Here is a 103770-nt window from a genome sequence, read left to right as displayed (position 1 = left end):
AAGTTAGCTTTTAATTCATTTATTTTCTTTGAATTTTGTAAATTTTTGATTAAAAATCCGTTAGAGTCCCTCTACATTCATTGAAATAACGATTTAATCTCTGAACTTCAGTCCTTACTTTTAAATTTGTGACAATTTAGTCTCTTGAACTTTAATATATAACATTTAATTCTTGTAGTTTAAAATTTGTAACGTTTTAGTCTTATAGTGAAAAATATTTAATAGAGTGTCTTATATGTGTAAATTGATAAAATGATGAGGTGCTTATAAGCTAACTTAAACTGTTACATAATAAAAATCTACAGTTAATTTTTATGGAATTTTTTACGGTAGATATATTAAATCGTCACAAATTTTAAATTATGACGACTAAATTATTTCCTTCCAAAATTTCAGAAACTAAATTGTTACAGACTAAAGTTCAAATACCAATTGCATTACTCCAATAATAAAAGTATGTGACGAAAGTATTTTTTTAACCTAAATTATATTTTATTATTTCATCTGAGTGTGGCTTTTGACCTGCAATAAAATTTACGTTTACGTACGTATTTAGATTAATGGACAAAAAACAAACACCTCAATTAATAAGTAAAAGAATTTATTTTGTTGGTAGTTGCAATAAAAATTTTCTTTTCGAGGAAAAATTCAATTTTTTATCCATCTATTCCATCCCAATCTTTTTTTTTTTCAATTTCATTTAATTAGACAACAAATTTAAATAAGCGGTAAGATTAATATATTCTCAAAACCAGCTAAAAACTCACTTAAAAATCAATTCATATTAGGCATTTAGAGACCTAACAAAGAAAACACTTGTGGTTAGTTAACCACGAAATTAAAAAAGTTAAAAAGAAGAAGAAAAAACGTTCGAACTCAATAATAAAATGTTCGAGCTAATTAACATTATTATCTCACAAATCAATATTAATTAAATTTTACTCTCAGTGAATTTTGGTTTTTAGATAAAAATAAAGGAAAACAGTAATAATAATAAAAGTGGGAGGAGGTGCATGATATATTAAATGGCATATTGAATTTGCTTTTCGCCTTACAAACCCAAACATCTGAATGTGAAAGATTATTTAAAAATTTATTAAAATAATTTAAATTAATAATTTATTAAATTTATCTCTTTAATAAATTATTTTAAAATTTTACCCTTTCTTACCATTTATGTTCCGCACATTTAGTTGACATAGTTTTATTATAAATTATAAATAAGAGAAGAGTATTCTAGTAAATATCTTTTTAATTAACCATAAATTTTTTAGACCAATGAGCCATCTAGGGTGATTATGTCATACATATTTCGATTTCCAAAGAATTTTATTAAACAACATTAATAGAATATTCTCATTAAGATTGATTCTCATCTCGATTCAAACGGGCTATGTTTACAGTAAAAGGTGTTTGTTTGTTGGGTGGGGATGTGAGAAGATGGCATTGGCAACTCTTTGTAAAATATATGTTTGTACTTCCCCCTGACATACTATGCCTCTCATCCCCATTCAATGCTTTTTATTTTTTTTATTTTTTTTACCTTTCAACACAATATCTTCACCAAACATTTCCATTTCTTTTTGTGCTTGTTATACTTATTAATGGGAATGAGGATAGGTATCAAAACATTAGAATTATAATAAAAAAATATATATAATGGATTTGAAGAACCTATCTTAACTAATTAAGACATATTTATCATTGACCAAAATGTTGGAAGTTTCCCACGTGATGTTGACTAAAAAAATTTATTTGTTGATATAAAAAAATATTTCTATTTTTTTACTGTTTTTGAATAATTGACACGGTGTCCATTCGATTGTTAGAAAAATTATTTTGATAGCAAGTTTTTGTTAATTTGTGAAGATCGATCGAATTGAAAAGTGTAGAGTGTATGAGAATAACAATATCGTAGTTCAGGGTTTTAACTCATGACCTTTTAGTTGGAGATAGGTACCATGACCAGTTGAGTTAAGTTTACGTTGAGTATAGTTCGAGAGCTAGTTACGCAATATTTCTTTAAATATATCATAAAACAACCATTGAAATAGCTCTTAGTGGTAAAATATAATAATTTTGCATTTTTATTATTATTGACACCTGGGATTTTAATTTTAACAAGTAAAAACTGAAATGTTAAAAAAATAAGTATCAAAATAAATGTATTTACAAAATAATGATGTTAAAAAAAAGGCCTCTCAATTTGTCTTGAAGAATGCCTTATTATTTGTTTATTGTTCGAAATTTATGCAGAGGGCGGGCAGTTCATAATTAATTGTTTTTGTTTTTGCCTGAGAGGATATCCCAAATTTATTATTTTTGCTGTTCTTTTTCAATTTCGACTGAAAAATATTATGATTTATCAGCCGTAATATTTAAACAATTATTGTTTCATATTATTCTTTTCACTTTTCGAAATTAAAAATTATGTCTCTTCAGTCTCCACCATTAATATTTACATCAATATTTGTTTTATCGCAAGTTGTAAGTTTTTATAAAATTGGTCTATTTTTGTCATTACATTTTGTATCATTATTACTATACTTTCCATAACTGTGTTATTTGAATTATTTTTACATTCACATCAAAATTAAGTTAGGAATATATATCTTTATTTTATACCAATCAAACCAACTAACTATTTTGTTGAAGGCCATCTCTCGCCTACCACATGTCAACCTCACTGGTAACCTTCTAAGGAATAATAATAAGACTGAATTACACCTTTCCGATTTGGTACAAGTTTTGACAATTCAACAAAAAGAATCAAGCTGAACTACATATTACTTATTGATCGACCTACACCAAATATGAGCCAATCTTGAAAAACACCCACAGACGCAAAGCAACGAGGATGTTTTTTGACAATACGCCGTATTTTTAGAATGTCGGAGAGTCATTGGAATATTGTTGGAAGCCTTGTTGGGAGTTCATCTCTATAAGTAAAGATCACCGTATCCCATGTAAGGTACTCTGAATTTCGGTTCATCTCTTCAAGCTTCTCAGATTTCGAGCTTGATCAATTTCACTATCAAACATATTTTATTATTTTTATATTTTAGAAAATCGAATTCGACCAACCAAACTGACTTGATTATGCTAATCTTTTTACTTTTCTTTTCAATAGCTTGAACGATAAGGATGGTTGTCTTTTAGTTAATTTTATGATTATGTTTTAAAAATAATTCCTTACCCATTTTTGCTTTGAATTATTAAATCAGTAAACTTCTCACAATAAATATTTGCGTCCACTTTTCTTTTCTTCTTTTTCAATTATTCTATGTATTGGCCATGTGTACTTCAGATCTCGACATTTAATTTTCATACAAAATAGTAAGACTTGAAATAATTTTTTAATATTTTGAAAAAGTAATTACAAATAGAACATATTTTAAAATATGAATTACATATTAATTTTTCTGATTCAGAAATATAGAGTCCAGATCATTAATCTTTGTTACGACAATGTGTGCTTTATCTACTGAATTTTGCTCAGAATGATGATTAATTAGATAAATATTTATAATTATCTTTCTTCTTCTTTTTTTTTTTTTTTGAAAAGATTTATAATTATCATTTTAGCTACTATACATATATTTGCAATATTTTGCCTCAATCGGAGAAAATTTGCAAGCATCCAAAAGCCACATTCTTAGGGCTTAAGACCAATATTGAAGGAGAAGCCTACTTGAAATGACCACACGAATGGCCCATCCATAAGCCCACATATTGCGGCCATCATGCCTGATTTCTTGCTTAAGCCCAAGAAGTGTATCATTCTAGCGGCCCAAAAAAATTAGTGAATTATCATTAATTTTAGAAACTCAGAGAATTTACAATAGGGGTTCTTATTTATCCTTCGATTTTGAAAATTGGCCAAATGATATTTGATAATGAAAATTGTTCATTCTATCTTTCTAACTATTTTGCGAGTTTGATTTTTACCTTTCTACCCTTTTTATTTGGTTATTACTTTTAAAATCAAATATCCTAACTTCACTCCTTGATTCTAGTTTTTTTTTCTACCACTATTGTTTGATAGAACTCACCAGGAGACATCACACTGAAGATCATGGAAGGAGACGATCGGAGTTGAGGAGAGGGGAGAAAGGGAGACAGCAGGAATCCAACAAGGAAGAAAGAAGATCTTGTTAGGCGAGTGAACAACTAGGGCAACGTGGTGGGTGATAGAACTTGTTGCAAGTGGGGCGGCAGGCGGCGGAGGGGAGAGATCTATATGTTAAGTTTCTACGGATTGTGTAGGTAGAGTGTTTTTTATATTTTATTCACCGTTTACCGTATTTGTTCCTCTATTCACCGTATTTATTCCTCTATTCGTCGTATTTGTTACTCCGTTCGCCATATTTGTTATTTGTTTATCGTGTTCGCCGTATTCATATCTATTTGTTTTGGGCCTTAGTATTTCTATTTCTAACTACATTCTTAGTATTTGTGTTTCTAATTATATTTTGTTTATTGACGTTTATTATATATTCTTTAAGATTTTTAGTATCATTTTCGATAATGATTTTATTGTTTAATGAATATACTTTTTTCAGATTTTTTAGGTAAGACTTTAAAAATATTTGAATTATGTGGTAGAGAAAAATATAGGTAGGAGAGTAATTTTCAAATCATTTTAGGAGAGTAATTTCTCAACTAAAAATTAATAGGGATTTTTTTATTTTTACGTTGCCCATCATTAAAAACTTAAAAGTTGTTTACCATCTTTTAAAATGATCTATGTTAAAACGGTAGAAATGGAGAAGTACATGCAACAAGCAACATGTTCACACATGTTGACAAAAAATAATAATAGTAATAGGAAAAAACTTTTTCTCACTTTTCTTTTTAGTTATAAAGCAGCTAGTTCTTAGTTTGGTTTTCAATATTAAAAAAAAAATCGCAATTGGGTAATCATTCCATAAAAAATTTGTTGACAAAAAGTTAATATGACATTAAATTGTTGCTTCATTGAATATTACTGCACGTGAACATATTAATTTGACATGCCACTAAGGAGAAATTATTTTTTTTTCTTTTATGAATGAATCAAATTTTATTGATGGACAAGTTTAATTTCATATGAGTAATATGTATATGTATCCAAATATGTTAATAAAACTATAATTCAATTATTCATCTATTTTTGCTAACAAAATTTTTTAAGGAAGAATCTAATTGAAAATTTTAATACATAACAGGAAAAAAATTAAAAAATTTAAAAGATAAAAAGAAAGGATAAATTAAGAAATGCTTTTCAGGGATTATTATGTATATTTTACCCAAAAAAAAAAAAAATACATATATAGTGCAATATATCACTTTTTTTAATACCAATTTGATGGTAACTAGTTCTTAGTCTCCCAAGATGAAAGCATGACAAACACACTTAAAATACTTTGAAAAACTTCAATTATTAATTATCCTGTTGTGATCTTGGGTACCATCCAGCACAAGAATTTTAGGGTGTTATCCAAATGTAAAGAACCTAATTATGATAACTACAACGAACATAAATCTTACTCACCAACCTATACAACGAGTAAATACTCGAATATCGGAAAAGCAGAATATCACCCACGTAAAAATAAGAGGAGAGACGAAAACATCTCATTCTCAAATTTATTAGTTAGAATCTTTCTTATGTTTTTTGGTTTCAGTCTCCCAATAGAAAAATGTTTCTCAAATCATATTCCACAACCATATTTATCACTTATAAATATTTCACTTGGCTCACTTTTATTTTCATCAAGTTAGAAATTGTTACGATATCTTTAACTATTTCAAATAAAAAAACTCACTATATTTTTTTAGATCGATAATATTTTATCACATTAGGCATTAATTTTGATATACTAAATCAAAATCCACTCTTTAGTAGAATATATATTCTAAAACACATTTCTTAAAATACTTTAAAAAAACAGTCACCCACTACAATTTTATGTTATTTTAAATCTCTACGTCTAATACCATTATTTTCATTTTTGTTTTTTAAATTCAAGAACAAGATTGGATGTACTAAAAATAATGCAATAAAATAGGCAACCAAGAATTTTACATTAATTTGTTCCTTCTCTATTAGACAGTCATGGAATGGATATGCTTCTTTGAACATTAATTTCAACATATTCTCATAAATTTGACTCTTCCCCACCAAGTTTCCGCACTAAAAAAAAACACATGCCCAACTTGCTCTCTTGTCAAAGGGCATTTATTTTGATAAATGATTGATTGGGTAGTAGTTGAATTTTTAAAGATCTAGCTTTTAATTTCAAAGGAGATTAGGTTTAAATTTAAAATGCACCACATAGAAGTATTTCAAAGAGATACTCGAGAATCCACGTTCTTTATATAAATTTGTTTCTAGGAATTAAGAGTGCATTTTAGCTGGTGATCAAAAAATATAAATCTATAAACAAGGGATTATATTATTTATTTTCAGTGTTTTCAAATATGTGTTTTTACGGTAGATTTGAAAATTGAATATCAATTTAAACTATTGCTCAAGTGTGTCTAGCCATTTGTAAGTTAGTATGTAGCAGTTAGGTTTTAAACGTCGATGTCAATAAAAATGTCAATGTCTCAATTTCATGAAGATGTTGATGGAAATATTGATAAAATGTTGATAACAATATAAGATGTTGATGGAAACGTGGTAAAAATAAAAAATTTGTAAAAAACTATTTAAAGAAATTAATATTAATATTATATTTATATTAGTGAGATTTTGTTGAAATTTTGAATATTTTCTTGATTTTTTTTTGATATTATCAAAATGTCGATTTACTCCTAGTATATCAAAGATAGAGGGAAATGTCGATAGAAATGGATAGATATTTAATACCATGGTTACAACTATATATATATATATATTTTAAATAATTGAATGGATATTTTATTTTGAAAAAAAAAATTATTATAATTCTCAATTCTCATGCAGTACCAATAAAGAAGGAAACTTATAAATTATAATATTATATAATTACATAGAAAAGACAAAAGGATGCAGAATGCTCTGTTCATCTATAAATACGCATCGACGAATCCAGAAAGTCCACAGATTCCGATTCAAATCGCGAGAAAAAATTTGTTCAGAGATATGGACGAATCGTCGTCTGCTAAAAGGTGAGTTCTGTTCAATCCTTTCAATTTCCTTCCACAATATTCGGAAACAAAAACGAAAATCGAAGCTCTGTTTCAGTGTTGCAAAATTCTCGATGAACGCTGCTTCTAATTTTGCAGGTTGGAAGGTAAAGTGGCCATAATTACCGGCGGCGCTAGTGGATTCGGGGAGAGCACCGCCAGATTATTCGTCCGGCACGGCGCCAAGGTGATCGTCGCCGACGTCCAAGATGAGCTCGGCCGGTCACTCTGTCAAGAACTCGGCCCGGAGAAAACCGTTTCGTATGTCCACTGCGATGTGACGAGCGATTCCGATGTGAAGAACGCCGTCGACGTCGCGGTGGCCAAGTACGGGAAGCTGGACATAATGTACAACAACGCCGGAATCACCGGCGAAATGGATCCGACGATTTTAGGAACAGAGGGGGAGAATTTCAAGAAGGTTTTCGAGGTGAATGTTTACGGCGGATTTTTAGGGGCGAAACACGCGGCTAGGGTTATGATTCCGAAGAGGAGAGGCGTGATTCTGTTCACGGCGAGTGTTGCGTCGGTGAATAGCGGGGAATCGCCGCACGCGTACGCGATGTCGAAGAACGCGGTGGTGGGATTGATGAGGAATTTGTGCGTCGAATTGGGGGAATTTGGGATTAGGGTTAATTCGGTATCTCCGGGCGCCATTGCGACGCCGTTACTGAGAAATGCGTTGGGATTCACGGAGGAGGCGTTGGAGGAGGTGATCCGGTCGACGGCGATCTTGAAAGGGGCGGTGCCGACGGCGGAGGATGTGGCGGAGGCGGCGCTCTACTTGTGTAGCGACGAATCCAGGGTCATAAGCGGGCATAATCTTGTGGTGGACGGAGGGTACAGCACCGCCAACCTCTCCTTCTCCGCCGCTGTTATCAGAAAACTTTCATCCAACGGTTATTAAAGCCCTGATCACTTTTTATTTTTGGAGTTCGAGAAATGGAAATTCACATTGAAACTATGCTAAAAGTAAAGAGTAAATCATGCATTCGAGGAGGAGTTATTTGAATGTTTGGAACAATGCAATTCTATATAATTTGAATATAAGAGAGAATTATTTGTCAAAAAAGAAAAAAAATTAGAGAATTAAAAATAAGTATTTATTGCATTCCACCGCTATACAAGCTTTGCCTTCCCTTTTGATTCGATATCCGAGTTGAGCTAGTCTCACTTTGAATTTGATTAATTGTCTGCTTTCTAAGTCTATGTTATTTTTTAGCCTAAAGAAGAAAATATGTTTGCATACTTTTAGTATTTTATGGAGAGGTCGATAATAGCCATTATTTCACGTCCATAGTCGAAATTGGAAGAGAAATTGGAAGACAATAGGATAAGATTTACATTGAGCAATTTTTCTGGGAGTCTAAGAAAAAAGGAATCTACTATTTTCACCCACAAATAAGTGTAAGAAATGATTTTTGTAGGTTATTTTTGTTCAATATTTATTACATGTTAAATTACTTGTTCGAAAATCATCAAATTTCATTTTATCCTATCTCTCTAAACATAGAATTTTTTTCTCTCTCTCAAATTTTAGCAAAACATAAGATCAAAAGCAATTATCAAACATGTTTGATAATCTATTTGAGAAATAGGCATGAATGACCTCTTTTAGAGCCAATAGTTTTTCCCCAACTTTTCAAAATATAAGTTTTTTATCATTTTGTCGATGTCATATTTGATGTGAAATGATTTATTTTATCTTTATTCAAATCACACTTTCTTCCTCTCTCTCATTCCTCTCTTTCCTATAATTATTATTTTCTTTTTGTTTCTCTCCCTCTTCCCTCCCTCTCTCTTTTTCAAAATCACTTCCTCAAATCCTCTTCTTCCCAAAATTCTAGTTTTGTAGGTGATGAGCGACAGTCCTTGTGGCGGTTCTATGTAGTGGCGTCTTCACCAACAACCAACATGCTCAAAATCTATGAGTTCCCTCCACGAATGGACCTAGCAAATCCACGCTTATATCCATCTCGCTCAAATCTGCTCTTAACTGTTGTGGATGAGAGAGAAAATTTCTTACCTTGATTTTTCTTTAATCAAGGTAAGATATAGAGGGTAAGAGAACAAGAGAAAGTGGGAGAGCGGAGAGCAAGAGCGAGAAACATGGAGAAAAAGTGTTGTATTATATGACTAATCTCGCTCTAGGTGATATCTCCACTCTTGCTCTAGGTGATACCACTAAAAATTGATTTTTTTATTTTCCAAAGAATGAGAATAAATTTATTGGAGGGGAAAATGATGTCTTTTCGCGTTCTTGCTGACATAAGCAAATAGATAGAAAACTTGTTTTTTGAAAAGTTGCACAAAAATTGGGGTCACTTCTGTCGTTTTCCTTTTTTTTTCTATAAAAAAACAAAAAACGATTATCAAACATGTATGATTTTTGTTTTAAAAAAATAAAAATGATTATCGAATGGGGCCTAAATTCTTAAAAATCTAATAAACCACTAGACTATATAAAAAGTATCTAATAAATCGTGTACCCCTACCTTGTGTTGTATTCTTGTCTTACCACTAATCTATTATCTTGCATTCAAGCTATACAACAAGTTTTCCAAAATGTTTTCAAATGTTTTCTAAAACCTGACTATCCGATTTCTTGTTAGCTGACTTGCTCGTGGGCAGAAGCAAGTGACGCACAATCGCTTTTTGAGTCCTGTTAAAGTGCGATTGTGACCGTCGCTCTAACTTTTAATTTGTGTTTAATAACTCTCTTACTTAGTAGACATTTCTTAAAATTTATGGACTTATTAAATACAAAATTTAAAGGTCATGATACTATTATACACAAAATTAGTAGTGCATCTAATAGGTCCATATGTTAAAAATATATATAAATTAGGTCAGATATAGATTCAAAATTGAAATTAAAACTAAAAAAAAAATTGAAATAACAAACTTACTAGACATAAAATTTAAAATTAATGGACATTTTAGACACATTTAAAGAAAACAAGGTGCACCTTCCTTTTTGGTGGCTCAATCGTAAGAATTCCAAGATTAAGTGTACTTTGCTTGGGGCAATCTTGGGTTGTGTGACCTCACTAGGAAGCATGTGAGTGAAGACAAAGCATGTTGGGAGGACTCGTGTTGGTCTAGTCTACGCTCTTCTAAGTGGCTCAGAGTTTGACGGTGGCGCGGCCAGGTCGTAGGGGAATGCCGGAGCAATGAGGTGCCGAATCCAGATTCTGAATCCTAGGCCTGGGACGTTACAAATAAGCTCAAAGCCGAAGACCTCACAAAGTCTTCATCAAGCTACAAGCCAAAGAACTTGATTAACAAGTCAAAGTCTTCAACAAGCTCAAAGCCAAAGACTTCAAATATCCTTCGACAAACAAGAAGCTGGAGGCATCAACCATTGATTCAAAAACAAGCTCACAAGCCCTTGAATTAAAGTTTACATTTGAGAGAATTAATTAGAGGATTATACATTAGAGATTGTAACACCCACATACATAAATACAAATACAAGTTTATTAATTCGAGTTTTCTCTTATTGAATTTCTCGTCCAATAGTGAGTTTAGCTCAATGGTAATTAGCACATGTCTTTGACCAAAAAGGTATAAGTTTGAATCCACCACCCCTACTTGTTGTACTAAAAAAATTTGTATCAAAAGCACTTTCGATGTTTCCCCTCTGAGTATCCTCGAGATATCTAAGTATTTCAAAGGGTGGAATCCATATCACTTGCGAAAGTAAACTAGTAATTTAATTTAGAATAATTAAATAAATAAATAACCTAACAAGAGATTAATGGTTTCATAATCTTAAGATGAGTTTTTTTTAGTACAACATGTTAGGATAAATATTCGAACTCATGATCTTTTAGTCGGATTTCAGAGATAAATGTTTAAATCAATTGAACTATGTTTAAGTTGACCTTAAAATCAGTTGTTACTTTAAAAAGAATTGGTCGGACTTCAGAGATAAATATTTGAACCCGTTAAACTATGTTTGAGTTGGCCTTAAAATCAGCGGTTGCTTTGGAAAGAATCTTTGGAGTGTCCTTTAGAAAGTAATTAATGAAGAGTTGAGGGGGTTGGTTGAAAATTTTTGATGACATGTAAATAGGGCAGATGATGAGAAGCATCTTTTTCGGTGTCATAATGAAACGGTGAGTTTTAATGCTTCCAATCCAAACACGCTTTTGGAGCTGCCCCTTGCCCGCATTACCCGGAGCTCAAGTTGCCGGTCAACGGATTGAGCTCCGTGCTTTCACCGAAATGCATAAATTCGGCTGCGCCCATTATTAAAACAAAAATCATATTTATAAAATTTCATTTATGATCTTTTTTTTTCTTTTTTAAAATTGATTTTAATAAGTTTATACAGTTTACATTGTTAAATTAAATCTTGATTAAACTAATAAGTGATATGCAATACACTTAACAAAACAATATTTACGACTACGACCGAGACTTTGTTAGAATTAAAAATTATATTAAATTATAAAGATGACATTAAATTTTTTCAAATGAACTAAATAAACACCATATATAAATATTGATACTAAGCCTTAAATTTAACTTTTCTATGTTATTTTTCTCGCTAAATTTTCTTATGTTTGGTTGGCCTTCATTTTCATTAGATAATTAAATTTAATCCAATTTTATAAAGTTAGGTTTAGATTGACATATTTACTATTAACCATACGGATGCACAATGCTTTAACTATTTGAGCCAAATTGACATAAATGAACTTAAGATTATATTGAATAAAAGAATTCTTTTTCTGGTTGACAAGTGTTTGGGGTCTCTTGGTCTTACCAACTTAGAAGTTTCAAGTTCGAAAATTTTCCATTGAATTTAATATAAAAAAACTTTATGTCTCTCAAGTTTGAGTCTTAAGACGGGTGCGAGTACCTTGGATGTAAGCTTCCAGTGGATAAAATATCTTACGGGGAAAAAAGTAGAAATAATTATAAAATATAAGCATTTTCCCATGTGGGAAAATTGTAGAAAGAATTTGATTGGGCGGTGGAAGTGGCGATGGAGAATGATCCAACGGCCGCGGCTTTCTTAATAATTAATTTGAAAGACCGAAACTAATTTGATATTTCAAAAGTCAAATTTGGGCTGCTACCCTAAACCAATGGCTGCTTTTGGCTAGCTTTTAAAATTTATTCTTACACCACTTCTACATTCATAGGAATCTTTTTCCATTTAATTATAAGTTTTGTACTGAACTTTTAAGATTATGTCTGGTATCTTGTTTGCATTTTAAAAAGTTTTGAATAGGTCTCTAAATTTTTAATTTCGTGTCTAATAGATTATTATGTGTTAATTCTATTTGTCTAACTATTATGTCACAAATAATTTCTACTTGTTCAAATCGGTACCACGTAACCTTTAAAAAGTACAGCCAACATGTCAAAGAAAAATATTAAGCTGATAAAATTAACATGGAACCTACGAAAATTTAGGTTCTTTATAGAAATTTTCTATAATATAAGAACCAAATTGATATAACTTATGTTTGAAATTTTTTAAAATAAAGAGGCCTATTATTCACTATCTTGAAAATTCAAAGACCAAACTTGTAATTTCACTATTTTTTATTATCTTCACTTCTATTTTTTTTATTTAGTTCAACAAATATGAAGACGTAGATTTGAACTTTTGACTTTAAGAAAATGTATAGATGTCTTATGTACTAAACTATGTTCATGTTTACTTCTCACTCGAGAATATGATATAAAACCACGTACCATTATTATTTAGTACGACCATGATAAAGATGGGAGATTAGACTCCGACCTAAAAAAAGTAATTGATTCAACGAGTTTAACCCACCATGTGGAAGTTGGTGGTGGGAATAAAGGATGGTTGGGGCATGCACCAACACCAAATGCTTGGACACCAAAAATGTTGGTGATTCAATTATGTTGATATGGTGGGTGAGATTTGGGCTTATTCTCACTCATTACAGCATACCCTAGAACAATAAGTTTATAAATGAGACTTTCAATTTTTGAAAATTCAATGTGTAGGGCCAAAATAGAGAGAGTCATAATGAAATACTAATAAATATAGGTTTGAAGGAGTAAATATATCATAAAGTCAAAGAAATTATACTTATAAATATCATTAGATATGAAGCTAAATTAGAAAATAGGTTTCAACTGCTGTTTTGGTCATGAAATTTTTTTAGATTAGTATATTTGTGTGGGTCTTTAAACTTTAAAAATTTTTATTTTAGTAGCTCAATTGTTTTAAAAAAAATCAATATATTATTTTATCACCAAATATCCACTCAATACTTACTCAGAGGATTGAGCAAAACAAAAGTATGATCAAAATAGTCAAAATTTTCAATTCAAAACTAAAATAGAACAAACACAAAAATTTAAGAACCAAAATAGTAACCATTCTTTTAAGTCCAAAATGAAATAATCATGAAATTCTTAGTGTTAAAAGTTAAAACGGAAGAAATTAACCATAATGACCCACAGCTTATTAAAATCAATCAGAAAACTTATTATAAACTTTTTAAACTACAGGGAAAAAAAATAAACAAACTTGTAACTAAAATATTTTCCACATCCAATTGAAAAGAGAAAAAAAGTGTGCAAAGTTACCGAGGGAAAACTAGGATTTATGTAGGAATAAGACATCGTCCCGTGATTCAACTTTTGGAGAATGGATTCAATCAAGTACGTTTGAAAAGTGAATAAATTTTCTTGAATTGGATAAAAATAGGAAATGGGAATGGACATTATTCTCATATTTACAGTTTCCCACAAGCCCAATTTCGTTGTCAACTACCCTTCATTTCATCGATGCTGACAAAGCACCTATAGCCACTCAAGATTTTCAAATATATAAATATTGAATCACAGAGTTTGTTTTTGAGATGACAGCCGCCATGGACAGCTGCTCCACGTTGTTTTGTTGGATGGTGTTCCTGGGGATGGCCTTGAGCCGATCGGCGGCGGCGGCGGCGCGCGGCGGAGATGGGTCGGAGCTCCACTCACTGACCCGGAACTTATTGGGGTCGGCGAGGGAAGGGGAGTTCATGGAGTGGATAAAGGGAGTTAGGAGGAGAATCCATGAGTATCCGGAGCTGGGATTTGAGGAGTACAGAACGAGTCAACTCGTGAGGTCTGAGCTCGACTCGCTCGGAATCAGTTACCAGTGGCCTGTGGCAGAGACTGGAGTGGTGGCTTCCATTAAAGGGGCGGCTTCGCTTTCTTCTTCCAGACCTGTTTTTGCTCTCAGAGCTGACATGGATGCCCTTCCTTTGCAGGTCCTCTCTTCTTCTGCTGCTTCTTCTATCAGACATGAAGTTAAAAAAAGTCATGCATGGAGATTATTTGCTATATTTTTTCTAAGCTATATAAAGCATGATAAATACAAAGCATGTCTTTCCAATTCCATATTTTGAGTGCAATCCAATTCACTTCAGATAAGGACTAGACTAATTTTACAACCATCTTGTTTTACGTTCTTAAAAAACAAAACAGGATGGTTATATTATAAAACAGTTTGAAAACGAAAACAAAATGATTATCAGGTGGGTCAAATCAATTCTCTCTCTTGCTTCTAAAACTGAAATAATTTTTCATACCAGAAAGGCATATCAAGGTACTCCAACTAAATTTCTGTGTTCTTCTCCTTCCTACAAAATTGAAATTCAACCTTTCTAATTGTTGTTGTCAATGGCGAGGATCACGTCAGGGAATTGAGTACAATGAGTCAGCAGTTTCAGATTCTCCAAGCTTAATATAAAGTTTATTCTCTTCATATAATTTTGAAGGAATTGGTAGAATGGGAATTCAAAAGCAAGGTAGAAGGTAAAATGCATGCCTGTGGCCATGATTCACATGTTGCTATGCTATTAGGAGCAGCAAGGTTACTACAGAGTAAAAGAGACAAACTTAAGGTAAACATTTTCGGACTTTATAATTGTAAATCTGTTTGTTTGATTCAGTTAATTGGGAAGGAGACTGACCAGGATTGTCTGAATATGTTGTTATTTGAAGGGAACTGTGAAGCTAGTTTTCCAGCCTGGAGAAGAGTGTAATGGAGCTTATAAAATGCTAAAAGATGAAGCTCTTGATGGTATAGATGGAATCTTTGCATTGCATGTTCTGCCCTCCTTACCAACCGGTGTCATAGCCTCTAGGCCCGGTCCGGTATGTGCTGGAGCTGGACACTTTTCAGCCTTGATCCGAGGAAAGGGTGGACATGCTGCAATCCCACATATGACGAAGGACCCAGTTCTGGCAACAGCTTTCATAATTCAGGCTCTTCAACAAATTGTATCCCGTGAGACAGATCCTCTTGAGGCAGGAGTAAGTTTCGCGCCCTCTAAATGATCTCCATAGTGTTATATACTATAAGAACAGAATAACATCAGATAAATTATTAACTACTCAAAAAGATTCAACATCTAGTCCAAACAACAGCTCAAAATGGTCATCGGTTCACTTGTTGAACTGGAGGGTGATGCATAGCCAAGCAACTCATAAACATGATCGTAGTTGACTAATACTCAGCAATGTAGGTGGTGACAATTGCATTTGTGGAGGGAGGGCAGGCAGAAAACATAGTTCCCGAGACCGTGAAAGTCGGGGGAACTTTTAGGAGCTTGTCTCCTGAGGGTTTCTCTTACCTTAAGGAAAGGATCAGAGAGGTATGGCATACAGTTGATGAACTTAACAAATTTCCTTATTACTTTTGAAACTGGGCAGAACTTAATTCCTCCTGAACAGGTCATCAATACACAAGCAGCAGTGCACCATTGTCATGCTGCAGTGAAGTTTATGGAGGATACACCAGTAATGGTTAACAATGTAGCATTATTTGAACATGCAAATATGGTAGGAAATAGCTTACTTGGAGAGTCCAATGTGCAACTCCTTCCATGGACCATGGGAGCTGAAGATTTTGGTTTCTTCTCCCAGAGGATTGCAGCTACCATATTTGGGATTGGGGTAAGGAATGATACTCTGAGATCAAACCGGCCATTGCACTCACCACACTTTGTCCTTGATGAGGAAGCCCTTCCCATAGGAGCAGCACTTCATGCTGCTGTGGCCATGTCATACTTGGAACATAATTCAGTTTTCAGTGATTAACTTCAATTTCGGTTCTGTAAGAAAAATAATATTTGAGGAACAAAGCATGCCAAAAGTAAGATGCACATATTTCACAAATTAATAAATAGAATTGCACTTCATTACTACCCCTGAAAATTTAGAGAGCTCTTACAAGGAGAGGACATTTTCTCTGTAACATGCTTTGCAGCAACCAAAACATAAAACTGAACACAATGAAGAAATCTTAAGCACCCTGTTTTTTGGGCTTTCCACACATCTAAGGTTGTTTTAAAAAAAAAAACAAAGAAATCATAGAAAGGGGTCGGTTCGAAAATATTTCAAGATTTGAGGCAAATAATTTCTTAGACAGACAATGTATAGTCTAGAGAGAGGATTTTTAATTAACAGTTTCTTGGTAAAGTGCACGATTATCCAAAATCGTCTCTCCATTTATTTTTGGTGGGTACTTTGAGCAAAAATAACATTCTTTTATCGATTCTTGTGAAATTTCCATTACCCTTTACCATATTTTTAAAAAGTGCATTAAAAATAACCAAAATCCATCCCACTTTTCCTGGCAGCATATTTCACCACATACGACTAAAACGACCAAAAATATTTCCTAAAAATTGAAGAGTATTTCACCACTAAAAACCAAAAGTGCCAAAAGTGTGGCAAAGACAGTAAGGTGAGTTAACCTTATCACTGCTGAATTCCAGTATAGAAATAATAGTCTAAAGAATCAAGATGTTGAACCGAGTGAGATCAATGCTGGAGCAGATAAAGTTGCCGATACCATATACAGAACGCCATGAATTAAATCCAACTGCAACCAGGTATTTTTCTAACCCCTCTCTCATTCATTTGGTTTCTTACGACAGACACATCCAACCACCTTTCTGCTGCAGCATAGATATTTGATAACAGCACATAGTTGCCAGCATTTTGAGGCTCAAGCTCAATAAGTCGAGAAGCGACCACTTCTGCAAGCTCAGAATTGCAATATAATTTGCAGGCCCCTAGCAGTGCACCCCATGCACCAGCATGGGATTGAACAGGCACGGATTTTATAAGCTCGTAAGCTGCTTTTAGTCTCCCAGATCGACTAAGAAGATCAACAATACATGCATAGTGATCAGGAGAGGGAATCATGGAGTATTTACTCCTCATGAATTCAAAGTAATGCCAACCTTCATCCACGAACCCAGCACGGCTACAAGCTGTCAAGATGACTGTGAAGGCTACTTCATCGGGAGTTAGACCTTCATCCAGCATCCTCTCGAAGAGTGACACAGCTTGATCCCCACGCCCGTGGATCGACAACCCTTGCATTATAGAACAATAGGAAATTAGATCTCTTTTAGGCATTTCATCAAACAGATTCATGGCTCTCTCCATGTTTCCACACTTGGCGTTCATGTCTATAAGAGCTGCCCTAACGTGAGCTCCACGAAGATCAATCAATAACTTGGTAGCATATGAATCAACCCATTTAGCTAAATCCAAATTACCCACTTGGGAACAAGCTGACATCAAGCTTGCCAATACAAACTCATCAGGTTTCACATTCCTTAAACCCATTTCGAGAAATGTCTCGACTGCCTCATTTGGATGTCCATTTTGTGTATACCCAGATATCAAAGCCGACCATGCGACGATATCTCTCTCAGGAGCTTGTTGAAATAATTTCCTGGCAGAAACCATGTCGCCGGCTTTAGCATACCCATCGATCATTGTTGTGAAAGATACAACATTCTTTTCTGGCATTTCATCGAATACCTTCTCAGCGCTCTTTAGATCACCCATTTTCATGCACCCTCCTATGAGTGCATTCCACGACGCCACATTTCTCTCCGGCATCGAATCGAAAAGCTTCTTTGCCTCCACCAAATTCCCAATATTCGAATACCCAACAATCATAGCCGTCCAAGAAACCACATTCTTCTGCGACATCCCATCAAACACCTTACGAGCACAGTCGACTAACCCACCCTTCCCATACACGTTCACTAAACTCGTCGTCACATATAAATCCCCATCAACCCCACATCTCAAGATGGATCCGTGAAGGACCATCCCTTCAATCACCTTCCCCTCACTCGCGCACGCCTTGAGAAGCGAAGGGAACGTATACCGATCAGGAACGCCGTCCTCCCTTTTCATACGCACAAATAGCGAAATCGTATCAACAAAATGCAACTTCTTACAGTATCCACGGACAAGAGAGTTCCAAAGAAAGGTACTGGGTGAGACAACACGATCAAAGACGGATGTGGAATAGAAGATGTTGGCAAATGAATTGGACGATGAAATGAATTGGGTCACGAGGAAATGATCTTGCTCGAGTCCTTTCTGGACGATACGGGCATGGACTTGCTTGAGGTCAATGGGGGTCTTGCAGAACTTGAGGAGATCGGAAATTGCGTAGAGAGAAGCATTGGAATTTGGCTTGGTGGTGCGGCCGTGGCTAGTAGCGATACAGAAGCAAGAGAATCGGCGGATATATGGCGGCATGGCCGCACTGGCAAGTGCTTGCATGCCATATGAACTCCAAATCCTCCTCTTATCAGCCGCAGGTTCACGGGGATTAGCCTCAAAATTTTACCATGTATTAGTTTTCCATTTTAAAAACTTTTGTTTTAGACTTTTACTCCTAAATTTGAACGTTTAAATTATAAATTTAATTCACAATTCTTTTGAATACAGTATATAGGGATGGTCCTTCCAGTAGATATATGTCAGTTAAGTTAGGTTAATTCACAAATATTTTTTGCTTGCATCTATTTATTTAATTTAAAAACTTTAACAAAGTCCCTAAGTTGGAGTGCAATTCCATCAAACCCAAACAATGATCCCTGCATATATATGAATATGTGGACAGTGTGGATACTCCAGGTATAGGACATAAAGGCCAAAGGATTGTCCGTCGACTCCCAGATAATAAAAAAAAACTCCTTAAATATGAGTATGGTTGAACTAATAAAGACATTATAATATTTTTTTAATGGTTGGAAGTTCGAAGTCTTACTGGTTCACCCACATTATTGAACTAAAAAAAAATTATACTTCCTATATCAGGGATAAAACTAAGATTTTTTATTTTTTGTTTTTATATCCATGAGTATTCGGGTCTAGTTTATACACACATCGACTAGTCTCACAAGACAATTGTCTAATCCTTTTACATTTGGTTGCCAAAAGACTCCTACAATATTAAATCTTAGACAGAAGATTAAACCAAGATTTAAATATGTCCATATGCATAGAAATGTTGATATCTTAATTTCATGAAAATATCAATATCAACGGATAATTTTGAAAAATTATTAAAAAAATTGTAACAAATATTTATATTTTCAATAACACTCCCTACTTATTTGAATAAGCTAAAAAGATATTTATATACTAGTCATACGATGTTGCATCGACTCAACCCGACCCGAATGACACCTTTATATATATTATATTTTTTAGATTATAAATATATAATAATTCTTTTTATCTTTAATCATTCCTAACCCTTCATGGTAGGTTAGGATTTTCTGCCTTTTCATTTAGAATCTCACACTCTCTCAACTCTTTCTCTCCATTTTTGTCTCTCACTCAAGCTTCCCATCGCCGCTTGCCTTTGCGGCTCCATCGCCATCGCCAGTGCAGCAGCAGCTTCAGCCTTCAGGTCAGCACTTCATTCCTTCTTTTGCTTTATATTTCTACAGCCCTTCATAGTACAGGAGGAAAATAAAGCCAATAAACGAACCCTTGCCCAAAAGTCACGTGCTGTTTTAATCTTTATAATTAGACAAAGTTAAAAGAGAATCAGTTCATAATTCCTAGACATTTTAAAGGCACATGTTTTATTCATCAAGGAGAGGTGCCAATTTGGATTCTTCCTTAAAAGCAAATGCCAAAGCTAAATAAATAAATATATAAATAAAAAAAAAAGGGTAACGATGCGTCGATTCAATCTAATTCAATTCAAAATTTTCGAGTTGGATTGGATTGGTCAGTTCGAGTTTGCCCAAACCCGACCCAACCATTCGCAATATAGAGATGAAAATATTGAAATTTAATACTGTGGTAAAAGTTAAAACACCCCTATTTTCGATTTGCAGTCGGGCGGCGTTACATTTCCAATAAGAAACAGAAAATAGGGCGCGAGAGTAGAAGATGGGGCTGTGGCTGGACCCTCTTCCGCGCGGGCAGCTAGCAACTAGCGCTTGCTTCTTCGTCGCCGGTGTCTCGTTCTTCGCCGTCGGAGCTTACTTCTCCTATCTCAACATCGCCCCTCAGCAAGCCCGAACCAAGGCTCGCGACGACTTTGTCAAGGAACGCTTGAGAAAGCGTCACCACGATTGATTAACGTCGCTCCATTTCTTCCGATCAGCATCCTCCTCATGTTTTTATGTTCAATTTCATTCTCAGGCATCGATAATATCTGTGGATTATAATTGAAATTGCCTCTTATTATGAGGTGAGCTTTGATGTTGAGTTGTTCCTCTGATTCTTTAACTATTTGGCTTATGTGTTTACATTTTGAGTTGTTTTCAAGACCATTTCTGTTTTACAGTGCCATTTCTGAACTTTCTTTGTCCATTTAGATCATCTACGTTTCTCTGTTTTTAGAATGTGCCTATTCATTTAATTGTTTAAGAACACAGTCTCACTGCCTCAAAATCCGTGGCTGTATGTGTTCAACGATCAATTTGAAAGACCTCACGGTCTTAGCAATCCAATTTCGTACAGCTAAGATTCTCTGATTCCCCCCCTCTTCAAGAACGGAAGGATGAAATTGTGGAGTGGCTTTGATTTCCTGGCTCTTCAATTTCCATCGCCAGGTACGGATTCTTTAGGTGTTATCGAGGTGATAAACTTTATCTTCCTTCCCTTGATGATATATCCTTGTGTTAGTTCCTCATAAACTGTCCAATTCGCCATGTAAGGAAGCGAATCTGGTGTCCAGTCGAAACACATTTCATTGCAATCAAACTAGTGAGACAAGAACAGTTTCTATAGCCCCTGTGAGAGTCTCATTAAGGTCTAGATTAGCCTTTTGAACTAATTGAGCTTTAAGTTTTTGAATGGAATCGTTTCTTTGTATTTAGTCTTGTAAATCCGTTTTAAGCCAATTTCATCTTAGAGGCTGATCTTGAAACCCCCATTTTATTTCTTTTAATGTCGCTAATTTATTCATCTATAGCTTCAAATTCCAACTGCTTTCTACATCTTCAAATTTATTTGGTAACATAACTACAAATTCAAAATTTACTTAGACACTTAGGGTGATGATTCGGTAACCTCTGTTGGCATTAAAGGGAGGTTGAGGTTGAGACGAGTATGAAAAGAAAAGGGAAAAAAATTAGAAGAAAGAGCCGTCACCATTATATTAGTTGAAGCAATTATTATTAAAGCAATCATTGAGTAATTCGAGTTTAGACATCACAAATTAGCAGGGGGTGAACTACAAGAGTCTAAGCTTTTTCCATGGATTCGTGGAAGTAATTGTCCTAGAAGAAGGAATAACTTTGGCTGTATATACTATTATTTGACACGAGTAGAGAACACCTTGACATAAGGCTTCAAGAATCCATTAGTGGCCAACTGAGTCGTTTGTTTGGTCATAAACCAATATGAGCAGAAGAATAATAAAGTAGGAAAGACTAAATATATAAGTCAAAGAATAGTGAAGTAGGGAAGACTAAACACGCAAATGAAGTTTTAAATGGAGTGAAATTTGTTTCTAGTTGAGATTGTAGGCATTATTTGAGGTTGTGTACTATTTCTTTTGATTTTGATATTCTAACTTTTTGATGCTTATTTGTTTAGTAACTCTTGTTTCTTTGCTATTATCAAATTTAGCTAGCATTTAGAAGTTCTATGACCATAATTTATGGTTCTATTCCAAACCACCAACGAAACCATGAGATAAGTTTACTGCTTTAGATTTTTTCTTTTTGTAGCTTCATGGTGGTGTTCAAATCATCAGAATTCTTTTGTAATTAGTCTCTTGTTGATTATGTTAGATTGGAAGACTCTTATGTTGTGAGTAGCTCGATTCTGGGAGGGGGCCTTCCCGTCCCTCGGGCCGTAGGATGTGAATGTACATACATCTTTCTGTTTCTTATAAAAAAATAAAGTAATTTATGGTTTCATTCATTCTTATAGGTCAATAAAAAATTGTGTTGGAGAACAAAAGTATGAACTTTGGAGATGGAATGGAAGGGACAAAAATATAGAGGTTAGCACGGCAGTGTCAAAGTGCTTAGGTGCCAAAGAAGTTGGTGTTTAGGGATTATGAACGTTTTGCCCGCGCCGAGGCGCTGGAACTTAACACTACGTGATCTAATGATGTATTTAGTTGATTTTGAGGGGTCTTGGACAGAGGAGATAGCAACAGTTGGAGACGACTTCTTGGACCATATGCTTCAACTTTCTTCGTTATTTTTTTCTTTCTTTTGTTTTATTTTGATGTTTTTTTTGAATTACTAGTTTCATTTTTTTAAAAGAAATTATTATTATAATTATGTGGTAGATTTTTCTTCTAGTTCTATGATGTATAGCTTCTTACACAAACTTTTTTGTATTATTTTATTTTTCATTAATGAATGTCTCTTCTTTTTGTTGAGCTATCCAAATTTGAACTTAATACTACTAATACAATTATTAATAACATCATTTTGGATCCTACTTGAGTTCAAGAGGAAAATTAGGTTAACCTACTTTTAATATTTAGCCGTAGGATATACAGATGTTTAAGAATGGTTAAAAAAACATTTGATCTATATACTTTTACTAAACTAACAATTTAGTTCCTGAATTTTAGATTGTAATAATTTAGTCGCTGTAGTTTAAAATTTGTAACAATTTAGTCCTTATTATAGCAAAATTTATTAAAATTAAGTGTTAAATTTTATCATATAACAATTTAATCTTTTTCATTTATAAAGATATTTGGTCCATCTTTAGTTTATCAATTTATATATAAGTTCTTGAATTTTAGATTGTAATGATTTAGTCCTTTAAAATTTGTAACAATTTATTATCTATTATAACAAAATTTATTAAAATTAAGTGTTAATTTTATCATATAACAATTTAATCTTTTTCATTTATAAGCATATTTGGTTCCTCTTTAGTTTATCAATCTATATAATATAAGAAACTTAACAAAAAAAAGTTTCACGATAACGACTAAATTATAACCAACTTTAAATTACACGGACTAAATTGTTACATATTAAAGTTCAAGGGTTAAGTTGCTATCAATTTCGTACATGGACTAAATCGTTACAAACTAAAGTTCAGGGACTAAATTGCTATTTTAGCGAAAGTAGAGAGACGAAAAGTGTTTTTTTTTTCTTTTTTGTTTAATGCTTTTTGATATGTTCTAAGTTATAAAGATGTAAGAAACTTGTCATTTTAATTTGTTTTGCTAAAGAAAGATGAGTGCATAAAATTGAAGAAATTTGTTGTCCACAATCAAGGATAATAGAATTTATTAATTAAAATGAAGAAACTTTAGAAGGATTAGTGGAATCAAAATTTCAAGTTTGAATTTGAATTTAATTTTTTTAGTTCACTCACAGTTTTGTTATTTAATTAAATAGGTTGAGTTTCAGTTATTTTGACGTTTCTTACTAAATTAATCGGCCATGCATGGAATAATATTACTTACAATTATATTATTTGTATCGATTCATCATACATTCTGAAAACCGTTACCAGTAATCTACTTTTTGAAAAACCGTTGTCAAATATCGTAGCTGGTCAAGCTATTTCTTGTGTTTGAAATATTTTTTATATTTAAAATTTTGGAAACTTATTTTTAACTTTTTTTTACTTTTGGAAACTTGAAAACAAGGAATTTAGTAAAAAAAATGAAGTTTTATTCTAGGTTATTTTCGGTGTTTTCAAATATATGTTTGGTAATAGATTTTGAAAATTGAATATTAATTTGGAAAGACATTCGGTATTTGCAAACTAGTGGTAATTACTAATTAAATATTTAGTAAACACTTATTAAAACCAATCTATCAAATATATATTCACTCGTCATGTCACCGCACTTGTTCGGATCGTCGTGTGGTGATGAAGGTTGACAAGCATGATCGACCAGAATGTGAGTCTCAGGAAGGATTTTGCAGTTCCATGGTTGCATATTTAGACGAGCACATATTGTGACTGAGTCGTCCAGTACCTGGGATCGTAAGTCCCAAGTTTATATATGAAGAGCAGGTCGAATGAGATTGGTGTTGTCTCTTCTTTCTTTTTTCTGAATAATACTAATCGAGAGAGTCTCATTGGTAAGTGTTACAAGATCTCATACATTTGAACTCATGGTTATGGAACCAAATCCTTTAGATGAAACATTTACGTACTTATCTAATTCTTTTTCTTTTTTACAATTTCTTCAAAGCTGTAAAATTTTTATCGGTGATAATCACAAAAATAGGTTCGACTCGTAAATATATCTAAATATTGTTGAAACAATTTCATAGAAGGGAAAGTGATTTAGAGTTACATTACAAATAGTATAATCAGTTTTGTCTGTCACTTCCAATGCAAAGCTTTTTGTTTTTTTTTCTTATCCTTCCCTTGTTTCCTTCATCATTTCTAAAAGCCCGATTGTGCCCTTCAAGCATCATATTTTGTGTTGAAAGAATCTCACTCATAAAATAAAGTTCTTGTAGATTTCAATATTGGATATATTCACCTTATATAATGATGACTAAAATGGTAATTTTATGACCTATTTGGTAAGTTTACCTTAAAACTTGTCATTAATTTTCTAACCTTAATCCTATAGGTACAAGAAGTTTGGGTTTAAAAAACTGATTTGAGGTACATCGTATTGTTTGAGAGCTATGAGTTTGTCTAATAAATTTCAAACTTGACAAATCCACGGACAAACATATACGAATTCAATGTCTGGAACCAAACCCATCAAACTCACAGGACAACTCGAGATGATATGTTGCTTTGGAGATACAAACTTTTAGTAGAGAGATCTTAATATAAATATCAATAAATTTAAAATTATTTTTTTATGCAAAATGATGTATTCAATAGAAAATATTGCTAACCCTTAATCTCTTGTGACATAGTTGACTTTCAACGACGGAAAATCTTAGAATGTGATCAGAGTTAAATTCTTTAGGGCTATTCTTCAAATTGCGAATTTTTGTTCGTCTTCTCAGTTAATAACTCTTAATCAAATCTTGGTAACTAAACATTTTCAACTTGATAATTTGTTTAGATGAAAATGGGAGAATTTTGAATGGCCTACAAAATGATTTGATTAATTTATGAAAACTTTCTTTTAGCATAAACAACTATTATTGGTATTAAAAGAATTTACCTCTTTTAATATAATTTAATATCTCAACCGAACACCAAAACGAGCTTAACTTAGTGATAATTGACATATATTCAATTCAAACAAACGCGACAAACACCAGTTAAGGTTAAATGTTGATACTATCAATGTGAAAGAATATATACATATTTTTCTTTTTAAAATTGTTTTCATCTATATTTCTAGTAGTTGTGTGTTTGTTAATATTGTTTGTTGGAAAAAGTCATGGGGTGCGTCGGCCAATATATTTGGCATGCATTTTTCTCTCTAACCTTCCCTTTGATTTCCATCCCCACAAAAAAAAAAAAAAAAGCTCTCTTTTGCTTCACAAACACATCTTCAAAGTTGCAAATATAAAGAATCCTTTGTTCAAATGGATCTCCAAACACAACCCTTTTACCAAACACCAATTCTTCTCTCTTTCCCCATCAACAAACCTCTCTGTTTCACTCTCTCTTTTCTTCTCCTCTCAGTCTCTTCTCTCTTCATCTTCAACTTCTCCGCCAGCCCCTTCAACCACCATTTCTTCTCCCATATATTTCCCGACCGCAGCCCATCCCCGTCCCTGTCTCCGTCCCCGTTCCCGAGAGCTTGTGATTACTCCTTTGGCAGATGGGTTTGGGATGAAACTTATCCCTTCCAATCCTACACTGAGAATTGCCCGTTTCTTGATCCGGGGTTCCGGTGCTCTCGAAGCGGCCGGAGAGATGAAGGCTACCGGAAGTGGCGGTGGCAGCCGGAGGGATGCGATCTCCCGAGGTATGAATGAATGGATAATGATGGTTAGTGAAGTTCTTGCATGGGATTGGAATTCTTTCTTGTTCTTTTTTTTTCCTTGTCGATTGTAAGTTTGTGTGCAAAATTATGAGTTTTAATTAACGTATGGTAGTGTTAATTAGAGCTGTTTTAGAAAAAATGCAATGGGAAATACTAGCAATGATTAAAGATATCAAGAAACCAAAAAAGAAAAAAGATCAAGAAACCAAAGAGGGTATAATTCTTGTGGGATCTTACCAAAGAATTGGATGAAAATATGGGAAATCCAGATTTTCGTCTTAATTAAGATAATAACATTCCAAAACAATCTTAGAGAAAATCAAATCATTTTTAAGAAATTTCTAAAAGAAAGATCTTTTTTTTTATTTAGAAAAATCTTCACTTTTTTTTTTAAGTTATATAAAAAAAATATTTTTTTTTCTACATTTCTTTCTTCTACGTCAAAATTGTTCATTTAACATCATGCACAAAAACGGAAATAGGAGTCCATAAATATTATTAGCTCATTACAAGCCTTAATAAACCGTGTGGATTATTATTATTATTATTATTATTATTATGGTGAAGGTTTGCATGTATGTTAATTAATCTTGAATTTATCAATTATGAAATCTTTTCTTGTTTATATTTATATTTTTTTAATACTGTATTTCGAGAAGGACTTGTATTGCATTGCTTGTGAGGATAAACTGTTTTATACTTCTTTATTTTGTTTACTTTTAATAATGCAAAAATAATATTTATAAGATTGTATATAATTAATCCACCTATTTAATCCATATACTTAAAAAAGAAAGTTAATAAGTCACTAAAACTTTTAAAATTATATCTATTTATTAATTAAAAAAATGTCAATAAGTCACTGAACCTATAACAAGTGATTTTATGGTTGACTATCCGAACTCAACATTAATCTAAGTTCGTATTTTTGTCTTCCGCAACCTTAGACTCAATGCGAGTGAGCTGTTGGAGAGAAGTCGAAACGGGAGGATAGTGTTTGCTGGCGATTCGATCGGGAGAAACCAGTGGGAGTCGCTGCTATGCATGCTAGCACATGGAGTTTCAAACGTTTCAACAATATATGAAGAAAGTGGGAAGTCAATAAACAAGCACAAGGGATTTCTCACAATGCGATTCCAAGAATACAATCTTACAGTTGAATATTACAGAGTTCCTTTTCTGGTCATCATCGGCCGACCTCCTCGAAACTCGCCCAGCGAAGTTCACGCCGCAATTCGAGTTGATGAGTTGCATTGGTATTCCAACCAGTGGGTTGGTGCAGATGTCCTAGTTTTCAATGCTGGCCACTGGTGGAATCTGGACAAGACTGTTAAAATGTACGACTTCCTTCCTCTCGACATACTTTTTAGCCAAATTTCAAAAACCGAAATTGAACTCGAGACACAGAAGTACAACCTATAGAACAGATCCTCTTCAAGTAAGATCATCAAAATCATTCAAGCTAGCTTAAAGAGATTCTTTGTTTTTGTTTTCAGGGGTTACTATTTCCAAGAAGGCGGGAAACTGAATATGAGTATGGGTGTGATGGAAGCATTTCGGAGGTCACTGCAGACATGGAAACAATGGGTAGAGGAAAATTTGGATCCAAACAGAACCCATGTTTTCTTTCGCAGCTATTCTCCTGTTCATTACAGGTAATCATGGTGTCATGAAATCTGTATTTCAGCACCAAGATTGTTGTTTATGATGACACTAGATGATCAAACTGGCTCGAGGTACAATACAATGGTTTAGAAGTTTGGAAGGCTTTTTCTACGTCCTGAAACAAGCTTTTGATGCAAAAACTTGCAGGGGTGGGACATGGAACGAAGGGGGTCACTGTGACACTGATGAGGAGCCAGAAAGAGACTACACACAGCTGGAAGATGAACCAGAAACCAATACTTTCATTTCAAATACTATCAAACAAATGGATTCTGTAAAGCATAAAGTTCAGTTCTTGAATATTACATATTTAACAGAGTTCAGAAAGGATGGCCACCCTTCCAAGTATCGCGAGCCTGGCACGCCTGAGGATGCTCCACAAGATTGTAGCCACTGGTGCCTGCCTGGAGTACCAGATACGTGGAATGAATTTGTTTATGCCAATCTTTTGTCAAAAGGATTCAGAAAGTAGTGCTAAGTCCGTCCAAAAGAATTAACTAACCTCATGTTTAGAACTCTAGTTTCCATAACCATACATAATGCAAGATTGCTTCACTCAGCTTCTTCCTCGGTGTTTTCATCTGAGTTTACTTCACTGGTTTTCATTTCCTTGACTTTCTCAAGCTGTCTCAACAGATTCAACCGTTCTTGTCCATATGTAGATGGTATCTGCCAACGATATTCCGTTCCCTCTTTATATAAATTAGCATCAAAAATAAATTCCAGCAACGTAACTGTTGAACATTTGGAAACCATACCAATGCTGGTACATATCTCTGGATAGCAGCCAGCATAGCTGCATGTCCAACTGCTGTTACCTGGGAATATTAGTGGAAAACCATAATAAGTCAAACCAAGCCTGTAATATCAATCAACCATGTTTCGTACAGCTGTCTAAACATTAACAAGAAAGATATGAAATAGGAGCTATGCCTTTTTGTTTCTTCATTTTTCTAGTATTACACCTCTAATCTACACGACTTTGATTTTGTTACTGTTTGTGTAATCTCGAAGCACCATGCTCAATATGCTATCTTCTCCATATTTTCAGTAGTGCGAACTACTATTTTTGGATCTCAACGATGCAACCCAATGTTGGAGCACTTTGTTTCTAGGAACCTGCTTTGAGTAACAATGATCCTCCACCTTGGTTATGATTAAAATAAGAAATCTTTAGATTTCTGCCTTTCAAAAATCTCAAAGCACCATGTTTGGTATTTTATCTTCTCAATATTTTCAACGGTGAGAGCTAACATTTTTGGATCCTCACGATGCAACCCAATGTTGAAGCACTTTGTTTCTAGGAACCTGTTTCGAGTTATCGTGATCCTCCACCATTGAGAGAAAATTCTACTCTAAATCAAAGAAGACTAATTGAAGGAATTCAAGGTTATTTCATGCACCTTCAAAGATACTTATTCTTTTTCCAACAACAGACTTCAACACGACCAAGAAAAATTCAAGCTGGGGAGTTTGAAGGAAGTACAAGGTGAATGATATCAAAATCTATCAAGAGAGACCAAATTCAAAGGTGAAGAAGTTATGATCCGTAAGACTTATTTGGTGAATAGTTCCCCTTGTCTAAGAGCGGGTGAAATAGTAATGGTGGGTATCCCTAATAAGTTTGGACTCAAGTCTTGGTTCGTATTGCTGACTAAATTTTGACGAGTTACAAACCCCGGGGTATGGTTTGGGTAGCACATTGCTAAGGACATGTATCTCATGACTGCCCCTTGTGGCCTTATCTATGGATCTTGCCTAGAAACATATATGACCTCGTTTGTGGTTCTTTATAAATAAATCGGCTTGATTAATGAAGTGAGGATAAAAAAAAAAAAAAAAAAAAAAGAGAAAACTAATCATGCCAGCGAAGCTAACTAATCCAATTTTGTAGAGCATTGAAACGTACTGGAAGAAGCATCAATACACCAATTGGAACAACAGATGCTAGGTCGGTAAGGGTTCTTCGTAGGGCTTTCTTTTCCTTCCCAGTTAACTCATCTCCACTCAGGGCCCTCCTAAGCAATCCCATAGCAGCAGCAACATCAATAGCTAGGAGTTGAGTACCTTGCCATACATCCTGCAAATCAAATAAATCCCTCCATCAATGACACAATTCTTATGTAGAGGTAGAGAAATCAAGCAATCATACCAAAACACCATGAAAAATTAAAAATTAAAAAAAAAATTAAAAAAGAGAGAAGAAAAGAAAAGAAAAGAGAAAGAAAGAAAGAAAGAAAGAAAGCAACATAAGTGGCCAAGGCTAGATGGTTGACAGTGGTGCAGTTTGATGTTTGAGGTTTACTTACAGAATTCCATCAAATAATTTAGAGTTGCTAAAAGTTAATATGTATCCTCTCCTAAAAATTGAAATTGAATGTGGCGACCATGATCTTTGATCATTTTATTTAGTTAGGCTGTATGGAGTAGGTAGGTCTTGCATATAATTCAAAATCTTTTAATATCCAAGCTGGTGACCGCAGAAAGAAGAATGAGAAGGGAGCTTGTATCAATCAACTACAACAGAAAATAGGTCGATGTGGAAGCAGGACTTCTAGCAAATAGACATTCCCCACATAACGATAATACAGAAAGCTGCGAGGATATGGGGATCCATTCAAACAGGGAGAAACAGATACCAAAAAGGAAGATATCAAACTAAGAGTATGATAAAATTACTAATCGCTAAACACACGATGGTTGATTCACTTAAAAATGGCTCAACTTTAGTAAATTCAATTGCATGCCCAATCACTTAAACCAGAGGCAATCATGAGATTATCAATCTTTAAGTCAAGAGGCCTTGTACCGTTATTAACTTGATGCTTAAAAGGAAACAACAAAGGAACTTCATCAAGCAAAGAAGCCCTTTACTTTATGAAAATAGCTAAGGATTGTGACTCACAAGACCAATCATTTTGTACCATTAATAAGACTATAAGAGCATAGTTTACCCCAACGCAACTACCCATCTTTGACATGATAGCACAAAACATCGTATAACAAACTGTCAAAATACAGCAGTCGTTAACAGACTAAAAGATATAGGATTACAATTAAATTATTAGACTTCAAACCACCTAGCTTAATTGTTGGAAGGGGGTATGATACTCATACCGTGCTAGTTTCCTTTAGTTTGTCAATTGATTTTTCAATAATATTGTCTTTCTTCTGAATCTGCACTAATTGAGTGTTCTCAGGATCATGGAAACTACTTGCAGTATCATCTGTATTCTTCGAATCCTGGAGAAAGAAAGATACATGTGATTAGTCTGTAAAACCAAAAAATTAAATTTAATGAAAGCCTAGATTTCTTATGTATTTGTTCTTTCAACCTTCTGTAGAGGGGGAATAAATGATGGGAATGGGATATGGTTGAAGATCTCGGAAAGAATACTTGAATGGTCATGAAAAAAATATTAGCAATGAGTATCTAAGAGACTGATTTGACTGAACAGAAACAGTGTCAATAATGTCTAGTTGACTAAGGATCACATTGCATTTAGTCGTATTTAGTTGAACCCAAAGTTTTAGTCACTTCTACGCATCTAGGGAACTGTTCGTGGCTATAGTACAAGAATGTATTATTATTATAGTTGCAAGCCCAAAATTATGCACAGGAATTGCCAGAAAATAAAATGAAGCAACAAAAAGAAGTCCAGCTTAGCAGCTTTTAAGAAACTTCTGAACCAGTTTAATTCCAAGACAAAACTGAAAACTCCCGACAACAAGATGTCAAAATTTCAACAGTTGATACACTAATGAGTTTGTTGCTTTAAAGGGAAGGGGAGAAGTGGTGAGTGGTGACATCTGAACTCCACAAACATAAAAAAAGACGATTGCAGCCAGCAAACTTAATAATGTACCTCATCAGTATCTGATTCTTCAGAACTTCTCTGTACACGCTTTTCAAGTTCCATTAGCTCATTTCGGAGAAGTTCAAACCGATGGAATTCATTCAATTCTGTGTTTGTTAGACCTATATCAGAAGTGTGGCGTCCAATGCTGTCCTCCTGCATACGTAAAACGGTACTTCAATATATCAGGAGTAAGCATGCAGCTTTGGCCAACAAACTACATGCTTGAAATTCTGGACCAATTTTCCTTTTAGAAAAACAAAAGACAACAAAATAAAACATAGCAAAAAAAAAAAAAAAAAAAACTAATACATTGACCTTTTAAAAAACAACACCTAGAGTGCCTTCAGATTTTATAGAACATATCTAGGCTAGTGTTTGGATATTATCCTTCTACATATGACAATGATGGCTACACATGACAGGGTACTTTGTTTCCTCATGTCAGCTACAATAAGCATCTTATAAATTTCCATTTTGAAGGCTAGTAAACGAGAACATGGAAAGAGAATTCAGAGACCTAATAACAACGAAAACTCTCACAATAAAGGATCACGAGTTCTTTCAAATAAAGAAATAGCTTCCCAATTAGGTGTAACAAAATGGCTATCAAACAGAGTACATCATAGCAACATTCTAAATACAAGAATAGTGCTTCTTTTGAAGATTGAAGCTTAGGATTCCAATGATCATTCACGTTGGAAACTCGCATGCTGTTGAGAAAGTGTACATAAGAACTACATCTGTTTTTAGGGAGGAAAAAACTGTTTTCTACCTTGAATTGCACATTTGGTTGGGAAACTTCTTAAAGCTCTTTTTAGAAACAAAAAATTGATTTAAAAGTTTAAAAATGGCTTTCTCCAAAATGCTTTATCTCCCACCCCCAAGCCCTATGCCTGATCTCTTTTAGTCTGGTTCAACCCAAGGCAGTTTCCATTAGGATTGAAGTTGAAGAATTTATTCCAGCAAGTTTTGATGAGGAATCTAGAGGAATCAAAATTCATATTAAAGAAGTTGGAATACGAGGCTCCTACTCACTCTTTTAAAGGAATTGGAAAATCAAGTTCTACTCTATCTTCTGAACATGGGCCTTGGCAATGGTTAACTGACGGATGGAAGGAGCTTGTTTCATTCCCTTCCAACCAAAGTTCTACACAAAATAACTTCTTGTAGGGTTCCATCGAGTTTGAGAAAATACATAACAAAGAGACATTGTTACTGAAATAATGATTGTGAAACATGAATCGAAGGGAAATACATAACAAAGAGACATTGTTACTGAGACAATGATTGTGAAACATGAATTGAAGGGAACTATTATGGCCCAGCAAGTTCGAACAACTCAGACTGGTTCTGCTTCTTCTAGCAGATTATCCTCAAAATAAAATTTCCCAATTAATTATAATCTATACCATTGTAGGAACAAAGCAATTTACATCTTATGAACGACCAAATATATATACACACACACACAAAATACAATATACAGACTAATAATACAATAAACAGAATAAAAAATTAATCATGTTAACTTTTGTCTATTCAAATTCGATATACAAATTTTTATGCTTTTAAGGTGTACAACAATGACAATAGGTTGTAATAAAAAAGATATAAAAGCAATTGTTGTTAGATGAATGTAAAAAACGTAACTAAATTAAGCAAATAAATGATAAATAAAAAAGAAAACATACTAATCCATCCAGGCCTGACTCGGGATCAGGTTGCCAAGTAGGAGGGACTAAGAAGTTCCATAGTCTACGAGATCTATCAAGAACAAAAGATTTGTTTTCTTTAAATACGGTAAAAGAAATGGAGAAATGAAAACCCAACTGCTGATGAAGAGGAAAAAATCAAAATTTTAGTCATTGAAATAAAAGCTTCTCAAATACAGGCAGGATATTCTTGCCTGTTGCTCCTGTTGATAACTGTCTTAGCCCTCTTTTTATTTTTTCCTTTCAGGTATTCATGTTGGTTGCTAATGGAAGATTGCCTAAGATTTTCATCATCTTCCTGGAATCAAGTACATGTATTCAAGAATGATGATGGGAAATTATAAGTTCTGTTGTTATCATCAATACAAGGAGCAAATATGAGCACAACAATAGAGAATTACAAACTAATTAGAGAGACATATCATATTTAACTCCATTGAAACCACATTAAAAAAACTACGTGCTACAAAAATAACAATGCGAAATCTATATTACAAACTCTTGCAGGCTTAATAGTTGAAACAAGGTTTTAATTCTGGCAGACTTTGATGCATTTGTGAATGATATTCATGAGTTCAACCTGTTATGACATTACTTTGGACTATTTGTCCCAGTTTCTTCTGTATGCCCAACGGCCTTAGTTTAACCGAAAGTGAGAGACTTGAGAAAGAACATTCACCTGAGTGTTGTACTTCATGCTCATATTTATATTTTATAATAATGAACAGCTTGTTAAAAAGGTAGAAGAAGATATCTCCAAATTACTCTCTCATCTTCTTATATCTTGTGGACACCAAGATTTGTGGCGTACAATTAACTTCAATATGTTTAGTTCACTCATAAAATAATAGATTGGTAGTCAAACCTAACACAGTGAGTTGATGTATCTCCACGTAGACATGACACAATGACATAAATTTGTACTTCGTTTCAGCACTTGACACCTGCTCTTACTCTTCCATCAAACTAGATTACCTCAAACACAACACAATAGCTTAAAGCTAATAGTCTATCATAAAACTCAGGTTGGTTTGCTCGGCCAACCAACATGGCCAACCTGCTTGCATCCACCCTCATTGGCCGCCATTTTAATGGGGAGAAAGATGCTTTATGGACAAATCTCAGCAGGGATTTCTTTTTGAAGCTTTGGTTAAAAAGGAACAGCAGAATCTTTGTCAATAGGGAGCCTTTTAGAATTTTTTTTGAACTCTTGATTTATCTAGATGTGAATGCTTCTATTCTCAAATTATATTATTATCATTCTTTTGGCCAGTAAGAAGGCTTTTTTGTAATCCTTTCGCTAGCGGGCTCTTCCCCTGTTGTAATTTCATGTTTCTTGTCCAAAAAAAAAAAAGAAAAACCTTCTCAATTAACATCTAAAAAGTACTCAGTTTTATTGCAAGTCAAACCAGAACAATGCTTAAATACTGGCCGGTTAACACCTATCTCTCGTTAACTACCATTAAAATTTTGACAGATAAGACAGATAAAAGGCAGAAAGAGATTTTTTTGTTTTTCAAAAAATAAAGAACTGTGTCAAATTTGTAGTGTTGGTCAGTAGCATGACAAGTATTGGCAAGATTAAGTACTGACTAGTCAACACCTAAATGTTTGTTTTCATTCCAACAAACGATAATTTTACATAGAACTTTTACCATTTAGATCAAGAGTGTACCAGAATTTAATGAGATAAATTAAATACCTGCTGAAGAGAAGCTGCTTTCGCTCTGAAAGATGCCTCCAGAAATTCAGCTTCTTTCTTCAGTTTCCTTATTTTCTCAAGGTCAGAACAAGCAGCTTTTAAATGTTCTCTTCCAGAATTCGTACTTGATAGATGCAGTTCTTGAAGCAACTGTTCCAGTCGTTTCAATGCTTCTTCAACACTTTCCAAAGCCTAAATTATCAGAAGCATTCAGAGTCCAAGAAAAACAGAAAAACCAAACGCCAAAATTATCACTATTATTTTTTTGGTAAGAAACTTCAATTTCATTGATGAATGAAATGTACAAAACTGGATTACAAAAGGCCATCCAATTTTACATGAAATCATTAAGACTACAATTAGAGAACGGAAAGTAGTAATATTTACACCAACTAAGAGCTAATAACAAAAAATTGTCGTAGAAGCTATTGATTAGTGAAAGGGAGGAATTTATCATTAAAGACCCAGTTATTTCTTTCATGCCAAATACTCCAAAAGAAGGCTCTAATCAACTGTACCCATATAACTATGTCCTCCTTATTGAAGGGAAGACCCACAAAAGCCAAGTGAAGCAGAATCTTTAGATTTGTGTGAAGGGGAAAGCACCAACTGGAGCAAGACCCGATTCTGTTCCAAAAATCCATAGCAAAACTGCAAGATATAAAAGGATGGCCTGGGCTTCAGCTTCTTCTATAAGCAGATATGGCAGCAGTTTGGCGAAACAGCTAGGGAAGGATTTTTCCTTCGTATTCTGTCATGAGTGTTGATTGATGTGTGACTAAGCTCTAAACAAAAAAAATTTGATCTTTTTGAGTATTTGTCCCTCCAAAGGATCTTTGGAAAGAGAGAAATAGTAGACTTTTTGAGGACAAATCAGTCCCTTTAGATTCTTTTTGTGTGAATACAAAGCATACAGCTTCTTGGTGGGCCACAATCCACAAGAAGGCTTTTGGAAACTACAGTCTTTTTTTTATTTCAAAGAATTGGAAGAATGCGATTGTATAGTTCTCTTTGGGGAGGGTTCTCTCTACCCTCTACCCTCCGTCTTTAGGTTGTTCTCGCCTTTTTGGGCTCTTTTGATTTGAGTGCGTTCTCTTTGTTTCTTATAAAAAAAAAAAAAAAGGATTGGCAGATATCACGTTGCTTTTCGTTTAGAATTAACTATTTTATTTGGTTTCTTTGTGTTAGGGAAGTTACAACTCCCTTAGGTAGTTTTCTAGGTTTTATCGGTGTTTCTTTATTATGTTGCTTTTGGTGTAGACTAAGTTATCTTGTGTATTTTGTGTATTTTCTTAAAGAAGTGTGGAGAGTTCGATGACCCTCTCGAATTGGTCATCCATTGGTTGATTTGTCTTGTGTTTTTAAGGTTGTTCTTGATAGGGAATCCTATCAGTTAACCAAGTAAACAGTATATATATAATTTTTTTTTTTTTGTGCAAACGAGTATACGCAAATAATAATAATAATAATAATAAAAGTAATAATAACCTCCATGAGACTTATATGAAGTTCACTACTAAAAAAACAATAGATTCACTAGTGGCTAACTGGCTATTTTTCATTGTATGAAAAGCTTCAATGCACGCATAACTACCACATGATTGCACCAAATCTTATAATATAGTTGCATTTATGCTCCATAGAGACTACAAGAAGTGCAGTTTTCAACATTCATAGATGTTGTTGTGTTGAGTGAAAGTTCATAAAGAAAATCCGATCTGAAGTGTAATTAAAAGAGAAGGGAGACAATTAAAACTTAAAAATTGACATGAGCCACAGCCGTGTTAAAATTAATGCATTTGAAATGAAAAACAATATACTCAAAAGAAGACCTTGTCAAAGGATTCAGTTTCACGCTCGGTGGAGGAAGAATTACTTGATCCAGTCTTTTCAACAGAAATATTGGCATTTCTCTCTAGGATATCATTCCTGAAAGACATTTTAGGTAGGTTAAAAGTGAAAAACACTTGCTGCTTCAAGATTAGATTAAAGCTCCAATGAATACAGAATTATTAGTTCTTTAAACTAAAAACCAGAAACTAACAAGGAGATGGAGAAAAAGTGAAGGGGATCAAGGAAATTGCGTAAGAAAGTGCAACTTTATCTTCCGGTAAGTTGACATCTTGAATTTTGTAAGAAATCTCATGGCAATGATTAGGAGTCAAACAAAAGAAAGTAGAAACAAGAAAGCATAGCCAATTAGCCTGAGAAAGAAGAGTCTTTTTCTTTTGAGACGGAAGAAAAACCTTTATATACATATATATGTATGTATGTATATAAAAATATAAATATGAAAAATGAGTTGGTAGTCCCTAAGGGCTGACCTGATGTATCATTTGTCTCTTTCAGATGTGAAGCAATTTTACAAGAAAAACAATAGATATCTGCAAGCATTAAAAAAGTGTGGACCTTTTACGCTTCTATTTTGGTTTGATATCAACAATCCATGAGGCACCGATTAATTTTGTGTTGTGAAGTGTTCATGCTGTAGGATCTGAAAATTTGAGTCAGGTGATTCTTATTCTATCACAATCAAATCTGAAATGAAGCAATCAGAGAGGATTTGAAAAATAATTCTTTTGGATTCTGTCTAGCATGCCCATGATATTTATCGTGAGAGTGCCCAGATGACATTAACGTCCTCATTCAATCAGAATCCAATTCGGTGACTTAGATGAAACAGAAAAATCACCAAGTAAAATCGCTCATGGAAGGTTTGGTACATTCAGTTGGCCCGAAGGATGGGATTTGATCAGGAACTCCGTGCGATTGAGTTTTAGAAAAGAGAAGCTTTTGGTGTATAGGGACTTTGTCAGCTTCATAACGAGCGATCATCATATGGCTGAGATTTATTTGGGTTATGATTAAACAACTAGAAATTTTTTTAAAGTAAACCACTTCTATTTTATTGCTACAAGAACTGAAATAAAAGGTAACGGTCTGGAATTTGAATCCACTCAAACATTCTTGTGAACATGCCTACACAAACAAACATCATCGTGAGTAGCCATGATTTTGAAGTCTCCGATCCGTGGACCAAATTTTGGGAACATGCAATTCAAACAACCATCATCATGAGTAGTCATGATTTTGAAGCCTCCGATCCCTGCACCAAACGTTAATTGTACCCTCTAAGCATCAGTTATCCTCTAGTCAATGATGAGAAACAGAGCAGCAATTTGATTTCCAAAAGGACTAATACTGAAATGGATCACAGAAGACCTCTCCCTAATAGCCTCACCCAAGCCCCACACAAAGCTGTCAGAGCCTCTGGTCCCTTGCGGTTAGAAAACCTTTCCTTGAAAGAGAATTAGACAAATAGAAAGAGTTTATGACCTTTATGAACTCCTTCCACCTCTATAACTTGGAAGACCAAATTCCTTGGGACCTTGATAAGAGCACATCCTTTACAATGAAATCTCTCTTCCTAGTTCTTTTAGAAGGTCCACTGAAGCTCTCTTGCCAGTTTGCTAAATATTTGTGGGAACTCAAGATCCCCAAAATTTCACGGTTTTCTCTGGTCCATGGCATTGTAAGGCCTAAATACCATGCACAAGGTTCAGAAATGCGATGTCTGGTGCTCTCTCTGTAAAAACAGCTTGGAGGATGCTAATCACCTGTTTTCACTGCCTCCCCATCTCCTTTATGGTTCAAGCTGCTAGATGCATTTGATGCCAGTTGGATTTGGAGCAAGTCGGCTAAGGTGTCCATTCTTTAAATGTTCGGCAGGCAGAACTTCAACCAAAACAAGAAAGTTCTTTGGTTCAATATGTGTACAACTTTTCTAAAAGGTAGTGTGGACAGAAAGGAATATAAGAGTCTTCAAAGATGAATAGTGGAATGAGCAACGAATTCATGAAAAAGGCTTGAAACATCTTTAAACATGATTTGGTTAAGGTGTTTCAAGATTTTTTCGAGAAAGGGATTGTCAACAAACAGACAAATGAGACCTACATTTGCCTCATTCCTAAAAAGAATCACGCTTCCTTGGTAAAAGATTATAGGCCCATCAACTTTAGGGAATGGTGTAAAGAGTCAGTTCCTAGGCTATCAGTTCTGCAAAGCGTTGCGGCTAACCTATGTGCTCAAATTTTCCACGTATTAGTTTATGTTCATTCAGGTAAGCAACCAAGATAGAGAAGGTGACAACAACTTACTTTAGAATACCCAGTTCCTCCATGCATTCTGTCAACTTGGTATGCCTAACATTCAAAAGAACAGGTTTAACCGACATAATTCAAATGCAGCTAACTGATGAGATTACATTTCAGCCATGCCATTGGTACCAAGAAAGAAAAGAGAGAGTTCAATTACCCTACTGATAGAAATTTTGCCGCCTTTACATTTGAAGGGTTCTCCAACCATTTACTATATTTGATGAAGCACTCAATCCAATGAGCACAAACCTCTAATGCTTGGGGAATAGCTTCAACATTAGGAGGACCTTCTCTTTTGCTCATATGGTCCTGAGACTGTTTTAAATGACCAGGGTTGCTTGGGTAAAAAGGAAGCCAATCCAGCTCTTCACAGACTACCTGAAGAGTTTAAAATGTATCATAAATCCTTAATGAACCCAAAAATGTCTTTCTATTATCGACTGAGCAAAATGGGTACTAACCTCCACGTATAATTGATAAGAACTTATTGATGAAAGGTGAGGATAGTATAAGACGCTCCCCCCTATAAGGTACCTGCATTAGAACAAGAAGACATATACACAACCAAAACATGAAAGCCAGCACCATATTTTTTGAGACCATATCCTTAATGTACCTAATGAAGCTTCCAAGAGAATCATCTAAAACATCAAATCCGTTAGCAGAGAGAAAAGACTGTGTGCTTCTTCCCAAGGCTATAAAGAATCCAAATATAGCCAAATCTTTCTCCAAAACCTGCATTAGGTTAATACTTGCTTTCATTTTCAGCTACAATGTGGTTAAAAGTTATCTAATGAAGCTTTCCATGTAAATATTGTTTCCCTATTGATAATAAATTCAGTAACTGGAATTCGTGTATACGAAAATTTAATAAATAGAGTAAATAGTTATCAGACCAATAGAGAAGAAAATGCATGTTGTTCAATATGGATATCTGATCCTTCTTCTATTATGGAGACAAGATGTTAAGTCTTAAGTCACCGTTCCAATTATTCATTATTTCAAAACTTCATCCTTTTAGTAACATTTGTAACAAATAACCATTAGTCCAATAAATATGAAGTCAAGGAAACCTTTGTAAGTACACTCAATACTCCAGGATCTCAATTCTATCCTAATCTGACAGACTTAACAAACTTACGTACTCAACATCTAGTTGCGGCAGTTAGAAGAAAAGTTTATGTAAAAAAAAAAAAGTTAAGAAGGAAAGTTAAAGGTACTCAAGATCAAATTATAACTATACATCTAAGACAATGTATTAATCCTAAAAAAATTATATCTAAATAACTTCAGATCCAAATGAATCCTCAACTTTAAATTCAATAAGTTATCTATTGAGGTTTCAGTCTCAAATTTATTGCTAACCTCAATACTTTTCTGATATTATTATTCATTGGTCTAGACCATAATATTTCTCTATCTCATTTGCCATTATATTCACCAAAGAACTATAACTAAATTCAATAATTCAGCTTTAGGAGGGGATGTACAAGTTGCTCTACAAGTTCCAAGGTTTAAAGAAATTAATGTCAACCTCGATACTTTCTGATGTTGTTAATCTGGACCATATTCTTTCTCTATCTATAGCTTGCTGTAGCTGCTTCTGTACAAGACCAACCCAGAAAATTACTTCTTCTGCACCACAATCATTTTTCACTCTGCAAGCAGCTGCTCGAGAACCAAAATGAACAAGGAATTCTCGGCGTAAACCAATGTTCTTTATGGATTGAAAAGCTTCAGAAATAGGAACATATTCTACCAGCATGTCCATCAATCTACCAGATATCTCTGGAATTATAGAAAAGAATTGTGGGCAAGAAATTCTTGCTGGCCCGAGTTTTGTGATAGCAGCAAGGCAAGCCAGTGCAAGCATGAGGAGTGATACGTCACATGCATTGCTAGAGCCCACAGGTAATCCTCTGCCACCCCTGAAGCAAAAAATTTTAGAATAGTTCCTTCACGTACCAAAAGAAAGAAAAGGGGGGAAAAAAACAACAACAACAACGCAAACATTTAGGAACCTAAATAACATGATACATACAATGCAGTTGCAGCAGAATAGCGTGGATCCTGTTCAAAATAATTGACAAATGATGTTATCATCACCGGGATTTGCTGAGACCAAAACCAATCATAAGCTTCCGGTTGCTTGGCCAACAGTTTCTCTCTGATTAAGCTCTCCAAGGGAGCAGATTGGCGCAGTAAACTGAAAAGGTGCAATGATCAACAATTGATGCTTTTAATGATGACCAGCAGGTGAAAAGTGTAGATCAATAATAAACCCATTAACAATTCCATTGAATCATGGAAATCAGAAATCTACGAAGATTAATAATAAAGTCATTGTCTTAAAACGTCGAAAGAATAGAGAGAATAAAATCGTTTTGAAGTGTGGTTGCATTCGCAATTGCAGAAACACTTCCATTTTGTGATGATATTGCATGTCTACAAGCTTGATTTCACGATCCACTTAATAAAAATGGGATACATAAATCTAATTCAAGAAGTTAAGTGTATCATATTCTAAACGTACAAAAGGACAAGTTGAAAATTATATATTTATTTAAAGTTGGTTTAAGAATATTGGTTTCTCATAAAAAAAGTTAATATATGTTTTACACCTACGGTACAGATGGCCAAGTTACATTAATCAAAATTCCAAGAAGGATAATCGATCATAATTTCAAGGCTCAATACTACAGTAAAAATAATGTAACCAGTCATCTGAGACAGCTAGAGGAAAAAAGCAATATAGTTCCATATGTTTGTTGGCCAAGAAAAACGAAAAACAGTATAACAAAAAAAAATTAGAATTTATTACCTCCTCTCAACAAAAACATTGACATCTCTGTCTCTACTATCACCCCGAGATGAAATTTCACTAGCTGCTTGCAACAAAGAATACACAGAGGCCTGTAAATAATACTCCCTTCAGATAACAGAAATAATGTTCGAGATTGAAATACGTAATGACATCAAAATGGTTCAGATATTCATTTATGTTATACATAAAAGAATTTGTGACTATACCAGGTAAGACATTTGAACATCAAAATGTATCATACAAGCAACACAAGTTCCAGGAATCTCTCTTTCAGACCACTAGATCCTACTGGTTCTTTTTCCACCAAATCTTTCCACCATTTTCCACTAGATCAACTTTCATCACGTAGCTATATCTCCAAACCATATTGTATATAAGAGAGCTCTTCATCTTCCCTTTGCTAACTAAAAAAAGAGGCTAGGTTTCTTTAGCAAATTTGTTTTACCAAGACAAGTTGCCTAAAGGAGATAAAATTATTTTAAGGAATGAGGCTTTAACTCAAGTTGCAGCAAAATGGGGCCAAGGCACTAAGCTCGAGACCTTGGGATCTATGACAAGGAAGTCAAGGATGAGGTTTTGCTAAAAACCCTGCAATATTTTAAAAACTCTTTGAGTTACTTTCCACATTTTTAGCAACATGTGTCTTGCCCTAAGGTGTATGGAACTTGATTTTAGAGGTGTATCACTTCTCTCAAATAAAATTGCATATTCCATCACTTAGTCAAATTGAGTATCATAAATTAAGGCATATTTTAATGTCAAAATTATTGAAATGTATGAAAATGTTCATTTAGAATTAAAATGTATATGTTTTCACAACTATGACCTCGCTATGTCTATGTCGTGATTTTTTTACAAAATGACATGCCATATTTGTGACGTATGGGGACTGCCCCCATACTTTTTAGATAGGATACATGTTATCAAGTGTAGGTCATTAGGGATCATAAGAGATAATATTAACTAATTCCTTAAGAAAATAAGAAGGGGAGAAGAGGAAAGTGGAGCATGAGTTAGTTGCAAGTGTAAAGGCCTAGTTATTAGCTATTACCTGATAAGACAGCGACTTAACCCAAGAATTTCTGTCTATACCAAGCCAAGTTGTTGAAAACCAATGCATTTTTGAAGACGCACTATGTTCTTTAATAGCCAAATCAAAAATTCTTGCAGCATCATGCAAGGATTGTACAAGGCCATCATTATAATCTTGTTTCCGTGAGTCATCTAATCTGATACTCATGTTCCCAACATCAGAACTGGTGCTTGCTTGGGGACTCCCATTGACAGTTACACTCTCATCCGCAGAAGCAAGGAGTGAGAGGTTTCTTTTTCGGCAAAGCTGTAAATATCTTTTCCTAAAGCCTATCAAACTAGGATTGAGATTACTGACATTCTTTTCTGATAAAGCAGCTCTTATGAGGCATCTCTTCCTTGACTTACCCCAGCTACTTAGCAGGCAGTCCAATTGAGCAGCTCTTTTGCACGAAAAATAAGTCCGAGTTGAGGTATATGGAAGCCACGGAGTCGAGGAACTGAAGCCATGAGACAAAAAAAGGTGAGCTAGAAACAATACGGGACAAAAGGCACATAAGTTATTCAACGGCAACAGGAAATTTATACTAGCATTTTCTTCATACTGCAAGAAATATACAATCACGCAAAGGGCACTGATTTTAAAATAAGCGGTTCTCATGTTACACGTTGCAATTTCCGAAGTTGCACATTTCGTTCATATACTTTGAGCATTGTGTGTGCTTAACTCTTCAGCTTAAAAATTTTCAATTGCATTTAATAACAGTACGCCAAACAAAGAAATAAAACTCATTTCTTAAAATCTGGATGCAATTATCATCTGGCAACCAATTAGACATATTATCCAACATAATCCAACTTGATCATCTGCTCATTAATTTATAATCCATTTAATTAACGGTCAAATCATGTCATCTCATCAAAAATCTAAAAAATGGAGTGTCACGTTTACTTTTTAAACTTAGTCACCAAGTGAACACAATAATTAAAAGTTAATTTCACCCAATACTTAAAACCCATTAATTTATTCACCTAACATTAAATTTCCTCTTCCCCTCCCTCAATTTCCTCAAACAATCAAACATAACAAAAAACATTCGATAACAATAACAAACCAAAAGATAAACAACTATCACAAGCCCTAATTTCGACGAAAATACAGACCGCAAAAGAGAAATAATTGAGAATCAAGCAATAAGTCGAATACAAATACTATCTAAAAGAAAACGCAAAAGAATTAAATGATCATATCATCATCATAATCCATAATACCTTGACGGTAGGAAGCTAGTACCCTGCAATTCAATTGCCATGTGCAAGCAATACGACACAGCGCAAAAATTTGGCGTTCAGCTGCTCCAGAAACATGAAAAAGAAAAATGAAGAATAGTCGCGAAGTAGAAGAAAAAGCGATGCTGGCGTGGCGAGTGGGGAATTATCCGAATACGTGGAGAGGGAAATGAACACAGAATGGATGGAAGCAGTGTAGCAATCTTGAAGAGGAGATTATTTACAAAAATGGCGTTATCTTCTGCGCAGTAATTGTTGAGCAACCAAGCTTTTTCGGTTATCCTCAGCCACAATCACCAGAGGACTCAATTTATTAATTTTTTTTTTTTTTACATAAACTCAGCGGCGCGCGAACTCACACGACACAACCGGATTTTGGTCCCGCGATAACTCTTTTTTTCTCTTTTTTTTTTGCTTAATTTTTTGAAATAGAATAAATAAATAAAGTGTTTTTCTATATTTGAAAAAAATAAATGAAAATGTGATTTTCTTTAGTCAATTATAATATTTGTATTTTATAAATCTAGTTTTTTAACCTTGTCATTATATAAGAATTTGTAAAATATAAGAGAGGGGACGTAAAAAGATTTAGAAAAATGCGTGTTATAGTTATAGAATAAAATATATATGTTGGATATTCTCAAAAAAAAAATATATATATATATGTGTGGGAGAAAGAAAAGAAGTTGGAGAGAGTAATATATTATTTTAAAGGTTCGTAGATAAATTAACTTAGTGTGATTAGATTCGTGGATAATTATATTTTTTCTTTTAAACTTTCAAAACGTCCATTTTAGTTTCTATGCATCAAAGAAAATATTGTGATACCTTCATTTTTATTTTTAGTTCATTTTAGTTTCTATATATCAAAAAAAAAATATTGTGATCCCTTCATTTTTATTTTTATCTCATTTATTTTGATCAAATTTAATTTAACACTTCAAACTTCAATCATTAGATTTCTTTAAATATCACCATAAATTTCTATTATAGAATTTTCATGGTATATAAATTAGATTAACGTTTTCTAAATAAAGACAAAATCAAACGTCTTAAAAGTACCATGGCTAAAAAACTAAAATTGAAAGTTGGACCAAAATTAAAGTATATTGATCAAATTTAAACAAAACAAAAAAAATTCCTCTCACCATTCCGCTGTCCGTAGACTCAACCGCTTCTTTCTATTTATTATTATTATTATTATTTTTCATAATGGAGAGTCAGAGCTTCCTCTTTATATCTATCGGTGTCCGCACTTACCTCAAGACTCGGACCCAAGAGACATCAAGAATTTTTAGTATAACGCTTCTTTCTATTTATTATTATTATTATTATTATTATTATTATTATTTTTCATAATGGAGAGTCAGAGCTTGCTCTTTATATCTATCGGTGTCCGCGCTTACCTCAAGACTCGGACTCAAGAGACATCAAGAATTTTTAGTATAAAGCTCATGAAAAGGTTTGAACTTAAGACCTAACCAAAAGGAATCGGACCCTTACCAATTGGGTTGACCCTAGAGGCTGCATGTCTCAAAAGCTTCTCAACAATACACAATTAGATTAGAACGGTGAAGACCAGGAGTATGAGAAGTTCCCAAAACAAAGAGAACTCATCTTATGATAATTGTTTTGATGCGACGAAATGACATTCACCAGAAAGTGAAATCCTCAAAACAACAAAATTTGGGAGGAGGAAGCAGAAGTTCCTAAAGCCTGAACCAAATAGAAAAGGAGTGGCATCATAAAAGTACCAAACTGAAAGAGAGCAGCACCATGCCATGTGTTTTTGTCAGCAACATCTCAAATCAAAAAGAACTTGACCAACACCGAAACTCCATCAAATTTTACACTGAATACACTACACTGGAGCCACTAATTTTAGACATAATTCAAAGTGAGCTATGTACACATCTAATTCACACACATTCAAGCCCGTGAAACCTGCAGATGATAGGCGGCATCGCAGTCCCTCTCGAGCCTTTGAAGATACTCAAGAATGGTGCATCTTCACCAGTGCTTGGTAAAACTTATCAATAAATTGATCGTCCTAACACAAACAATATTCCACATGTCAGCCTGTGCCTCAGAACTAAAATAGTTTTCATCGTACATAAATTCGTTTCATGCGTAATTGAAATGGACAACAAAACCAAGTTAAATGCCAGCAGTCCTCTGAGTGACCGAGTCAATATGCAGTTCGGTGTAGCATAGAAATAACATTTATTTTAAGAGGTTGAAATTGTTTATACAGAACGCGGGAGCAAGGGGATCAATAAGAAACAACCAGTTTCAAATTGAAACGCAATTATGGTTAGGATAGAGCTATTGCCAAGGGTATCATTAGTTGGTGAGTTTATCAAAGTCAACCAGAGTTGTTAGAAGGAATTGTTATTGTGCAATAGACATGAATAGGGGAAGAGGACAGAGAAGGATCATTGAGAATTTTGTATGAGATTAGCTTTAAGGGAGGGTCTTTTAGGCTGGCTTTTTGAATTGCCGTTTCTTTCTGCCTATATTTCCATATTCTTCTCAGTTATTCAATATACCTTAGATGAACTGGAATTCTGGTTCCTAACATAGGTAGCTTACCAACAAACCATATGAGTGCATAATCTTCTACAAAGTTGAACCAAAACTACTGCTGGTCATAATATTGTTATAAAATATGAGAACGATACCTGAACAAGCATCAGAAGTGCATCACGAACTTTGTCCCTGCTAATAAGAGGCCCGTCATTGAGAGCAGGAGCAGAACCAGGTGTGAGTGACGGCGGTGGATTAGGTGGCGGAAATGGCTGGAGCATTGGGGTCCCATATGGACTTTGTAAATTAAGTGGAGGATGAAGTGTAGGCATTGGCATGGATGAGGACATAGGGGGTCTCATTGGTGCAGATGAGAAAGATGGAGGAGGAAAGAATGAAGAGGGCTTCACAAGATTAGTGACCTGATTAGCGTTAATGTTTGGGTCAGATGGTCCATAAGGAGAGGTTAGTGTAGATGAGGCTGCAATAGGAAAAGATGGCTGTGGATTCAGTGCAGGAGTTGATACGATATTAGGCGGAAGCAAAGATGGAGGTGGGTTTATAGCAGAAGCATGATATGGCTGTCTTGAATCTGGTATATTTGGAGCATTGTTTCCAATATTCATAGCCGCCTGCAGAAATACCATCTAGGTCAACCGAATGGCATTGGAAATAAAATGACCCACAACGAACAGACAGAAAAGCTTAGCAGAATGGACTATGGAGTAGCAAAACCACACAATTGCAAAGTATAGAAGTTGCTTTGTGGATATCATCCAAACCAAGACATTCATAAGAAAATGGTAGTCTCTTCCGAACATGGTTATTCAGAATATGGCAAGAAAAGGGTTTCTCCATAAATGTCGTTATATTATACACACATTTTAACCCTTTTTCTTGGTTAGGGAATGAGAAATACAATTTCCATTGGGAGATGAAAAAGAAGTACAAGAAAGGCAGCAAGGGAGGCATACATATTTACCAAGTTATTTAAAATATATATATAGAAAAAGACAGTAGAACTCTAATGCTTAATTTTAGCCATACATATAACATATTTCACAGGATATTAAAAAAAATCCGTTGCTAAGGAAAACCTAGGAGACAATTATCTTATTTGCAATTGATTAATCTTGGGACCAATTTTCTAGTTTAATATTTAAAAATAAAAAAATAAATGGAGCTTAGTGAATGAAATATCAAGAAAAATTTAGCCAGAAAGTGAAATTTAAATACAAACTATGAGTTTATATGAATTTGGTCAATCACACCAATAACTGTATGTTCAGACCAGCAATTTCAAAGCCAATTAATAGATTAGCTAATATATTTCCAGGTCTAGCCGATGAAAATCATCTCTTAATCAGTGAACTTATTTGTCACCATTCGCAACCATTTCACCCGAAAGTTCAATTATTGGAGTGACAGTAAACATTGATGCCAAATAATAACCAAGTTTTGTTTCATGGTCGGAAGTTTTTCATTCAGTAAAAGAAATTTTCATCAGAATTTGGTCTTCTCATATTTTCTCTTTTTATCTCTCTCTCTCCGTTTAACCAAAATTGAGAGCTTGTTCTGGCTTCACAAAAAATGTTCCCTTCTACAATTCTAACAAACAAGGTTGGATAAGGAGAGGCTTACGGTAGCCCGAGTTCCATGATAAAATATTGAGTCCAAGAAAAGGAAGCTAAAAACGTTCCACTAAAAAGCTAGCTAAAAAATAAAAAGAAGGGAGGAGAGCAAAAAGATAAGGATAGAGAACAAACACTAAAAAAATTCACGAAGGATGGATCTTCAGGGGCATCCGTGACAGTAGAGGGCGGTGCAGAGGGCTCTAGTGGACCTTCAATAATTGACATGGTTGGCACTGCCTCCAGCTCCTCAAAATCACTGCATAGGAAAATAAATGAAAAATAGTTGTAGAAAATTAGAAAATTAGTTTGTTTCCAGAACTTAAAAATATCCAAGACAATCTGAAAAAACTGATATTAAAACCCTTGTGGAGAAGTGTGGACTACGGTCAAGTTAACACCTCCTCTTGGATGTTTCTAACCCAAGAGTTTTGTGATTATCCAATGTCAAGTATTCTTGAGAAGTCAACACCTCCTCTACAGTCAAGGCTTGGTTTTTCATTTGGAAAAAGACGCTTCTCAATAATCCAATCAAATATGACTATGATATGGCTCAATCAAACAAGATAAAATAACTCATATAACAAGAATATGACATTAATACACAACAATGTTTCCAAAAGGCAATCATGGTACAAATACACAAACTAAAATTCTCCAATCTAATATAAAATTTGCTTGAAGTAATTAATGATAACATTATCGTTACCCCTTGCTTGAAGAAACTTTAGACTTTAAAGGAACCTTCGAGAATGCATTAAGTATTCTGCAAAATAAAAAGGACAAATACGTCTCATGTAAGAAACTTAGAACCCCATAAAATTTCTCTGTGAAATTTCTTGACAACACAATGAAAGTCAGGTGTATAATTTTTAAATAAGAGAACATTCATATAGAAGGTGGAGAAAATACTAAATTTCCAACCCTAACCATGACGAATGGTTTTTCCAAATAGAGAACAATTTTATTAAAAGGGAAGTGAGTCTGTGTGTGGGTTGGTGGGGGTGGTAGATAAGGTATACGGTGTCAACCACACATGAGAATCTAATAATTCCCCACAACATAGTTGAACACACTTAACCCTGCATCCCTACACCTTTCCTCATAAAGGCCCTTTTTTTAGATAAGACCTTTCCTCATAAAGTCCTTTTTTTAGATAAGACCTTTCCTCATAAAGTCCTCATAAAGTCCTACTTCTCTCTCTCGAAATCACTCAGAGAATTGGAACCACCACATTTGGTCACATAGTCCTGGATCTGTTAGACCCTAAGACCTTCCACTTGATTTGAGAAAATTGACCACACACTTAGCCACTGCGTAGCAGCAATAAAAATTTTCCTAAAGCTTTCAGAAATCTCTTAACCCATAAGCTAATAAGCGCCATAGTTCTTTTTTTCCTTAAGCTGGCTTGGCCCTTGGACACCATAGCCCAATGAACTAGGTTCGCCCATCCGTCCTCATCCACCTCTTCAACCACAAAGTCTCTCATGATATATCAACCAATCTACCTTTAAAGAAATTTTGAATGAAGACAACATGTTTTAAGACTTTATTGAATTAGAGCCGTTCTCCCTCCTTTAGAAAAGTAAGAGACTTCGCATCTTTCTAGAAACCAAGGGCTCCAGTACAATTGTGGTTATAACTTGCAACCCTAAAAGGCCTATAACATTGAAACAGAAACCCACATACCAAACACAGTGACCAAAAGCCAACCTAGCCGGTCTAAGCCTCCAAAAACTTTACAAGTGCGATGAGACCGAATGATATTAATTCCCAACATCAACTAATGAACTTTTAGAATGTTTACGAGGGAAGAAGAGGCTGTAAACTTTTGTTAGGATTATTTTATATCCAAGAGTAAAACATTGGTTATGAACAACTAACCAGCGTCGTACGTATTTGCAAGAACAACACCATAGCCCATAAGGTAAAACTCAAATACAGACTTGGAAGAAGTGAAAATTTTCCTTTGGACACTAATTTGTAGAGGCCTAAATACGCAAGACAAATCGCAAAAGGAAAACCCTCCTCTAGCCACTTTTACCCAAAATTTTTGTGAACCGTAGGAAAAATCAAGAAATAGTCAAACCACTTTTCCATTCATTGCAACTTAGCTAGAGAAAGGTGGGCTAACATAAAAATACTAGTTTTTTGTTTCCAAAGCCCAAAGTGTTGGTGGCTTCACAGCAAAAGATCAATACTTCAGAGAACTGCTAAAAGAAACAATATGATCTCCAACAACAAAACATAGGGACTTCTGTAATCTTTTTGGATATTGAACAATGTACAGTACACAACCTTTAGTTGAAGTCTTTTACCTAAAGCTTCATGTAACTACACCACCCACTTAATTAACTTAGATGCCTTATCTCCCTGGCTTTTCTTTTGTATGGTCCCTTCTTATTCAATGGGAACTTTCATATAAAATATATATATGATAATGATGGTCTAATTGATAAATTTTCACAAAAACCCAAATTTTATGTGCTAGTCATATGATGATAACAATGGTCTAACTGAAAAGATATTAATGGATAAACAAGGTACTATACCTACTAAAGAGGTTTGCAACATCCTCGCATTCACGTGGATTGTAAAACCAAATGCCATTAACTTCTTGCGCAGCATTTCGGTACAATAGATAAGGAGCTTGAACTTCATACTCAAAATCCCCAAGTAGATTCTCCACTAGATTATCTGGTAAAATAAATATACATATCAAAAACTATGGTTTAAGTATACACGAGTTCAATTCAATGCTCTCAATATTGATCACATGCAATTTCAACAAAATTAGAAGTTCAAATCTTGATGAGAACAAAATGGAATTGCAATTATAAACACCCAAGGTGCCAATTTCACTTATTAGCTTGCCTATTAAAATTTCAAGTTGCATGTTTTCACAAATACAATCACTGTTTTTTGCTACATGAAGGAAGTATATTGCAAGTTATAGACTGAAGCTTTTATCATTCTCAATTCCCATGCTAATAAATGTGCTGGTCTTAAAAACTGTTGAAAATTTTTTGGAAGTAACACACCCTTTCTGATATCATTGGGAATTAGTAGTACGATGTATCAAGAGTTTTAGAAAATCACCATGTTTAGCCATATAGTAGAACGTTAACTATATTGAGAAGATATTTTCTTATAATTGAGAAAAACGTTGCATTACTAACCTGTGTTGCGTCGATTCATCACAATGAATTGGAACCGAGGTTGAGCATTTCTTGAAACGAGAAGACACGTATATTAACATCAGGGAATTCAAAAATCTCTAAGGCCAAACACAACTACAAAAGAAACCTTCATCCAGAAATTTAAATAAAACCAAAGACAAAAACAAAAATCTGATGAAAACCTCTTCACTACGAAAAGAGATCCTTCGACGTCCTTCCGACTCTGCAAGCATACCAAAAACGAGAATACAAAATATGAGAATACAAGAAAACAACCAGATATACCCTTTTTTCATTAGCTTGTGAGAGATTACACAATAGGAAATTTTAAAACTTATTTCGTGGAATAAAATTGCTAAAATTTCCTCGCTAAAACATTCCAAGAATGCTGATTAGATTTCATTAGCCCAACAGATCGACAAGGAATAAGCAACATAAGATCTCGAAATTTTAATGCTTTACTTTCAACCTCCCAACACTTGCGCTGCGAATAAAACCCGAACGATACCGAAACTGCAGCTGGACTTACCCATTGATTGGTTTCGATATTGAACTCGTAGAACGTCACATGGGCGGCGGTGATTAAAATTTCTTCGATGAAAGGATCTATTCTCTGCAACACAGTAAGATTAAGCATTTTCGTGCTCTGCTGATCGAGATTCGGCATCAATTTTCCGGACTGAGTCATCTTCGATTGACAGAACACTTGGCTATCTTAAACCCTCGGATTTCTTGGCTCAGAGAACTCTCCTCTTTCGTTGTTTTTTTTTCCCGGGAAACTGACGGCGGTTGAAGAGGGACCAACACCAGCTTGCGAGCAACGAAACGAGACGCTATTCTGGTGGAGGCGGAAACTGGAAACTCGGCGGCTGATTATAGATCGTGAATTGAACTCTCAGTTGCCGTTCTCTGCAAAAAAATTCTTCCTTTTCTTCGCTCAATCCTCTCGATGTTCTAATTAAAAAGTTTTGGACTTTACTTAATTTGTTTCCAAATTAGGTTTTTCTTCCCTTTTCTTGTTTAATAAATTAAATACTCGATTATACAAAATATCACAAATTCATATAATTAGTCTTAATTAATAGATATTTTAAAAGAAATTACAAATGGTGGGTGCTAAAATTTGCCTTCAAGATCTATTGTTTTTACAGAATCGTCAAAGATAAACTTATAGTCTAATATTATTGTTTATCCTTTCCTTTTTTTTTTTTAAGGATATCCTTTCATTATTTATATAGTTTCCCTATGAAAAATAAATAAATATATATATATGTATATGATCCTAAAATCTTAGAAGAATTAGAAATTGTCACAAAAATAATCTCGTTGAAATTACTATATTATAATTTTTGTAAAAAATAAAAATTTAACTAATTGGAAGTATTAATTTTACCGCTTATTCAATCTAAAATATCAAAGTAAAAATATGGTTAAAAAAGTTTAATTATTACTTAAATTTTAAAATAGGACTAATTGAGACTAGATAATTATATGTTAATTTTAAAAACATCATGACACTTCTCAATCCAAATTCTTTAGAATATCAATTTGACAACTTTTAACTTAACTTCTTTATTTGACTAATATTACAATAAACGGGTTACTAAAATAAGAAAACAATATAATTTGATATTAGTGTAGATTATAATTTTATTTTATATTGGTAGAATGGGGTAATATCGTCAATATAAGTGGGGCATCCTCAACATCTTTATGGATTATAATTTTTTCCTTTTTTATATTATCTTTTTATGTTTTAATTATATATGCTGATTGTATGAAAAACTTTAAATAATCACTTACACTTACAATTACACCAAGTTCTCACATCACTGTCACTTGATAGTTCAAGCTAGTTTGGAAATTTTTTACAATTTTTTTTTCCTTTTGATATAGTACCAAAAATACCCTACGAACAACTTTCATGGTGACAAGTTAGGTTTTTATGGGAGAAGAAGTTGAAAGAGATGAGAAATTTGTAAAAAACTCAAACGAGAAAACGATACGATAATACAATATGATAACAATGTTGCACCTCCCTACCACTCGTGAATTAAGAATTCTTGCAACAACAAGGTCTACCCGACATGAATTAAGAGTTAATCAAACTTATGATTCTCAACTAATGTTAAGAATTGCCTCTTCAAATTCGACTAATTCACATGCTAAGGGTTGCCCTTGTCGTGGGACTTAACCCAACACTTACGGCACGAGCTGGTGCTCATTATCAAAAAAGAAGATCAATAGTATAAATAAGCTAAAGTTATCTTATTGTATTACAAAATTAGAATTAAGTGCTATTATATCTTTTAGAATTATGAGAGCAAAATGCAAAAAGAAAGAGAATTTTTTTAATTTTTAAAAAATTAAAAGAGTAGAATCTTGATAACTAAATACTTTTAACTATTGCATTATATATTAAAATTAGAGCCACAATTACAATTCAAATAATGAAGACTAGACCACCCCAAATTTTTGCAACAAAAACAGTGACAATCGCTAAAATATACACACATACATACATAAAAGCACAACTTTTCCAATTCTTGGAAGCCATTTTTACACAAGAAACCAAAAGGCAACAATATATAAAAATCTTAGAAAAATGAGAAAAAAGTAAAGTTACAACAACAATTCCTAGAACCCAATTCCACAAACACAGCAACAGATCAGAGGATTTCACACCACACGAACAAAACCATACCAAATTGACCCAATTTGTAGAAAATCTTGCAAGTGATCAAGAACCAATTTTGATCAGTGGTGTTTGAGGGACAGAGCAGAGAACAAGATGAGGAGAAGGAACAGCAACACTGCAGCAAAAGAGCCGATCACGGCGCCGCTGGCTTGCTGGCAGAAGTCCCCAAATTGGTTGCAGATCGCCAGCCAGTTCGTGCTCGAGTTCCCGCTGTGGGCCAGGGAAACCACCGCTGCAGCCGCCCCTGCAGCCACCGTGGTCAGTGTGAGTGCCACCTGTCAAATATATATTATATATTATCATTGGTTCACGTGTATGATAAGAAACCTAATAATGGTTTATAATATAAGTGGACTATTCCTTCCGCATTTTTTTTTTTACTCAAAATATATGGTTGACCAGTTCGTTTATTTTTTTTTTGGGATAAAGTAATATGTGGTTGGTTTTAGGATTTATTAGGAGAATATAGTTGTTAGGGAATAAAAAGAGGCACTTTTTTAAAGTCTTATTTAGTATTTTGTATTGATTTTTATCAAACAAGATATTTTCCATTTACACCCTTTATTATTATTTTTTTGTTTAAATAATATTTTGATTATTGTATTTTTTAAGTTTCGCCTATATATTTTCAAAATGTTTACCTTCATCTATATACATTCAAGTACTTTTAAAGTCTTCATTTTGAATATTAGATTTTTAAAAAATGATTAAAATTGATCGTAATTTGAAGTAGAAACTTTTTTAACACAAATTTATGACCACATTTCAACAAATTTAAAGTGAATAATGTTAAGGATCACATTCATAAAAGAATGAAGCTTTTATAATAAACATGACTACTCCTCTCATTGTTGGTTGAGATATAATCTCATGAATATTAATATAGTATGAGATTCCAAAAACGCACGAACGAACATTCGGTCCATAGGATCTGACGAAGATTTTTTCTGCTAAATATTTTCGAAAAAGAAAGAGAAAAATATGTTTGAATATTAATGGAAAATAGTTACCGAATCCAAAATCAACAAAAGAAGGCGAGGACCAACAGCATGGGGACGAACAATGCAAACAATGGAGAATGGAATTGAGAGCACCACATAACCCGCAACTATTCCCATGGCGATAACAAAAAACCTGCACCACCACTCAATTTTCTTCATTATTTATTTCCCCAACAAAAATATAAACAAATAAATATATATATATATATTGACAAATTTAACTTAACTGGAAAGTGGGCAAATCATCGTAGCTCGCCTCGAACTGGAAAAACTGAGTGAAAAATGGCAGCGTTTCGTCGCTCGTTCCCATGGCCGCGGCCGCCGCAAGCGCCGCCGCCAAGGCTCCGATTCTGAGAACGAAGTCGAAGATGGCGAGGCCGCGTTTCATCCGGTGGGTTCCCCTGTCTTGCCGGACGGGAACAGGCGCCGCCAGCAGCGGCGTCGTGCTCTTCTTCTTCCCGATGGGCCCGCTGTTGGGGTTCTCAGGGGCCACGTCAATGGCGGTCGATTCGCTGTTCTTCGTCATTTTTTTTTTCTTTTGTTGAAAAACGAAATTGAAGTTGAGAAAAAGTTTGAAGAAGCTGAGATTTAATATTGTTGAGAATGGATGTTACGGTGCAGGGTTTGGATTTAAATAGGGAATGGGAAAGAGAATTAGTTGTTGGTTAAACCTTCTCCATTGTTGAATAAAGAGTTGCAGGTGGAGAAGGTGTTGCATTATAAGGAAGATGAGTTGGGGAATTCTAGCTACTACCATAGCTAATCCAATACAAATTAAAATCATTTCTTTTTCTTTTTTTTTTTAATATACTCTTCGTATCATATCCCAACTTGTTTTACTTTTGTTTTTGTTCAATTATACGTCTTTGACTTTTTAAGTATAAAATTCTTAAATTTTTAATTTCTATGTCTCGACTTTCGCATCTAATAGATTTGTTAGTTTTTAATTTTGTGTTGAAAAAATGGCTATTAAACATAAAGATTGGATTTTGTAACTACTAAAAATTGGAGAACTTTTAATTTTGGGTCTGATATGATTGTGAATTTAAAAGAAAAAAATATTTAATATATCAAAAGATTATCGTAGGCACAAAATCGAAAGTTTATGAACATACACTTTTTAAAAATTTATGGTCATACACAATTTTAAAAGTTTATAGATAAAATTTGTAATTTAACCTCAAGAGAAAAAGTTGGGAATAGATACACAGACAAAATTTATAGAGAATATGACTAATTAGGCAAAATATAAATGATTTATCCAATGAACAAGAAAAAATTTGAATCCTAATCTTCAGACCTCACTTTTGTCCTAAAAAAAAAGAATGTGATTGTGAAATATTTCTTTTAGAACAATATTTTTGTTACTGCTTTTGACTATTTTGATGATGGAAATTAAAAATCTGTTGTTTAAATTATTTGGTTTGAGTTAATAAGAATAACACACCTAAGAAGTAGGGCCAACTCACAGTCAAACCAAAGGAGGAAATAAAACCAAGAACAATAGCACTGTCCCCGGTTGGTGCAATGTAATTGCAAGCAAAACATAGATAACTCCTAGAAGTAAGGAAAGTTAAAAAAAAAAAAAAAAAAAAAAAAGGCTTTTTGATAAGTAGAAGAGAGAAACGTTGGAAAAGAGACGTTTTTTCTTCTGTTTTTTAAAAAACTAAAAAGTTATCAAATTTTTATTGGTGGTCTACGTAATACCCAAATAGTGCTCAAATCAAAAATCATGAATGTAAATCTACACTCTGACATGTTGATGTACTAAAAAAAATTGATCGACGATGGGAACAAATCGTTGACAAAAAGGGGAAAAAGCTACAACAAAAGGCACATTCATCCAAAACCAAAAGTGCCTCAATTTCTAATTGGAGAAGTGGTAGTAGTTTTCAAGGGCTTGAAGGTGGTGGCTGATATGGAGTTGGGCAGAGCAAACATGGTTTCAAATTGCCCTCTAATGAAGGGTTTCATGGAAAAAGGCCTTGAAATTTAGCTAAAGTTGGTTCCATCAGTTTCCAAATGCCCTTTAAACAAAAGCATTTCTAAGGAAATCACTTTTCGGTATTGTCTTTTATACATCATCCTTTCCTCTGATGGTAAAAAAGGCTGCACAATGACATAACTTGGTTAATTTTGCAAATTAGAAAAAGTATATATATTCAATTAATAAATACTATTAAAATGTACTTAATGAGTCAATTAAAGAGTAGAGTACTTGTCTTGAATGTTTTATATTATAGTCAACAGGCAGTAGCCACTGCTGACTCATTACAAGCTTCCATCAACAGCTGCAAACAATCACTTCATGCACAAAAGTTTCCAACCAAAGCCAATCATATCTACAATTCTCAAAATCTTACACCTAAATACCTCATTAATTTTCTTCCATGGAAAATTCATCTCCAATAACAACATAAGGGGTTAATTAGGCACTTTAGAATGTTCCCAACCACAAACTTCCTACACAAGCCATTTCAATTTTTTCACAGCACCATTACTAAAGCAAGACCTCTATGATATACAAATGACATCTAATTTTCTATGATTCAGTGGGGAAAAAATGAAGTACAACTATCTCTAGCGGTAAGATTCCAAACCTATATTTTATCTCCAGGCAAGCGTCGAAGATATATTGATCATCTGCAACCTCAGAGATGTTGGAGTTCTTGACCATTTTTTACCATTACCCAATGCTCAATACTCTGTAGTCGCTACGGGCAAATGAACATGTTTTTTTGCTTGTTTCCTGTAAAATTTCCAAAAGTGCCAATCAAATTCGTGTTTCAGTTGAGCTTGCCTGGTTTTTTCGTCAGATGCAATGGATCTCCGTTTTCTCCACAAGGGGAACGAGTGACGATATCAGAGGAAACTGGACAATGTCCATTGGATTTGATGGATGCAGGGCTATCCTTTGAGGGGGAAATGTTTGATTCCATTGTTGTAATTGGCTCTTCTGAAGCAGCTTCTTGCTGTCGTAGAATTTCTATGCGCCTTAATGATGGCACATCTCCCTTACAGTACCTCTGCCACATTTTACGATATGTGGACTCCAGACCAAGGATGAAATTTGGCCCATCACAAACAGGAGACTTCGACATAAGATCCCGAAGACTCATTCTTAAGTTAGAAAGTGCTGTTACATCAGATGCTAGCTGCAATGCTAATTTTACATATTCCTCCTCGTTCTTAGCAATCAGGTGTCCTAAACCTGCTTTGAAACATGCAAAATGTCAAATATTTTATTGATCGTGCAAGATTGCAATTATTCAGAAAAGGATAGACCCTATAAACTTGAGAAAGCAAAAGAAGATGCCCTTAATCTGTCTATATTTCCAATTTATTATTGTGGTCCCTCTGCCTTAAAGCACCAATGACAGTTCAAAAGAGAAAATCCAACTTCTAATTACATCCTGACTGGTGCTCCATCTACAAAAACAATGGGAGTACCAATCATCTCTTTCTGTTTTGCCTTTTCGCTACCTATATTTGCTACATTATCTTCAGCCTTTTCCTTCTACTTTGCCTAGTTCAGCACCTCAACTAGTAATCAAAATTTTCTAGTCAGCAGTTCAGAGGGCAAAAGATTTATCAGACATGGTTAAACGGAGAGGAAAGGGTTAGAGAAGACATGGTGAGGGAGGCGGGGGAGCCGGCGGAGAGGGAGAGAGAAGTCATCAGGGATAGGAGTAATGTGTGTAGCTCTATCTCTTCTTGCAGAGGGCAAAAGATTTATGCTGTGGTAATTCGGCAAATCTGATCGAAGAATAGTAGGATCTCCACAATACTGAAGAGAAGACTGACCTTGGAGCTTTAAGTCTTAAGTTCTTTTAGTAATTACTCTTTAACCACTATATGCCAATTGGATAGGTTTCTTATAGCTCCTTTGGTTCCTTTTTTGTAGTTTCATTCATGACAATAAATTAGTCTCTTATATATATTATAAAATGCCAACTTAAGGTTATCCGTTGAAGAGTAAACAGTAGAAAGCAAAAATTCCAAATATTGAAGGTTCTTCAATGGAACCTTGTTAGAGAGGGGCTGAATACAGTAAGTAGAATTCGAAGGAAATAACCTTTCTACCAAGGATGCTGAAGATTGTGGTTATCTTTCGTTTTCTTTCCAATACTTTTAGGGAGTATTTATTAACGAAGTTTGGTTTAGCTGGTGTTTCCAAGAACGACAGTTCTCTGTTCGGAACAACTTTGTGGGGTGGCCCTTGATCCTAAGACAATAATGTCTGGGTGTCAGAAGTCTGTGCAAGTTTTTGGGAAATTTGGAGAGGAATCTTAGAATTTTTAAGATAAAGCTAAAGAGTGGAAGGAGTTACCGGATTCTATTTATTTTGTCAGCTTCTTTCGGAGAGCTCTCTCTCTTCATCATTTTGTAATTATAACTTCTTATACATACCAATTGGAGTTTTTTTGTATGCTCCTTCGATGTTCAACCATTTTCATTCTTTTGTTCTTTCCATCTTTTAAAAGAAAATCTTTTTGTAATTATAACTTCTTATACATACCAATTGGAGTTTTTTTGTATGCTCCTTCGATGTTCAACCATTTTCGTTCTTTTGTTCTTTCCATCTTTTAAAAGAAAAGTTTCATTTCTTATCCAAAAGGGAAAAAAAGGAAGAAAGAAAACACGGTAACTTTCATGAGATAGCAAAAACTGCATTTGATATTCTGGATGGAGTTCGGCTCAAGGCATTTAGTCTCATTCATACAAAATCTACTTCATTTATGATTCTCCCTGTTCAGTTTGGTTGTTAGATCTACCAAAACCAGGCCACAAGAATTGAAGGATGCAAATTTAAACCACCGAACAAGAAGGATGGTTACTCACCAACTTTGCTGAGAAGACTAACACCGACATTGTGAGCATGAACAGATCCAGCCATTGTTACACATGGAACTCCCATATACAATGATTCGCATGTAGTTGTGGTTCCAGCATATGGAAAAGTATCCAAACTACACAAAATGCACACAAGAATTCTTAAAAATCTCACAAAAGACAAAAAGAAGTCGAGAATTATACCATTAAATCTGAGTCCCTAGATGCATTAGTAACCACAGACATTGATCTTCTTGTCAATCCTCTCAGAAACAAAAATCCTCTCACAAAAATTGTCAAATGGGAGAGATTTGTAGTTGAAAGTTTGATTTTTCCTTCTTGTGCTAGGGCCTTGGTCTGTGATTTCTAATAGAAGGATTTTATTTCCTTCTAACAATAAGAATGTTGCATTCTCATATAATTACACTTTTTAGTATCTAGATTTGCATGTTTAAATTTTTATTTTAAAAATCATATTTAGTAGCAAAAATCATATTAAGATTATTAATATAAAATGAATTTAAAAGAAATTAAGCTACATGTCCCCAACATGTACACTTTCTGGTTTTTCAAAAAATTGATGTATTGTCATGATCATGTTGTAACGCGTCCTTACTTATGTTCCATACTCAACTTAACAACATCATATAGCCAAAAAGAGAAAAAACTCAATTAAAACCACACAAGATGAGGCAAAAATTCTTCTCAAAATTTACCTTATATCCATCAAGGAGTAGGCTTGCATATGGTCATGATTCAAAAGAATAAGAGGAAGAAGATCGACCCGTTGTGATTCCAAACCAAGCTGCTCCAAAGTTGAAAGAAATCTTTGTCTCACACTATCACAACAGAAAGGCTTACACTTTACCACGAGTCTCGAATTTGGTATGGCGCATAGAATCCTTGCCCAAACTTGTAAAACTTTAGGTGTTATCTAGTGAGAGGATAAAGGGAGAAAAAGCAACAGCAAAAATATTAGATCACAAATTTATAACCGTTAGAAACTGTATGGTTGCAGCTATCTTCAAAGAAATGCATGATTACTTGGATAAAAAATAAAACAAGGGAAAAAAATGCAGCGGACAAGTATACAATTACTTTTTAATCTATACCTTTGCAAGATTATTGAAGCTACCAAATGTGATGAAGCCATTAGAAATAGCTGGAGCACTGGGCACGGTACCAGCCTCAGGAGAAGGTGTATAACAAAGGAAGCATTCTGGCAACCTAACCAACTCCTCAACGTGCCTGTGATAAATAATGGAATATAATACACATAATTGATGTAAAACAAAAATAACTCCACATGTTTCGTCCTTTAATTAGTAGATGCAGGAGACCTACTTCTGTTTTGTATTGGGAGGATCTGCCAGTGAATCTGTAATCCGATAATCTATAGTGGGCAAACCAGTTGTGTTTGGGTAGCCAATCCATGTTACCTAAATAAAACCCAGCACCATGCATAAAAAGTTAACAAAGTGTAGGTAACAAATATCCAAGGATAAAAGTAGAGGCTTGAGGTAAAAAACACTAAATCCATTTATGCAAGAACACCTTCCTTTTCTGGGGGATAAGAAACTATTTTCATAAAATAATTGAAATTAACATGACAGTAACGTTATGTTGTAGCAAAAATTCAACAAGACACGGACAATTATTCCATACTGCAGGATATGAAAGTGTAAATGGTAGACAGTTTCAAACCCAAGATAATGCAAGCTAATGAATCAATTTTCAGTCAGTCAAAGAACAAGAAATATATCTTCCAGCATACCTGAACAGGCGCAGGTCTACATGCCATCATCCCCAACTTATTATTAGCTGTATGGCCAGTAAGCTCCACCAAGATATCCACTTTGTCTTCCCTAACCATGCTTGCAACCTTTTTTTCATCAATTCCATATATATCCCTCCAGGCCCCACCTTGTTTTAAGACTTTGTCCCTAAACCTAATGGTTTTTGCATCTGCCTGTAAAGAAATATGAAACCATCCATGCTGTTACAGGAGCAGGTGAATAATAGCAGGTAATGGACTATTTTGCTTATATGAACTTCCAAGAAACAAGAATGGTAAAATAGGCAACATAGAGTTAATAGCAATATGTAGAGCCAATTTAGTCAAAAGAGACAGGTCTAGGAGGGTTTTTAAACTCAAGTCGCGATATTGAGAAATTTGGATGTACAAAACATTACAGGTTGGCAATCATGGCTAGGTTTACAAGAGAAGAATTTGAAAGAGCCTGCAAACTGGTAGGCTTTGCAATATTACTGATGCAGCTTGATAGTCGCTGGAAGTCAAGAAAAGGCACTTTTACAACCAGTAACATGGTAAGGGGAAATGCTTTGGTAATAATTCCATATGATGCAAAGTGATAACTAAAACAAAATACATATAATCAAGCATAATAGAGGTATGTAAAAAGTTTGCAACATTGTAAATAATACCAATACCTTCACAACTGCCGAATAAACAACCACCTTGTAATTTGCATAATCATGATGGACTAGGGGAGCTTCAATGAAGTAGGACACCGAGTGAGTAAAATAGTCAGGAGACACATAGCCGATAACAAGTGGACGTTCTGGGTCTTTCGGGTTATCCCATGATGTGTATTGTGGATACAACCCCATAAACCGCCTGCCCCAATCCCTTTATAATTACCAAAAAATCTTGTTAAATTTAGGACTTCAAGTTTAAATCAAAGCTACAAAAGGACATTTGACATCGATCTGCTATTGTAGATTCTTGCGTGTGAAAAATACATATGAGGATCAGTATAGAACCAATAAAATGAAAGAATATGTTAGAGTAGATTGGTGATCACAAAGCGGAAAAAAAAAAAAAAAAATATATATATATATATATATATCTGCAGGAGAATATGGTGCTCTTGTCAACATAAAAGAAGAAGTTCCAACCATTCTCCATCTATTTTTTTTTCTTTTTTTGGGAACAAGAAACGATATATATTTAACACAAGAAACAAAAGAACGGCCTAAAGGCAGGGGATGAGAAACCCCCCTCCTAACAAAATCATGAATAATAGCTTTCATATAATCGTATAATCATAAATAAGCTGTAGTAATAAAAGAATTTCGTGTGATTTAGACACCACTAAAATGTGGTAAGCTGTACACCAATTCAAAAAGAACCAATAGAGGACATTATTCCCTTGAAAACTCTTTGGTTTCTTTCCCTCCAAATTCTCCATCCAGTTTCAACAGAAAAAAATCAAGCTTGTTCCTTATCTACATGCCTCATAATAGTTTCATCTAGTTGAATGAAAACAAGAAGCACAACCAGCTACTATGGGTTTGTACTGTTTGGAGAATGAGAATCTCAAATTCTGTCACTGTGGAAGTACCTTTAACTACTAACCAAACTACCCCAAGGAATGACATTTCTAGCAAACAGGTCACTTCTTAAGCCAAACGTCAGACAACCAACCTCCCTAAAAGTAAGGTCTAACCATGAGCATCAGACGCATTAATTACATCTAGGGAGGTTGGTTGTCAGAGCGTCAGAAGCATTAAGGCAAAACCAATGGACATATTTTGATGAAAAGTCAAGGGATCAATGATTTTCTGACAAAATCAACATGTCAATCAATGAAGGAAAAATCCGATATTGCTGCTACTCTTTTGCTACGTCGATTTTTATTCACCAGAACCCAACGATGTAATCATGATGAGCCAGGTTGCACAGTTGCTTGCAGGTGGCCATAGCCATATTCTGATATTTATTTGTTTAGGATAATTCATTCATACATGATCAAATTCACGATCACAAGTTTCCAATCCACTTATTAATTGGATTTCCCACTTCTCATTAATGAGAAACTTTGCTTTGCTTTACATTATTAATATTATAGGAATATAAAAAATAACAAAGACACAAGGAAAAGAAAATCACAACAGTAAACAGTTCATAAAACCAAGTTAATGCATCCACGGAAGATTGATAATGTAGGGGGGGAATCATCTGAAACCTGTGAGCCTCGTAAAGTTTATTTTCATGTCCTTCATCAATGTAGTTCATAGCAAGCAGTCGATTCTGTGGGAACAAGAAATAAACAAGTAAGAAACCATTGTTTAGGGAAGAAAGTAAAATTTTAGAAATCAGAAGACAATTTTACGGGCCAATGATCATGATGCAATATGTCCTTTGCAATAAATGGAAATCAAACTTTAGAGGCGGACTCCATACAAATAATCTATGTAGTATTTCGAACATAGTTTTGGGCCTTAGATATTACTTTATGTACAACGAACCACATGAACCTCTGATTGAAAATTGGAAGTTATAGAAATGACCAGAGGAAGAGATGTCAGATAATAAGTGAAAGGCAAGCTTCAAGAAATGGTTATTTCAACAGGTTGCTGGTCCGCCAATAATTAACTTTCTTTGGTTGAAAGAATTGTGAATTACAAAGAATGAAAGTACAAAAAGAGCACACCCAAGCATGCACACACACAAAGAAGAGAATTGCAAGAAGCCTAAGTTGTTGGTTTTTTTTTCTTTTCCAGTGTAAGAAACAAGTTGTTGGTAATCAAAAGAGGCAAATCACTCAAACGAAAAATGAATATATTGAAAGGGAGCTATTGAAGTGAGCCACACCCCAAACTTCTTCCCAAGACTTCTTTCTATCATACAATGATACAACACCATTTAAGTTCCTCTCCAGCCAGAAATTCCAACAAATAACAAAGAAACCAACCTACAAAACAATCTTCCTCTGTCTCTAAACAGAGAGCATACCAGAACCTCATCCATAATAGTCCTATAAAGTCTCAAATTGGGGGCAAAGATACCCAAAAATTAACGGAATTCTCAGCCAAACATTTACAGAAAATGTGCTTTGTTACAAAAAATTATAAAAAACCTCCAAGACCTTTTTATACAAAACACAGAACAACTTGAAAGATCAATGAATAAAATTCATATTGAACCCCTCCCCACAACAGGCCAAGAAAATAACTTAACTTTCTTTGGAACTTCAACCTTCGACACCATAACAGAAAGGGGAGACACACAGGGGGAGAAATGAGATGAATATGGAAAGAACTGCATGAAAAACACCAAGAGACTCCAAACACCAAACTCTACCATCTCCGGAGTCAAAACATGAGAAAATCTTTGAAAAGTTGACAAGGCACAAGAAAACTCTAATGCCTCTATTATTGAAGCGAAAGTGCTACTATAATGAAGATTGAAAGAAGATTCCCCCACAATAAGAAAGAAACGAGACTATATGGCCATTTTTAAGAGAAAATAAGTTAAAATGACAAGTAAAGATGACTAGACGAGATCAAAACATATCCAGTAGTCCTACAAACGCACAAAGTTTCAATCCCCAACCGATCATTGAGAAATAGACTTTCAAGAATGCCTGGGTGTCATAAGTGACCAAACTACAATCCCCCCACCCCCCCCCCCCCCCCCAAAAAAAAACAATTAAACGTCATAACCAATTGGTAAAACGAATTATCTAAATTTCCAATCCTCGAAATATCCAACCACGCTCTTCCCCCTAACTAAATGAGACCCACCACCATGGTCCATACCCTCCCATAAGAAATCTTGCATAATCTTAGCAAACTTGGCCCTGACTAAAGAAGGTGCTTTTTTAATGAAGATCCAACCGTCATTAAGGCAAATGAAGAAACAAGAGAGCCGCAAAAGACCAATAAAAGAGGCTAGCCATGAGTGATTGTGATATGCAATCAAGTAAATAGAGATTTACACCAGAAGATGTAAACAATAGATAAAAAGAAAGCAAGACCTTTTTTTTAATAAAAAAATCAAACTTTCATTTTGACAATTAAAGAATATAAGGAGGTCAGACAAAATAGAACACAGCCAAACCAACAGGACGACTAGTAAGAAAAATTACAAAAAGCGAGCCCCAGCAGTAGGTTATTGAAAAAGAAATTACAAGAAAACAAAAGACAGGCAAGACAACAAAATCTGTCTCATGTCATCAGCCAGTTCAAATTTCTTTTCTAGTTATATATAAAAGGCTTTTTTATAAGAGGAAAAAAAATAATAATAAATAGCTCATTATATATTCAATTAAATAATGAAAAAAGAGATACCTGGCCAGCATTTCGAGAGTCGGGGTCTATTTTTAGGCAGCGCTCGTAAGCGTCAACTGCCATGGAAATATTCCCAGCATCCCTATGCAAAACTCCTGCACCTCAAGCAATAAAATGGTCATTTTCTATATAAATCTTTTTAAAATTTTAGGGAAAAAAATGGTACAAGGAAACAATGAAGCCTACCAGGAAAAAAATGTCTTCTACTATTCTTATTCATAAACAATTTGACTCGAAAATATTTTAGAGAAAGAAATAAAGACAAAAAATTAGACCTCCTAGAGACAATATAGAGTAAAAAAGTACATTGATTATGTTATGTCTTTAGTATTAATGCATCCTTTGAAAGGAAATAAATAGTCTATCTAAACCTTATCAAGGAACTTTTTCCATTTCTGTTTTCATATTCAATTATTACAAACCATTTAAATTTTTATACCAGCTTCTCTATATTCATTCATTCATTGCCTTTATTTCCTTAAATTTAATAAATATCTTTTTTTACACTATAAAATCATACTAATTAGTTAAACAGAGTTTGATATAGAACTAAACAGTAAACTTAAACAAAGTTTGATATAGAACTAAACAGTAAACCAAGGTAGGTGCCAAACAAAGGTGTTGAGGTGACTGAAATTTGGTGAAACACGTGTCTTCCTCATTCACTTTACGTATAATACAAAATATTTTGCCAAATTGAGAGCTTTATGAAATGTTTAACATTATTGGTGACATAAAATAATATATTTTCAAGATTATGATGCTTTCCAAATTCCAGTAAATATTTTGAAAGAAAAAACTACCAATATAAAATAGAATATTTAACTGATAAACATGTGCATAATGAATAATATAACCATAAGAATTCATAAGGTCCCACATAAAAACCTAATTGATGATTAAAAATATCATAATCCCAATAAAGCAAAGTACTAGACATCATTGAAATAAATGAAGATGAAAAATTCTCAACACATTGATGTGACACAGCTGCACATTTAACACGCATGCATTCAAGAGAAACAGTTCAGAAGGGACCTAAGTTATTATAAGCTTCTGCATAAGTTGGATTTGCAAGAATAGCTTTTTCAATCATGCTTGCTGCAGCATCCATTTTCCCCTGATAATAATTATATGAGTTTAGCATCCTCACAAAAAGTTCACTTAAGATTCTACTATCAGACGTGAGTTAGTACAAGCACCTGTACCGTGTAGACAACACCAAGATTGTTCAAGGACTGAGAAAAGTTGGGTTTTATAGATAAGGCAAGCTGAAAAATGGAAACATAAAAATGATAGAGAAATACAGGGTGTCAAAATTATTTTTAAAAAAAAAAACACCCCATAAAGGAGAAGGAAGAAATCAGGTGGATAACTAGGGAAAGTAGTAAAGCATACTTGATAACATTCTACAGCTTTGTCCAGGTTGTCCTGATCTTTATATATAACCCCTAAATTATTACATGCCTCAGCGCAATGAGGGTTGAAATGGAAAGCTAGCTCATAGAAAACAATAGCCTGCAGAGCCAAAGATCTAACAAATTTACAAGATTTTCAACCAACACAAATAATTAAGAACACGTAGGTGAGTGGAAGGGAGAGAGATAATGGTTCAAGGAAGTATGCATATCTGTATTCAAAAGAAACACTTATGGGGAGGGGGAAAAAAGGAAGTTATCCTCCACAAAAAACTAACCATGTCAAACTTGAGCATTTCACCATATGCAACCCCCAGATTATACATAGCATCAGCATAGTGCCAATTGTAAAACAGAGCTCTCTTGTAATATGCTACACCCTGGCTTATATCTCCTTCCAGTTTAACCTGAAACAAATTAAAAATTCATAAATTTAATTTTTTATTTTAAATTTAAAAATTAAAAAAAAAAAAGGAAGAACAACTCTACAGAAAATGGTAGTTCTAGGGACTAGTATTCTAACTACTAATATAGAGAAAGAAGAGGCAAAAGACGAACTTCCTTTTTCCTTGGTACTCGCAAATTTGAAGTTAGATGATAACTTTGATAAGATCTAATAAAAGTGGAACAACTTACTGTCCAGAAGAGCCCATACAAGTTCATCTACTGCATCGTTAGATTACATACTAATAACTTTATGTCTCTATGACTAAAACACATGGAAGAAAAGTTCGAATGTCCTCACAACGTCCTAGTGAGAACTCTCCATCAACAAGTTTCATATAATACTATTCACCTATCTTTTATTTTAATCAAAGCCTTCACGCAGGCTATCCAAAGTAAAAAGTGAAACACCTCTACACATAAAATTTTAGTAAAATTCTAGATTCTATATCCAGCCAACTAACAATTAAACAAATAAAACCAAAATGATGAATAGAAGTAAAGTCCAGTACCAAAACTAGCAAAAGAAGGAAATTATATAATATTCAATACAATTTCTAAAAATTGAAATGAGAAGTCAGCAACCTTTGTTCCTAAATCTGTCAAGGCAATTGCCATATTATTCTTTGCAATCTCAAAATTTGGTGAAACAGCTAGACACCTGACACCAAGAGCAACCAATCAAATATACAATTAGCATCCAAAAACACATTGAATGGAAAAACTACCTGAGATCTGAGAAGGAAAAAAAAAAAAAGCAAACAACAACAGACGGAAATCAGTGGTAGCATCAAACAACTGAAAGTTAAGACTACCTCTCATAACAGGCAATAGCTGACTCTAGGTCGCCACGGTTTTTATATATTACACCCATGTTGCAATATGCTTCAGCATACATGGGTCTCTCAAATGCAGCCTTCTCGTAGCAATTAAGGGCTGTGTCATATTGCATCATCTCAGAATATACAACACCAAGATTATAATATGCAGGCTGCAGTAGCATAGGAGGTAAAGTATAAGTACATAGTTTAATGCAGGGTACAATTTAAAGAGCAGATGGACAGAAGTAAGAATAAGAAGAGTTCTAAGATTACAGCATAGTGTGGGTCTATTTTGAGAGCTTCATAATACTTCTGAATTCCCTCTTGAGTGTTACCAGCAAGCTTTAAGCTGGTTCCAAGGTCTGTCAAAACAACTGCTAGGCATTCAGCAGCTGGTCTGTAAGAAGAGTCTGCTCTCAAAGCCTTATGATATGACTGTCCAAATTATATTGATCAGGTATTGGCAATATAATTAACATAAAAATGTTGCAAAATAAAAACATAATTAACATAAAACATAAGCGAACAGTTAGGACAAAAGTGTAAACTATAAAGACCAGCAACAGATAAAGCTATAACTTTTATTTAGAGTAGATTGGGTGAGCATGCAAAAGGTCTCCCAGCTTGATTATAATTTCAAAACCATAATTCACCCTTGTACCTACTCCTAACAATCCTTCCCCAGATAAAATATGAAATTACCAATGTGTGAAATTTTTATTTTTTATTTTTTATCAGAAATATTGGTGTATCCAATGTGGAAAATTAAGCCGGATAAACTGCTCATTCAATGATGGTACACTCGTATAGACGGCAAGCATAGTTTGAGAAAGGTCATGTCTCAAAGTACAAAAGTTTTTGAAATTTAGTAGTCATTTAAAATTCACATTGCATGATTCATTTATCAGCTTTTTTGTTAACCCACTTTCTATGACGAATAAGATATGAACAAAAACTACAAATAATTTATGCATGGACAGTTAATGTGCACGAAAAATGAAAATTAATAATAATAACAATTCTGAAATGGAAAATTTTCAGAAATATTAGAAGTGAAAAAGAATAACATGGAAGGAAACATAAAAAGTAAGTATTTATCTGCAGGTCACCCCAATTAAAAACTCACTAATTGGGCTAGGGATGATAATTTCTCTATTTCTTATCTTTCCTCACGGCACCTTGGGTTACCCCTTCACACAAACCTAGACAGGCCTATTATTGGAGCCAAAGGTGAACAAAGTCTGCAGGCAGTTGGCTCCTTGGAGAAATCCTTGAGTTACCCTTCTTCTCTTACCAATATATCCATTTCTTTATTTTTTTTAAAAAAAAAGGTACACTCTCAGTGATTCTTGCAATTCATCTAAATCTAGCATAAAGAAAAATAAAAGAGAAAACTTCTAATACCATGAAAAAAACACACGCTGAAATTAGAGAACAAGATGAAAAGACCACAGCCACCACCCAACTACCATCAATATCAAAGGCCACAAGAATAGTGTCATTCTGACAATGATTTGAAAGGGCTCCTTAAACAGCATTAAAGCCACATTACAATTCGGATGAAGAATGAAGCAAATAATATGGGACCATTATTGTTGCAACATTGGGCACCTATTTTTTATAGCAATAGAATATCCAAAAGGCGAGAGCCATGACTTTATACATGCAGAAGAAACAAGTTCTGGTTATAAACCAAGTCCACAACGCATAAGTGAAAGCAAACTTTCAAACCCCCAACAAGTATGGCTCCATGAACACCAATCTTTATTCTAGCTCAACAAAGGCTATGCTATAACCAGCTCACATTGTAAGTTGAATGGTCTAATATTGATTAGACCATCCCCTCAGAATTTTCAATTCTCTAAACTGGTGGTTCTAGGCTAATCCACATTCTATTCTTATTTCTCTTCAAAGTCATCACTATCACATATCACTAATACATATAAACAAAAAGACTGGCATTTTTTAGCAACAAAAATAGGACGGGCAGACAATTGTAAAGGAACTGAACAAACAAAAAGTTGCAATCAATCTAAGTACTACTAACTACTAAGCACCATATAACATACTCAAATCAAGACAAGATTAACATGCAAGTAACCTTTTTTGATTGATAAAAGAACACACCAAAAACCAATCCAGGCTCCAAATGTGTCTATCACAATATCAATAACTACAAAAGAATTGTCAAGTATACATGAAAACATGTGGTAATTTTCTGTCTATAGAGCCAGGAAGGAGAGAATTGACCATTCAAGTATAGATTACTAGCCCCCAGCAGTTATCAACGTATTGTTTTGCATATATCACAACCCTTCTAACTAACACCAAGTAATAATGGACTCATGAGAAATCAGGCGCCACAATAATAAGCTTCAAATGAACTACATTCTATGCCTCGGGGTGCGAAGTTTTGTATCTGAAAGATGTTAAGTTTTTTTTTTCCTTAGATAAGAAACTTTCTTGGAAACATGTTAAGTTTCATAGTATACCTCAGCAGCCTCCACAAGACGACCTTCGTCCTTGTATAGAACACCACAATGCGTGAGGGCGCATGCATTCTGCGGATCCAACCTGATGACTTCTGAAAAACTTTCAAAAGCGGGCCTGCCCAAGTTCTGCATCTGTAGACATATTCCTTTGCCAATATGAGCTTCCACATTTTCACCATCTTTCTCTAAGACTTTCTCATAGAGAACAAGAGCATCTGCAAATTTGTTTCTTGATCGAAGAATGTTGGCAAAGAAGAGAGCATCCTTGCCTTCGACCTTCTTCTCGGCCGAATCGATACCCACCGGGGATGAACTCATTTTGGAAGAAGACAGTGATCCTTGCAAGAAACCATTGTCTCTCACAGGGATTCTCTCCCTTCCACTGCCATCATCTTTTTCTGTCCACGCCATTTATGCCTAGCAGCAACCTCAGAATTCAGTATCAACAATCACTATTGACCAACAAACTCCATCATTGATGCCTCCCAAAATAACCTTGCAACCGACCCAAATATGGCTCGAAGGTAGAAGCCACTGCACGAAATCAGAAGCTTCTTCAGCCTAACCTGTCCCAGAAACGCAGTTATAACCCTAGTACTTGATTCCAATTATTTTATCAAAAAAAAAAAAATCTCTACAACCCCCCAGTAACTAAGCAACAAAACCCATTACAAAACCGGATTTAAACCCGAAATCCTTAAACCCAGAAACCAATCAAATAAACAGTAAAGCAATATACAAAAAATAAACCCAAAAAATAAAAGATGGGTCGATCAATAAATAATAAAAACAATAAGGCGTGAAGAAAGAGTTCAAGCTTACACGAAAAGTTGTACCCCCTCCTCCGAGTAAGCTAAGAACATTGACAGCAAAGAACGAGGAATGATAAACTAATTCACTGACAGCCGGAGCTGGTAGAGTCCACTCCCTGTAAGAGAACCAGAAAAAAAAATGGAGAAGCGAGGAGACCGGAAGAGAGAGAGAGAGAGCTGGTTGATGATGGAAATGGCGTGGGAGCCAGCCGAGAAGTAGCGGGGCCTCTGCTCTGCTCTCAGCTCTGCTCCTCTCTCTCTCCGAAAGGCGACTGATGATTCGATATGTCCCAAAAACCCCAAAGAGGAGGCCCCAAAGTCCGTCGGTTAATTGCAAACTTTAGAAACCTCTCAATAACATAACATGAACATCCAACAAATTAGGGAAATTAGGGAATTGGATGTCGCCATTAGCTCTGCCCTGTGGCTGCGTTTTCGTTGGGCGATAATTTTTGCAAATCACGCCCACCCCCCACTTCCTCGTCAAATCATCCTATTGTAAGTTTTCAAATAAGTTTTTAAATCTCTTTTCTTTTTTCCTTTTCTTTTAGTATTTTTCAACTGGGTCCTTGTAATGTTTTTAAATATGCATTTTATGCCTTTTTTTTTTAACGTTATAATTGGCTAATTTAAACTTAAACGTGACGAGAAATGAAGCGCATACGTGGGTGAATTGCCCGACAGTCGGGGATTGACCCCGCATAAGCAGTCGACCAATATAGGGAGACGGTGCGCACTTGGCACGAGATGTATCAGTAAGCCCACGACGTCATAATAGCAACATAATGTGCAGCGAAAAATTACTTCACTCTCTAACTTGAGCGTCAAAATATATTTGGCAGGGCATCTTACTGGAGCCGAGGTCCATTATTGTCGAAGAACCATATTTGACGATCATCTCATCAAACAAATTAACGAACCGGATTTTAACATCAACGCATGTCATTTATGATTATGATTGAGTTAGTTTAATCAATTAATCATGATAATTAAGCAATACAATTTTCTAATTCGTCGTTCAGTAAAAAAAAAAGGTAAAAAAAAGTTTACACAAGTAGTTAAGTAACTATCTATTGATGGGTATGTAAAGGAAATAAAAAAAATTACGAACTTCCTAGGATCGAGTATCCATACTTTCTAATGAAATATTTTATAAATTCAATCTTTATTTTTAGGTATGTTCGAGTTTTGAACCCACTAATTTAAATCTTATAATTTTGATCGCGTCAACAATATGAAGTCGTTGGAATGTATATTTGTTTGGTCAGTCTGTAAAATGAGCTATTAATACTAACGAATAGATTGACGACACTATAGCACACCATTTGAATCAATGAATTTCCTTACCAAATATCAATGTTACTGTTGCATCTCAATATTGGCAACCCCCGCACTCACCCCACTCACGATATTTTAAACTTAAAATATAATGTATGGAAATTTGGGTTTACGAACAATCATTAGAGATTCACTCCACGTCGTCATCGATACAATGTCGGTGGCAAAATCCTTTACAACTATCACACGTCCCGTAGAGCTCACAATAAATAATGATACTGATGGAAGACATCCAAATGATGCATGAAGTTCATCCTTGTTTGTTATGGATTGAGGTTGATTCATTGATCATTTGAAAGTTTGGTGTCAAGGATGACCGATGAACTTTAAATTTTATCAATGATCTCAAAGATCATTAGAGGCGAGGTCATACTAAATACTATTTTTGATCGATAATACATGCTTTAGTCAATGAGTTAGGTCGAAGTTGGCAGTGGATAAAATTATTAACAACTTAAACTTATTCCTTCTAAAAACTCAAATAAAATAAAATAAAAAGCTAAACTATATTTTAAACTTGCAAAAAGTATAAATAATTAGTTTTTAAATGTTTCGTAATGATCAATTTAATTTATCGTCAAAATTTAAAAAGAAAAACTTTAATTGGTTTCTTAAAAAACTTTCCGAAAGTGATACCGAACTCATAGTTTCAAGTGTGCCATATTCATACGCAGCCAAAAGAATTCCTCTTTTGGTCTGGAATCGGCTCAAATCTCGTCTTCCTCCGTCGCGATTGGGAGCGAGAATAATCGCGCGTCACTGCTGAAGGAACTTCTAGCTTGCTATAATGACGATGACATTGGAAGGTACAGTTTCCAAACTGGGGATGCCCTCTTTTATCGCAGCTCCATTATAATTCATATCTCCGAGATAAACCTGTTACTGTATTGAATCTTGGTGTATCTAATATTCTCGTCGATTTGGGGCCAAGTGCTTTAGAATTTGAGTTTGTCTGGGTAACCATGTGGCTTTTCGAACGATGGGTCTTCTTTGACTAACATTTTATTTGATCGTAGCTATTGCGAAATAAGGGATTTAAGGAAAGGGAGTTTCAATTTATTGGGAAATTGTTGAGTTTCAATTTATTGGGAAATTGTTGGTTATTTGATATCTACATATTTCTTTCCATGTAAAAAACATCTTTTTTGCTAAAATTTGATTGTGGTCATGGGGGAAATCATGCCTAAAATAGGAAATGGTGGTCTCTGTAGAATTTTCATTGATCCCATATTTTTGTTGAATTTTCATCGATGTTCTAAACTGTTGTTTGAGATGGTTAGAGAAGTGGCATGTGTAAAATACAAAAGAACGTCAGGATGTATCTAACTATCTATTACTTCCTTTTGGTCTCTTGGGTCCTACGGAAATACGGATTTATCCTCTTTGTCACCCTTTTCTTATTAAAAAAAATATAAAAGAAACCATTTAAGTAGAAGCGCAATAACCACAAATACTATGTAACAACACTTCCTATTGGATTGAAAAGTATCCTATGATCCAGAACCTATTTTATCATGGGATTGCAAATCCTTAGTTTGACTATGAAGAGAAAATCTAATTATATCTAATAAATTATGAATTGGATCAAAATCATTATGAAGTCTGTAAGAAGTGATTCAAAGGTATTGACTTGAATGATCTTGAATGATCAATCTCCTTCGACTCCTTCATTGGCTCTAAATGGAGACCAAAGGTCTTGAATGATCAATCTCCTTCGAAGAAGGAGGGTGGCAATGTTAATTACCACTAGCTTCAAGATTTTGTATACTTGTTAATTGTTGTGGTTATGGTTGTTGCTCAATATTATAGACTACAACCCTTGGAGTTTCATTTATACCATTCGTCCTTTTGTTGCCTGTTTTGGAATTTAGATGTATCTGCCATTTAATGTTCACCAATGTTGTAACAATTGCTCTTGGTCTTTGTTGGGTGGCGCCTTATCATGGGGTTTATGCAAACACGGATGGATCTCATGTCTGCAGTGTGAGTTGAATTTATCAAGTACTCTGACTATTGTTCTGAATTCTGACGTCTAGCTTTATGAAAAAATCTAAATGAGAACCTTCCCCTGTTGTGCAGGTTAGCTGGTCTTGCGTTTATGTTTTCATCTAGCATCTTGCTACAGATTTTGGTATGGCTTATAGTACAGTCAAATATCTTCCCGATAGAACCTTTACCATCGATTATAATACTATTTCTGCCGCTTCCTTTTAAGATGAATTGGTTTGGATAATGTTGATTTCTATTTTAAATTTTAGAACTCTTCCGACAGAATTTGGGCACAGTTCACAAATGAAAAATCTAGATTTTGTACACATGCGTTTTTGAGTTTATAATTAGTTTATGAAATGAAGATAGAATAATTGTATCCTTGCAGCAACTGTCAAAACTAACTACTAACAAGAAGCTGAAAGGCATAGTGCCTTGTCTTGAAATCATTTGAGGCTTTACAATTTCAGGACAAAATAAATTTTTAAAAAGAAATTAAATTAGGAGAAAGAATATATGTTGTTAATATAGTACCTCAATTTTTAAAATTTAATACATGTTTTATGACCTTGTTCCTGGTATTCTGAAAGAATTTTATAATATGCCTTCTTAAATTGGTAGGTTGTAGAACTATGTTTTTTTAATCTACCTGTCATTACATGTATGGTTGGATGCGAAAAGTAAGATCATGGGTATCTACTTGATGATGAGTGATGACATGTTGCCTTCTGATCTCCTGCCCAACCTTGTGGACATGGTGCTTTGATGCCAAAAATTGCTGCAGGACAAGGAACAAATTTTGAGATAAAAAATTCTGGTTTGTAAGCATAGCAACTTATAGGATTGATTTGTAAGAGGTTGGGGATTGCGATTCTAAGAATCACCTTAGACTTAGAGAGTTCAGCCATTACCCTTTAAGATTATAATTGCATCACACAGTTCAAAGAAGTTGCTGGAAGATGTTTCATTCTACATTAAAAAAAGTATTAATACCCTCTGCTCATATAATTATCCTAGACTTTCTGGATACTTGTAATCATTAATGTACCTTAAAGAAATGTAAGGTATTAAATTATTAGTTAATTGTACAGTCTTAAAGGCTTAGATATTAAAAGTCCTAATCTTTTTAACAAGATATGAACTTCTCATTGATTAATGAAAAGGAACAAAAGCTATTAAAAATGGAAAACATCAAATACTCGTAGAAGCCAACAACAGCTATGATTAAAAGCTCAAAAATTGATCTTGGGAACAAGTAACAAACCTTTCCTGATAGGCTGTAGGCACTAATTAAAGACTCGTTTTATTGGGAGGATCCCAGTAAAGATTATGGAATTCAATGCTTGAGCTTTTGAAGTGATTTTTTTTTCCTGTTCTCAATAAAATTTTAATTGCTACCACGGTTCTATATGGAGGATTTCTTTTGATACGGTCAGTATAATTGTTAAAATTTATGAATGGCCTCTTTGGAAAGAAATTCTAGAAAGGAGATAAACTTGTGAACCGTATATTATTTATTTTTCATCTGTTTTTTGTTATCTTGACGGTAGGCTTGTGCACTATACAACAATTGGTGGCCTATGTTATCAGGTGAGCATTAAGCTTGGTAATTTATTTTGCTAATAGATAGCCTTCAATGACTGCTAATTATGTTTTCTCCGCAGCTTTGATGTATGTTCTTGTTCCAATGCCTTGTTTATTTTTTGGAGGAGGGTCCACACAGTTTCTGATTAGCCGAGATGGTGGAGGGTGAGTATCTCTATATTAAGTATTTAGATAAAAATAGGTTTTCATTAATTAAATGAAGTAACATAATAGAGATAGCACCGGTAAAATGACTACTTTTCGGATGTTTTCTTTATTATAAATCATCCACTTAATGGATGCTTGTGTCATGATTTTTGAGAAATATAATGTCCTTGTTACTGATAGTGTGTCATGCAAGTATATCAATAGTATCTCTATAACTCTTAGTACCACCCCCCGCTTTTGATGATGAGAAAAACACCTCTTCGTTACCATTGGAATTGTGGAATTACCATAATGCAAGTGTAATTGTTGAAAATTTACCGTATGAACCATGTTCTTCAAAAGCAATATTGTCACTTGAAGTACTAGTTTTGTATGAAACAATTAACTGAAACTTTCATTGTCTGTTTCTCTGTCTCATCATATTTATATTGTAAATTTGCCCTATGGTCATGAACTCAAAATCGAGTTAATACTTTTAAGCGAAACACCTTTTCCACCAGTATTTATGGAAAAAGCATTAATTAAGTACTCATTCTAAAGTGTTTTTGGTCGTAGAGCCAAGCATCTATTTCTTGTATGCAATTCATTTAGAAGTCCAGGTCATCGTGCTTACAAATATGTGGAAAGATACGAAGTACAATAATACCGATACTTGTCCGAGTGCAGTGCATTTTCGTGGCTTTCATGTTCTAATCTTCCTCTTACTTCTCTTTTTGTCATGTGAACGTGTTGCCATGTGAACGTGTTGCCACGACTTCCAGATGGATAGGTGCTGCTAAATTCTTGACAGGAGCTTCAACTGTGGGGAGTTTGGCAATTCCTATTATCCTGAGGCATGCTCATATGATCGATACCGGAGCCATGTTCATAGAGTTCGTTTCCTTCTTCATTTTTGTTTGCACTGTCTTGTGCTTCCACCGTGTTAGCCTTGAAGATGATTGGTGATCCCAAATTCCAGAAGGAAATTACAGTGATGCAGATCATCGATGATGATTATAAAAACTTCCTGTTTTAGATTTTGATGTGTTATCTTGAACAGTTGGTGCCCAACGTTGGCATAACGAGATGAAACTTGCACGGGGAAACCAAGTTTGGAGTTTCTCATTTGTAAATCAATCCAATGTATGATAATAGAAGTTCTATTTTTTTTTATAATTTATTATATCGCGAATATTATGGTGGAAATTACAAGTTTGTAGAGGAAATAAAAAGGTCATGGTGTCATGTTGCCTCAGTCAAGTTTTGTTTTTATTTGTTTTTTATCATTATGTGTAGCAAAAATTGTGTTCAATGTAATGTCTTGTCTTTAACGTTTGTCCTTTGGATTAAGTTTAGGTTAAATTACCAAAAACAAAAGAAAATTCCTTAATTGACTTCCTTCTAAAAGAAAAATTTCTATCATTTCAAATGTTTCAATACGAGACTAAAAGTTTGATTTGATTTATTTAATATGTGAATAGTTTCTTGCCGTCTAAATTTACCAACATCACGAGTAGTAATTACATGAATCTAAATTTTCCAAACTTCAAATTTGGTTCATGGGTCAAATATTGTTCGAGGTCTTTTTGAACTATTAAAAAGGAAACAATTATTTTAGAAAAAAAAAAAACAAAAAGAATTAGTCAAGTGAAGACCAATAATTGGGTAAAAAAGAAAGAAAAAGAGTCAATGAGAGTCAAGGAATGGGTCTCCAACTCACACAAATTCGTTGAGACTTCCACCGCAAAATGCCAACGATGTGATGTTAACTCACGTGTGCTACACGCCACCATCAAATTCACTTCCACACTCACTATTTTCCTCACATTTTTTAACGCAAATAATTTTGTTATATTTGTAAATGTAAAATAATGAATATGATTTTTTTTTTGTAAATATGATAATTTTATAAGGTGGATGTTTATTATTAATAAATTTAATAATATACATCATGTAGGCAATATGTTGATAGTTTTTTTTCACTTTTCAAAATGTTTTTATTTGAGCTGCACTTAAAATTATGGCATATTTATAAATAATTTTAGCTATTATTTTGAGCCAAATTATTATAGGTGTCACGGCTCATTTTTTTAATCTTTAAATAGTTCCATACGTTTGTTTTAAATTATATTTTGGTTAATCTTTACGTTTATTTTATTTTATATCCAAATCGTAATATATATATATATATATATATATTGTTTTTTATTTGATAAATAAATATCTATGGGAGCTCTTTCAAAATGAATCCAAGAGGATTAATGAAAAAGATTACAATAGTTTTTTCAATTAAAAATTTGAGTATTAAAATAAAATATTTTTTTAAAGTTAAATGGAACACAATTTTTAGAGAATTATCAAAAGCCAAAAGAAAACATTTTAAATTATAAAAGGTCAAAAGAAGACATTTAAGAGAAATTTAGAAACTTTCCGAAAATGTGTAATTATCTCTAAATCATGTTTTAGCATTAAGAGCATTAGAAAAGTGTTAAATAACTTTATACAAAAAAAAAAAAAACATAAACTAAATTAGCTTTATTTAATATATATATATATATATATATATATATATATATATATATATATATGAGCATTAGAAAAGTGTTAAATAACTTTATACAAAAAAAAACATAAACTAAATTAGCTTTATTTAATATATATATTGAATTTTAATGTAGCCTATTTGATTATTAAGTTCCATAAGTCTAAAAATTTCGAAATAATATAAATTTTGCAAAATTAGCAAAATTGTCTTGCACAACGAGAACTGATGAAGCAAAAACTATGTAGTTTCGACATATCTCTAAGTCATAATTGGAATGCAAAGTATAGTACTTGACACTCTCAATTTCAAGAGCTTTTTATTCTAAAAACAACCTAATTATATACTAAAAATATATTCATTCCATCTATATATGTAAATAAGGTTTGTTTAGAAGATAATTAAAATAATTGACGCAGTGGCAATAACTTAGAACCTTACAATATCAATTAAAAAGATAATTCAAATTAAATTGAGTAGATTTCCTTAGCGTTCGGCGCTATTGATCTCTCTACTAATTAGTCTTGATATGCTAATTTACTATATGATCATTTAAACACGTACCCTGTTATCACATTTTTTTCAGAACCAATTCAACTGCTCCCAATCCCACATCGGCTCATAAGCAGCCTCCATGATCCTTACGTCGACCTGGTTACTAATTTCTGCAGTTGTTCGAGACGACTCGTCACGCTGATCACCCGATGAAGAGTTGTTCGGTGAGCTAATCACTGCAGTTAACAGGTCGGCCCCGGTGGTTGGGTTAGGCTGATTGGTGAAGCACAGTGACTTGGTCATTGCTACTTGTACATTCGAAGCGATAGATCGAGCCATCGTCTCTACCCCTTGTGCCTGCGGTCGTCGATCAAATGACCGCAAAGTTTTGGATCTCTTGTAGATTCTGCATAAACTGAATTCTTGCCTCAACTGCAAAACCAAAATAAAGTAGTAATACCCAACTAATTAAGTTAAATGAATAACATCATATCCATAATTAATGAAGATGTACTCTTTACTTTTATTCAAAATAACATTTTTTTAAATACAACATGTGGGGTGGGGATCGAACTCACACCTTCTTGGTTGGAGATATATATCAATTATCGGTGAGCTATACTCGCTTTGGCAGAGTGACATTTGTATATTATACCAAAGTCTAAGAATTATATAATCTAACAATGAATCCCTAATGGACTTGAGTTTAAAATTTAATGATAGATTTAATATAACATTAACATATTATTAGTTACTAAATTAATAATATGGTAACGAGATGCATAACATAGTACCACAATCTTTTAACTCTGAGTTTAATTATTTAAGAGTAATTATATTATGAAAATTTAGATCTAAGACAATATTAGGCCCATTTTAAACATAGTACATACCCTACAAACTCATTTTGAAAGATACATTCTTCTGTTCTTCAAACTTAATTAGGATTTAAAAAATTATTTTTCTTAAAAAAGTAGAAAACCAAACAAAGGAATTCAACTAAAAAGAAAGTTTTATAAAAATGAACTAAAAACAAAAGCATTATCAATCGATTATCAGACGTCTCATACTTGAAAAACAGCGGTGGCCGAGGAAGAAGAAGACGGGTCAGCTGCGACATGAATGGCTTTATATTCATTCATCTTCCATTGAGTCTTTGTTCCTGTGGGAGCTCTTCCATTGTAGAAAACCATAGTTCTTTTAACTCCAATGCTTCTATGGTTTGAGGAATAAACCTGGCTTGGAGAACCAGTAGCTTTCCAATACCCAGTGATTGTCAATCTCTTTGCTCTCCCTCCTCTCGCTTCACTCTCGTGCATTGGTACGAAGAAAAACCATTGCTCTTCGTCTCTCCCACACACCTCTCCAGCAAACCCTGCCAAACACGATAATTTAACATAGTATTAGAGCAAAAAATTATTTTAAACGTAACTCAAATCAATTAATTATTAGATCTCACGAAATAACTAATATTTGAACATGCGATAAAGGGTGTTAATTAAAAATGGAATGAAAAATAAAATCACTAAAACTTTTAGGTCTGACGAAAACTCTAATATTAAATATGGGTATTGGATGATTGGATTGTTTGAGGTCAAACCTAAGAAAGTTTCGATGCTACGCTTCTAAAGTTTCATTGTTATCTCTTTTTTTTTCGATATCAATTTTCATATAACATCCCTACAACATCTTCCGAAGGATAATGAAAGAGAAGAAAGAAATCAAATAAATTAGCTAGAAAAAATGAAGAACACATAGAGATCAGATACATATAAAAAGAATTTACGTGGAAGATTCCAAGGATTGAAGTCATAAATATCCAAAACGGGTATGATTTGATCCATCACTTGTTTCAAATCATCTCTTCCATCTTCAAGCTTGTTATGCAAATAGAAAGAAACCAATTCTTCCTCAGTAGGGTAAAACCTAAACCCAGGTGTCAAATAATCCTCCATCTCTCACTTCTAATAATTATTAGACCACTGTGTGTGTATATATATATGGAGGTGAAAGAGAGAAGCTGTAAGGATAAGAAAAGAGAGATTCTTATCAAAGCAAACCTAAAGAAATATGGCATTTCTTTGAAGTTTCCAAGCTCTTGTATGGAAACAAATTAGTTCTTGTCTCATTTCTCTTTATCTACTTAGAGGCGTATAAGCGATCTGTTTGATGGGTAAAATTGAGTTGATTTAAGATATTTTAAGATTCGAATCTTAGGGCGGCTAACGAGTATTGAAGAGTAAGGAACACGGAAAAATTAAAAAATAATTAAAATTCGAATAGTAAATTTGACATCTAATTAACTTTTTTTTTTTTTAGAGAATGACATCTAATTAACTCGTACTTATATCTTTATTAGATAGATATATATCTTTATGACAAGAATAATGAGAGATGCATGTGTAATGATAATAGCAATATTTAAACGAATATATTTTAATAATCATTTATTTGATTGAATAACATTTGTTGGGAGAATAACCAGTTTGAGTGGCTTGGAGTTCAAGGAATATTTCCTGTATAAAGACATAAAGACTAATAATCGCCGACTCTTTAGTAATAAAAGAAAAAATAAGACATCATTCCAACACAATCTTTTATATCTAAATAATATATATATATATATATATATATAGGAAAATGTATAATATACCAACTGAATTTTTACACATTTTCCTATTTCGATATATAAGGTTTAAATTTCTAAGCACAATATCTTATTAATTTTCAAAATTGAGACAAGAAAAGGGCTAGGTTTATGATTATTCAAATAATTAGCTACGAACAAAAACATGGATAGTTTTTGTTTCAATTTCTAAAAAAAGGTGCAGCCATTTGTATGAGTTTTGCATTTTAAAAAATGTATTTATTATTCATAATAAAAAATATAAACCTTGTCATTATGAAAATAGGGCGCGTATCTCCAATCTATGATGGTTCGCATTGTATCACTTTTTAATGATTTTTTAAACATTTAGTCAGACAAAACTTTAATTAGTCTGAAATTGAAAATTTTAACAGATTATGAGATCATTTTTTAAAATGAGAAAATGAGATAAAATTATATATTTAAGCCAGAAAAAAAAAATTCATTATATATTTGATCTTGAACTTGACATGAAATTTTAACTTGGTCTAATCTAAATTAAGTCTCCAAATCTTTTTTAACAAAGTTGAATTCCAAAGGATATCAAATTAAAAAATCCTTAATTTAATTTCTTTAATTTTAATTCTTTCATGGAAAATTTAGGTAGGAAGTAATTTATTAAACAAAACCATTAAACATTTAGTCAAACTTTATATATTTTAATTTATTTATGAAAAATATAATTGCAATTTACCAATTAAATAAATAGATAATTTAAATCCCATTTTACAAATTTCTCATTTTCACACAAACGTAATCAATTCTGTTTTCCCACGACATAACAATATTTTCAAACTTCAAAATTCTATTTTTATGTGAAACACTCGCCAAACAAATGGATTGAAATGGAAACAACAATATGAAAAGGTGGTCTTTTTTTTTAAAGAACGAAAAAGTGAGAATATTACGTTGCTATTGATTTATATGTAATAATATTATTTAGAATATACGTTTATCTCTCTAATAATCTTATAGGTTGAATTTATAATCTAAGAGCTCGTTTGATAACGTTTCCATTTCTTGTTTCTGTTTCTTAATTTTAATAAAGAAAAATAAATTGTATGACTCCAACATCTATAAATTCAAGTAGGATAAAGCAATTTTTTATTTATGTCTTGAAACAAATTGAAAATACGAACAAAAAAAAAAACTTGTTTTTGTTATTTCCAAAATTTCAATGCAATTTCGAGAATATTCTAAAAAAGAAATAACAAGAAACATAATTAGTTGTAAAATGTTTAGTTTTTTTTTTTTTTCAAAAATTGGAAACGAAAACGTTACCAAACGAAATCTAAAAATCTCTCATATGGCTCGACCCAATTAATAGGATAAGATGAATGGTGACACTTATCCATATTGGCACGAGAGTGATATATTTCTTCTATATATCGTCAATGATATTTATTTCATTCCATTTTTTTTTAGCTGACCGATTCAATGTTCTTGGTTTTAGACTAAAATGGGGAAAAATTAGGAGAATTATTTTCCCAATGTCTTCGCCCATTGACTTATTTTCCATAAGAATTTGCCCTTAAATGATGCTATTAATTTCTCAGAGTAAGACTTCTTGTCGTATAAGAGTGAGTCATGATCTCTTGGAAGAGATTTGTGACGAAAATGAAACTCCTATGGAAATATAAAGGCTAAATATATCCAATGATCCTAATTTCTTTTTCGTTTTCAATAAAATTCTCAATTTTTTTTGTCAATGAACATGTGTTTAAATTTCTCAAGTCTATTAACAAAATGCTGGTGTATCATTAAATTTTTATTTTTGAAATATAATTTAGACGCATAAATATATATGTCACTTGGAAGACATAGATTTTATCGATAAACCGATTGAATTTTGCTCTGTTCATATAGATGTTTGGAGGATTTGATGTACCCAAGTAGCATACAATAGCATATTCACGGTTTTAAATATATTAATATAATGATAGTTTATCTCCATTGTTAAAAAAAAAGAAAAAAGAAAAAAAAGGCTCTACATATAGTTGCTTCCTTAACTTTCAATCTTTTTTAGAAGATGTTTTATTAATTTTCACATTTTTTAAAAACACATCTGTAATAGTATTTAAGAAGCTTAATTGAGAATACATAATTTTTAATGCAGAAGTGCATACACGAAAATTTTTAATAAATTGAGAATTGGAAAAGATTAAACACAAAATTTAGAAATTAATTCATATATTATTTGCCAAATACGTACAGAAGTACCAACAGACATATTTAAACATACGTTATTTTATTTTATCACATCATTTAATTAAATAAAAACTACGACACTAATTAACTTTAAGGATACAAAATCCTCTTCCATTAGTATTAATTAATTTATGTTGTTATTTGATCAAATATTTTGTATTAGATAATGTGTGTGGTTGAAGATGACTAGAGCCAATTCAAATGGTTCCAATCCCACACAAGCTCATCATCATCAACATCCATCCGCAACTGCGTGTTATTATTCTTTGAGGCTTCTGAAGAACAGCCTGTTTCAGGGGAGCTCCCCATCTCCTCCATTAATGGCGCATTCGGTTTCTGATCAACTAACTTGTCATCGTCGCCAACGTTTATATGCTGAGCTGGCGGTTCCTCCGCCGCAATCTCAGCCGTCTCCACCTCTGCTGCCGCCTGCAGCAGCGGCCGTCGATCAAATGCTCTCAATGACTTTGATTTCTTGTAAATCCTACACAAGCTCAACTGCATGCATGCAAAAATAATAATATTAGTTATAAGTTTTGGTTCTTAACCTTCTTCCACATGTCCGAAGTGCATCAGTTGATTTTTTTCTTTGATCACGGGGTGATTCGAACTCATCATCTGTTAATCGTAAATATGTGTCAACCACGTATTACATTAATGGTATATATTATTTAAAGATTACTCTTGAATTCAGTCGAACACACGTAATCCTTAAATAATATCCTGTCAGGACATGTCATCTAAGTGCAAAATGGATTAACACATAAACTTATTAAATATAAAATTGAAAATTGAACAACGACCTAATAATTTTTTTAAAAAAAAGCATATAGACAAAATAGATAGCATCATGAGAGACGACGATGTATATTATTATTATTTTTTTAAGTATAGAGACTAAATAAATATAATTCTAAAATGACACATTAGAACTTTATTAAAATATAGAAATTAAGAAACTATTTGGTAACGTTTCTGTTTCTCGTAAATAATGAAAAATAAGTTTTTTCCCTTTTTGTTTTCATTTCTAATTTGTTCCAAAACATAATAAAAATATCATTTTATCATTCTTGAATCCATAGGTTTTGGAGCAATGCATGCTAATCCTAAGAGTCAATTTGAAAATGTTTCTATTTCTTATTTATATCTAGTTTATGAAATATAAATAGTTATCAAACACCTATATTTCTCAAAACTTGAAAAATGAAAAAACGAGAGTATTACTAAACGGACCCGACACAATAAAAATACGTACGCAGAAACGAAAAGAATCCTCTAAGCAAACTAGCTAGCTACCATTTGAACCTTTGGAATAGTGGTGGGAGAAGGAGTGGCTTTATATTCATTCATCTTCCATTGAGTTTTAGTTCCTTTGGGAGCTCTTCCATTGTAGAAAACCATAGTCCTTTTAATTCCAATGCTTCTATGGTTTGAGGAATAAACCTGGCTTGGAGACCCAGTTGCCTTCCAATACCCACTGCTTGTCACTCTCTTTGGCCTCCCTCCTCTTGCTTCGCTATCTTGCCTCGGTACGAAGAAAAACCATTGCTCCTCATCCCTCCTACACACCTCTCCAGCAAACTCTGCCAAACACGATAATTTAATAGAGTATCATAGTAGAGTGATTATTTTAAACGTAACTCTAATCAATTCATTCATCCAAAATCGTCTACATTAGTACAAATATAATCGTTCATTTAAGATTAAGTGTAGAGTACAACATATATGAGTGAGAAATCAAAATCACAACCTCTTAGTTTGAGATATATACTAATTACCGCCGAACTATTGGCTAAGGGTGTTAATTAAAAATAAAAGGAAAAGTAATTAAAATTTTCCTAACCTAAACCACTACTCCAACTTTTAGGTCTAAGAAAAACCCTAATATTAAATATGCATATCTATGATTGAATTGTTTGTGATCGAATCTAAGAAAGTTCCAATACCAATAAATAAATTTCCATTATTATCATTTTCTTTCGATATCCACATATATTATTTTCATAACACACCCTTTACAACATCTTCCAAAAGAATAATGAAAAGAGAAAAATAAGATCAAATAAGTTAGAAAAAGAGAGAGAGATATATATATATATATAGAAAGAACTTACGTGGAAGATCCCAAGGATTGAATCGGTAAATATCCGAAAGGGGTATGATTTGATCCATGAGTTTGATGAGATGATGATTTGTTGTAGCTGCATCAAGCTTGTGGTGCAAATAGAAGGAAACCAGCTCTTCTTCAGTGGGGTAGAACCTAAACCCAGGTGGTAAATAATCTGCCATTTTTCTCTCCAAGTGTAAGCAATTGAGAAGTAAAGCTAATAAGTTAAAGGTGGAAGCTTTATTTTGGTTCGGGGGTTTCTTGGAAATGAGGATTATGGAAGAAGAGATTGTAAATTACGTGCAAAGAAAAGCTAAGAGAGAATAATGAATGAATGGGAATGGGGAATTAATGGGCATTGGGCAAACAAAGTCAAGTTCGGTGGAAAACAATGACTGCTCATTTTGTAATTGCCACGACGTATTCAATGGTTTACTTCCTTTGCGATATCATAAATATATATTCAATCAAATATTATTTTATGCGTTGAGTTGTGTGTCATTTAAATGTTGAGGATTCAACACTCGTACTTGTAACTATTGAATTCAAAGAAAAGAAAATATAAGGTTTTACAATCGAGTCAAATATACCAACACCTTAATTAGATTGAATTGTCAATTACGGTTGAACTAAGATGATATTCGTAGAAAAACTATATATGTTTGTATAAATAAAAATTTTTCCTCCTCAATTCAATATTATATCCGATTCAATAAAATACCCTTAAACTTTTAATTATTGCAATTTCACCTTTCAACTTGTATGAGTTTAAAAATTGAACTGTTAAACTTTTATAAGTGGAAAAATGGTACTAATAAACTTTTAAGCGTAAAAATTAGAACCTAAACTTTCATAATTGAAAAAATTTACACCTAAACTTTCTCCCATTTTCCCTCCTCTACCTCTGTACATCAATTTCCAGTACCAATTTCAATTTCTATTTTCGAAGGCGTTGTTGGTTTAGTTTCTAATTTTCGTTTAGAGGTTTGGATGCCGAGAAATTTGGGAAGAAAATTTCAGATTAAACATAACTTTTTGGGATCGAATTAATTGGATTCTCAAGAATTTACAGAGAGAGAAATATATAGTATGTCATTGGTATTGGCCCTTATAAATCTGAATTTTAATTTTATACACGCATTAGAACCGTAAAAAAATCGAAAAATAAGGAATTACTTCGAAAACTTTTTAACTGGTGAGGAGGGACGAGGAAGAACTATAAAGAGAGAAAGTGAGACCAGGGGGACACAATTAAACTAGTTTTTTTTTTTTAGGATTAAATTTTGGAAATGATAAATTTAGGTGTGAATAGCCCTATCAAAAGAGGAAAAGAAGAGAATTTTCCCAAATCAAATGCAAATTGGATTCATTTCTTGAAGAGCACGAGGTCACCTCTTCAACAATAGAAATGAACGCCAGAAACTTGTTAGAAGGAAGTGCAGCTTGATTGTCCGGCAAAATCAACCGGAATATTTTCACTTACGGTAGTTTAGAGGCTTAATTTTTAAATTTAAAAGTTAATGAGTACGATTTTTTTACTGAGTAAATTTAAAAGTTAACGAGTACAATTTTCACACATACAAATTTGAGAGTGAAATTACAACCATCGTTTGTAAACATTTTCATTTCTTTTAAAAAAAAAAAAAAGAATGCAATCTTGATAAATTAAATAAGATTGATTTTCTGTAACGATTTGTTATTTACTCTGCACCCTATTCTTAAAAAAGAAACAAATTTTGTTTATTTAGTCTTTTGAGTTAACATTAAATTATTGGTAATTTTTTAAATTCAAAATCATTAAGACACGGCAACACATATGCCAGAATGATTGGAAATTGAAGAATACATGGAACATGAATCCAACACTACTCTTTCGATGTCTGCTAAACTATAACTACATATTTTATTCGAACATAATTTTGTAGAATTTGGGGCTGAAAATGTTAAAATTTACAAACTTTCAGACATTATTCATGGTATTAACTTCAGAAAAAATACAATTAACAAATATGACAAAAAGTGAACTAAAATAAGCGAGAGTAAATATCCCAATTAAAGAATGTAATGATTGAAACATACGAGTACAATAATTGTACAGTAGGGGAGTAATAATCATCTGGACACATTAGTTCCCACAAACGTTAGTTTCTGCGTATTTATAAAAAACCAGAAATTCATCTCTCTAAAAAATTGGCCCATAAGACACAAGCGGCAGAGGCTTTTCTTCATCTTGTGATCAACAACCTCGTTGATTATTCTGAAAATTCATGATCGAATATCCAAACTTAAACCAAATCAATACACGACAACAAAAAAATACAATTAAATCACAAGCTTATTACTGAGTAGAAGATCGGAGGAGTTCAATATGAATTCGTAATCATAACAAAATCAAAGGGTTCAAATTCCTTTCCTATGTCGGAATGAACTACAAACGTTAAAAGCCAAAGAGAGTATTTATACATAAATAACAAGAACGAAAAGAATTATTGTTATAATAGGATTCACCAGCCTAAGCCTTCATTTGATGTTCTTTAGATTTGTCACATGCAATACTCTTGGAGCCCGAAAACTAATTAGGCTTCCACAAAAGCACCATTCGAATCTCCGTTCTTAACACAATCATCAGGCTTACACTAAGAATCATGAAAACTGTATTCAAAATCACTAATTCTGATCAGACCATCAAACAAATTACTTACAGTATCAGATAACATCATTCAAAAAAGTTCATCAAACAATAGTTTTAAAACGCAGGGCAACAATTACAGAACATTATATCAACTGCAGACACAAATGCAAATTGTAGAAAGGGTTTTGCCTCAGAGGTAGTGACAATCGGTATCATCATTTCTTGGTCTGATAATACGTGCATTGGAATGCATCATCGGCAAAAAAATAATAATAATAATAATAATAACCATGTGCATCAGAGAGATTCCCATCGACAAATCATCATACTCTTACAGTGTTCTGATGTCCCTGTCTATTTTATCATCACTTGCACAGTCTTAAACCCTTTCTACATAACTTTGTGTCCACGACAACAAAATAGGAAAACAAAACACAAGACAAGACACAATTACTAACTATGAACAACGCCTTAATGCCTCAGATTTAATACTTTTCATAGAGGTTAATCTCAAAGTATATTTAAAACCATCATAGACAAAAGGCATCATACTTTGGTTCAAATAAGATGAACAAATTTATTTAACATTTCGAAACCAAACTCGTATACTAGGAAATATAAAAGTTTAAATGAATAAAAATAATAAACTACGTCAAATTCTTATTTATGTTGGATGAAACACGAACTAAAATTTTTTTACAAAACTTCAGTTTCCTAATAAAAACATTGAAATGAAAAAGATTAACAAAATCACAATTGAAAAGAATAATATCAATACGGTTCAATGCACCGTTAATACACTTCGAATAGGCCTAAGACGACCCCCAACCAATGAAACACACTTCAATTTAAATCCATCATTTGATAAATTGCGCGAATGCATTAATTTAAAAGCCAAAAAATTAGATAGAGAAAAAAAAACATTGCAACCACCCCTTCCCAGGAAAATTAAACTGATAAGAGATAACAATATTTAACTGAACCAAAGAGGTAAAAACTCCGGCAAGTCAGACAATTGAAAAATGCCTCAAAAGGTTAAGTTCAGGAAGGACTAATCCTTTCACACATCTAATTGATTCATCATACTTGCCACAAATTCATGACCATCTTATCACAGATTTGGAAGAGAAAACAACTATGATTAAATCCAAAATAGAAGTACAAGAAAAACGAAGGGGCAATGTAACCCACCTTAAAGCGAGACATAGAAAATGTCCACACGGGTCTGAAACTCCAATCATCTGAAACTAAACTAACGAAACAGCAGAGAAGCCAAGTCGCTAGGGTTCCAGAAAAAAGGAAGTAGGAGATCCAAAGGCGGAGATCAAATGCCTCGAAAAAAAGGTCAAATGGGAAATGGAGAGAATTCCAGAAGGAAAACCCTAATGGGATTCTCCGGAAAGAGTATTCGCTGTAGCGCAGCTATGACTCGAAACGCTTCCATTTCACACTGAGGAAGGCGATCTTAAGGGCCGCGCAGAGAAATTCACGATGAAAAACGCGGCAAACAAGAACAGAGTAACGAAAAATAGACGAACGAGAACAGGAGGAAGAAAAAAGGCGGCAAGAAACGAAGAGGAAACCCTAGGTTTCTGGCAATTGATGAGATTAAGTGGGTTTTTATAGATTCCATACGGAGATAGTGTAATGAGCCTTAAAGATGGATGTTAATGGGCTTGCACCCTATGCAGCCCATTTTACTCATATTATTAATATGATTTTTGTTTTTTAAACCATTATTAATTACTAATATGAATATTAATATTAATATTACAAATTTATTAGTTGTTACGGGTTAAAATCGAGAACGTGTAGATCGCTCCTGCAAGAACATGTAGATCTAGATCGAGATTCGGGTCCGCGAAGTTGAGGAGAAACGCCCATATCGCATTGAGGATAGTTCAACTCGGTTCCAACCTCGAACAAAACGTGCCAGCAAGATGTTCACTGATATTTAGTTTAAGGACGATCTAGTTATCAGAGTACCTCTGTATCCGACGGGATATCCTCTCACTGACATGTATGATCTTGACCGCCCAAGTTCATCTCTCAAGATCTTTCTCCTATCAAAGGCATAGTCAAATCCTTCATATGCAATATCTTGCACCCAATTTATAACTTTGACATACAGGCACCACTCAATGATAGATAAGACAACACGTTTCTAACTCAATTTCCCGAACTCACTTGATTATTTCAATTCAAATAACTATTGAGATTTTTAATTTCAAAAACTTTTTTAGAAAAATTTGGTCGCATTATTTTTGTCTCAATTTTCGACGACAACAGAAATTTATGAATAATAATTTCAATCAGCATAATAATTAACAAGTTTACAATTTTTCTCAGCAAATGCTACATTCCGAAATGCTTGAGATATATATTTGAAGAAGTTTACGTTGAAACTTGTAACAAGATGATGTACCAAGAATCCATGATTATCATCTTATTGGAAAAGAAAAAAAAAATTCATTATCATTTAGATAGAGTCATGCAACTCCCAAAACTAAAGAGAGAAAAGATGATAGAAAAACCTCATATCGTAAAACAAAAAGGTGGAAGAGAATAATCCTACATCTTCAAATCTTGGTAACTTTTTAACATGATATAAATAGGGGAAATATTATTTTTTAGAAGAAAAGAAACCATATAGATAGTGCTTAAATTATTATTATTATTATTATAAACATTCATTTCAAAGTAAATTCATAGCCAATTCTTTCAAATCCAAACAGACCAAAATCTCAATAGAACTTCAAACGAGGGATAATCTACTGGTTACAAGGCTCTAAGCAGATACAAACATGACGAGATGAAACTTGATTTCAGTTCAAATAATACATGGAACATACAGTATATTATCTCCAATTCTGTGGATCTACTGCAAGAACTCTCTTGGATCAGTTACATATCCAGTCAAAGCTGAAGCTGCAGCCGTATATGGAGAAGCAAGGTATATCTGTCCCTCCTTGTGTCCCATTCTACCTGGGAAGTTCCTGTTCGTTGTTGAAATACAAACCTGCAAACAACAGCCCCTCCTCCTAAGTTATTTCCACATCCATAGCATGTGACGATCCAATTTCCACTCGTTTCCAAATTATTTAGCGATCTTCAGTATGGTTAACATGTTTTTTTCTTTTACTTGAGAAGAGAACGAAGAGAACAAAAGAACAAGCCAAGGAGCTACCAGAAAAATCAACCCAAAACAGTCCACGAACCAATTAACTATACAAAAAGTGACTCCAATCCAAAATACCGTTTGTTGTTTTAGTTTGATACTAACTTTTGGTAGATAGAAATCATATGCCACATCCAATTCCATTGGTAGCTGCCTAGCTGGCCCAGGTTTGTTTTCTTTTTATAGGGAGAGAATGTAGTTTCATTCAGACATTCAAAAGTTAGGCAAGCCGACATTTTTGCATTACAATTTTGAGATGGAGATTAACAATTTCGACCAGTAACCTACTGATACCTCAGGTTGGCAACTAAAGAAGGCTCTAAAGAAACATAACATGAAGAGTTGGGCATAAAAGTCCACTTGGAAGTATTGAACTACACAATCTCTAAACCTCTTCACAGGAGCCTCTTTACATCTATAAAAATACCCTTGTTCCTCTCAAACATAAAGATATCCAGATGACTCCAGTACTATTTCCATGAAAAGAATTTTAATGATAACTTAAACAAGAGGGGATAAAAACAGTTTGACCGTTAGGATCTCAAAAACTCCTCGGATGCATTACTCTCTTGACGACTCCATGAGAAAGAAACAAGTCAGACACTCGATCATGCAGTATATTAGAAGCTTGATTCCATAATGTTCAGAAAATCAAAATACTTTGAAGATCAATTTGGCTAGAATGTTCTTATGTAGTGCGTAATTATTCTATTGGTGTTAGCAAGGCTGAATATTTACTTCATCTCCAATTACTACCTCGTGGAAAGATTATGGCTGGTAGCCGGATTCATCAGTAGAGATCTACCTAGAGAATAACACTCCATTTTTTTTATATTATAATTTTAATGTAAAACTGAACTGACATAAAAATCATGACTCACCTGTGGTTCATTCATCCTTGCGTAAGTATCCCTAGGTCCACCTAAACAAGCAGCACAACCAGGACTTGCCGGTGTATCACAGCCCGCTTCCTCAAATATCTGAGAGCAAGTTTTACCACCAGCTCCAGGTACTGGGATACCATATAAGTCCATCCAAACCTATATATTTTTACAGAAAAATAGAGCGAAACAAGTTCATGAACAGTTGTACACAATCCTGAGTGCAATTTCTAATGATGACCAAAATTTCGTTTCAGCACAGAATTAAACACAGTTGAAAACCTTTTGGGTGGCGGGGACAATAAATGTAGGAACTTTAACCTTCTTTCCCTGCAAATAAGATTTACACTATATTAGCATAAATGCAGCCTCCAAAAAAATATCCAGATGCTAAAATATGAATATAAAATAAGCAAAATGTAGCAACGACAAGGGGTCATGTGGAAACTCAGAAACATTCTTACATATTCCATGCATGTTTCAAACCAATACTACGGTAAGAAGTGGCATAGTAAGCCAATATCATTGAAAGAAAAGTGCCAGTGGTCGTTTATGCTTGCAACATTCATATTAACATGACGTCTCATTCTTACAGTTAAAGTCAGTCACCACACGAAAAGAATTAAAGCACTATCAACCATTTTAAGAAGAAAATATATTATGATATCAATTGAGACAGTAATAAGCAGTGTACGCAATCACATTCACAAGTAAAAGAGTCGAGGATTATTACTGCAGCATGAAAAACTTTAGCCAAAGCCAGAAAATCCTCCGTCTTTCCCCCAGTACAAGATCCGACATATACTCTATCAATTTTCACATCTTTACATTCCCTTGCTAAAGCACGATTATCTGGAGAATGGGGCTGAATTTTTTCCACAAAAAAAAAAAAGGAAAGGGAAACAAGTAAACATTGTCAGAAACAATATCTGTACCTATATATATTTATGCATGTATATATATTATAATAGGGCCATCTAGATCACCTACCTTAGCTACCACAGGCTCCAGTTTTGATACATCAAATCTGTACTCTGAAAGAAATCTGAGTGCAACATAATATACTAATCAATAACAATGAGAAAGAGAGAGAGAGAGAGAAGCGAATCTGTAAGTGCAACATAATTTACAAATCAATAACAATGAGAGAGAGAGCAAGCATAGCAAAACTCACTTAGGTTTTCAATAATTTATTGAATTCTACCCAATTTCATGTTTTAAAAAACAAGCCCCCCTAACGAATTCATAGTTGAAATTACACCTTCCAGAATAAAACTGCCATGATCGTTTTTGGTATATAGAATACTGAAGAACTTTAAGATTTTCTCTCTGATGCCTGTGTCTTCTACAATACTGACTCCAGATTCTAACTCTAAAACTAACTCATCAGATTAAAACTTATTGCCACCCAGAATCTAGCAATCTTCGAAAGAACATTGAATACCATCCCCTTCCCCTTTTTTCTTTTTTTGCAAAGGCATCCCTTTCTTTAACCAGACAAGTTTACTCTTCTGCAAAAGTCTACCCTCCTCCGGCCAATAAATCTCAAAGTACCTAGTGGCAGCCCTTTTAGTAAAGATATTCAAGAAGGTTAAATTCTTTATGTGGCCTCTTGCTTTGAAGATTTGACGCCTCATTTCGTATTCAAAGCATTCTTCCTCAGTGTTGGGTCTACAGTGGAGCAGCCTTTGTAAACAGGAGTCAAAGGACCTCTCTTGCAGAGCTATTCAGACTTTGTAAACAGGTGTCAAAGGACCTCTCTTGCAGAGCTGTTCATTTGCTCAGACTTTATGGAATCACTTTGTGACCGTTTTTGGGATCTACAAGATGCATAATAGAAATTGTTGTTCTTCGATGGAGGAGATTATTCTAAATCTTCTATTCGAGATAAGGGCACAGACCTCTAACATGCTTGTTTTTTTTTTGCTATTTTGCGGGATACTTGGCTTTAGAGAAATGGTAAAATTTTTAGAGGGATTGAGAGATCCTGAGAAGAGGTTTGGAATATTGTTGCGTTTAACACATCTTTGTGAGCTTGGGTTTCTAAATCATTCTTCTATAATTATCATATAGATCTTTTTTTTTTATAATTCGTGAGTGTCTGGGCCAGCTTAAGCGAGTCTGAACTTTGCTCCCCTGTACCCGGAAGACATTAAGGATTTTTTTGTATTAAACTGACCTAAAGGTTCGAACTTGAGACTTCTAAGTCAGTATGACCAAGGGACCCTAAACCCAATGCGGCCTGGGGTCAAATAGGTTTTATTATTTTGGATTGGAGTCTTTACGTGCATAGTTAAATCTATGACTCCTTTTGAGGGGCAGTTTTTTTGTGTGCCCTTATATTTTCCTTTCATGTTTCTCAATACAAGCATGATTTTTTCATCCCAAAAACAAACAAACAAACAAATCTCAAAGTACATTGGTATAAGTTTAAACCTCCTATCCCTTTCCTTGTCAATGTATTTCCTTTCTTTTGCTATGCTCCCACGAAAGTTTCTACCCAAGCCTTTATCTTTCTTTCCATTTCGCTTATCTTTTTGATCATTTTTGAAGCCCAACCATCCAAAAAAAGAAAAAACAAACCATTTTCCTACCAACATTCAAACAGTTTTGTCGTTCCCAAGTCTTGAAGCTGAAGTGTTCTCAAAACAAAAAAGAGGTTGGAACATGGACCCAAAATAAATCCCCTTTTCCAAAATTTAGGATCCATGATCTGAAATCAGCTTAGCTTTTTTTGACACTCTCTTGAGCATGTCCAACCATAATTTTGAAGTGGAAATCTATCAGGCAACAATTTTGTTTTGTCCATTGGCACTTCCCTCAAATTTCGACCATGCAATTTTACCATTCGATAAAGGAATTTCTACAGACTCAAATGCTTCAATAACAATGACAAATCTCTTCATATTTTTTGTTCTTCTACCTCAATTTCAATTTTCAGGGGACCAATGGTAACATTAAGTCACCTTCCAAGCACCAGTTGCCATGACAGTAAGTGCAGAATCTCTAGCTCCTCCCCAAACTCCTCCCTTTCTCTAAAATTTGAGGCCAATAAATATTATAAAATCAAATATTCTTCTTCAGCTTTCATTACTACGTTCTGTTAGTTGAGGATATTATTTATGTTATCAGTTTGGCTTTCCTGTTATACTGTTAGAGTATTAGGTGCCATTATTTGGGCTTGAGCATACTGCTAGTGCCCTTGTATATTATAAATACGTGTACTGTGCACGACTAATTATTATGAAGCAAAACAGAATATTTTCAATTACAGGGTCTTTACAGCCTTTTCTTTCACTTTTACAAGATTAAATTTTACCTCATACATGCCCAAAAGCCTATCGACTACTGAGAAACTAAACTCAGGAATCTCATTTATATTTACAGCTTGTCCCTCTTAACCATTGAGCCAATTTATGGTGGTTATTACTTATTACTAAACAAATTTTAGCATTATTTGTTTATCATGAGCCATAATGTGCCAGCTGATCAATATAAATACATGAATGATGTATTGAAGATGCGTGTAAGGAAAAAAGTATATGCATAACATTTGTATAATGTCAAACTATGCGTAAACAGTACATCCTTGCAAATATAGTAATTCAGAAGATAGCAAAATATTGACTGCAATATATGAAATACCTTGCGTTCCCATCACTGTAAACTGGTTCATAGGCTTTGGATGTCTTATCCTGTCCAAAACACGTAATACCATAATCCCAACAAGCTCTGATGGATGATCAATTTAAAAAAAAAAAAAATTGATAGAAGTATCTTATCAAATCTGATGACATGTTAATGTATCATTTCAGCTTTGTCCTTTTTGCAAGCAGACAGGTAAACATACTAACAAGAGAGACAGGATTGTTTTGACAACCTCAATGCCCCCCCCCCCAACAAAAAAAATATTGTACTCACCTTGAGGCACTTTAATCCTGCAGAAATGCTACATAGAGAGACTTAAAATTAAAATTATTTCAATATCAATTCAAATCAATAGCATGCATCCCTGGCCATATATGCATCATCCATCTTGATAACTTAATGAAAAATACATGAAACCATGCCATATACATTCACTACAAATAAAAACATCTAAGTAAAAGTAATAGTGGCCTCATTGACACTTCAATGTATCACTTCAACCGTTCCTCGCAAGCAGACATACAAACTTCCTCAAAATTAAAAGGAGGAAGTTAGGAACAGAACAGTTTCAATAACTTCAATGCCCCTTTTGTACTTGCCCCGAGGCACTTGAATGTTGCAGACAAGCTAAATAAAGAGACTTAAAATTATTTCGGTAAGCTTTAATGTCCCCCCATGGACTAACCTCAAGGTACTTGAACGTAGTACTATCAGGAGGAATAACTCCATTCTTTCCTCCAGCTTCAACAACCATGTTGCACAATGTCATTCTCTCTTCCATCTAACCAGAAGACAGGACACGAGCAATCAAATTATATTTCATTAACATTTGTTCACCAAATGCATATATAAAATATTTACATATACGAAAAATCACCGTCAAGTAACATCCTAAGATCTCTGTAAAACTCACTTAGAGTACTCACAGTTAAACTTTCAATAGTTGTGCCGACAAATTCCATGGCTTTATAAGTCGCACCAGATACTGATATTTCACCAATAATCTGTAAGGTGCAAATAGTAGGTTCAGTTAACAGTGCAACCACTAAAAGACAGAAAACTATTAGACACCATATGACATAAATAAAAGACTACACAAGTAACATTTGAAGACTTAATAAATGTATATCCGTTCCAACCACAGGCAGCGGAGGGGGGAAATTATTTTCCTGAATGTGATGCTAGGTAAATCACAGGGAAATGGCTCTAATCCAGAAAAAAAAGGTCTAGAAGATGATTACAGAAGTCCTTAATTAAATGGCATCATGAATAACGAGATAATGCAAAATCAAAGAAATTAGGGGTTTCTCAGTATTTAATTCCAAATGACAGGTTTTACACCAAATTTTCAGGCATATACATAGTGGAAATGAGAGGTTATTCAAGAGAATGTTTAGAGATATATGTTTTTTGAACATTTTTTTACTTCTTTAGAAAATAAAAATAAAAGAGCCCTAGCCATCTCAGCCTCTGCTGAAGTGAAATGCACTCGCTGCACCTAGCAACTAGGCTCACACTTCAAAATTATGATTTCTAGACAAAGATAAAGTTTCAGCATTATTCATAATTTTGAAATTTTGTCAATCTAAGGCATCCATATTTCTATATCATCAATGACATTTTTATTTTTGATACCATTAGAAGACCCAAAAAAAAATTACCTTTAAGTGCAGGTAAGTCTAAATGTGTTCATGTCAAGATCATAAGTCAAGATGTGCTTGTACATGGAGGCACATAACCATTTAAAGAAACGCAAATATCTTCTTAAGTAGCCATTTAACCATTTAAAGAAACGCAAAAATCTTAATATGGTTCGACTTACTTGCAAAATCAAGTCCTTTGCAAGTAAATAATCAGGCATTTCTCCATCCATTACAAATCTTAGAGTCGGGGGAACCTGCAATTAAAATACACACCAACAAAAAAAAGATTTAAAATAAAAATTGCAAGTCTTCGAAGGATATCATGCAAGTATGTAAGAAGAATATGATATGAAGGAACACAGGATATGAAATAATGTAAATAGAAGTTATTGATTTCTTTATACTTTGAAGCCGAGCAGAAAATGCACCATTGAATGTGTATCATGCTCTTTGATGAATAAGTAGGACAGCAAGATGAAGTCAAAGCTATCATTTAATTCATCTTAAAGAATGTCATCGTCCTCAATTAAAAATAACGTGTTTAACAGATTTTAATAATCAAATTTGATTTCCAAAACAACCAGGGTACATCCTCTTTTGTTTGCTTCTACTTGCAGGAATTGTCTTCCCGGTTGCTTCAACCTGTCATGGGTAGGGTAATCCCCAACAATGTCTCTGATGGCTTGCTTCAGGTTATCTAAGGAACACATTTTGGTGCCCAGGCTAGAATCATATGGTATAATGCAGCGGTGGCCCTCCTTTGGGAGCTTTGGGCAAAGAGGAATTGGAGGATTTTTCAAATGGAAGAATCAGCTAGCAACGATTTTTGGGATGTGGCTAAATATCAAGCTTGTACTTGGTGTTCCCTTAACAAATATTTTTTTAACTATGGTTTTACTCATATTTATGCCAATTGGGGGAGTCCTTTTTGTAATACATTGGCTCTTGCGGGATATCTCATCTCCTTCTGTTGTACATCCTCTTTTGAATAATACAACCATAGTACAATATGTAAATCTACTCAAATAATACAGTGCACCAATATAATTAAGCAGCAAACTTTGCCCATGTTACAAGGGTCAAATAACATCCATGCTAGAAGCACAATGATAGAGTTAAAAATTAGACAGACCTTGAGCAGTGATTTTCCAGTGCCCAGTACAAATCCAGCATCAGTGTTACCAATTCCACTAGCAAATTGACCAAATGCACCAGCTGTACAGGTATGAGAGTCTGTACCAAGCAGAACCTGATGAAGCATCTCATAAGTCTTATTTAACATGAAATCACAAACAAGAGAAAATCATATTATAAAAAAAAAAAAAAAAAAAAGATGAGCATTTCAAAGTAATATCACCTCCCCAGGCCTGCAGTGACCTTCTTGAGCTAGAGCAACATGGCAGACACCTTTGTAATCTGGGTTCACCTGGGAAAATTTTTTATGCTCATTTAGTTAACATGTATAATAACAGCCACAGAGAAATAGCTCTTACAGGTGCCAAAATAAAAGCAAAGTTTGATATTCATACCTTGAAATTGCTAAGATCCTTAATATCGTAAAAGTACTTGATATTCTGTTCTAAAGAGAAATCCCTCAGAATGTCTACATTACGGTTAGCACGTTCATCACTGGTGAATATGTAATGGTCAGGTATAATCACAACTTTTTCTCGATCCCAAACCTTCAGTAAAAAATGGTTATGTCACTGTAACATCCAAGTAGCACATTGACTGAGCAGAAATAAAAGATCGAACAAGAACAGTACATGAAGGCTTATTAAGGTGAATTTAAGTTTAACAACAACCTCCATCCTGCTAAAATAATCGAACCCATATTATAAGACACTGACATATTAATTGCTTCAACCATTCCAATTTTATCGGATGTCCCCGAAGGGACAATTGTTTCAAAACCATTAATGGTTATCTATACCTACCAGTACTTCCCAAAATCACAACATTATAGAGCATGGTGTAGCCTAGTTCCACTAATTTACACCTCCAACTAAAATTAATTCAATTTCTTCTTCCTTCTTTCTTCCAAATCTCTGGCACAATTTTACCAGGACATAATTGTAGATTTCTGAAGCACAACCAAGATCTATGCAAGCAAATCCAACGTCACAATAAATTTTCTTAGAACAAATCAATGTACAACTTATTTACCTTTTTAATAGCATAAATTTATTATTATACTAATTAAACTTGTGAACTTCTAACATAAAATTATAAGAAGTAAAATACCTTTGCATTCTCACCGAACTCCTTTTTGAAAATTCCGATAGAACCAGGGCCACAGACATCGTGAGTCATTAAAACGTCCACATTAACCCAAACATTTTCACCCGGGCTCAACTGAGATTTTTCAGAAGCTTTAGCAAAAATCTTCTCTGTCATAGTCATGGCCGTTTTGACCTGAAATTAATAGAAAATACATAATTATAAACCACATAATCCTTGATCCCAATTGCAGAATGAAAGTCAATAGAAGGAAAACCAACCGAGCCACTGGCGCTGGGCTTGCGCTCCGATTGCTGTGGTGTCATGACCGAACAGATTTTCTTAGATACCGTTCTCTCGCATCTCCGAAACGAAAACGGCAGCGACGGAGAAAAAGCAGCGAGGTCCACATCCTTCTGAAAATACAAACAGAACAATGAACGGTTTAGATACAGTATTGATCCAGCTGCAGAAAATGCATAAATAGAGCCTCGCCGAAGAATAAGATGGAAAAAAAACACAGAAACAGGCAAGTTTACAGATCTTTTGAATGGAAGACTTGAAAGCACACGAGTACAGACCTTGTTGCTTAATAACGGCGTAGAAGTCAAAGCAGCAGTAGAAGCAGCCATGGGCGCAAGCAAATCTTCAGCTGCTTGTTAAGAGAAGGGCGAAAGAAGATTCCTCGTCGCCAGTGGAGAGGCGAAATGTTCCCGGAGGATATGAAGGCGGCTTCAGTCTACCACGCTTTGCAATTGTGAACGACGATGCTGTCTGCAGGTGAAATTAGTCGGTTTAAATGGCTCTAGTGTTTTATTTGCACGTGCGAGCGGCTGGTTTTTTGTAATTCATTTTAAATATTTTAAACGCAAAATATACCACAAACTACAAACACTTTAAACTAAGGTTGGCTTAAAAATCAAGTTTATAAATATTATTTTCACTCACATATTTATCTATTATTTTATTATATGATTTTAACAAATGTTTTCAAAATCTAAGTTATATATACCGTTTTCAAAATTTTATTTTTTTATAAATTTAACTAATAACTCAAATATATTTTATAGGTGAACAAATCTACTAATAAAATTGTAAAAAAAAAAAACAAGCCTAACTTTTTAAAATATAAAATTAAATATGACGTTTATAAAGACACTTATTTTTTATGGTAATTTAATATTGTTGATTGAGTTATTTCATCGTTAAATTATTATTTTATTGATATATTTGAACACATATACATGTCAATACTATTTGATACATAAAATTGAACTTTTTCATAAATAGAGTTCAACTCTCATCGACGTCACATTGAATAATAATGTGATGTTCTTCTAGTTCAACAATTATTAAAATCAATCATCGAATCATTAACCTAACAGATGATGATACGTATTTTATCAACTAAATTACGTTTGACTTATGTTAAATAATAATACTGCATATTTTTAGTACAACATGTAGGATTGGAGATTTGAATTTACGGTTATTTAGTTAAAAATATGTGTTTTAAACCGTTAACATATGTATGAGTTGACAATAGTAGCACTCTTATTCCACCGTTTTTATTTTGGATTTTGTGGTATTTTTCTGCTTTTTTTTAGTACTACAATTTGGAGATATAGAAGATCGAAGATCCGATCTCGATGTAAGTAGTACATGTCAATTACTTCACGTTAACTTTCATGATATTGATTCCACTGTTGAAATAAATCAAATAGAGGTTCTAAGTTTTGAACATATTCCTCCATGTGCATCTCGAACAACTAAGGATGTGCGAATGCAAGCCAGCTTCTAAAATTTGACCAATAAATATTTTGACACTTTACATTGATGTAGGCTCGATGATATCTAACATCAACAAAAAAAAAAATATAATGACATGTTAAACGACCTCATCGATGTCATTAGAAACAAAAATATGTGGGTCTGCAACTTTCATATAATACCATATAACATGTAGAAATTTCCATGTAACATTAGACC

General features: G+C 33.8%; 13 protein-coding genes, 1 long non-coding RNA gene and 4 other non-coding genes across 38 annotated transcripts; 5 read left to right on the top strand and 13 right to left on the bottom strand.

Moving 5' to 3' along the window:
* Window positions 1–6978: 6978 nt before the first annotated feature.
* LOC111005735 (short chain aldehyde dehydrogenase 1-like) lies at window positions 6979–8263 on the top strand. The gene is made up of 2 exons (XM_022277351.2): window positions 6979–7134; window positions 7252–8263. Exons 1-2 carry the CDS (start codon window positions 7013–7015, stop codon window positions 8057–8059), a joined length of 930 nt encoding a protein of 309 aa, XP_022133043.1. The 5' UTR covers window positions 6979–7012; the 3' UTR covers window positions 8060–8263.
* Window positions 8264–13826: 5563 nt separating this feature from the next.
* Window positions 13827–18870, bottom strand: LOC111005644 (Pentatricopeptide repeat (PPR-like) superfamily protein). Of its 3 annotated transcripts, none has more exons than XM_088121603.1 (4): window positions 16899–18870; window positions 15998–16253; window positions 15111–15495; window positions 13827–14430 (listed from the first exon to the last, which is right to left on the bottom strand). In XM_088121603.1, exon 1 carries the CDS (start codon window positions 18736–18738, stop codon window positions 17017–17019), a length of 1722 nt encoding a protein of 573 aa, XP_087977729.1. In that variant the 5' UTR covers window positions 18739–18870; the 3' UTR covers window positions 13827–14430; window positions 15111–15495; window positions 15998–16253; window positions 16899–17016. The 3 variants fall into 3 exon arrangements, with proteins under 3 accessions (XP_087977729.1, XP_087977734.1, XP_022132921.1); XM_088121608.1 differs by having other exon boundaries at window positions 13827–14427; XM_022277229.2 differs by lacking the exons at window positions 13827–14430; window positions 15111–15495 and adding an exon at window positions 15884–15910.
* LOC111005645 (IAA-amino acid hydrolase ILR1-like 3) lies at window positions 14013–16346 on the top strand. Its single transcript, XM_022277230.2, has 5 exons — window positions 14013–14405; window positions 14916–15041; window positions 15142–15453; window positions 15666–15794; window positions 15874–16346. The coding sequence occupies exons 1-5, from the start codon at window positions 14013–14015 to the stop codon at window positions 16237–16239; spliced, it is 1326 nt and encodes a 441-aa protein (XP_022132922.1). The 3' UTR covers window positions 16240–16346.
* Window positions 18871–19733: 863 nt separating the features above from the next.
* Window positions 19734–22826, top strand: LOC111005249 (bric-a-brac protein). Of its 4 annotated transcripts, none has more exons than XR_015790243.1 (4): window positions 19734–19876; window positions 20313–20671; window positions 20911–21035; window positions 22363–22826. XR_015790243.1 is itself a non-coding variant. In XM_022276683.2 (2 exons), the coding sequence occupies exon 2, from the start codon at window positions 20368–20370 to the stop codon at window positions 20554–20556; it is 189 nt and encodes a 62-aa protein (XP_022132375.1). In that variant the 5' UTR covers window positions 19734–19876; window positions 20313–20367; the 3' UTR covers window positions 20557–20780. The 4 variants fall into 4 exon arrangements, 1 of the variants encoding a protein (XP_022132375.1); XR_015790238.1 differs by having other exon boundaries at window positions 19735–19876; window positions 20859–21035; XR_015790250.1 differs by lacking the exon at window positions 20911–21035.
* Window positions 22827–25777: 2951 nt separating this feature from the next.
* LOC111005511 (protein trichome birefringence-like 8) lies at window positions 25778–28466 on the top strand. Its single transcript, XM_088124000.1, has 5 exons — window positions 25778–25782; window positions 26165–26311; window positions 27277–27666; window positions 27826–27984; window positions 28142–28466. Exons 1-5 carry the CDS (start codon window positions 25778–25780, stop codon window positions 28464–28466), a joined length of 1026 nt encoding a protein of 341 aa, XP_087980126.1.
* Window positions 28217–44865, bottom strand: LOC111005734 (uncharacterized). Of its 6 annotated transcripts, none has more exons than XM_088125299.1 (20): window positions 44554–44856; window positions 43301–43781; window positions 42247–42338; window positions 41467–41631; window positions 40960–41344; window positions 40042–40160; window positions 39887–39959; window positions 39583–39803; window positions 39426–39470; window positions 37961–38110; window positions 37101–37197; window positions 35269–35460; window positions 33761–33864; window positions 33546–33618; window positions 31861–32007; window positions 31112–31237; window positions 29904–30074; window positions 28753–28812; window positions 28497–28663; window positions 28217–28398 (listed from the first exon to the last, which is right to left on the bottom strand). In XM_088125299.1, exons 1-19 carry the CDS (start codon window positions 44592–44594, stop codon window positions 28547–28549), a joined length of 2859 nt encoding a protein of 952 aa, XP_087981425.1. In that variant the 5' UTR covers window positions 44595–44856; the 3' UTR covers window positions 28217–28398; window positions 28497–28546. The 6 variants fall into 6 exon arrangements, with proteins under 6 accessions (XP_087981425.1, XP_087981161.1, XP_022133041.1 ...); XM_088125035.1 differs by having other exon boundaries at window positions 40960–41353; window positions 44554–44855; XM_022277349.2 differs by lacking the exon at window positions 37961–38110 and having other exon boundaries at window positions 40960–41353; window positions 44554–44853.
* A 1291-nt stretch (window positions 44866–46156) lies between these two features.
* DCP1 (decapping 1) lies at window positions 46157–52893 on the bottom strand. The gene is made up of 8 exons (XM_022277292.2): window positions 52437–52893; window positions 52090–52130; window positions 51908–51957; window positions 51281–51425; window positions 49438–49494; window positions 48864–48987; window positions 47253–47729; window positions 46157–46621 (listed from the first exon to the last, which is right to left on the bottom strand). Exons 1-8 carry the CDS (start codon window positions 52593–52595, stop codon window positions 46565–46567), a joined length of 1110 nt encoding a protein of 369 aa, XP_022132984.1. The 5' UTR covers window positions 52596–52893; the 3' UTR covers window positions 46157–46564.
* Window positions 52894–54289: 1396 nt separating this feature from the next.
* On the bottom strand, window positions 54290–56294 carry LOC111005840 (casparian strip membrane protein 1). The gene is made up of 3 exons (XM_022277477.2): window positions 55834–56294; window positions 55616–55739; window positions 54290–54880 (listed from the first exon to the last, which is right to left on the bottom strand). Exons 1-3 carry the CDS (start codon window positions 56130–56132, stop codon window positions 54665–54667), a joined length of 639 nt encoding a protein of 212 aa, XP_022133169.1. The 5' UTR covers window positions 56133–56294; the 3' UTR covers window positions 54290–54664.
* A 1655-nt stretch (window positions 56295–57949) lies between these two features.
* On the bottom strand, window positions 57950–73008 carry SPY (Tetratricopeptide repeat (TPR)-like superfamily protein). Of its 5 annotated transcripts, none has more exons than XM_022276948.2 (18): window positions 72533–73008; window positions 71711–72276; window positions 69492–69653; window positions 69213–69388; window positions 68983–69058; window positions 68232–68360; window positions 67934–68053; window positions 67744–67806; window positions 67574–67655; window positions 66536–66630; window positions 64429–64493; window positions 62891–63089; window positions 62214–62408; window positions 61784–61878; window positions 61552–61687; window positions 61156–61373; window positions 60449–60576; window positions 57950–58820 (listed from the first exon to the last, which is right to left on the bottom strand). In XM_022276948.2, the coding sequence occupies exons 2-18, from the start codon at window positions 72119–72121 to the stop codon at window positions 58393–58395; spliced, it is 2778 nt and encodes a 925-aa protein (XP_022132640.1). In that variant the 5' UTR covers window positions 72122–72276; window positions 72533–73008; the 3' UTR covers window positions 57950–58392. The 5 variants fall into 5 exon arrangements, with proteins under 5 accessions (XP_022132640.1, XP_022132636.1, XP_022132637.1 ...); XM_022276944.2 differs by having other exon boundaries at window positions 67738–67806; window positions 72533–73007; XM_022276945.2 differs by having other exon boundaries at window positions 67738–67806; window positions 71711–72271; window positions 72533–73007.
* Window positions 73009–74489: 1481 nt separating this feature from the next.
* On the top strand, window positions 74490–78835 carry LOC111005705 (Vacuolar protein sorting 55 (VPS55) family protein). Of its 4 annotated transcripts, XM_088125595.1 has the most exons (6): window positions 74490–74666; window positions 75732–75843; window positions 75940–75991; window positions 77400–77439; window positions 77514–77598; window positions 78363–78835. In XM_088125595.1, exons 2-6 carry the CDS (start codon window positions 75803–75805, stop codon window positions 78544–78546), a joined length of 402 nt encoding a protein of 133 aa, XP_087981721.1. In that variant the 5' UTR covers window positions 74490–74666; window positions 75732–75802; the 3' UTR covers window positions 78547–78835. The 4 variants fall into 4 exon arrangements, with proteins under 4 accessions (XP_087981721.1, XP_087981727.1, XP_087981734.1 ...); XM_088125601.1 differs by having other exon boundaries at window positions 75843–75991; XM_088125608.1 differs by lacking the exon at window positions 75940–75991 and having other exon boundaries at window positions 74491–74666; window positions 75843–75939.
* A 1657-nt stretch (window positions 78836–80492) lies between these two features.
* Window positions 80493–82720, bottom strand: LOC111005837 (NAC domain-containing protein 90-like). The gene is made up of 3 exons (XM_022277475.2): window positions 82404–82720; window positions 81688–81992; window positions 80493–81049 (listed from the first exon to the last, which is right to left on the bottom strand). Exons 1-3 carry the CDS (start codon window positions 82570–82572, stop codon window positions 80705–80707), a joined length of 819 nt encoding a protein of 272 aa, XP_022133167.1. The 5' UTR covers window positions 82573–82720; the 3' UTR covers window positions 80493–80704.
* A 2749-nt stretch (window positions 82721–85469) lies between these two features.
* On the bottom strand, window positions 85470–87956 carry LOC111005871 (NAC domain-containing protein 90-like). 3 transcript variants are annotated; one of them, XM_088124238.1, is made up of 3 exons: window positions 87587–87956; window positions 86916–87055; window positions 85470–85970 (listed from the first exon to the last, which is right to left on the bottom strand). In XM_088124238.1, exons 1-3 carry the CDS (start codon window positions 87759–87761, stop codon window positions 85659–85661), a joined length of 627 nt encoding a protein of 208 aa, XP_087980364.1. In that variant the 5' UTR covers window positions 87762–87956; the 3' UTR covers window positions 85470–85658. The 3 variants fall into 3 exon arrangements, with proteins under 3 accessions (XP_087980364.1, XP_022133221.1, XP_022133222.1); XM_022277529.2 differs by having other exon boundaries at window positions 86769–87055; window positions 87587–87955; XM_022277530.2 differs by having other exon boundaries at window positions 86778–87055; window positions 87587–87953.
* Window positions 87957–89599: 1643 nt separating this feature from the next.
* LOC111005922 (uncharacterized) lies at window positions 89600–92484 on the bottom strand. Of its 2 annotated transcripts, none has more exons than XR_002600793.2 (2): window positions 91403–92484; window positions 89600–90231 (listed from the first exon to the last, which is right to left on the bottom strand). It is a non-coding gene; the product is annotated as an uncharacterized LOC111005922 (long non-coding RNA). The 2 variants fall into 2 exon arrangements; XR_002600794.2 differs by having other exon boundaries at window positions 89600–89836.
* On the bottom strand, window positions 90398–90472 carry LOC148213351 (small nucleolar RNA snoR122). The gene has a single exon (XR_015793112.1). It is a non-coding gene; the product is annotated as a small nucleolar RNA snoR122 (small nucleolar RNA).
* On the bottom strand, window positions 90503–90587 carry LOC148213350 (small nucleolar RNA R44/J54/Z268 family). Its single transcript, XR_015793111.1, has one exon. It is a non-coding gene; the product is annotated as a small nucleolar RNA R44/J54/Z268 family (small nucleolar RNA).
* LOC148213349 (small nucleolar RNA Z267) lies at window positions 90685–90752 on the bottom strand. Its single transcript, XR_015793101.1, has one exon. It is a non-coding gene; the product is annotated as a small nucleolar RNA Z267 (small nucleolar RNA).
* LOC148213348 (small nucleolar RNA Z266) lies at window positions 91209–91306 on the bottom strand. The gene has a single exon (XR_015793100.1). It is a non-coding gene; the product is annotated as a small nucleolar RNA Z266 (small nucleolar RNA).
* A 381-nt stretch (window positions 92485–92865) lies between the features above and the next one.
* IIL1 (isopropyl malate isomerase large subunit 1) lies at window positions 92866–102566 on the bottom strand. Its single transcript, XM_022277155.2, has 15 exons — window positions 102363–102566; window positions 102063–102197; window positions 101806–101976; window positions 101091–101243; window positions 100919–100987; window positions 100694–100810; window positions 99741–99815; window positions 98845–98922; window positions 98604–98699; window positions 97916–97965; window positions 95261–95315; window positions 95004–95135; window positions 94553–94600; window positions 94271–94429; window positions 92866–93230 (listed from the first exon to the last, which is right to left on the bottom strand). The coding sequence occupies exons 1-15, from the start codon at window positions 102411–102413 to the stop codon at window positions 93090–93092; spliced, it is 1530 nt and encodes a 509-aa protein (XP_022132847.1). The 5' UTR covers window positions 102414–102566; the 3' UTR covers window positions 92866–93089.
* Between the last annotated feature and the right edge of the window lie 1204 nt (window positions 102567–103770).

The sequence above is a fragment of the Momordica charantia genome (genome assembly GCF_013281855.1).
Source record: "Momordica charantia cultivar OHB3-1 chromosome 1 unlocalized genomic scaffold, Mcharantia_2.0 BLBB01000001.1, whole genome shotgun sequence".
Lineage (NCBI taxonomy): Eukaryota > Viridiplantae > Streptophyta > Magnoliopsida > Cucurbitales > Cucurbitaceae > Momordica > Momordica charantia.
The sequence above is the reverse complement of the archived record's forward strand: the minus strand, read 5'-3'. Positions and strand labels throughout refer to the sequence as shown.

Bases quoted from the DNA above. Each gene is read 5' to 3' on its own strand.
- LOC111005735 (XM_022277351.2), top strand. From the start codon at position 7,013: ATGCAGAATGCTCTGTTCATCTATAAATACGCATCGACGAATCCAGAA. The intron at 7,135-7,251 runs GTGAGTTCTGTT...CTAATTTTGCAG, and splicing joins GAATCGTCGTCTGCTAAAAG to GTTGGAAGGTAAAGTGGCCA.
- LOC111005645 (XM_022277230.2), top strand. From the start codon at position 14,013: ATGACAGCCGCCATGGACAGCTGCTCCACGTTGTTTTGTTGGATGGTG. The intron at 15,042-15,141 runs GTAAACATTTTC...TGTTATTTGAAG, and splicing joins GTAAAAGAGACAAACTTAAG to GGAACTGTGAAGCTAGTTTT. The intron at 15,795-15,873 runs GTATGGCATACA...CCTCCTGAACAG, and splicing joins TTAAGGAAAGGATCAGAGAG to GTCATCAATACACAAGCAGC.
- LOC111005644 (XM_088121603.1), bottom strand. From the start codon at position 18,738: ATGCAAGCACTTGCCAGTGCGGCCATGCCGCCATATATCCGCCGATTC.
- LOC111005249 (XM_022276683.2), top strand. From the start codon at position 20,368: ATGGGGCTGTGGCTGGACCCTCTTCCGCGCGGGCAGCTAGCAACTAGC.
- LOC111005511 (XM_088124000.1), top strand. The intron at 26,312-27,276 runs GTATGAATGAAT...CCGCAACCTTAG, and splicing joins GAGGGATGCGATCTCCCGAG to ACTCAATGCGAGTGAGCTGT. The intron at 27,667-27,825 runs GTACGACTTCCT...TTTTGTTTTCAG, and splicing joins CTGGACAAGACTGTTAAAAT to GGGTTACTATTTCCAAGAAG.
- LOC111005734 (XM_088125035.1), bottom strand. From the start codon at position 44,594: ATGGCAATTGAATTGCAGGGTACTAGCTTCCTACCGTCAAG. The intron at 41,632-42,246 runs GTAATAAATTCT...GCACCTTTTCAG, and splicing joins AATGTTTTTGTTGAGAGGAG to TTTACTGCGCCAATCTGCTC. The intron at 28,813-29,903 runs GTACGTTTCAAT...TAATATTCCCAG, and splicing joins GTGTATTGATGCTTCTTCCA to GTAACAGCAGTTGGACATGC.
- DCP1 (XM_022277292.2), bottom strand. From the start codon at position 52,595: ATGACTCAGTCCGGAAAATTGATGCCGAATCTCGATCAGCAGAGCACG. The intron at 49,495-51,280 runs GTATAGTACCTT...TTTATTTTGCAG, and splicing joins GTTGCAAACCTCTTTAGTAG to AATACTTAATGCATTCTCGA. The intron at 48,988-49,437 runs GTAACGATAATG...TTTCCTATGCAG, and splicing joins AAAGTTTCTTCAAGCAAGGG to TGATTTTGAGGAGCTGGAGG.
- LOC111005840 (XM_022277477.2), bottom strand. From the start codon at position 56,132: ATGACGAAGAACAGCGAATCGACCGCCATTGACGTGGCCCCTGAGAAC. The intron at 55,740-55,833 runs GTTAAGTTAAAT...GTGGTGGTGCAG, and splicing joins GATGATTTGCCCACTTTCCA to GTTTTTTGTTATCGCCATGG. The intron at 54,881-55,615 runs GTAACTATTTTC...TATATTTGACAG, and splicing joins TTTTGTTGATTTTGGATTCG to GTGGCACTCACACTGACCAC.
- SPY (XM_022276944.2), bottom strand. From the start codon at position 72,121: ATGGCGTGGACAGAAAAAGATGATGGCAGTGGAAGGGAGAGAATCCCT. The intron at 67,656-67,737 runs GTGCTTGTACTA...AATTATTATCAG, and splicing joins GTGTTGTCTACACGGTACAG to GGGAAAATGGATGCTGCAGC. The intron at 63,090-64,428 runs GTTTCAGATGAT...GTAATTATAAAG, and splicing joins AAACTTTACGAGGCTCACAG to GGATTGGGGCAGGCGGTTTA.
- LOC111005705 (XM_088125595.1), top strand. From the start codon at position 75,803: ATGGGGTTTATGCAAACACGGATGGATCTCATGTCTGCAGT. The intron at 77,440-77,513 runs GTGAGCATTAAG...TTTTCTCCGCAG, and splicing joins TTGGTGGCCTATGTTATCAG to CTTTGATGTATGTTCTTGTT. The intron at 77,599-78,362 runs GTGAGTATCTCT...CACGACTTCCAG, and splicing joins ATTAGCCGAGATGGTGGAGG to ATGGATAGGTGCTGCTAAAT.
- LOC111005837 (XM_022277475.2), bottom strand. From the start codon at position 82,572: ATGGAGGATTATTTGACACCTGGGTTTAGGTTTTACCCTACTGAGGAA. The intron at 81,993-82,403 runs GTAAATTCTTTT...CGTGTTTGGCAG, and splicing joins CAATCCTTGGAATCTTCCAC to GGTTTGCTGGAGAGGTGTGT. The intron at 81,050-81,687 runs GTATGAGACGTC...TTGGTTTTGCAG, and splicing joins CGGCCACCGCTGTTTTTCAA to TTGAGGCAAGAATTCAGTTT.
- LOC111005871 (XM_022277529.2), bottom strand. From the start codon at position 87,761: ATGGCAGATTATTTACCACCTGGGTTTAGGTTCTACCCCACTGAAGAA. The intron at 87,056-87,586 runs GTAAGTTCTTTC...CGTGTTTGGCAG, and splicing joins CAATCCTTGGGATCTTCCAC to AGTTTGCTGGAGAGGTGTGT. The intron at 85,971-86,768 runs GTAGCTAGCTAG...GCATGCATGCAG, and splicing joins CTATTCCAAAGGTTCAAATG to TTGAGCTTGTGTAGGATTTA.
- IIL1 (XM_022277155.2), bottom strand. From the start codon at position 102,413: ATGGCTGCTTCTACTGCTGCTTTGACTTCTACGCCGTTATTAAGCAAC. The intron at 100,811-100,918 runs GTGATATTACTT...ATGCTTCATCAG, and splicing joins GTCACTGCAGGCCTGGGGAG to GTTCTGCTTGGTACAGACTC. The intron at 98,700-98,844 runs GTGAGTACTCTA...TCTTCTGGTTAG, and splicing joins CAACTATTGAAAGTTTAACT to ATGGAAGAGAGAATGACATT.